The sequence below is a fragment of the Rosa chinensis genome, chromosome 6 (genome assembly GCF_002994745.2).
Source record: "Rosa chinensis cultivar Old Blush chromosome 6, RchiOBHm-V2, whole genome shotgun sequence".
Taxonomy (NCBI): Eukaryota; Viridiplantae; Streptophyta; class Magnoliopsida; order Rosales; family Rosaceae; genus Rosa; species Rosa chinensis.
Window position 1 is genome coordinate 16,209,988 of NC_037093.1, and position 141,476 is coordinate 16,351,463.

At 37.3% G+C, this 141,476-nt stretch overlaps 13 protein-coding genes, 4 long non-coding RNA genes and 2 pseudogenes across 48 annotated transcripts; 10 read left to right on the forward strand and 9 right to left on the reverse strand.

Moving 5' to 3' along the window:
- Positions 1-7,093: 7,093 nt before the first annotated feature.
- LOC112170915 (protein FAR1-RELATED SEQUENCE 5-like) lies at positions 7,094-8,353 on the reverse strand. The gene has a single exon (XM_024308183.1). The coding sequence runs from the start codon at positions 8,351-8,353 to the stop codon at positions 7,094-7,096; it is 1,260 nt and encodes a 419-aa protein (XP_024163951.1).
- Positions 8,354-12,722: 4,369 nt separating this feature from the next.
- Positions 12,723-18,104, forward strand: LOC112170916 (RNA-binding KH domain-containing protein PEPPER-like). 7 transcript variants are annotated; one of them, XR_005801534.1, is made up of 7 exons: positions 12,723-13,244; positions 14,492-14,531; positions 15,207-15,605; positions 16,667-16,861; positions 17,174-17,313; positions 17,475-17,553; positions 17,743-18,104. XR_005801534.1 is itself a non-coding variant. In XM_040508242.1 (5 exons), the coding sequence occupies exons 2-4, from the start codon at positions 15,532-15,534 to the stop codon at positions 17,303-17,305; spliced, it is 510 nt and encodes a 169-aa protein (XP_040364176.1). In that variant the 5' UTR covers positions 12,723-13,244; positions 15,207-15,531; the 3' UTR covers positions 17,306-17,553; positions 17,743-18,104. The 7 variants fall into 7 exon arrangements, 3 of the variants coding, with proteins under 3 accessions (XP_040364176.1, XP_040364175.1, XP_040364174.1); XR_005801533.1 differs by lacking the exon at positions 12,723-13,244 and adding exons at positions 13,451-13,594; positions 14,623-14,736 and having other exon boundaries at positions 17,174-17,553; XR_005801532.1 differs by having other exon boundaries at positions 16,639-16,861; positions 17,174-17,553.
- Positions 18,105-19,715: 1,611 nt separating this feature from the next.
- LOC112171919 lies at positions 19,716-28,572 on the reverse strand (annotated as a pseudogene).
- A 5,901-nt stretch (positions 28,573-34,473) lies between these two features.
- Positions 34,474-38,532, forward strand: LOC121049888. The gene is made up of 7 exons (XM_040508238.1): positions 34,474-34,802; positions 36,829-37,237; positions 37,324-37,497; positions 37,604-37,711; positions 37,821-37,890; positions 37,967-38,068; positions 38,176-38,532. Exons 2-7 carry the CDS (start codon positions 37,197-37,199, stop codon positions 38,266-38,268), a joined length of 588 nt encoding a protein of 195 aa, XP_040364172.1. The 5' UTR covers positions 34,474-34,802; positions 36,829-37,196; the 3' UTR covers positions 38,269-38,532.
- Positions 38,533-39,575: 1,043 nt separating this feature from the next.
- Positions 39,576-42,337, reverse strand: LOC112171895 (disease resistance protein RUN1). Of its 2 annotated transcripts, none has more exons than XM_040508237.1 (2): positions 41,431-42,337; positions 39,576-40,365 (listed from the first exon to the last, which is right to left on the reverse strand). In XM_040508237.1, exons 1-2 carry the CDS (start codon positions 42,027-42,029, stop codon positions 40,314-40,316), a joined length of 651 nt encoding a protein of 216 aa, XP_040364171.1. In that variant the 5' UTR covers positions 42,030-42,337; the 3' UTR covers positions 39,576-40,313. The 2 variants fall into 2 exon arrangements, with proteins under 2 accessions (XP_040364171.1, XP_024164794.1); XM_024309026.2 differs by having other exon boundaries at positions 41,435-42,333.
- A 3,177-nt stretch (positions 42,338-45,514) lies between these two features.
- Positions 45,515-54,541, reverse strand: LOC112170917 (disease resistance protein RPV1). Of its 10 annotated transcripts, none has more exons than XM_024308185.2 (13): positions 53,730-54,541; positions 52,517-53,624; positions 52,034-52,297; positions 50,433-51,942; positions 50,195-50,329; positions 49,444-49,519; positions 48,952-49,043; positions 48,731-48,849; positions 47,716-47,860; positions 47,012-47,107; positions 46,002-46,168; positions 45,640-45,813; positions 45,515-45,559 (listed from the first exon to the last, which is right to left on the reverse strand). In XM_024308185.2, exons 1-4 carry the CDS (start codon positions 54,236-54,238, stop codon positions 50,449-50,451), a joined length of 3,375 nt encoding a protein of 1,124 aa, XP_024163953.2. In that variant the 5' UTR covers positions 54,239-54,541; the 3' UTR covers positions 45,515-45,559; positions 45,640-45,813; positions 46,002-46,168; positions 47,012-47,107; positions 47,716-47,860; positions 48,731-48,849; positions 48,952-49,043; positions 49,444-49,519; positions 50,195-50,329; positions 50,433-50,448. The 10 variants fall into 10 exon arrangements, with proteins under 10 accessions (XP_024163953.2, XP_040364161.1, XP_040364166.1 ...); XM_040508227.1 differs by having other exon boundaries at positions 47,012-47,211; XM_040508232.1 differs by lacking the exon at positions 46,002-46,168 and having other exon boundaries at positions 45,640-45,754.
- Positions 54,542-55,101: 560 nt separating this feature from the next.
- Positions 55,102-62,433, reverse strand: LOC112171892 (annotated as a pseudogene).
- A 3,185-nt stretch (positions 62,434-65,618) lies between these two features.
- Positions 65,619-66,143, forward strand: LOC112170919. The gene has a single exon (XM_024308187.1). It carries the CDS (start codon positions 65,619-65,621, stop codon positions 66,141-66,143), a length of 525 nt encoding a protein of 174 aa, XP_024163955.1.
- Positions 66,144-68,998: 2,855 nt separating this feature from the next.
- LOC121049892 lies at positions 68,999-69,602 on the forward strand. Its single transcript, XR_005801582.1, has 3 exons — positions 68,999-69,155; positions 69,338-69,407; positions 69,512-69,602. It is a non-coding gene; the product is annotated as an uncharacterized LOC121049892 (long non-coding RNA).
- Positions 69,603-71,510: 1,908 nt separating this feature from the next.
- Positions 71,511-72,493, forward strand: LOC121049895. The gene is made up of 4 exons (XR_005801585.1): positions 71,511-71,561; positions 71,904-71,922; positions 72,156-72,253; positions 72,473-72,493. It is a non-coding gene; the product is annotated as an uncharacterized LOC121049895 (long non-coding RNA).
- An 8,538-nt stretch (positions 72,494-81,031) lies between these two features.
- Positions 81,032-82,932, forward strand: LOC112171907 (probable sucrose-phosphate synthase). Its single transcript, XM_024309041.2, has 3 exons — positions 81,032-81,437; positions 81,569-81,745; positions 82,615-82,932. Exons 1-3 carry the CDS (start codon positions 81,432-81,434, stop codon positions 82,675-82,677), a joined length of 246 nt encoding a protein of 81 aa, XP_024164809.1. The 5' UTR covers positions 81,032-81,431; the 3' UTR covers positions 82,678-82,932.
- A 208-nt stretch (positions 82,933-83,140) lies between these two features.
- Positions 83,141-97,430, reverse strand: LOC112171889 (TMV resistance protein N). 7 transcript variants are annotated; one of them, XR_005801526.1, is made up of 8 exons: positions 96,677-97,430; positions 95,437-96,541; positions 95,003-95,278; positions 93,393-94,922; positions 93,153-93,293; positions 92,471-92,581; positions 91,163-91,222; positions 83,141-83,437 (listed from the first exon to the last, which is right to left on the reverse strand). XR_005801526.1 is itself a non-coding variant. In XM_040508222.1 (5 exons), exons 1-5 carry the CDS (start codon positions 97,180-97,182, stop codon positions 93,246-93,248), a joined length of 3,465 nt encoding a protein of 1,154 aa, XP_040364156.1. In that variant the 5' UTR covers positions 97,183-97,430; the 3' UTR covers positions 93,078-93,245. The 7 variants fall into 7 exon arrangements, 1 of the variants encoding a protein (XP_040364156.1); XR_005801525.1 differs by lacking the exon at positions 83,141-83,437 and adding an exon at positions 90,961-90,979; XR_005801528.1 differs by lacking the exon at positions 83,141-83,437 and having other exon boundaries at positions 90,736-91,222; positions 96,627-96,747.
- On the forward strand, positions 87,316-93,068 carry LOC121049894. The gene is made up of 4 exons (XR_005801584.1): positions 87,316-87,703; positions 88,400-88,451; positions 89,920-90,021; positions 92,495-93,068. It is a non-coding gene; the product is annotated as an uncharacterized LOC121049894 (long non-coding RNA).
- A 4,660-nt stretch (positions 97,431-102,090) lies between the features above and the next one.
- LOC121049960 lies at positions 102,091-105,579 on the reverse strand. The gene is made up of 3 exons (XM_040508454.1): positions 103,889-105,579; positions 102,441-103,585; positions 102,091-102,225 (listed from the first exon to the last, which is right to left on the reverse strand). The coding sequence occupies exons 1-3, from the start codon at positions 105,577-105,579 to the stop codon at positions 102,170-102,172; spliced, it is 2,892 nt and encodes a 963-aa protein (XP_040364388.1). The 3' UTR covers positions 102,091-102,169.
- Positions 105,580-106,233: 654 nt separating this feature from the next.
- LOC112171917 lies at positions 106,234-110,896 on the reverse strand. Of its 3 annotated transcripts, none has more exons than XR_002925164.2 (7): positions 110,876-110,896; positions 110,752-110,793; positions 110,052-110,128; positions 109,740-109,779; positions 109,565-109,652; positions 109,302-109,394; positions 106,234-107,571 (listed from the first exon to the last, which is right to left on the reverse strand). It is a non-coding gene; the product is annotated as an uncharacterized LOC112171917 (long non-coding RNA). The 3 variants fall into 3 exon arrangements; XR_005801579.1 differs by having other exon boundaries at positions 109,302-109,447; XR_005801580.1 differs by lacking the exons at positions 110,752-110,793; positions 110,876-110,896 and adding an exon at positions 110,212-110,283 and having other exon boundaries at positions 109,302-109,447.
- Positions 110,897-113,180: 2,284 nt separating this feature from the next.
- Positions 113,181-116,314, forward strand: LOC112170921. 3 transcript variants are annotated; one of them, XR_005801535.1, is made up of 4 exons: positions 113,181-113,558; positions 114,295-114,365; positions 115,268-115,973; positions 116,081-116,314. XR_005801535.1 is itself a non-coding variant. In XM_024308189.2 (3 exons), the coding sequence occupies exons 2-3, from the start codon at positions 115,541-115,543 to the stop codon at positions 116,113-116,115; spliced, it is 468 nt and encodes a 155-aa protein (XP_024163957.2). In that variant the 5' UTR covers positions 113,181-113,558; positions 115,268-115,540; the 3' UTR covers positions 116,116-116,314. The 3 variants fall into 3 exon arrangements, 1 of the variants encoding a protein (XP_024163957.2); XM_024308189.2 differs by lacking the exon at positions 114,295-114,365; XR_005801536.1 differs by lacking the exons at positions 113,181-113,558; positions 114,295-114,365 and having other exon boundaries at positions 114,654-115,355; positions 115,782-115,973.
- Positions 116,315-122,978: 6,664 nt separating this feature from the next.
- LOC112171900 lies at positions 122,979-126,644 on the reverse strand. Of its 6 annotated transcripts, XM_040508239.1 has the most exons (5): positions 126,373-126,644; positions 125,864-126,037; positions 124,715-124,771; positions 123,849-123,987; positions 122,979-123,714 (listed from the first exon to the last, which is right to left on the reverse strand). In XM_040508239.1, the coding sequence occupies exons 2-5, from the start codon at positions 126,028-126,030 to the stop codon at positions 123,601-123,603; spliced, it is 477 nt and encodes a 158-aa protein (XP_040364173.1). In that variant the 5' UTR covers positions 126,031-126,037; positions 126,373-126,644; the 3' UTR covers positions 122,979-123,600. The 6 variants fall into 6 exon arrangements, 3 of the variants coding, with proteins under 3 accessions (XP_040364173.1, XP_024164798.1, XP_024164799.1); XR_002925136.2 differs by having other exon boundaries at positions 123,849-123,925; positions 125,864-126,644; XR_002925135.2 differs by having other exon boundaries at positions 123,844-123,925; positions 125,864-126,644.
- Positions 126,645-126,899: 255 nt separating this feature from the next.
- On the forward strand, positions 126,900-128,476 carry LOC112170923. Its single transcript, XM_024308190.1, has 2 exons — positions 126,900-127,664; positions 127,916-128,476. Exons 1-2 carry the CDS (start codon positions 126,900-126,902, stop codon positions 128,474-128,476), a joined length of 1,326 nt encoding a protein of 441 aa, XP_024163958.1.
- A 4,830-nt stretch (positions 128,477-133,306) lies between these two features.
- On the forward strand, positions 133,307-133,822 carry LOC112170924. Its single transcript, XM_024308191.1, has one exon. It carries the CDS (start codon positions 133,307-133,309, stop codon positions 133,820-133,822), a length of 516 nt encoding a protein of 171 aa, XP_024163959.1.
- Positions 133,823-141,476: the final 7,654 nt, after the last annotated feature.

Sequence of the window (141,476 nt, forward strand, 5' to 3'; positions counted from 1 at the left end):
CAAACCCGGCCCAAACGTATCCCTTCATAAACTAAAGAAAAAGTGACCGTTGCAACAAGGATTTAGGGCTATCTTCAGGGTTTTGGAATTAGAAGCACACAAGATGATTCATCTTTTTGGAAATTCAAAACCCTGATGCTGTCAAGTTAAGATGCCAAGAAGGATGTTTTGCTTCCTTCTGTTTTTGAATTCATGCTTCCGCAAAAGAGTTTTTACAGCAAAATTGGGAAAATTGCAAAGGTTAAGACTTAAGAAAATCTTTTTTCGATTCAAATTGTTTTTGATAAATGTTGAGCACAAGAACTCTAGTAGCATTCCCGGTGTGCGCATAGGCTAGCGTAGATGGTGACCGGATGAAATTTAATTTCTTTGAATGTTTTTGTGGAATCAAAATGGAGTATATGCATATCTGTATTGCTTTTGCTTGTGATTTGATATGCTTATTATTATGAGATGAATTGTTTGAAAATTGTATCTATGTTTTGTGGTATGACAATGCATGCAGAAATCATCCAAAATTTTAGGCATTGTTAAAATTTACAGGTACAAAAAGAGCTTAGTTTCTTATAAGGATCATTAATCTGGATAGAAAATCAAGCTTGCAAGCTCAACTTGGTTTATGTTTTCTGTAATTTAAGTGAATATATTGCACAAAGCACTTTTCATTGACTCTTGCAGAAAGCTGTTGGTTAACAAACCTGAAAAATTGTATCTTGCATTTTAAAATTATACCAATAATTTTGCTTCCAAAGAAATAGTACGTACTATGTAATTTTAGAATGCAAATAGCAGTAAACATATCTGTTGATTTCAAATCTGGATACTTAGAACTCAAATTGCTGTCTAAAGATGTAATTTGTGTTCTTTGGATAACTTGGATTGAACAGACATGGCTTATTGATTTGGAACCTTTAGAATATTATGTTTTCTGCTCAAAAGTGTTGCATGATATTATTTTTGGTTAAAGGGTTGTTAAATGATATATGACACTGCATGCGATTTGGTTTTTGTTTTTTGTTTTTAATTTGCTTCATTTGAGTTTTGTTATTGCTGAAGTTACAGCAAGCATAAAACTAAAAAATTTTAAGAACTTTACAGTTTGAAAAACTTACAAAACTTTCTTTTATTTTTGCTCTTTAGGAATCCCTACTGTGACCTTGAACACCATTCAGCTCCTAACTGGATATAATTATAAGAAGTGGAGAAACCAAGTAGATTTTTACCTAGCCATGAACCAGAACATGGACCTTTGCTTGAATAAGGAAGAATCTGAAATGCTTCATAGTGAGAGCACAAATGAAGATAAGAAATACTATAAGGAGTGGTATACGGCTAATAAGATGGCAAAGAATGTGATTAGAACTACCATGTCAGATACCTGAGGTAGCCATGGATTTCTTGTATGCCATTCATTATATGTACAGAGAGATTGATAAGGTTGAGGCAGCTAGACTATCAAAAGAATTTAATGAACTCAAGTATATTGGCATAGGGAAAGTGAGAAAGCATATCATGAAAACCATTGTGATTAATGCTCAGCTAAGGGACCTCCAGATGGGGGTCAATGATGATCTTGTAGTGGATGCTGCAGTGCATTCTTTGCCTAAAAGCTTTAGCCAACTCAGGACTAGCTACAATGCTAGAAAGAAAAATGGAGCCTTAAGGAGCTGCTTGCAATCTGTGTGGATGAGGAAGACAATATTAGAAAAGAGAGAGAGCCAAGCAGCTCAGTGAACCTCATTGAGAAACCTAAGAAGAAGAACCAGAACCAGTCTAAGCTCAAGCCTACCAAAACTATCACCAAATGATCTACCTCTACAGAAGCTAAGGCTAATAAGCCATTCAGGTTTAAGTGGTAATTTTGTAAGAAAGTGGGACATATGAAGAAAGACTGCGCTGGTTTTAAAAACTGGTTGATCAAAAAGGGTAACATTTCTAACTCAGTGTTTTCCTTAGAAATTAATTTAGTTAATGTTGAAGCAAAAACTTGGTGGATTGATTCAGGAAGTCCCTTACTGCCTTGCACATTACCATTTCCTTGCAGGGATTCATAAAGAAGAGAGTTCCAAAAAGTGATGAAGTGAACCTATGTGTAGGCAATGGCATGAGAGTGGCAGTTAAAGCTATTGGAACCTTAAAATTAGATCTTGGTTTAGGAAAGTTGTTACCTTTGGATAATGTTTTTTATGTACCTTCTATGAGAAGGAATTTAGTTTATGTTTCTCTTTTAGTTAAATCTGGTTGTAGACTTCTTATTGACAATAATGGAATTATTATTTCTGAAGATTCAATGCAAATTTGGTCTGGTGTTATTTTTAATGATTACCTACAATTAAATTGTTCACAAAGTCAACAAGAAATTTCACTTGTTGAAAATAATAACACATTGAGTAATACCTTAACTGGTGTTAAAAGAACTAAATGTAATGACAAGTCTGCATATTTATGACATAGAAGACTCGGCCACATATCAAAAGAGAGATTGTAAGTTTTAGTTAAAAGCAATAACTTGAATGAACTTGACTTTTCTGATTTGCAAGATTATGTTGAATGCTTTAAGGGAAGGAAAAAAAGACTGCACATAGAAGCCAAAGCACTTTTAGAACTCATACATACTGACATTTGTGGTCCATTTAGAACTCAAACTATCAGTGACAATGTATATTTCATCACTTTTATTGATGACTTTTCTAGATATTGTTATGTTTACCTACTTTCAGAAAAGTCTCAAGCACTTAAAGCCTTTCAAATCTTTAAGGATGAGGTAGAAAAGCAGCTAGAAAAGAAAATCAAAACTATCAGATTAGATAAAGGTGGTAAATTTTATGAAAAATACACAGAAAGTGGACAACATAAAGGTCCTTTTGCTTTGTTCCTACAGGAACAAGGCATTAAGACTCAATATACCACACCATTCAATCCTTAGCAGAATGTTGTGGTTGAGAGAAAGAATAGGACTCTTTTGAATATGGTCAAAAGTATGATGTGTACAATAGGTTTTCCTAGATTTTTGTGGGGTGAGGAATTAAGAATTGCAAACAATGTTTGCAACAGAACTCTAGCAAAACTATAGAAAGGACTGCTTTTGAGCTGTGGTGGGGCAGAAAGCCTAGCCTCCATCGATCATTGTCATGTGTGGGGATGCCCTGCAGAAGCTAGAGTTTACAATCCAAACATTAACAAGCTTGATCCTAAAACTGTAAGTTGCCATTTTATAGGTTATCTTGAAAAATCTAAAGGCTATAGGCTTTATGCAACTCAACACTCACCAAGAATTTTTGAAACACATCAAGTAAAATTTTTGGATGAAAAAATTCATAATACAAGTTTTGAATATTTATCTTCAAAATTTGAAGAAATTGTGGATAATGAGCATACTGAAAATATATTGCCTATAGTTCAGGATACATCAGCAACTACTAGTGTTCCAGAAAATCAAAATGCACAAGATCAACTTGTTGATCAGGAAATACATTTTGCAGATGATCAAACTATCCCTGAACCCTTGCCTGATCCACCACAGCTTGTGGAACCTCAAGTTTAGCTTGCAGAACCACAACAAAATCAAAATCCTCAGTTAAGAAGGTGTCATGGATTAAGGAAACCTACTTGGGGAGGGGGGGGGGATTCTAACTACATTGTTTATTTGCAAGAACATGAAGTTAAATTGATAATTGATCTTGCAGATGACAATGATCCAGTTACTTTCAATCAAGATATTGAAAGCAATCAACCTAGTGAGTGGAAACAAGCTATGGAAGCTGAAATTGATTCCATGAACCAAAATGCAGTTTGGGATTTAGTGAATCCTGACCCTGCCAAACCTCATCATCTCCTTAATCATCCTCACTGCTGCCGTTTGGGTTCGACGATGACGCGGTCAACGGAGCTCATCACCGATGAAGACCCCAATGAAGGTCCTCAAGTCGCCATATAAGGTAAAGGTTTAAGTTTTATGAGTTTGAAGATTTGGTATTACTGAAGATTGGTTAGAACTGATTTGGGATTACTAATTTTGGGAAATTTAATTTGGGATTACTGATTTTGGATTATTGATTTGGGATTACTGATTTTGTATATAGATTTGATTGAAGTGTTTGGCAGAGGAGAAATTAAAGTAAAATGCAGAAATTAGAAAAGTAAAATGCTTATAATGTAATTTGAGGTTGAGGCTCGGAGCAAAAGTTCAAATGAACTTCGACATGGAATTTACATGTGCAAATTTATTTGAACTTTTGCTTCCAAGCCTCAACCTCACTTTCAGCAGTCTAGAAGAAGAGTTCAAGCTTGTTTAAACATGTTTGCAATGTTTTGATTGTAAACAGTGACATGTTCAGTTTTGAGAGAGCTTATAGTTATGTAAAAGTCATTTATTTGTTAGAAGCACATGAAATTTCAATGGAGCTTTTAGGATACTAATCTAGTGTGTGTGATTTTTCAGGTTTTGTATTGGCAAGGTGATTTCAGGTTGGCTATTGGCTTGGTTTTGTATTTGCAAGGTGATTTCAGGTTGGCCATTGTTATGAATTTTGTGATGTGTTTGATTCTTCAAGCTTGGGATGCACCGGCAGTGAGTGACGATTGTATTTGAGGGAGGTGGATTGGTTGGTTGCTGCATAATGTATTGGCTGTGGGATAGGAAAACTGTGGTCATTGGTGGAATGTTTGTAGTAGTAAACACTAAATGTAATGTGAATGTAATGTGCATTTTCTGGAATCACAGTGTATAGAACATGTGAATGTAATGTGTATTTTTTGGAATCACAGAGCTTTGCTCTTGCTAAGCTATTTCTCATTTGTTGTACTCTACAGAATTATAGAAGGGATGAAATGGCTTTAGTCTTTGTATACTGTATCTGATTGACAAATGTTGCATATTAAGTCATTTTGCTCCAAATTTGAACTTCTGATGCCATGGTTTTGAGTCTAACATTGTATATTAAGTCATTTTGCTCCACATTTTGAGTCAATATGCAATGTTAAAGTTTTGCTCTAGATTGGAACATTTTGAGTCTAACACAATATATTAAGTCATTTTGCTCCAGATTGGAACATTTTGAGTCTAACATTGCATATTAAGTCATTCCATACCTCATTTTCTGGAATCATTACAAATCAGCAACAATTGAGTATCCACAATTGAAACCATTACATAATGAATTCACTATGATCCTCACTCTACCATATAATCTTGAAATGATCCAAAATGTCTTCCAAAACCTGCAGAATCAAAGAGACCACCAAAACACCTCCTTGCCATAATCTGATCAGTGCATCCAAAACCTGCAGAATCGAAGAGACGACAAAATCGTCTTCCCATAAACTGATCAGTGCATCCAAAACCTGCAGAATCAAACCTGCACAATAGCTTATAAATGCATCCAAAACCTCCAGAATCAAACAGACTCAATAAACTCAAAACCAAACTTGTAAATGAAGATCACAATAGCTGTTTCTCAACAAACTGAAAACCAATCACAATAGGTATTTCTCAACAAATCAAACACAAGCACAGTAGCTATTTCTCAACAAACTCAAAACCAATCAACAAATGCTATTTTTGAACAAATCAAACACAAGCATTGTAGCTATTTCCCAAGAAACTCAAAACCAAAACCAATAGCTATTTCTGAACAAATCAAACACAAGCATAGTAGCTATTTCTCAACAAATTCAAAACCAATCAACAAAGGCTATTTCTGAACAAATCAAACACAAGCACAGTTGCAATATCCCTAGAAACTGAAAATCAATCACAATACCTATTTCTCAACAAATCAAACACAAGCACAGTAGCTATTTCTTAACAAATTCAAAACCAATCTACTGCAGCTATTTCTGAACAAATCAAACACAAGCACTGTAGCTATTTCTCAAGAAACTCAAAACCAAAACCAATAGCTATTTCTGAACAAATCAAACACAAGCACAGTAGCTATTTCTCAACAAATTCAAAACCAATCAACAAATGCTATTTCTGAACAAATCAAACACAAGCACAGTAGCAATATCCCTCAAACTGACCAAATTAGATGCAAAATCCAAAAAAATACCAAATATAGAAAACTCAAAACTTACCTTAAAGAGCATGTTTTCTGTTAGTGAACTAATCTGTTTGAGACATTATTCTGCCAAATGAGATGATGAACAACTATCCTCATCCATACTAGTGGAACTTGAATCTCCATTTTCATCAATAGCAGGTCTACATAAATAAACAAAATAAAGTCATCAATGTCAATCGATAAAAATGTTGCCATGAACAATAATATCAAACACAGGTATCTTACCTTCCATGAAGTGTTGGACAATTTCTTTTGTCATGTGACTGACCAAATAGTCCACATCCATGGCATTGCCTACCTTGACTGACATTTACCTTAACTTTCCTCTTCTCTTTTCCTTTCTTCAACCTTCTCCCACACCCTTTTGCTCTCACTTGATGTGGTTCATTAAAAACATGCCAAATAGTAGCATTGTTGGTCTCGGTCTCCAAATCTACTACAGTTTCTCCACCTGCAATACTAATTAATGGTTTAATATTCTCCAAAAAAGCATCCAATGCTTCCATAAACAGCTTGGTAGCCTCATCACTCACCATAACCTTATCAATTAATTGCATATGTAGCATGCTGGAATAGTTTAGTCCTCCTTGCAAGTAAAGCTTTGTTATCTTTTCTCTCCATTCCATTACAATCTAACACAATTCTATGTCTTGCAGCTTTAGTCCATCTCTTCAAGATGTACTGAATAGACAATTTATCAACATCTTGGATCTTAATCAAATATGCCAAAACATGCCGACATGGGAAACCTTGACTGTTAAACATTCTACAGATGCATGATGCAAAATCAGATTTCTTTTCATAAGTAAGTTCACGAGACTTACAAGTATCAATGTTTTTTCGTATACCCTTAAACTGTTCTTGAGTGACATTTTCAAACACAAGTTCAAGTTTATATTTGAAGCCCTCTCTCAACTGTTCTTGAACTTCATAAAATAGTTTACGTGTATAAACCTTGGCCATATGATCTTCTATGTCAAGGGACATGATAGTTTTTGCCTTCTTATCAATATTAATATGATCCTCCTCTAACTCATAATGTCGTTGGTGAAGAAGTCCCCTCTTAAATTCCACCAATGAATTCCACTTAGAAACATAATTCTTGAAGAAAGAATGTTGACTCTCTGCTCTTTGACTACTTGACATTCCAGCTGAGAAAACATGATGACATATGCTGGTATCCATGATGAACGAAATTCGTATATCGACTCCAGCCACTTGTTATCACTCAACCCACTCTTCTCAATAATTTCAATCCATCCTGAGTCAAACTCCTCTCTACTACTTGAATTCCATATGCAGCTATGAAAGTCTTGGTAGGAATCTCGATATTTAATCGCATCTAGCTTCTCAGAAAATTTATTAAGAATGTGCCAACTGCAATATCTATGAAATGTTTGTGAGAGTGCTTCTGAAATGGCATTAGTCATAGCAGGATCTTGGTCGGTAATGATCATCTTGGGGGCATTTTTTGGTGCATCTCCTGGCATAGCATTCAGAAATTCCTTGAATAACCAAACAAAAGTATCGGCTGTCTCATCATTCAAGAATGCACAAGCAAAGATGATTGCCTGCCCATGATTGTTAACACCAGTGAATGGTGCAAAAATCATTCCATACCGATTTGTGTTGTATGTAGTATCAAAGATAACTACATCTCCATAAAAGCTATAAGCTCGTCTTGAAATTGAGTCAGCCCAAAAGCACCGTGTTACTCTGTTTTCCTCGTCTCCATCCATTATATAGACAAAAGAAGAATCTTTTTCTTTCTCATTCTCAAAATGCATGTACAGTAGATCTCCATCACACCTCTTTTTCTCTTCACGACAAGTTCTACCATAATTATATAGATCACGCTGTATAAAACCAATATTTTGAATGCCACCTGCCTGAACACCAAAGAATTCAAACTGTTGATGTTTCTCCACATTCACCAAGCTTAGTTGCTGTGATAGAACTGTGTTAACTTCTGAAACACGACGGTGAGATCTCAACAAATGTACTCTAGGTGGGCTTGTTAATGGATGGTTGTGAGCCTCAACAAATACAGAGATTGCATATCTTCCAGACTCCTTCTTTCTCACAACTGCAATTCTTGCTTTACAACCCACTTTTGGTAATCCTCTCTTATGCTTTTCTCCTTCAACTTTGGAATCTCCTTGCTTATAACAGACATACTCCTTCCTTGTAAGTTGTTTCTTATCTTTGCTGCTCGCACTAGAATGACTTCTAATACTAAACCCTACTTCTTTTGCATATCTATTGTAGAAAGCAGCAACATATATCATCTATTGTTTCAAACTCTTGGTATAATTTAGGCATCAACTCTGCCTTTACTTGAGGAATATAAACTTGATCATCCTCTTACTCCATTTATTTGAAACTGAAAAGCACACATAAGATCAACAATCGAAACAAAAACCAAACCCAAAAACAGAAAGAAGAAAAGTCCCAAAATATGGGAAAAAAAACCCTAGATTTTGTAATTGGAAATCAAACAAATCAGAAAAGAGAGAGAATCCATATTGTAGATGTGTTTCTCTGCTTCCAAGTCTGCAACTTTTGGCGCGAAAACTCCAAGGGATGTCGGGACCATAAGAGAGATGCAATTTTCATGAAAGAAAGGAAAAAATAAAGCTTCGGTTGCAACAATCGTGCAACCTGAGTTCTCTTTCTAGTATTTGGAGACGAGATGAGAAGTGATTGTGGAGAATTGATTGAACCAGAACCAGAGACTTCGATGCAACCAAAGTGGAGAGTCTACAGTTGATCGTTGTGGAACATATTAGTTCGACCTGCGTTTTGGTTTTCAAGGAGATTGTTCTGAGCCGTTGCATTTCATTTAAAGAAATGGACGGCTGTGCTTGACCCATATGCAAATTAACTATAGCAAGGACGTCCTCTTTAGAACCTTGCTATATATATATATATATATATATATATATATATATATATATATATATATATATATATATATATATATAGGGCCCTTCTAGTGAGGGATCCTTTTTTTTGGTCTTTTATAGGGATAGGGCATTAGACCAACTTTTCGATCATATTTTCACATCTTAACCGTTCAGTTTTTAGGTCCTAATGTATAGATCATTTCTGCAAATTTTTCAGCCAATTTGATGATCGTTAAGGCATCCAAACTGCAATTTACTATTATAAACACAAACGGTTCCGGTTTGATAGATTCGGTCCGTTCATGTAAATTACAGTTTTGGATACCTTAACGATCACCAATTTGGCTGAAAATTTGCAGAAGTGATCTATACATTAAGACCTAAAAACTGAATGGTTAAGATGTGAAAATATGATCGAAAAGTTGGTCTAATGCCTATCCCTATAAAAGACCAAAAAAAGGGATCCCTTAGTGGTGGAAGCCTTCTCTCTCTCCCTCTCTCTCTCTCTCTATATATATATATATATATATACCTCCCTCTCTCTCTCTCTCTCTCTCTCTCTCTCTCTATATATATATATATATATATATATATATATATATATATATATATATGCAGTCCCCTTCCAATGAGGGATCCCTATTTTTTGCCAACTTAAGGGATAGGCTAGCAGCCCTTGGATCTGTTCTAATGAGGTTCGACGGCTGAGATTAAATCAAGATTCTGATCCCGTTCTGACCCCAATTCGCGATCTCAATTCTCAAACCCTTTCTAACCCCAATTCGCGAGCTCCCCAATTCTTTCTACCTCTCTGGCGAGTATATATATATATATATATATATATATATATATATATATATATATATATATATGCAGCTGGATCAATGGCTTCCACCATGGACATCAATGATATGCTTGATCTTCTAAGGTTATTTTATTTAACATGTAATTAGTGTGAGCTTGATTTGTATATGTTGTTTTACACGAGTCACCAAGAACAGAAGGCAGCAGGAAGCTTTAGTGATCAGACACTGGGACTAGAAAATAATTTGGAGATTATTCTCTGAAGCGAATGCAATTGGTTTTCCACTTTCAAGGTCTTCATCATCACCTTTCATGACTGCTGATTGACCAATCACCAAACCTTTCTGAGAACAATCTTCACGGACCGCTACCTACGTAGAGAGGTTTGCATCTTGTTGTCGTGGCATCTTGTTGTCATGGCAGCATCTGAGGCAACACCACAACGCTGCTATAAAGACTCGAAACTGTAATTTCAGCAGCAGCACAGACAGTGGGACAGCCAATCTTGCATGTATCCTCTCGAAACTCTAGGAATGCATTCTATGTCAGATGACTAGATGAGTAAACATTACGGATTACGGTAGTGCATGCATGAGATTAGCAACAGGGAATTTAGACAATTATTGACATACTAGCTGTTTCCTATACTACTATATATATAGCTCATTCAAAGTTCATATTTTGCCCTCAGATTTTGACACAATGATCTACAGTCATTGATGAAATGATGTTCAGCAAGCTGTCCTGTCCTCCAAAACCACCACAGCAGCAAGAAACGCCTCAAAATTGTTCCCATAAACCCAAATCTGCCAACCAGAGAAATTAAGATATAAACAGCTTCAGAAAACTAGAGAGGAACTAGTCAACAAATAAAACCTTAGTGCAAAGATCAACTAACAAATTCATCTACTGAGGAGTGTAGAGAGAAGTCCTAGTGTGGGGTTATACCGTTATATAGAAAAGAAAAGTGCCATATAAGGAAAGAACTAAGATAATTATTAAAGAAGGGTCAAAATATTCAAGGCAAGTTAGTCTTGGAACATAGCTCATGTTTAGTACAACGAAATTGAATTATGAAGATTCTAGTACCATAATATAAGACAAGTTGCTAGACAACAGTGTGTTTAATTAACCATCTAACTAATTATGATAATGACAAAAACTTCCCTTACAAGGCTATAACCTTGTATGTAATTCAAACACTGTTCATTGGTTGGTTAATCAACTCTCTTCGTAGCCTTTAGAGGCTGGCTACCTAACATTTCATAGTTATTCTGTACTAATTTCCTATTGAACCTTAAGTTGTCAGCGAGGGCTTGGTAGGCAACCACCGAGCATTTCTTACTCGATAATTGTACAGGGCTCAGTCCAGACTTCTAAAGAGGGTAAAGCGCTAGTCTTAGAAAAAGAAAAGGTCAAGAACATTTAAAAGTTCACTAAATGACAGTGGAAAATGTTATAAGTATTATACGTGGAGAATTATCTAATAGGAAAGTGGGAGCAAACTGAGGGTGTCATAAAGTGAAACATATGTAATGGCAAGGCTTTTACAGGCCTGTAAAACATCAAAATAGAAACATAAGACCAGAAACTTAGAAAGCCACATTCATCCTAGTAAGACCCAATCCCCAATATCAGATACAATGGTTCAACCGCTTTCACACTCAACAACATAGCTTCTTCATTCAAGTGTCTTGCATGATGTGCATAAATCTGAAAATCAGAGATACAGTATTACCTCCATTAATGCAATAATCCACTGGGGGCAATTTGATTTATATATACCACAACGATGTGCCTGCAAACGTTAAAACATGTCAAAATCCAATCGTCTACCTTTTGTTTACACATGTCAATATATATCTCTAGGGACACATAAAAATCTTTTTGAAATTAATCATTGAGATACTGAGTATGAGCACCGAATATGGGTTCCATTTCTATCTTTTTGAAACCAAACACATATTGAGTACGGGTTTCACTTTTCCTATCCCATTTACTTGCACACTGATTAGTATGCCTCTAGATGATGATGCTGCTTGAGTGAGGTTTGTGTAATAATCCTTCTAGTCATCTGTAACTTATACACATTTTGTACTGTAGTATTTGACAAATGGATGGATGGTGCAAAGCATGGTGTAATAAACTGTTTTCAACCGTTAAAGAACATATGCACATCTGGTAATAATGGATCAGGGAATAGCATGTTGTAAAGAATGGATAGATAGCCCATAAAATGTGCTTTATTTTGGCAGAAAATTAGTTCATGTCTATGGTTGGTGGTGGAGTGAAAAATTATTACCTTATGTAAATCAACAAGCACCTCAATGTTCTTCATAATTTACATAACCTCTAGAAGAGCTCAATCACACGAAAATATTGTCCTTCAATTCTCGACAAATTTAGAGCATTATTTCATTAACTCATTAAGTAGCTAGAGATCTGAGTTTCATTATACTTCAGAACTCTCTAATCACCATCATCACTCAGTTTCCTCTCTTTGAGAATCTTGATTGAAATTAAGTAGTCTTAGATTTTATCATAGTTCAGGACCAGTAACACATTATTCCAATACAAGTACAAAAGGTCCAATAAGGACCTATTATGACCAATAGCATCTGCATATTTGAAATGGCCATATACAGAGTACAAGTGAATACTAGATGCATTTGTTCTATTGTAACCCATACATAGGCACATAGCATAAAAGCAATTCCCTCTACTCATTGTTTCCAATACCTGCTTTTCTCAGGGGAAAATTTTTGGTTTCTGAGCTAAAGTCGGAAGAGGCACTACTAGAAATCTGTTCATAGACATCGCATGTTTTAAATCGGTCAGACTTGCCCACGATGTAAAAAAGTAATCTAACATCGTTTTACTAAAATACCGATTTAAATGTATACCATTAACATCGGTTCTTAAAATGACCGGTGTTAAAAGTTTTGTTTGAAAATTTGCGGGAACCTATTTTTGCAAAAAGCGCTAAGTCTTTAAGTGAAATGAGGAAGCGGGTACTAAAACTCAAAACTTTCACACTTAGAAAAAAAATTGCGCCCGACCCCAAAACTGAAACAGAAAACCCTAGCGAGACTCCTTCATTCTAAACTCACCGCAAACTGGATCTCCTCCCAAACTCAACCTCCATTCTGGACCCTAATCTTACTCGAACTCGATCGCCGCCATTCTAGAGCTCCTCGGCTGCTTCGGCATCGACTCCGTCCAGTCCGTCATCTTACGCGCCTCCCACTACGACGGTGACGACGTCCTCATCAACTCCAGCTGCTGCCCTCCCCCTGCCAAACCCAAATTCGATTTCTTCTGCTTGAGGGATTCGAGTTGATTTTGATTCCTCCAAAACCCTTTTCAACTCTTCACAGTTCGCCCTCCAAAGCGTTTTGTCCGAGCTCGTTGAAGGACAAGGTGTATAGGGTCTTCTGCAAGGAAAAGCGAAAGCTCGCCTGTAGAAAGGGTAAGCTTCGTGATACTTCGCTTTTCTTTTAAGCTCTATCGTGAACTAGATTTTTTGATTTCCGATTTTAGATTTGTTTGGAATCGTTCGGTTGTAGAGAAACTGTATTGGAACTATGTCTTTGTCTCTGAACACCACCATCATCCTCATCCCTGTCTCTGAACACTTGCCTTCATACAAACCCCCCCCCCCCCCCCCCCCCCCCCCCCCTCCATTTCTTGGCCACCGTGCTCCAATTCCAATCCCCCCAGTTTTTGTTTTGTTGTTGTTATTATTATTATTATTATTACAATATTAAGCTCCACATCAGGACAGCCATGACAGGCAAGGAAATCCTCCACAAGATGAAGGTATGGTTACAAAGTTGGACTTTTTTCATCCGTGACGTATTTCCCTTCATGGGTTTGAACAATCTTCATATGAGTGGTTCTCTATTTGATTACAGCAACACCCATGTTGGCTAAAGTCTTCTACTTGTAGATCCTTGTATGTGGTGATTGAGAATAGCCCATTTGTCTGAATTGGGTGCTGCAACTTCTTTGCTGTGTGTGTTTCTGTCCTTTTCGTAGTTCTAATTTTAGATCTGGAAGTCCACTCTGGATTGTTGATAGTTTGGGTTTATGGATGTTGCAGGAGGTTGTGTTGATGTGTCAAAAGTCAAAACCCCACTTTTGCTTTTGCTTTTGCTACTTTCAGTTGATGAGGTTGCAGGAATAATACCCTTTCTATGTACTAGACAAGTCAATTTCGTAAGTAATGTTTAGTGGAAGATCTAGTTGTTGCCTGGAAGTTTAGTGTTTTGATCAAATATATGAAGAATAATAAAAAGAGTACCAGAGCCAAGACTAGCATATTTAAAAAGAATATGATGCGTTTAGAGTTTCTAGCTTTGATTAATTGCTGAGATAGGGTGGCAGGGTTTGATTTCTGAACTTCCGATTATAATTGAGTTCAAGTATTTGGTTGCTTTGTCAGGAATGTGATATTTCCCATTGAATTGGTTAAAACTACTAATATTCTAGTTCTGCTTTTGGATAGCTATTATAAATGTTTGTCATATGCTTTTGTGCAAGTGGGTTATTTGATGCCTTGCAATTTGAAAACTAGATTCCCCTAATATGAAGTTTTTGCTTTCTCTTGCTCATTTTGTACCATTGATGTTGTTTTTTGAGCACTATCGCCGGTTGTTTGTTCATTTTTTGATTTGTTTCAGATTGAGAAACTCATTTTGAGTTTGCTTATTGCAGGAAAAAGTTTTAGGTCCATCGGACCCTGACTCTGGCAAAGGTAAGAGCAAGATGTCACATAATATATGCATGGTTACCACTTGGTAAAGGGAAAATCCCATCATGCTATGGAAGACTATGTTGTTGCACAGTTTAAGCAAATTGAAGACCATGAGCTAGGACTATTTGCAATCTTTGATGGGCATTTGAGTCATGAAATTCCTGAATACTTGCATTCTAATCTCTTCAATAATATCTTGAAAGAGGTAATATATGCAGCAGGCAACAATACCTTTCTTAACTTTCAGGTTCCCTCATGCTGTGGTTCAAGATAAGCTCTTGTAATAATTGAGTAGACATTAGGCTTTTAGTATCAAACTTTCCAGGTAATACAGGTTCATTGGTTTGAAAACACATGAAAAAGTTCTCTGTTGTTTGGACTGAGCTTGCTTGGCTTTTCATATGAGAAGAAATTTGTTGATATCCACTTATTTTTATCAGGGACAAGTGACCCTCTACTTGGATGTGATCCCTTATTAGACAGACTAGTTTGGGTTTAGTGAGGAAGTATGAATTCTTTTGGCCTTAGAGACCTAATTTGCTTCAGAATGGCTTCCATGCCTGAGATTGATTACCAATAATTGACATATTCTCTAGTCCTGAGGGTTATCATAGCAATGCTTTGTTCCAACTATTGTAGTAATGGGATTGTGACATTATGTTCTGATGGATTCAGGGGATGTACCACGTGTTGATGGGCAGTTGGCTGTAGCACGGGCATTCGGTGACAAGAGCTTGAAGAAACATTTAAGTTCTCAACCTTTTGTGATGTCGGAGACGATAGATGATGAGACACAGTTTGCTGTCTTAGCAAGTGATGGACTGTGGAAGGTTGGTTAATTTGAACTGAAGTCAATCATTACAAACACACACACTGCAAAGGAACACAACTGGAATCACAATTGGAATTGGCTGTGAGTCGTGAGTCGCAATTGGAATCTTTGTTTCTCAGCCGTGAGTCGCAATTGGAATCACAACTCCATCCTCTGGACTTTCCATTTATGGACAAGAGGCTTCTCTTTCTTCAATGCATTCTTCAGGACTTGGCCGTCCTGGTGCTCCTATTGTTACTCAGGTTCGTCTTTCTTACTGTTTCATCCTTTTAGCTTATACTTCTTACGTTGCAGTAACAAAGCTCATTTACGTTGCAGTAAAAAAAAAAAAAAGCTTCTACATACTGTATCTACCCACTAAGTGTAAGAGGATTTCCCTATCTGTAATCCACCCTGGAACTCCTAAAGGAACCTTAGTTAGAATAAACGAAAGAAACAATAAATTTAGAAGATAAGTAACCACCCATTTTTTATCAGACCTGCGCTTCAACCTAAATCCTCAAATTAGCATCCTTGCCCCCGTAATCTCCACAGCTACCAATTTTAGCCAAAAGTCCATTCACTTTGCACCATTGACCCTTGTAGTATGTGCAAAATGATATTTTCTAATTTTTAGGCATGTTTGTGTACGTTGTTGGTCAGCCTGCTGCAGAACAAGCAACGCACCAAAGAGATGCAGCAAATAGAAAGACAAAATGCTTGTGGAATGTGCATGCATCAAGTAGTAGTAGACATTGATAATGTAAATAAAAAACCAACTGAGGAAGGTTGTGATAGAATTGCAATACTCTTCATTTCTCTATGTCTTTTGTGCATAAGTTGATAACAAACAAATATTAAGGAGATTGCACAAACCAGCAATGGCTAATGGTATGGGGAACCTGATAGTTGTATGTTTTACAAAAGGACTCGGTGTATTTGAGAACAAATGTCTTGATGTAGGGGATATTGTGAAACATTGTTGTCAATTGGAAACCTATAGTGCCAGAATGTGTCAGGCTGTGTTGCATATGCCAGTTTCTCTATATATACTCTGAATTTCTGTTGTTGTTCATGAAACAACTATTAGTGTGAATAGGGCTACACAAGCAATAAGAACCCTGTAATCTTGAGATTGATTCTGCTTCAGTCTTGTATTTTGTTGTTCTATGTATGAAATCTTGATAACAATATATTCTCTGCTGCATTCTATAGGGAGATTACCCAAACAATGCAAATCCTCTTTGTCTTATGTCGAGGACATCATTGGGGTATTTTTCTGTTCTATGTTAACAGTATTTTCTCTGCTGCATTCTATAATCAGCTTATGCAAACAGAGCAAATTCTTCTGTCTTATGCTGAGGACATTATTGGGGTTGAAGGAAGGAGTATTGAATTTATTCGTCGTAGTAGTGGAGCCTTGTTAACTGTACAAGAGAGCAGGGGACTACCTGATGAAACTACAGTGGAAATAAAAGGCACCTCATCACAGGTTCAGGCGGCTCAACAACTGATTCAGGTATGCTTGCCAATGGAAGCCAATGGAACAGAAAAAGCCCATCTATACTGAATAAACAAAAGATAAATAAAGGAAAAGGAGGTTTCATTTGTTGTTCCTTTTTTTTTTTTTGGATGAAATATTATTAATTTCATATAATTGCTTGTTTTCGCACTTATATCACTACTATCAGTTGGGTTTATATTTTTCTATCAAATATCAGTATCTGAGTTAAGTCTTTGACAAGTTTGAAACAACAAATTTTTTGAGTAATATCTTTAGTAAGAAAAGATTCGAGTTTAAACACACTATTCTTTTCTTCTATATTTTCAGGAAGTTCTAGCAACCAGCAACAAGGATCAAATTTCAAGCAGCTATGGCAGGATGGATACCGGATTGAGCTCATCCTACTCTCAGTTAGATTCTATATCTTACCCTTCCTCTTCAGTATCCTCGCTACCTTAATTGGAGGGGTGAGGCATCATGCATCTTAATTGGAGTGGAAATTTTCAGTATTTTCTGTGCAGATTTAGAATGTTTGAGTATTATCGAGACTATCTTTGCAAAATATTGATTTGAATGTTGATGTGCATTTGCGTTTGCATTTGGTTCTCTTGGGTTTTGTGCTGATTAGCTTGGTAGAAATGCCAGAGCGTAGCAAGAAAAAGTTGATGGCTTTGACCACTAATGTGATGAGAGATGATAGTGATAAGGTAAAGTGGTCATGCTTTTTCTCACTTGGTATTCCGATTTGAATTATGTGTATTGAGATTCACTGCCTTTTTAGTACCTTTTAAGCTCAGTCATGTCGGTATTTCTTTTTGTTTAGTTTAGTAATACCAAAAATTACTGTCATTAGGTTTATGTTGCACTGTGAAACTGACTTTTTCATTCTCTTGCAGGGCCTTGGATTACAAGTTGTCAAATATTTGGCTGCCAAATATGAAGAGCTAGGGTGTGAAGTGAAATGGATGGGCAAGCCTGATAAGGTGATCTAGTCACATTGGTCTGGTTACCGCTGTTAACTTCACTTCATGTGAACCTTTAGCTTAATACATATTTCTCTTGCACTTGACTACCAAGATGAATTTTGAGCGAGGCTAGTTTTTGCTTTGAGGCAAAGTTTGGTGTTGAAATTTTGTAGATTGTTGCTCATATGTTTCTAGGCTAGCCTTTGTAGGTTTTGGGGTTTTCTTTTGTGACATATGTTCAATCATGAATTTGGAAAGAAAATTAATGGAAATCCCCAATTTTTGGATGATTATGAAATGCATTTATTTTCCTAGCAGCAACTAGATGCAAACTTAGCTCATCACGCTTGTCAAAATGAAGTGAAGTATATAAAAGCATAACAGAACAGTAATGCCAAGGAAAACGAAGTCACTTGAGAGATTAGAAATCAGTATCAAAATGAAAATCAATGTTTTATGATTATTAATGTATTGAGTTGTGTCCGCAGAACCGATGTACTCAAAACCAGTGCACATTGATTTCACAAAACAAAAGCGATGTCTACAATGAAACAACACATCGGTTCTAGAAAAAGCAAGCGATGTACATAAAACCATTGAACATCGTTTTGCTTAAATGAAAACGATGTGCTGTGTTAAATGAAACATCAGTCCTTAAAAAAAAACCGATAACGCCTAAAGATACAGACATCGTTCTTAAGAAAATAATGTGTCAAGCTACATGTAAAAATGTCCACGAACAAACAATACTCATGGCAACTGATGTCTACAAGTGTACTGGACATCGCTTCTGGAATAGAAATCGATGCAAATGTTCACGTAGATATTGTTCGACATATACTTTATTAAGCATAAAATGTGAAAATATGAAGAATTAGACATACCTAACATACAAAAATATGATGATTATAACGATTATACATCGATTTTTTTTTTAGAATCGATGTTGGTTGTTGTCTGGGACATCGGTTAAAAACGCGCTTATACTGATGTCCATATCTTTTACATCAGCCACAAAGACATCGGTCAAAATTTAGTTTTACATCGGTTCTGGACTGATGTAAATGAACAGAATTCTAGTAGTGAGGCTGGTTGCTTTGAAAATACACTTGACCAGAAGGACACATAATATGCAAAGCAACAAATCCATTTTGTGTAGATTGTGATTGATATTTTGAGATGCAGGCAAGCAAATTAGTAAACAAAAACAACAATTGGGACACCACATTCTCAGTTTTCTATATTTCTTGTAGTTTGTGTTCTTAAAAGAAGAAAGCAGCACATTGTGTGAATTTAAAACCAGCTATTTCAAATAATGGAATGATGAAGGATAGAATTATTGACCTTTTTAAAGTCAAGCTTGTGCAGGCAAGGTGGTGCTTCGTCTTCTGGAAGACCTTTCTTCTGATATCCCAACTTCTTGTTATTTAAACCTTTCAGTAGCTTAAAACAAGACTGCCAATGCACATGCAAATGCAAAATTTCAACTGATGAGCTGGATAAGTTGTATGCATATTGGAACTGTGTATGGTTCCACCAGAGGAAACTCTATTTAAATCGTATATATTGAACACTGCATGTGAATAAACTTGATTTCCATATCTTGAAACATGACTTCAACTAAATATCATTCTAACCAGACACCGTAAATATATGTTTGGCATTGTGATCAATTGAAACAATCATGATCTAGACTCTTTACTTCTTGAATGAGGAAATAAATTCAGAAAACAATGCTACAAACTCAGAAAATAGAAGACCTTGACAGTGGCTATCGGAAGAGAAAACATCTACAAGTTCATCGATGAGTTTAGTGAAGTAGATTTAGTGCACTAGATCAAGCTTCAACATTAAAAATTTAATATTTCACTAATGCAATTTTGCATTTATTAGTTACATGGAACCGGGCTTGGTAAATTAGTTAAACTCTATCCACACTACTGGAGAATGCCAATAAAGAGGTTATATTAAAACCAATTTTGAAATTCCCAAGATATCAAAGAAAGGGAGAATTTGAAAATGTAAACCTGTATTCATCACATTGGCCCATAGACATTTGCTATTCTGCATATTAGTAATAATTACAGCTTTTTGTACTCCAGTTGTGCATCAGTATATAATTCTTTGCAGTCAGTCCTTTGTTTGGGATGATAATTCTCCCAGAAGTTCTGCAATAGCATTATTGTTCAGACGTTAGTCCTCCATTTTGCTACAAATGTCAGTTATTATCTCTGAAATCAGGAAATTTTCACGGAAGGAAACGATACCTTATAAACTTCACCACCAAGAAATTTGCTGGTGAGGTTCTCTGAACAGATTAGCTTCATACAAACGTCTTCATTGGGTGGCATTACAAGGTGGACCCCAACACTTTTTAAGGACGCCTCAGAGTGACTATGTTGATAAATAATGACTCGACACATAAAAGGTGGCAATGGACGCATATAACCAAATCGCCACATTTCAAGGAATGGAACATAGTGCAGCCACACATGATCAACATGTTGTGGGAAGAGATTTGAAACAAGTACTTCATTGATGTGAATACAGACCTCAAAAGAGAAAACAGCAGAAGTATCTTGCAGCTTTTGATCAATAGCGACATAGAGAGCCAATCCTGTGTTGTCCCATTTGAAATGTGCAAGTGTTTCAATACAAAATTCAAACCGTCGATGCCCCTTGAAATCCATTTGACAGCTGAACCACTTTGGAACTCCGCTTCTTGGAACTGGAAATGTAATTGTGAATTTGAATTGCTGAGAAGATAGGAGTCGAGAGAAGAGATCAGCGTGCACCTCATCATCTTCCTTGTTTGCCATCTGAACCAAATTTTGACAGAGTCTCCAGCAATTAGTCAAGTCCATCTCCTCAATCATTTGTGATTCTCTACGCTCCAAAATGTTTGACAACTTTGACATTCTTTCCAATGATACACAATCCCTCACATACAACCGGCCAATCCTTGGTGGGAGCTCTGGAATTTCTTCGAGCCTCGTGCAGCCTCTCAAATTGAGTTCCCACAAGTTGACAAATTTATTGATCATGCATTCAGGAAGAATAACAATAGGGCTTCTTGATAAATCAAGTTCATTTAAAGTGGATGCACAATCAAGGGACACGAGGAAATCAATATTAGACAAATTGCATTGAGTCACATGGAATTGATTTAGCCAAGGAAGCGCCAAATTGTATTTAGTGTCTGGCTCTGGCTCCAATGAACTGCCTGCATTTCGTCTCTTTCTTTTTGATAAAGAGTTACGGTTGTGATGTGAAACCTTTGAGTAAATTGGAAGCACTTCAAAGTCCACCTCATTTGGGAATCCTACGAGTTTTGGGCACTCGTACAAACAAACGCTCTTCAGATTTTGCAATTCATAAATGCTGCAAGGTAGATATGTGAGGTTTCGACAATCACGCAACAGCAACTCTTCAAGGTTAATTAGATATCCAATGGATGAAGGCAATTCTTTGATGCCAGTGCCGAATGGAATCAAGGATGTCATGTATTTCATCTGTCCCACAATTTCAGGGAAATTCTCCAGCCTTGCGCAGAGGTCGAGATCAATGGCTTCCAGGGATCTCCAGTTGACTTTTCCAGGAAGCATCACTAGTTTAGAGCATCCTTCAAGATTCAGGTTAACAAGTTTTTCCAGGTATCCAACCGAAGGGTGAATCTCTACTAATCTTGTGCACCAACTTAGATCCAGGAACTGTAAGTTTGGGCTTCCAGACAGGTCTGGGCTTTGTGCTAAGAATTCACATCCCTTCATATTTAAGGATTTCAAATTTTGCATACTCTGTCATAACAAAGCAGAAAAAGAATCAAATGGATATTGGTAAGGTCTGAAGAATTTAATAATTGAAAATTTATAAATACCTTGAATCTTTCTCCAAGGCGTGAGATGCGGCTGCAAGGCATGCTAAAATGAACCATTTTCTTTGTATTAAAATTGGAGGGCAAATATTCTAGTGGATATTTAGGCCAATCAAATAACCGCAATTGACACGGGAGATCAACAACCTCTCCACAAAACAGTCCATTGACATTTATAAAGATTGTAAGATTTTTCATCTTTTTGAAGCATTTAGGACTCAAGTGTATCACATCTTCTATGGGCAATTTTTCATCTTACCATTATGCCCTCAATTTTAGTTGTTCCCTAGTATGAAAAGGGCAATTGTATTAGCGAAGCAAGTACTTTAATAATAAATAACAACTGTTTTTATTTTTATTCCTTCTTTAACAACAGACATAGAGAATCACCCTGACCTGACTCCCATGTATATATATAAATCTGAGCATGTAGGAACTACTTACAGTGTTTTCTGTTAGAACGTCCTGCACATCCTTGTGATGCCACAATCTGCTTCGCTTACCAGGCTCTGTAGACTCTTTCAAAACTTTTCCCATCTCTTCTAGCAAATCATGCATGCAAATCTGACCATATCCACCAATATATATGAGAGCCTTTTCTTCGAGAACTTTAATACTATGCTCGGGGTTGATGCGGTCACAACCTTCAAGTATTTGTATCACGTCATTTATCTTTTGACTTTTGAAGAAACATGCAATGTCAAGGAAAACTTTTTGCACTGTATCTTGTAGTCCATCATAACTGATCTTGAGAATATCTTGAATGCGCCTAGGAGGATTTTTTTTTAAACCATCTAACATAGCTTGCCATTTATGTATAGAGGTATCACATAGATATGAACCTAAAACTTCCAGTGCAAGTGGAATCCCTTGAGCATATTTAACAACAGTAGTAACTGACAGTTTCTCATTATCATCCAAATTCTTATTATCCTTGAAGGCATTTGAACTGAAGAGCTCAAGAGCTTCATAATGACCTAGTTCATGAACCTTGTATATTGGTTTCACTTGATGAGCAATCAACAAATGCTTATCTCTTGTTGTTATGATAACTCTGCTGCCGTGACCAAACCAATCAGTTCTCCCAGCTAATTTCTCTCACTGGTCCAAATTATCCACATCGTCAACAATTAAGAGAGTCCTTTTATTTCTCAACCTTTCACGCAACAAAGTGATTCCTTCATGAATGTTGTATATTTTCAATTCTTTCTGCCCCACAATCTTAGACAAAAGAATATTTTGTAGGTTAACTAAACCTCCCTGTTGCTCTGAACCTTGTCTACCATTTGCCAAAAAGCAGCTACCATCAAACTTATGGGCAATTGTATTGTGAACAGCTTTAGCAATTGTTGCCTTCCCTATTCCGCCAATTCCCCATATTCCTACCATGCGTACATCACTTCCGCCAACATCTAACATTTCAAGTATATGTTCTACCCGAGAGTCTAGCCCAACTTGGCACTTTGGCATATCCAAATAGATAGGTTCTTTTACTTGTGCGGTAATCTCTTCAACAATTTTATCAATAAATTCATATTCATACCTGCCGTGTTAAAATCAAATGAAACATTTGATAAAATAAACCTTGCTACTTCGGAAAAGAACAGTATTGTATAATAATCACACACTAGATTAAGAGCATGCATGATATACCCGCCCGAGAAATGCCACCCAGATAAATTTGCTGCTTCTGAAAGAGCTGCTCTCCATCTTAACACCTTGTCCATGTCATCCTTGAATCTGCGCTCATGCTCTGCAACTGCCTCACCAAATTTGCCTCCTTGGTGTCTTACGTCCGATGGATCCACTTTGTCAAAGATTGGCCGAACCATTTGGTTATTTGATCTTCTACATCCAAGGATATGAACTAGTTCATCCAAGCACCACTTTGAGGATGCATAGTTTTCGGAGAAGACGATAAGGGACAGCTTTGATCCTTCAATGGCTCGGACAAGTGCTTGTGATATTTCCTCTCCTCTTGTAAGCTCATCGTCTATGAAGGTGTTGATCCTGTTGAGAACCAAATACCTGTGCAAATGACCTGTGAAAGCGTAGCGAGTATCCTCGCCCCTGAAACTCAGAAACACATCGTGTGTGTATGAACGGGTGGAAAAATGAACAGAAGAGAATGAGGAAGAAGCTCTCGATTGGATGGCCATTAGATCTGAGGAGTTGTTTAATTGCTGGTGAAATGAAGAAGGGGCTCTCAATAGGCACGCACTGATCACAGTTTTCAACTTCTTTTTGTTTTTTTTTTTTAATTTTTGCCTCTAGACAAAGTGGACTGACGAGTCACGTGACCACAGAAAAGAGCATTTCACATTGACCAACGAATGGGTGGAAGTGACTGACCAACAAGCAAGGTAAAGAATAAAGAAAGGAGGTTGTTTAGATTTTAGGAATATTAACCTTATCTTGTAGAGAAAGATATTAACCTTATCTTGTAAAAAAAGAATAATAGATAAACAAATAGAAGGATGTTTATACATAAATAAGTAGCCGTTACAAGGTTGTTCAAACTTGCCTCCTGGACCTTGCCGAGCTGCTCAGTTTGCTTTCATCAAGTTTATCAGATAGTTCTTCTTTGCTATTGTATTCAGTCCTGAGCTTGAATGCTTTAATTTCATCCAGCTCTACATAAACGCTATACATGTTCTTCTGCATTCAACAGTATTGTTTATTCCAAAAAAAACAAACTTAAATCTGCAGGCATAACAAAACTTTTATGTACACATATAATGACCACTTCTATGGAATTGCAAGGACAATTTAGTAACACAACAAAACAATACACCTATCACTTCTGCATGTACCAAAATCTGACATATGCCTTTTTAAACAGAAAAACATCATCAGATGCATAAAATTAACCAAAAGCTCAAGCATACACAGCTGAATCTATTTAAGCATACCAGCCACGGGGCCAAGAAGAAGCAGATTCTAATATGTCATACCGACTCTTACAGTTCAATGTCTCAAAATTAAACTAAATCAGTGAGCTTGATATATAAACTACTACCAGTGCTATTTGACAACCTGGAATCAAGGTTCATAACACTACATTTGAACATTATTTGACCATACATATGCAAAATAACATAAATCCACTCCATTCTTCAGCATTTAGTGGTCTTCAGACCTAGCAACTCTCATAATAAGGTACTCAATTTCCAAGTTTCAACAAAAAATAAAGCATCAAGGACTCAGGAAAATCAGAGGAACTCATGCATTTTGTTGCATTTTATAATTTATTCAACCAAATTGAAGCTATGACGGATGATGGAAAAACTTCTTCCTCTTCCTCTTCCTCTTCTTCTAACTATGATGTCTCTCTCTCTCTCTCCATCTTCTTTCGAAACATGACAAGCTCCCAAATCTGAAAGAACTCAGCTTCTGAAGGTCTTAGCCAATTACGCAGACAGGAGATAAGAGAGCTGTTGTGGCAGAAAGAGGATTCAACCGCCCTTACGCCAAGGTAGCTGTCACAAACCTGATGCAGTAAAAGAACACTTTCCCAGCCTTTTTCTTATTCTACATTTTTGTAAGAAGAGACACTTCTAGGTGATACATCTAATCTTGTAAATGTCTAATACAACTGCAAACACAAATAAACAGGTGTAAACAGCCAGAAACTATCTCCCTACTTCATCAAATAACCCATATAGAACATTGTCACATTGGTACATTATCATTCTGTTTCTTTCCCTCTTGATAATTTAGCAAGTAATTAAATATTCTTTCCATAGATGATAATATCATGGTGTCATGTAGAGTCAAAAACATATTGATTCATAATTATTTGGAAACCAAAAGCAATAAATTGCCCTCGAACATGAAAATACATAATGATTAAGCATAGGAACCACATGTTTACAGCATCGGAGTTTTACTGCCGGACATTGTGAGTAGCAAAAACAACAGTGTCTTTGCTTCATCTACATATCTCAGCCTTATTTAGCACGTAAGTTATGAAAGGTATATCAGATCAGGATTCAATTTCAATTAGAACAGAGAGACCCACAGCTTTGCATCAAAACTTTAAATGATTACAGGCCTGGGATTTGGTGGGAAAAAGATGAGAGCCATGAGCTAGAAGACACATCGTTGGACTCAATATGGTTAGAAGAGAGGAGATACTACGAGGTCAAAGGGCACATCAGAGCTTCAATTAGAGAAAAGAATTGGTTTACTTTATCCATTGCATGCATAATTCTAATGCAAAGCTGCAGAACACATAAAGCTCTTGCAGATTAATCATTCTTCTGCCCAAATGATACAGTGAAATATGCTGATCGATTAACAAAAGATGCACAACTCTATTTCTATACAATTTCATTTTTGATGTCTCGTTGTTGGAAGTGATAAACTTTTTGGGACTAAATATTGCCTCTTACATGCATTGCAAGTTCTCAATATATTTTCAAATGTTCTATGTTCAGTGATGACGCCAATTTGTCTTATTTCTGCACCTTAATTGTGAACTTAAAAGAAAACTGGTCCAAAAGGAATAGCAAATATGCAGCTATAAGCAATCTGAAGCAAATATGCGACTGCTGGAGATTGAGCAGAAATTATGTGCAAATGGAAGAAGAAGATCACGAAAAAGAATAATGAGGAGGTATTGGGGTGTCATTGTTTTACTGTTGATGTGTTTGTGGATTGGTTTATTGAGAGAGAGTACGGTACTAAGGTGGAGAAGTTGAACATAAGGTGAAGAAGGGGGGAGGGTATATATTAGTGCATAGTTAGGTGAAAGGGAGTCATTTTAAGGTGGAAAGACCATGTCATTGAGAACACAATAGTAGAACTCTTTCTTGGCAAGTAAGAGGAATAGAGAGGTAGGGAGTTCTGCTTGGCAGGGAAGGAAAATAGAAGGATATGGAAATGACGTCAGTGGGGTATGAGTGGGAGAATGATGGTTATGATTGAAGTGTATTGCTTATTGCTTGGTGCAAACTTTACAGAAGAAGGCTTGTAATTCAAGTCCTCATAATATAGGCAGTTACTGTACGAGCAATTTCTTCCATACTTTGATTTTATGAGACCCTCTGATATAACATCTCAACAGAAAAGAAATTATGCCTAGCTACCATAAGATTTCAAAGCCAACTGTAAATTTCAGATAATCTCCATGTAAGTCAATCAAAATCATATGGATGTGCTTAATATCGTAATTAGAAGTACCTCCATTCCAGAATGAAATGGGGCTGTGATCATTAACTCTACAATTATCCAATTACACATGACAACATACAACTCAACGTAGAAAAAATTATGAAATAGAATCGGAAAACACAAATTGGAAATCAAATAATCACCTTGTAGAGAATGGATGCTTATCAGCTTGATAAATTTGAAGCTAGTTGTGGCTGTGGAGGCGGAGGTTGCAAATCCCTAGATGGGTTTTTCTGCTGAGATAGCATAACAGGAAGATTGTAATGGAAGATTGCCTCTGACATATTCTCTGAAGATGAAAGATGATATAATTTTTATATTGCTTTTCTTTACTCATGATTTAATTTTTATATTGCTCAAATTACTTTGGTAAAACAAGATCTTATATGAGATAAACAGTGTTAAGAAATTACCAACTAAAAGAATTCCTCCCACGAAAAGCAAGATACCCCCAGATCTTCTGTCTTTGGGTGCTAGAAACATTTGTGAAGCTGACAATTGCTGAACAACATAGATGTATACCTTAGATACAATCCTAACAACTTGGACCTCGAATTTCAAGTATCTAAGGAAATAGTATATGACCTACCTTTTATATGCGCAGAACAGTTTGGAAAGCATGATCAAATCTGCAGAAAGAATTACAACCCAAGGATCTTAGAAAACATGAAAGGAGAGGGGAATAAATTTTATATAAATGGAGTACCACAATAGGAAGAAACCAATATAACAATCAAAGGGTCAAAATATACAAGGCAAGTTGGTCTTTGTATTTAATTATATCATGTTTACTACAACAAAATTGGATTGTGAAGGTTCTAGTACCGAAATATAATACATCACTGGCTTCAAAAATATATCTAGTTATGATAATGACATAATAGTTTGGAAAATAACTCACAGCAGGGATTTTGTTATCTTGAACAAAAGCTATTGAAACTTCAGCGTGGTTGATGATGAACTCAACTGCATTAGCACCTGCAACATAAGCAAGAAAAATGGGTCAAATAAATTTCAAGATAAACTGAAAATGCACAGTCCAATATTCTCCCTGAACTCACCACAGGTTAACTCCTATAGAATCGAAACACTGTTTGGCAAGTTTGGTCGCTACTGAACTTTCATTGTGGCTGGCTTTCAAACACATGGTACTGTTCAGTAGTTTCCAAACTTATCGAGAGTTCGATAGGCAACTACCAAGCATTGAGTAGCCAGCCACTGAGTTCGATTTACAAAAGATGGTGAATTGGTATATTTTGGAAAGGTAAAAGTCAAGACCATTTAGAATTGCCTTCATTTACTCAGAAGCAAGCACCATCACTGAAGTTCACCAACTGTAACTGGAAAGGAAAACATGCATGATGCACCGAGAATTGTTGAAAAAGAAAAGGACCAAAGCACCAATACACAATTCCTTATCCTCCCTGTGTTCTTTCAAAACACCAAAGCCAAAAAAAATCCAGTCCCAACCTCCAAATTTCCTTTCCAAGGCACCGATTCAAACAAACCAACAAGTTCAAGAATTTAGAAGAAGAAGAGATAAAAAAAAACAAGAGTGAAGAAGTGCTGTGATTACCAGACCGCGATGAAATGCGAAGTGCTTTCCCTTCAGTGGCACGTGCAAAGAACAAACAAGAAGCAAGCTTTTGAGTGTGATGGCCTTTTTTTTGCTATTGAAGAACAATAACGCCGCACACCAGTTGTTCGATAAAATGCGGACACCCAGAGTGAACAAGGACGCTCCTAAGTGGCAAATACTCCTGAGAGGACCTTTTCAGTTTTGGGCCTCCAACAATCTTTTCTCGGGTGTCCTTGCCAAATTTGGGCTTTTGCTGCGGCTGTCCATTTTAAAATCTGGTGCGCTCATAAGGAAATAGACTTTGATGCGTGTCTCCGGGATTTAGATAAGAAAATTGAGACTTGGAGTTCACTCAGTACATTGAGGGTTTCCACATCAAATTTGGGATTGAGAAAACTTTAGGGATCAAGGATCATGATTCACAAGGAAACAGAAAAGAAGCCCATTTTAAAATTTGGGCCTATTTGAAGAATTCAGCCAAGTATGACGTTAAGGGTGTCTAAATCAAAATACCCGAACTTTGGGTGGATCTTAGATTTATATATACCATAATGATGTCTCTGCAAACATTAAAACATATCAAAATCTAATCATTTGCCTTTATGTTTACACGTGTGAAAATGTGTGTAGAGGCCCCTCCCACTAAGGAATCTCTTTTTTTTGGCCATTTTTAGGGATTTATTGTCGGCTTGTTTTTCGATCGCATTTCAGCATCTCGATCGTTTAGTTTTTTTTTTGTCCTAATGTATAGATCATTTCTACTCTTTCACAGCTAGTATTTGTAAACTGTGATACTGTTATTACAGTAAGTCAACACACAAAAATCATAGATACAAACTGCGGGGTTCACCTTAGAGATAACTCTACTGAGAATTGGCCAGTCACCCCTAAAGTGGACTACCCAAAACATTAACCCACAATAGATCAGAGCCAAACAAAGAAGTGTGGAAGCTATTAGTCAACTATGCCTCGAACCATGTACGCCCGACCTCAACTAATAACGCCTGCAAACTGGGCATTAGAAACCGAAAGGCCTAAGGGAAAATAGACGAAAAACGTTAGCGTGAGTGGACAAAAATAAACAATTTAAAAGAAAAAGGATTCAATACTTTCCCACATTTATTTCATTAAAAACCGATCCATGCAACAATTAGAAAACACATTTAGCTTTAAATCCAAGAATTTCAAAACGATAAACCGACTACCCTCGCTAGTCACAACATTAGAAAAATATATCGTAAAACCGAAATCTTGTTTCTCAAGAAGATAAGACCAGCCCCGCTGGCTACAGTGAAAATCGGACTAGCCCCGCTAGTCAAGCAATGATAAGATATGGGGAAGAAGTATCACCATATGAAAGAAGGGAGCCTCATAAGCTCGGGTTGGAGTGTCCCACACTCTGGAGCATCCCATGCTCTGCTCTACTCACCCATGAACACATAGTAAGCAGGGAGGAGTACTAATAGGCAAGCTAGCAATAAAATATATCGACCCAGGTTGGTGGGTAAAAACCATTCAAAATCCAGTAAATCTATAAGGCTTCCACATAAGTCCCGCGAATATAAAAAAAACACTGGTACGATTCCCAACCGTACCCGGAAATTCTCGTAACGAGTCACATAAATCAACAGAGTGTCCCACACGATAAAAGGATAATTAGATTAATCGTTTCCTCAACAAAAATTCCATTTAAAATCCGAAAACAATTCATTCCCGAAATCACTTTATAATATTTCATAAATCTCAAAACACAAATCAATCTGAAATCACTTTATAATCAAAAAACCAAAATCACTATCGATAGAAAATCATCATATGCTCAAAATATAAAAGATGATAATTAAATAAAGCATTACTTTAGAGAAATAAATGCATGCATCAATATTCAAAATCAAACGTCCACTCACAGTACTAGTTGGCGACCACGCAAACGAGTTCCTTCGTCAAGCGGTAACTCGATATATCATCCTATACACAAGTACACTTCCATAAACGACAATTCGAATAAATAATTACGAACCTAATCGAAACCCGAAAATCCTTATCTCCATTACTTCTCGGATTCAACCCAATCACATAATCTCAACTCCTTCAATCCTCTTCGATAACCAACCAAACTTCACCAACACTGTCCACTCGTCGATTACAGATTCTAAAACAAATATGGAGGAAATCTGACAATCGGATTCACAATTATCGATAATCGAAATTCTAATCTTTGGAAATTTGTAATCGATTCAAAACTTTACCAAAATTCATATATAAGCTCTATGATAATTATAGAATTTAACTGGCCAGAAATTGAAATTAAAAAGCTGTCCTAGCCGCCGCCACCGCCATCAACTCCAATAGCCACCAAAATTTGGCAGTAGCACCTCCTCAACACACCCATTAATTTTCTCAACTGTGACAAAGTCATAAAATGAGTAGAAATACCTCAACAATTAAGGGGAAGGTTGAACCCAAATTGTGAATAGTAACCTCAAACTTCAAACCGTCAATTCTTCCTCCACGCTTCAAATCGCTGTAAAAGGTTCGGGGAGCATCATCTACGTCTCAAGGCGCTTCCAATGGACTAAGGTTTATCACCGAAGGTAGCCGAAATCGGGAGATATCAACGTTGACTTAAAACTGCTACAGTGACCGTCCTCTTCTTCTCGTTGCTGCACTGTCCACAGTCCAGAATCATTCACCAAACCACCATATAAATGAAGAGAAGGAAGAGAGCTTTCCAACTACACCTTATGCGTCAAATCCATCGACGGATGGAGGAGATATGACTGGAAGAAGGTGAAGGGGTCGGAGAGGAAGAGAGAATCGGGGAGAGAGAAGAGAGAGAGAGCTCGATAAGTTTCTGAAAATGGAAACTTACTACAGTAACTCGGCTATTTATAGAAACTTATCATGAATAGTAACTTTAGTATTTTGGCCATAACTTTCGTATACGAACTCCGATTTTTACGTACTACATATGCACGCGCTCAGTTTAACATCCTCTACAACTTTCATGAAGGAAATTTTCTCAAATTTTGACCCGAACAAAAAGTCAACTTTTAGGGCCACTAAAAGTACTGAAACGACAGTCAAAGTGAAAGTAAAGGTCGTTTACGGTCCAAATGACTAGCAAACAGGTAAATTGAGATACGGGACGTTACACAAACACACAAAGTATATGAATATATATAATTGCAGCAACATGTGTAGGTGAAATGTTTTTAGAGAGTCAACAAACCTGAAGAGGCCATTGATATCAAACACTGATCTTTTTCACTGCTCACTATCTACACTCTCTGTGGGACAATTATGTGAATGTCTGATGATAGTGACAGTGCAAGGACCAGGTTTATACATGATTCAGCCTACGGTTTAGCCTTCTCCCATAAAGGAAGCTATTTAGTACAGAATCACATATTCTTAGGTGTACCATTAACACTTGGCTTGATAACCAAGTTTAACCAAATTCTGTGCCTTAGTCATTTTGACACTTAATGAATAAGCAATCTGGAATTAAGTCACAAATATTATGCAAGTAAATGGTTAGTTGTTGAATGCCTTATTGAACTAAATGATAATGTCCATTACTCCGTGTTAGTCTTATAGTATTCAGTATTCGGTATTCACGTACATCAATGGAGAAAGTATATGTACTTATTCGTTAGTTTCGAAGCAAGCAAGATGAAGGACTCTGGTCATGTGTGGGCTGTGGTTGCTCTATATTCCATTTGTTAAGTTTGCGTTTCGTGAGCCACGTACCTTACAGCTTCAAATTAATTTGAAACATACTAGTCAAGATTAGGTGCGTTGTAGAACTTATGGGATTCACCTGATAATGCTACAGGATGAAAATGAAGATGTGGTAGATGATAGTGACTCAGAAGATGGGTACTCCGCTGGTGAGGATCATGAAGACATAATCGAGCATTAACATATCTAAAGAATTTCTGATATATTCTTAGATATATCTTTTTTTTGGAGGAATCGATATATGATATATAGAGGGAAAATATCTTATCTTCTACTATTTCTGCAATGTTTCTCCAATATCGTCAAATATTCCCGACATATTATATAGTTGGGAAATATTCTGATAAAATGAAGAAATGTCTGTAAAATTTAAAAAGAGAAAAATAAAATAAAAAAAAGTTACTCAATTATTTATAGAAAAACATACATTACGGAATATGAAGCTTACATAGGGGTGTAAAATTTAATAACGGTTTCTGGTTAGGAAAGTGCCTAACATTAGACAATGCAACCTGTTTAGGAAAAATGCCTCAAGGTAAAATCTCTCAAGGATGATTTGGGTGTGGCGAAATCACCTTAAGGTGAATCTGGGTGAGGTGAAACCTCTCCAGGAGATTTGTATCAGGTAAAATCCTCTAAAGGAAAATCTATGTGAGGAGTAATCTCCTCAAGAGGAATCTGGATGAAGAGAAATCCCCTCAAGGGAAATCCGAATAAGGAGAAATGCCCTCGTAGCAAATCTAAGTGAGGAGTAATTCTCTTGAGGGAAATTTGGGTAAAGAGAAATCCCCTCAATTATATGAAGGTTTCAGACGATCAAAGTACCCCATCTGATGTTACTTTAGTTGCCTTAAGTTTTGACTCTATCAGTTTAGGCACAGAGCGCATTGTGACCTCAAATAAATCTCATGAATGCAACAATCAATTTGACTATAATGCTTATGGATATAATGAATGTGGAAAAGTACATGACCAGTTATCCAGTTGGATTCATCCTTATTATCCTTTTATAGGGAAAACAGTTGGTAGCTGTAAAGAAATCTATGACTATCATGCTCATCCCTACAATTTGTATTATATGGGTCATATATCTTAGTCTGATTATTATACTTTCGTAAATCAGCGAGCGTCTTTTCAGCCACCTAGAGTGTTTTTTTTTTTTTTTAAATAACCTAGAGTGTCTTTTTTAATGTAGATGAATTTTACATTCATATCTATTCATATATAAATTCAATAAATTGAACCTTTAAAAAATAAAAATAAAAATTTCCCATAATATTTTCGATATATTCCTGATATCTCTAATATTTTTCTTTTTCAAAATTCCGATAGACATGTATAAACCAGTATTTTAATCCTTGGACATGATAGATAAAACTGAGGATGTTGAAGACTTGGAAAATATCAGACCCAAAAAAAGAAGACGATGATTAGGAAGATGAGCACTTCAGCTATTGAGCTCCAGCACTTCTGTCCTTAAGCTCTCTGTTTTTCTTTCCTGCTTTCTCTGTGTTGTCACTGTTGTGTTCTATTTCTAAATTAAAATAAATTTGACTTTTGGGTTATATTCAGCACGTTCGGGAACATTCACTAGGCCAATAACCTTAACACACGACACTTTTTACACAACGAAAAGAAAAAATTTGTTGTGTGATGTGGGAAAGTGAATCATACAACTCTTTTAAGAAAGCTTCATTGTCTAAAGCTGTTAAAATTAAAAAGATTTTAGCTGGAAGGTGATTGCACAACAATTGCAAAAAAGATCTGTTGTGTGAATGAAAAAAAAAAGAGCGCATATTTCCCTCGTACTTTTACTCAAATGTGGCTCCAAATTTTTACTAAATTGCACAACAGAATTGTTAATTTTGTTGTATGAGAGTAACTTGCAGAATGTCATACAATAATTTTTTACTTTGTGTTGTACGATCAAGGAAGATATTTTGGGAATCCCTACTAAATGCTACTCATTCCCCCAAAAACATACATATTGGAAATCATATTGTAAGTTCCTACAACATAACTCTCTTATTTCTATTGTGTGAATGAAAATGCCTATTCTAGCGCCAAAGTCATTGAATATAGCGGGAACTTTCCCTCCTTTGAACCTCAGCTAAATTTTAACTTGTACATAATCAAACAACAAAACGTAATGTATATGTTGTCTGATTCATGAATAAAAAAGAAACAAGTTAAAAGAACGGTCTTTGACTTAGGTCTTTGACTTCGTGTTCACTTACACTTAGACAAAGTGGGTAGCCGTTTCCTCAACACTTAGACAAAAGAACAACCTCTTCTCTCCTAAAAAAACTCAGAGCTACCATGGCGAAACTTCTCATCTCAACACGACCTGCATCACCCCTCATCAAAATACTATCATCCACCGTCTCGCCATCTCTCATGAATTAGGGTTAGGAGTTCTACTGTCGCCATCTCTCATCAATAGGGTTCTACTCGTCGCTTAGAGAAGGGTTAGGGGTTCTACTCAGTTTGAGTAGGGTTTCATTTGTGGGAAGAAGAAGGAGGAAAAGAGGGTTTCAATCTGCTAAGATTAGGGTTCCATTTGTGGATTCGGGGCTTTTTGGGCTACTTGATTTGGGGGTTTCTCGGCTACTTGAACTGGTGAGTTAAATTTTGTTTGGGATGTCTCGATTTGGTTTTGTGATTATTCATTGCCTTTCATGTGTCGATTTGATGAACTTTTCATTGGCATATGTGGGTTTTCTAGTTCGGAATTGGAAGAAGCTATTGTGGGTATATTGATTCCAAGTTGTTAGCATGGGTTAAAGGCATTCTTCTTCAGCAAAACATTCAAGCCATTGTTGCTATCGTTTTGTTCATGGTACAAATGTTAGTTCTCTTCTGTTTTCCTTTTCTGTAGAAACAGGTTATGGTTGATTTAGAATGTGATGGTTGGTTAGATTAGGAAATTTGTTTGCTGTGAAAAGTGAAATGTTACCTTCTTTCCCTTTCAATTTCTCCTCGATGGTTAAATATTAATGTCCTCTGTTATGGGTTTTCTTAGTTGACCACAGTTTCTCTGGGTTTCTATTTCTAAATGTTTATATAAACCAACTAAGTAAACCCAATTGCTTTTATATTTGTTCTCAAGCATTTGTTCTTCAAGCATTTTCATATCAAAGAGCCTTATTCTGGATGTATTAAAGCTTTAAATAATTAGAAGATAAGTATATTGATTTATGTTATTCCAATATGATTCTGTCTTAAATGCTGCAAGTGAGACCTTATAGTTTATCTAATTTAGTTCTTATGTATGGATATTGATTTATTTTGTTTTTGTATTCTTTCCAATTAGTTGTTAGGGAAAACTAAACCTCCTTTAAGCCTCCTATATCTGTTGTTTCCTTTATATCAGTTTTGATATTGTGAATATGTTGAGATTTACTATTTTGGCATTCATCGTACTTGTTGGATTCATTATAGTTATTGTTGTTGAATTGGTTTATTGGTGAATTCTGAGAAGCTTGTATAGTTTCATTGCCTCTGTTTGATTGTGGCTCGTGGGAATTTTTTTTAATGTGTTTTGAATTAGAACATGGATGTTTTCAGTGTTCTGGGTTTGTAAGCATATCACCTTTTGCATCAGCAAAACTCTGCTCTGATTTGGGCTGGTTAGAATATCAGTAAGAAGAAGACTATAGTGTTAGAAAATCTTAGATCATGATTTCAAAGCTTTCATAATTAATATGCCATACATCTAATTAATAAAGTTATATGAAACATAATAGAGATCATAGATCTTATGTAGAGGTACACGTCTGCCCCCTAGTTGGAATCTGCTAAGTATGGAATTGAAAATTTATCCCATATTAGCGTTGGAATTTCATCAAGGAAGTGTCTTCTGTTAATGTAATATCATGATCATAAAATTTATCATATTTTCTGGTTTCCCTAACCTTTTGTGCAAGTTGGCAGTATGCCAAATCTTGTGTAGTGTTATTTATACATACATACATATATATATATATATATATATATATATATATATATATATATATAAACATAAACTGTTCGGACAACATTATTACCCCCCACATACCTATTCTTAGTGATGGTAAATATTAGTATAAGAAATTTAGTGAAGTTGTTGACCTACTAGGCAATCTGACCAAACGATGCCATTAGTTTAAAGGTCAGCCCCCTATGATCACCTAATATGATCATTAAATAATCACCACCTTGAAGCTAATAAAGTTATCCGCTCCCTGCCACCAGAAACTATGGGATTTTCTTTTGAGTCTAAAGTCTTGTTTTATGTAGAAGCTAGAAAATTGAGTTCTGCAATGACTTCTAAATGGACTTTGACTGCAATGAGAAGAAACATAATTGGCTTCTTAATTTACATGAAATTGATGTGGTTCAAGCTTAGGATAAATGCAGTTGGGTCTTGGTTATCCATTTGGTATTAATTTCATAGTTTATATGAGTTGTGTGTTAGCCTGGTATGCACTTAGTGTGCGGGTCATTTTAGTAATCATTTGAGGGAAGTGATTATGGTTGATATATGATTGCTTGATCTCCTTATCAACAAGCTGTAACTATCTCAATTTATAAATATTATCAATCGACTCCTCTTCAAAAATTTCATAACTTGTATATAACTATCATACGCTTTTACGCTTTTCAGATTCATAGCTCATCAACACTTCCAGGAACTGCATTAAAGCCATTTTGGGGGTTAAGGACTGGTGAGTATTGCCATTGTGGAATTATATTGTTATGTGCTAGCATATTGAATTGTATCAGAGCCAGTCAATGAAGGATAATGCTGAGAAGAAAAAGAAAAAGAAAGAGACAGTCAATGAAGACTCAGAGGTACAATTTAGCTTGGCATCAATGGCACCTACATTACCAGAATCATTGAAGATGCTATGTCAGTGGGGTGAAGACAAATTCAGAGACGGGCGTACCATCAGCTTCCACATTGAACCTGATGTCTTTGGATATTCTCGCAAGACCTTTCTAATGGGGTCAGATGTTCGATGACTTGCAAGCATGAGGGAAGTTAGTGGAACTTGCATTGCTGTGTATCAAAGGTAAAAAAAATTCAAATTTTCCATTACATATCATTGCTGCAAGTATGGTTGCTGAAAGTATTTTATTTGGTGTAAATGCTTGATAGGTATCTCTATGAGCAGTTGATTGCTTATAAAATGGTAGACATGGTTGCATTCATTGACCCTTCTCTAATTGGTGCAAGTGGGTCTGGGAATGGAACTGTTAGGGCCCAACACATTAGAGATAGGCTTGTAACTGCAAAACCAGGACAAATGTTCATGTTGCCATATAACTCGGGGGAAGTCCATTAAAGGTCTATTTTTCGTATATTGTTTGCAATCAATTTGTGCCATGTTGAACATATATTCTATTACAAGATATATGACTATTTTGTATGCATGTAGTGATCATTGGATGTTGACAATTGTTGATCCGGACCAAGGCACTGCCTATTTTTTGGATCCTCTGAAAAGACGCTTACCCACCGGAGATTGGATGTCTATAGTGGAAACGTAAGTCACTGCTATAGATAATGCATTGCTGAGATCATTATATCTATTTAAAAATATATGTTTCCCCCTTCTGTTTCTCTCACATCTTCATTTTCTTGTTCTGATGTAATGCACTAGGTATGTATAATTCTGAAAGGAAGAGGAAAGGCCGGAATTCAGTTATGTGGAAAAATTTGGCTGTAAGTTTCACCTATGTATATAGCTGTCTTGCAAAAACAGTATTTGGTTTGTTGTTTAATGATCATTTGTTTTTAGGGCATTCCTCCCCAACCTAGCAACAAGGAGTGTGGGTACTTTATCATGCGATACATGAGGGATATTATTGAGGATAAAGACCTGTCATTATTTCCTGTAAAGGTAAACCCACCTATAAATGTAGTCACTTTGCTTGGTTTCTATTGAGATTGTGGACATAACAGTTATGCATGTCTTTGCCTCACTTTGATATAATACATTGGTTTCAGTGGGAGAGGAGAGGTAGCAGCCACTATACCCAAGCAGACATTGATCAAATGCGAAATGAGTGGGCAAAGTTTGTGGTCAAGGCGTATGTGTAGGAGATGAAGGAAAGCATTTCCCATGACGTAGGTTGTTGCTGAAGGAAAGCATCATTTTGGCGTGCTTCTCTGCTGGTACAATATCCATGCACCATGTCGCATGTTTTAGAACAAATATTATGTATTTGTACCAGCTTTTGATGTCCCAAGTAGATGGACATGCATTTGAGTGCTTTTCTTCTTTTTATTTTGGATGGGATGATTGGGAAATGCTCAATTTTAACATTTGAGGTTTATAATATGGGTTGGATTATTCATTTGATAGTTTGCAATATGATTTCTTTACAACTGATCACTGTTTAATAATTAGGTCCAAATGGAGCACCATTAGTAATGCACAAAATGCAGGCAATAAAAATTGTCATACAACAGATTTAATGTTAATGTTACGTTGTCTCAATACACCAAAATCCGGGTACTCACACAATGCATTCTTATATATCACACAATGGTTTTACCAAAATGTGTCTCTTCAATTACACTCACACAACTATAACAAATGCGTTCTTATATATCACACAATGGTTTTACCAAAATGTGTCTTTTCAATTACACCCACACAACTGTAACAAATGCGTTCTTATATATCACACAATGGTTTTACCAAACATGCGTCTTCTCAATTACACTCACACAACTGTAACAAATGCGTTCTTATATATATATCACACAATGGTTTCACCAAAAATGCGTCCTCTCAATTACACTCACACAACTATAAAAACAGAACTACGTTGTCCAAAACTAAGCTACACAACAACCATAGTCTCTAACTGAAGTCTGACGACAAATCAGAAGACAGTGAAATTTAAAAAACGTTGTCTGATAATGTTTTCCAACAACATATTGAAACAAGTTTCGTTGTCTGATGCATGCACCAACCATGCGCAGCATAGCTGCACGACAGCTCTGCCTACCATCTGCCGAGAGAAGGCACAACGCTGATAACAAGAGTATGTCGACTGTTTTCATATCATACAACGGTACATCACCGTTGTGCTATTTTTCATCACACAACGCACCGATACACAACGGTGGCTGTCAATATCCCACAACGAAAAATATCCGTCGTCTGTTTCATTTTTTGGCCTAGTGATTTTTCATGGTGATATTGTACAATTTATTATTTCAAAGGAGTAAAGTCAATAGAGTTGATTGGTGAGCATAGTGGTTCTGGTAGGTGAGGTACCTACAACTTATGAAGTCACGTTGTAACCAAAAAAAAAAAAAAAACTTATGAAGTCACGCCGGTGGAGATCATTTTGACTATACCAGACTATCTGAATTGCAAAATACAGGCAGAAACCTAGAGCAATAGAAACTTCAATTTCTTTTATGAGTAGCAAGAACACAAAACTTTCTCAACCATTGTTCTTATGGCCGTGGGGAGATGGTGTATTGCAAAGGGTAAATTAATGCATCTCTGTTGAAGAGAACTATAAACATGCAGTTTTAAACAAAAACAAAAACAAATGCAGCTGATCAAATTAGAAAGACAAAATCTATAGCGAGTAAGTCGAAGACATAGCAAGAGCCAAGAAGATTGAGCAACAAGCATCCCTGAATCAGTAAAGTGAGTAATAATTCATCCATCAGAACAAGCATCCAGAAGCCAAGACGGTCAGGATTGCCATGCGAGTCACCAAGAATGGAAGGCAGCAGGAAACTTTCGTCATCACAACTAGGACTAGAAAATAACTTTGAGATTATTCTCTGAAGGGAATGCAACTGGTTTTCCACTTTCAAGGTCTTCATCATCATCTTTCATGACTGCTGATTGACCAATCACCAAACCTTTCTGACAAGACGCTATATTCGATCACGAACCGCTACCTCTGTAGAGAGGTTTGCGTCCTGTTGTCATGGCATTATTAGGTGCACCATGCAGCTTGTGAGGCACCACCACAACGCTGCCATATATAAAGACTCGAAACTGGCTCATCTTCTAAGAAGGCAGCAGTAGATGCAATACATAAACTAGATTTCAACAAATGGAGTTACTCTATCCACACATGACATCAGCTACTGAGATTTACTCTGTAATTTCAGCAGCCGTACAAACAGTGGGACAGCCAATCTTGCATGTATCCTCTCGAACTGTAGGAATGCATTCCATGTCAGATGACTAGATGAGTAAACGGTAGTGCATGCATGAAATTAGCGACAGGGAATTTAGACAATTATCAACATACTAGCTAGCTGTTTCCTACTAGGCTACTATATATATATACCTCACCCAAAGTTCATATTTTGGCCTCAGAGTTTGACAGAATGATCCACAGTCATCGATCAAATTATGAAACGTTAAAACATATCAAAATCCAATCGTTTGCCTTTTGTTTGCACATGTCAGTATATATATCTAGGGACACATAAAATCCTTTTGAAATCATTGAGATACTGAGTATGGGTTCCATTTCTATCTTTTTGAAACCACACAGATACTGAGTATGGGTTTCATTTTTCCTATCCCATTTTACTTGCACACTGATTAGTATGCCTCAAGATGACGATGCTACTTGAATGAGGTTTGTGTAATAATCCTTCTGGACATCTGTAAGTTCCAAGTATCCCTACCATACGGACATCACATTTACCAACTTCTAAAACTTTCAGCATATCTTGTATGCGAGACTCTATTCCAACAGGATGCTTTGCCACAGGTAGGTAGGTACGTTTTAAGTTAGTATGTCTTAATGATTGTGCCAAAATATCTTCAATGATGCTATCAATGGATTTAAATTGACTCCTGCCAGATGAACCACATACGAGATATCTAATATAAAATGGTGACGTTCCTTCTCTTTATCAATTTTGTATGTTTTAGGATAAATTTCTTATGATGATAACTTTCTTGCTCAATGAAGGGAAATCTTCCTTACCAGTGTTTCTCAACATCAATTCAACATACAGTATAATGATAGGAATGCACAACTTAATTAGCTACGCTTTTTCTTTTTCTTTTTTTCCGGCAGGAATTAAAACTTCCTAGAGAATCATTGAAGAACTACATTAAGAAATTTCGTCCTAACATATTTTTGGTGCCATGACCATTTGGATTAATTTCCAATACTAAATATTTATATTTTTAGGCCACAAAATGAGTATATGGAATTTAATCTAGTAATTTGGGAAGAAAAAAATTAGGTGTTTGGAAAATACCCACTTGTGAAAGTCCACCCAGATAGATGTGCAACTTCCGACAGCGCTCTTGTCCATCTCGACACCTTCTCCCTGTTATTCTTGAAGTTGCCATGTTTTGCTAGTGCTTCACCAAAACTTCCGATCTGGTGTTCTACCTCGAAGGGGTCTTCTACCTTGTAAAATATTGGCCAAACCAGTTGTTGCTTAGATTTCTTGCACTCAAGGATATGAACAAGTTCATCTAAACAACTCTCCGAGTAAGCATACTTTTTAGAGAGCAGGACAATAAAACTACTTGATTCTTCAATTGCTTTTGCGTGTCCCTCTGGATCCTGAATGCGATGATTGAAGGTGCTCATCCCCTTCCCAACCAGATTTCTGTGTAATTTGCGGGCGAATTTGCTGCCTCTATCCTCACTTCTAATACTCAAGAACACATCGTATGTCAATGAATGGGAGGAAGAAGGAGAAGAGGAAGAAGAGGCCCCTTGAGTAGAAACAGAATCCATGTTGAGTAACCTTCTTCTTTTTAGGGGCGGAGAATTGCTGATTAAGCTTCTTGTTTTTGATGGGGGACCCATATCTTTTCTCTTCTTCTTTTGGTTCCCAGGATCCATATATGGCGGACTATAAAACAGGGGGATGAAATGAAGATTTGTGAGTTGACGGAAAGGTGATTGATCCAAGTATAAGACTCTTGTTACGTGTTCAAGTAAGACAGTCCAGGCTCAGATTCTGACTTTCCCAAAACTAATCTCTCTCTCACCTTTTTCTCTTCTCTATCTCTCAAGAGAGATCCCTTTTTTCGATGATGCAGAGGAGCTCAGAAACAGCCCAGATAGAGAGAAGGTTGGTTGGCTCCCCAGAAAATGCCAAATAGCGGGTGGAATAGTGTGCATTGAAAGTGAGGAACCTGCTTTTTTCCTTACTTTCCAACGGCTGTGAATGTGTCGCGATTTAAAATAATAAAAACATCACTTACTTTCGGGACAGGAGTGAAAACCTTTGATCCTCTTTAACTAAAAAAATAAATAAAAATTCTTTACAAATTTAGATTTTAGAAAATTAATGTACTTATTAGTCATTTTACACTTGGGTTATATAGTCTTTCAATAATTCAAATGTTTGTAGAGTGAACTAAGAAAATGGTAGGGTGGCAATAGTCGCACCCTAAATGTATTTTATGTTTTATTCCCTAAAAAAAAAATTCCAATAAAAAATATAATTTTGTTAAAAGAAAAACATGTTATGTGCCTTCGTTAAAATAATTGACGAAGAGAGAATTAAGAAATTAGCGGTTACAGCTCAATCATCCATTATTGTCATTATTGTAATTGTTATTATCATTATAATTCTCACCCTATATAAAGAGACTCTTTAATGGAATAAATAGACCAATTCCTATTTTACATTTACACATTATCAGCACGCTCAGAGCCAATAGCCTAAAAACTCTAATTTCGTAGCCTTCAAATTTCAGAAACCACAGTCGCACATATCGAAACCCTTAATTCCAGGAGCCCAGAACTGGTGGCGTCACCCCAGAACCTACCAGAAACCCACGGAACCGGCCGCTGGAAGTTACTGAACCGGCCGGGTTAGCCTCTCTAAGGTTAGCCTAGCTCCAGTGTTGAGCGTAGCCTGCCGCAAGCCTCTGCGCATCCTGCCGGCAGATCCCCTGGGCAGGCCTCGCAGCCCTCTCGTGCATCCCCTACACATCCTGTCGACAACTTCAGCAAACCCCTGCGCAACCCTAGGCCAATCTGTTAAGCAGATTAGCCTCGCCAGCAGCCCACCGCACATAAGCATGCCAGGAGCCCTGCACAACGCAAGCGCAGTAGCCCTTGCCTTCTACTAGCCTCGCCTGCAGCCATCCCCAGCCAACTCCAGCTAGCCTCCAACCAAACTTTTACCATCAGCGATCATACCCTCTTCTAGCAATGTTTTCCAACCACCTCTGGTGACGAAATTCCTACTAACATCGCTACGCACGTCTGCATCAACACGCGCGTGTGCTAGAATTGTTTTGTTTTCTCAAAACCAAGTATGTTCTCTTTTATTTATTTATTTTCATACTCCGGTAAATTTAATTATTTATAATTAGAACTTTTTTAGCACGTTTGGTTAGATAATATTGATCCTTTTAGCATGCCTTGTTATTTTATATAAGTTTTATTATTCGTAGATTTTGAGCATGCTATATTATTGTTGTTATTATGTGTAGCTTATATTTTGTTATATATTTGTGAAATTTGAGCATGTCCTGTAATTTATATTACTATCTTCTATAATTGTTTTTAATGTGGAATTCTTTAGCATGTTTTAGCAAGTTTTACTATTGCTTACTGCACTATATAATTGTGATTTTTATATGCTATGTTTTTGTCATTATTAAACATGCTATGGTTATTTCTTATTTAGTATGCTATATATAAATTGAGTTGCCCTAATAATGAAAATTCATGCGCATTATAAATACAAACTTACCGTGATAAAGCATTTTTACATAGCATCGAAAAAATAACGTGACCATTACGAATCTTAGTCTTGAAATGTAATTCATATTCTTGGAAAATAATTCACGTGTATATCTTTATGACTGCGTAATTTATATATCTTCTCTCTTGTTTGTGTAAATGGCTAATCCAACTTGACCTGAATTTGACATTTTGAACTCAAAAGGACTTGAGTACCATCATTGGGTTTCTGAGGTGGAAACCGCCTTTGTGGCGAAAAACTACACTATCACCATCTTAACTCCCACCGACCCCAAAGACAATGGACCGTCTAACAACGTGAAAGCAAGTACCTTAATGTTTCTAAGGCGACATATTGATCATAACCTACGCTGGGAGTACTTTCAGTTGAAGACACCCAAAGAACTGTGGAATGCCCTTAAAGGAAGTTATGAGAATATTCATGACACTTTGCTCTCAGAACTGACCGTTCCCCAGAAAATGCCAAATAGCGGGTGGAATAGTGTGCATTGAATTGAAAGTGAGGAACCACCTGTTTTTTCCTTATTTTCCTACGTGTGTGCATGTGTCGCAATTTAAAATAATAAAACAAGGACTCAAGGTCAAATGTATTTTATGTTTTCCAATAAAAAAATGTAATTTCTATTTATTAAAAGTAAAATTTTTATAAAAAATCTAAAAGTAAAATTTTTATAAAAAATCTGGACTATTGACCAAAAAAAAATTGGTAACTAAAATTTTATAAAGTCTCGTGGTAGTATGGTACTTATATTATTGCTTTTTATTATTATTATTATTGAAATAGGTCAGCCCACTCATTAAGTTCAGCAATGAGCAAACAGTATAAAAACGAAACCTCCCATTGAAATCGGTCACCTCCCACATTGCCCTTTGCAACAGAAGACTCCACCATCTGCATAGCCTCGCTCTCCACCATCTGCACAGTCTCAGTCTTACCAGCAGTTTTAGCAGCAGATGATTCAAAGATTCGATCATTCTGCAATATCTTCAGAAATGGGATATATAAACTATGGATTTGGTTTCAAAATTCATGGACTTAAGTAACTCTGGAGTATTGCAGATAGGCTTACACACTTTCCAATTATGATGAAGTCGATTGAAATGCTTGACAAAGGAACTAATAAGTACCAGGATTCTTTCCAAAAGATCGGATATAGCAATAAGTTTCTTAGTACACATGGAAATCAATAGCTTGAAAAATCTGATAAAAGGTTCTGTCAGTTTGCAACAAAAACACATAGCTATGAAAGAGCCTCTTGTTCAACAGAACAAAGGGCTAGCATAACTACTAATGCAACAATTGCAGACTACATGAACCACCAATAATAACATGCCTATAAATGGATTAAAGCTCCACAATGTATCAAATATGCTTCAAATGCTGTGGTCCTCAACAAACACAGATTTCTTAACCAAAACTGTAAACTGGATGTGTTTCTTACCGTCTGTAAAGATGCCTCATGTTGTTTTAATAAATCCAACAACCAAGAACTGATAATTAGCTATTTCACATCCAAATAAAATACATAAATATTCAACATGTCATTCAAATGAAGAATCCAATGAAAGTTGGAGTCATGAGATCCCTCTCTATGTCAAAGGGGTTAGCTTCCAAATGTAACTGCTTTTAACAACTCAAACCCTCGAAGCTGCAATGTAAATGTGTTTTAAGTTAGATGGCTAATTAATCAACATAGTATAAAATTAGCAACAGCGATGGACCACATACATGGTGTGTCTAAACCGAGCAATTGAGCTCATCCAAAATGTATTTCCTTGCCTTCAGGTTTTGACACAATGATTATAGTCATCAGTCAAATGATGCTCTGTCCTCCAAGGCCTTTCTGTCAGGAACAACCAGAGCAACAAGAAATGACTCGAAGGTGTTCCCATAAACCCATATCTTCCAACCAGATGAAAGTTACGATGTTAAGATATCCGTCGATAACTTCAGATAACAAGAAAGATGGGTACATGAAACTAGTATAAAATTCAGATGTGGCACAAAGACGAACACAAACTCATTTATTGAAGAAATAAAGGTAAGTATTCTTGTCATCATACAAGTAGAATATAGAAGTTGCGACATACTGATGTGATAAGGGGGCATTGCAAGTATTTGCTTTCAATGCTTTCCACAGCAACATATTCACCTTCAGACGGTTTAAATATGTTCTTTTTCCTGTCTATAACTTTCATTGCTCCATTAGGCTGCCATTCTCCAATATCACCTCTGGATAGACAGCCCATACAATGTGCTGTAGTTTGACAGAAAAATTAGTTCATGTCTACAGATTGGGGATGGACTAAAAATTATTGCCACATGTAGATCAACAAGCACCTCAGTGTCCTTCATAAGTTACTTAACCTCTACATCGATCAGCTCAATCACACCAAAATATTGTTCTTCAATTCTCAACAAATTCAGTTTGTCCTAGCCCAAACTCTGATATAACTTTGGTTCCCATTGACTCATAGAGAAGGGTCTTCCCTAAACTCAATAAATAGCTACAGATCTAAGATGTCATAATGCTTCAGAACTCTCTAATCACCATCATCACTCAGTTTCCTCTCCTTGTGAATCTTAATTGAAATTAAGTAGTCTGAGATTTTATCATAGTTCAGGACTAGTAATACATTATTATAGTACCAGTAAAAAGGTCCAATAAGGACCTAGCTATGAGACCAATACCATCTACATCTCTGCTATGGCCAATAATATATGCATATGTTCTATTTTAACCCATAGCAATAAAGCAATACCCTCTACTCATAGTTTCCAACACCTGGTTATCTGAAGGGAAAGTTTTTGGTTTTCTGAGGTAAAGTCGGACGAGGCTGGTTGCCTCAGAAACACACTTGACCACAAGGACAGATCAATATATCCAAAGCAACCAATCCATTTTGTGTAGATTGTGATGGATAATCTGAGATGCAGGCAAGTAAATTGGTAAACAAATTTGACAATTGGGGTACAAACAGTCTCAATTTTATATGTTTCTGGTAGTATCAGTTCTTCTTAAAAAAAGAAAGCAATACATTGTTTGAATGTAAAACCAGTTATTTTGGAATATGGAATGATGAAGGACAGAATTACTGACCTTTTTAAAGTCAAGCTTGTGCTTCGTCCTTTGGAAGACACTACTTCAGATATCCCAACTTCTTGTTATTTCAACCTTTCAGTAGTCATAAGACTCCTGCCAATGAAAATGCAAATGCAAAGTTTTAACTGATGAGCTGGCTAAGTTATATGCATATTGGAACAGGGTATGGTTCCACCGGAGGAAACTCTACTCAATACCTGCTGGAACAAATTTAGGCATGAATTTTACAATAACAATAAACAAGGGAAAATATTTCACAGGTTAATTATAATGTAGTGGTAACTCAACAAGAAACTGATCAAATGAAAGAAGAAAATAATTGCAATTACATAAAACTAATTGGAAACTTTCACTTTTCTTAAATCATGCCTTCAATCAAGTAAATATCATTCTAAATCAGACACCGAAAATATATGTTTGGTGAAATATATAACAATGCTATAAACTCAGAAAATAGAAATACCTTGAAAGAATTTAGTGAAATATGACTAGTATACTAGATCAAACTTCGAAAACAAATTAGTATCACTTTCCATAATGCAATTTTTCATTTATTAGTTACATGGAACCAGGCTTGGAAAATTAGTTCAACTACTATATCCACACAAATGGACAATGCCAAAGAGAGTTGATATTATTTATTACAAACTAACTTTGAAACTCCAAAGATATAAAAAAAGAGGGAGAATCTGAACTGTAACCTTATTCGTCACATTGATCCATAGATAATGCTTTACCAACATTTCTGCAATAGTACTAATTAAAGCTTTTCATTCTACAATTGTGCATCAGTATATATTACTTTGCAGTCAGTCCACTGTTTGGGATGATAAGTTTCCATTAGTCCTGCAATAGCATAATTGTTCAGATGTCAGTCCTCTGTTTTGCTACAAATGTCTGTTATTATCTCTGAAACTACTGAAGCAAAAACGACGAAATTTTTACAAAAGGAAACCAACAAACACAAATTCATATTGAGGCAAATACAGCTGTATAACCAAGTATTGGTAATACTTCAACGAAGTTACTTTGGGAAAAAATATAAACTATAAAATAAATCTGCTTTCACAGGATGACTTTACTCAAAATTGTATTAGTACCCTACTACCCTTAATTTAATTAGTGGTAGAAAATCTGTAATTTGATGGCCAATCACAAATATTTCAGCATAATTTGACAATAAATTATAACTGCTCGCTAAATTGGGTGGCATCCACATGATTTAAATTTTTGTCTCGGCAAAACTAGCATTTTAAATGGGCAGAGCATATATGTATGAAACAGAGTAAGGATCGATAATTTCATTTGAGAATGGTGAAATAATTTCATATTGACAATGCTACAAAATTCAAAACGAAAATAGTCTTGTATTGGCCTTTTCAGGTAACAAAACTACTAAATCTCCATGACCGAAATGTTCTCTGCTAATTTATTTGCCTCTGACAGAAAATGAGGTACATTTGTGCTTTAAAATTGTCCAATAGACCAAACATAGGTACAGGACCTGGTCAAATCCATCACCAGATTGCACCCCAAACAACTCATGCCAAGTTACAAGAGATATTCTGCCTCTATTTTTTTTTTTTTTTTTCAAGAGGCAGAAGAAGCACTAATTCGGAAACATGAAGATGGAATATGTTAAAAGCTAGAATATTGAATTATCTAATTGCGTTAAGTTTTTTCTGTTAGGAAAAGTATATGGTCTGTTGACAATACCTCGACTTTAATGCTGCAGTAGTAACAATTATGCCTTTTGGTTCTCCAGTTGTTCCACGTGTATACATTGTTGTGCAACAGCAGTCCTATGTTTTGGAGGTACTTCACAATTTGAATCTCTGAAGATGAAAGATGATAGAATTTTTATATTGCTCTAGTTAATGGGCAATCCTTTACTGAAAACAAGAACTTATATGAGATAAACAATGTTAAGAGATTACCAACTGAAAGAATTCCTCCCACAGAAAGCAAGATACCCCCCGTACGTTCTTCTGCTTTTGAGTGCTAGAAACATTTGTGAAGCTGACAATTACTGAACAACATGGATGTATACCTTAGCTACAATCCCAACAACTTGGACCTCGTATTTAGAGTATCTAAGGAAATAGTATATGACCTACTTTTTACATGCGCAGAACGGTTTGGAAAGCATGATAAAATATTGCAGAAAGAATTACCACCTAAGGATCTAAGAAAACATGAAAAGGAGAGGGGAATACTTTTATATAAACGGAGTGCCATAATAGGAAGAGACCAAGATAACAATCAAAGGGTCAAAATATACAAGGCATGTTGGTCTTTGTATTTATATCATGTTTACTACAACAAAATTGATGGATTATGAAGGTTCCAGTACCGAAATATAAGACATCAGTGGCTTCCAACATATATCTAGCTATGATAATGACATTATTGTTTGGAAAATAACTCACTGCATGGATTTTGTTCTCTTGAACAAAAGCTATTGAAACTTCAGCATGGTTCAGAGGAACTCAACTGCATTAGCACCTGCAACATAAGCAAGAAAAGTTGGTCAAATAAATTTCAACGGAAACTGAAAATGCAGAGTCTAATATTCTCCCTGGACCCACCACAAGTTAACTCCTATAGAATTGAAACACTGTTTGGCAAGTTTGGTGGTTCGCTACTGAACTTTCACTGTGGTGGCTTTCAAACACTTGGTACTGTTCAGTAGTTTCCAAACTTAAGTTGTTGCCGAGAGTTCGATAGGCAACTATCAAGCATTGAGTAGCCAGCCACTAAGCTCAATTTACAAAAGAAGGTGAATTGGTATATTTTGGAAAGGTAAAAGTCAAGACCATTTAGAATTCCCTTCATTTACTCGGAAGAAAGCACCACCACTGAAGTTCACTAAACTGAATTGGTATGTTTGGCATGGTGATCGATTGAAACAATCATGAACTAAACTCTTTACTTCTTGAATGAGGAAATAAATTCAGAAAATGATGCTATAAACTCGGAAAATAGAAAGACCTTGAGATTTGGCTATTGGAAGAGAAAATGTCTACAAGTTCATTGATGAGTTTAGTTACATGGAACCAGGTAGGGAAACTTGTTCAACTCTATCCACACATATAGAGAATGCCGACAAAGAGTGGATATTACAAACCAATCTTGAAACTCCAAAGATATCAAAGAAAGGGTGAATTTGAGAATGTAAACCTGTATTCGTCACACTGGTCCATAGACAATGCCATGCTGCATCAGTAATTACAGCTTTTCGTTCTCCAGTTATGCATCAGTAAATAATTCTTTACAGTCAGTCCTCTGTTTGGGACGATAATTGTCCCAGAAGTCCTGCAATAGCATTGTTGTTCAAATTTAAGTCGGTCCTCCGTTTTGCTGCAAATGTCACATATTATCTCTCAAATGAGGAAATTTTTACAAAAGAAAACGATACCTTTTTAAGTTCATCACTAGAGAGGTTCACTAGAGAGGTTCTCTGCACGGATTAGCTTCATACAAACGTCTTCATTGGGTGGCATTACAAGGTGGACACCACAGCTTTTTATGGGGGGACGAGGGTGCTCTTGTTGATAAATAATGACTTGACACGTAAAGGGGGGCAATGGAAGCGTATAACCAAATCGCCACATTTCAAGGAAGGGAACATAGTGCAGCCACACATGATCCGACTCTTCTGAATGAACAACTTTAGAGTGGGGAATTGAAACACATACTTCATTGATGTGAATATAGAACATGAAACCAGTCCAAGGATCTTGCAGCTTTTGATCAACAGCCACACAGACAGCCAATCCTGCGTTGTCCCATTTAAAATTTGCAAGTGTTTCGATATAAAATTCAAACCGTAGATGCCCCATGAAATCCATTTGACCGCTGAACCACTTTGGAACCTCGCTTCTTGGAACTGTAAATGTAATTGTGAATTCGGATTGCTGAGAAGATAGGAGTCGAGAGATGAGATCAGCGTGCACTTCATCCTCATCATCCTTGTTTGCCATCTCAACCAAATTTTGACAGAGTCTCCGGCAATTAGTCAAGTCCATCTTCTCAATCATTTTTTGTGACTCTTTACGCTCCAAAATGTTTGACAACTTGGAAATTCTCTCCAATGATACGCAACCCGTCACATTCAACGTTTTAATACTTGGTGGAAGCTCTGGAATTTCTACGAGCCTCGTGCACCCGATCAAATTGAGTTCCCACAAGTTGACAAATTTGTTGATGATGCATTCGGGAAGAATAACAATTGTGCTTCCTGATAAATCAAGGTTTTCTAAAGTGGATGCACAATCAAGGGACGCGAGGAAATCAATATTAGACAAATTGCATCGATCCGCGCCGAAGTAAGATAGCGAAGGAAGCACCGAATTGAATTCAGTGTCTGGCTCTGGCTCCACCGAATTGTGGTTGTCATGTGAAACCTTTGAGTAAGTTGGAAGCACTTCAGACTCCACCTTATTTGGGAATCTTACCAGTTTTGGGCAATCGGAGAATGAAACCCACCATAACTTCTGCAATTCATAAATGCTGCAAGGCAGATCTGTGAGGTTTCCACAATTATCTAACACCAACGATCTAAGGTTAATTAGATATCCAATGGATGAAGGCAATGCTTTGATGGCATTGTTGGATAGCCCCAAGCGTGTCATGTATTTCATCTCTCCCTCAATTTCAGGGAAACTCTCCAGCCTTGTGCAGTAGTCGAGATTAATGGATCGGAGGGATCTCCAGTTGACTTCTCCTGGTAGCCTCACAAGGTTAGAGCATCTTTCAAGATTCAGGCCAACAAGCTTTTTGAGGGATCCAACCGAAGGGTGAACCTTCTTTAAACTTTTACAATAGCTTAGATCCAGGAACTCTAGGTTTGGGCTTCCAGACAGGTCTGGGCTTTGTGCTAGAAATTTACATCCACTCAAATTTAAGGATTTCAGATTTTTCATACTCTGTCATATCAAAGAAGAAGAAAAAATCAAATGAAAAATTAGTAAAGTATAAAGATTTCAATAAATTAAAGTCTTGAAAATATATAAATACCTCGATACGTGAGATGCAGCTACGAGGCATATTAAGTTGAATTAGATTCTTCATGTTAAAATTGCAGGGAAAGAATTTTAGCGGACAATCACGCCATTCAAGTAACCGCAACTGATTCGGATAATAATCAACCTTTCCACAAAACCGTCCATTGATGTTTATGAAAATTTTAAGATTTCTCATCTTTTTGAAGCATTTAGGATTCAAGCATATCTCATCTGCTGTAGGCATTTTTATCACTATACCTTCAGTTTTACTTGTTCCCTAGTATGAAAAAGGCAATCGTATTAGCAAAATGAGTACTTATATAATAAAATGCAAGTATTTTGAGTTTTATTCTTTCTTTAAGAATTCAACAGAAAATCATATAATACATATTACCCGGATATTGGTTGTCGAATTGGAATGAACTACACACATAGAGAATCACACTGACCCGACTCCATGTATATATGTAAATCTGAGCATATAGGAACTACATACCATGTTTTCTGTTAGAACCTCCTGCACATCCTTGTGATGCCACAATCTGCTTCGCTCACCGGGCTCTGTAGACTCTTGCTGAACTATATCTTTTCCCATCTCTTCTAGCAAATCATGCATGCAAATCTTATCATAACAATCAACATATATGAGAGCCTTTTCTTCAAGAACTTCAATACTATTTGTGGGGTTGTTGCGCTCACAACCATCTAGTATCTGTATCACATCATTTGTCTTCCAACCTTTGAAGAAACAAGCAATGTCGAGGAAAACTTCTTTCACTATTTTTTCCAGTCCATCATAACTGACTTTGAGAATATCTTGAATGCCTTCAGGAAGATTTCTTCTAAAACCATCTAGCATAGCTTGCCATTTATGTACCGGTCTACCACATAGATGTGAACCCAAAACTACCAAGGCCAATGGAAGGCCTTGAGCATATCTAACAATAGTGCTAACTAAGTGCTGCTCATTGTCATCTAAAATTCTCTTATTCTTGAAGGCAATTGAACTAAAGAGCTCACAACCCTCGTGATGATCTAGTTCCCTGGCTTTGTATATAGGATTGACATTGTGAACAAACAAACGCTTATCTCTTGTTGTTATTATAACTCTACTGCCACGACCAAACCAATCAGGTGCTCCGGCTAATGCGTCTAACTGGTCCAATTTATTCACATCATCAAGAATTAACAGAATCCTTCTATTTCTCAACCTTTCACGCAACAAATTAATTCCTTCATCAACATTGATTACTTTCAGTTCTTTGCCCCCTAGAATCTTTGAAAGAATAATGTTTTGTAGGTTCACTAGACCTTCATGTGTCACGGAACGTTCTCTAACATTTGCCAAAAAGCAACTATCTTCAAACTCATGGACAATTGTATTGTAAACAGCTTTAGCAATTGTTGTCTTCCCTATTCCACCACTTCCCCATATCCCTACCATGCGTATATCACTTCCCCCAACATCTAAGAGTTCAAGCATGTCTTGTACACGAGATTCTATCCCGACTGGAAACTTTGCCACATTCAAAGGGGTATGTTTTATTACTTGTGCAGAAATCTCTTTAATGATTCTATCAATAAATTTAGATTCATATTCATACCTGTCATGTTAAAATCAAATGAAACATTTAATAGAAACTAAAACCTTGCTACTTCGAAAAAGAACAGACAAATTTGCTATAAGTAAGATTAAGTGCATGATGTACCCGCTCCAGAAATGCCACCCAGATAAATTTGCGGCTTCTGAAAGAGCTTTTCTCCATCTCAACACCTTGTTCTTGTCGTCTTCGAATCTGAGTTCATGCTCTGCAAGTGCCTCACCAAATTTACCTCTTTGGTGTCTTACATCGGAGGGATCCACTTTGTAAAAGATTGGCCTAACCATTTGGTTCTTTGATCTTCTACATTCAAGGATATGAACTAGTTCTTCCAAACACCACTTTGAGGATGCATAGTTTTCAGAGAACACAATGAGGGAGAGCTTTGACACTTCAATGGCTCGGAGAAGTGCTTCTGATATTTCCTCTCCTCTTGGAAGATCATTATCATCTATGAAAGTGTTGATCCCGTTAAGGACCAAATAACTGTGCAAATGACCGGTGAAAGTGTGGCGAGTATCCTCGCCTCTGAAACTCAGAAACACATCGTATGTGTATGAACGGGTGGAAAAAGGAACAGAAGAGAATGAGGAAAAAGCACTCAATTGGATGGCCATTGAATCTAGCTTTTTGTTTGATTTCACGCTCAGCTCGCTGATGGAATGAAGAAGGAGCGGAAGAGGAAGAGGAACAGAAAAGAAGCACAGCTCAAAAATAGGTACACTGCTTGATCACAGTTTCCTGGTGGCTTCGATCAAAGTCAATGTGAAGTCAAGGGCGTGTAAGATGAAACGAAACTACCAAGAAATGGAGAAGAAGAAAAGGTGAAGTGGCAAAAGCAGGAACACAGGTATGTGTATGAACGGGTGGACAGAGCAGGAACAGAGTTTGGTTGCTGGTGAAATGAAGAAGGGGCAGAAGAGGACAAGGGTCTCAGTAGGTGCACAGAGTTTTTCGTGTAAGATGAAGCGAAACCACGTGCCCAAGAAAAGAAGAAAAGGTAAAGGTCGGGGACCGATCAGTCCAGTCACCACCGAAAGAGCATCACTGGTAAAACCGACTGGCTCTTGATTTAGTGGTAAAACCGTAAAAGAATGAAGAAAGTTGTTTAGAAGCACACCCTGTACAGTTGTCACTTTTGTATATCAACTGGTGAAAGCAACTGCAATTGACTTCAAGCATAGTTTCTTGGACTGAATGAGAAAACCACACTAATTTCATCATCAGACCATCATTTTAATTTGGAGACATTCAAAATCTAATTTTAATTCAGTGAGTATTTAAAAATACTTGCTCAGTTATCGATTCTCAAATTAAAAAATTAACTTTATTGTTAATTACTTATGCCATACTTTCAGACAATTTAGTTCACTGCTGCCTGTTGGGTAAATCCCAGCTAGATAATCTTTACTTCACTTCGGTAAAGATCTTAATTAAGATCTTTACTTATTTATACACAAACTTAGAACAAAGGTCAATATGGGTAAATCCCTGCGAGATATTCTTTACAGTCATAAGTAGTTTTTCATCAACAAAAGAGCAGGCAATTGAAATTTTGGGAAAGTGATGTAGCTAGATTTATCCAATAGTTGCTTCCAGCTCTGTTCTTATACCTTTCCACCCTTTGCTTCACTATAAAGTTTTTCAACTCGGTCCTGCAGATGATGTAATTCAACATACATATTTAGGATTAACTTATCAAAGTTCCAACGTCTTCTTATCCAATTAGAAAATCATACCTTGTAATATTTGAGTAATTGGGGTCTTTTCAGTTTGAAAGTTGGAGTCATGAGATCCCTCTCTATGTCAAAGGGGTTTGGTTCCAAATGAACTGCTTTTAACAACTCAAACCCTCGAAGCTGCAATAAAAATGTCTTGCAAGTCAGATGAATAAACTTAAGCAACATAACATGAAAATGGGATGGAGCACATACTTGCTGTTTCGGACCCATACTATTGAGCTCATCCAAAATGTATTTTCTTGCCTTCATATTTTGACACAATGATTTGTAGTCATCAGTCAAATGATGCTCAGCTGCCCAGTCCTCCAAGGCCTTTCTCTCAGGAACAACCACAGCAACAAGAAATGACTCGAAGCTGTTCCCATAAACCCAAATCTGCCGACCAGATGAAAGTTAAGATGTTAAGATATCCGTCTGTAACTTCAGAAAACATGAAAGAAGGGTGGATGACACTAGCACAAAATTCATATGTAGCACAAAGACGAACATAAACTCATTTATTGATGAAATAAAGGTAAGTCCTGTCATTCATCATACAAGTAGACTACAGAAGTTAGCGACATACCAATGTGATAAGGGGGCATTGCAAGTATTTGCTTTCAATGCTTTCCACAGCAACATATTCAACTTGAGACAGTTTAAATATGTTCTTTTTCCTGTCTATAACTTTCATTGCTCCATTTGGCTGCCGTTCTCCAATATCACCTGTGATCCATCCACTCAAAATTAATCATCAACAAAAAATTTGAAGGCGCCATCGAAAGAAACCAAAAGATTGAGCATCAACCAAGAAATTAATTCATTTCTAGTTTTGTAGACATTTACCTGTATGGAACCGCCCATCAATAAGGACTTCATCAGTGAGATCTTGCCACTTGTGGTAACCAGAAAACAAGGTTTTTCCTCTGAGGCAAATCTCTCCACGTGGCACACTAGAAAGTGCATCATATCCCAGTTCTGGGACCGACTCAAGCTGTGCTTCAATAGTTGTCAAGGGACACCCACAGTTCCAATCATAGAATAAACATTGCCAATGGACGTAAAACAGCCACCACAGCTATCAGTAAGGCCTACAAGATTTAACAAACTGATGAACTCTAGTTCTCTTCATTTCGTATATATCTGCTTCTAATGTGTTGTGGTAGCTGATTTAGAAAATTAAAGTTATCTGAATGAGTACAAAAGCATCCATACTCGACATCTCAAATGTCAAACACATATACCACGAATTAAGGTGAGAAAGCACAGTGAGTTGAATACTTATCCCCGTATAATTTCCTGAATCTTCACCATGATTTAACTGATTATATGTTATATTCATTATGATATGCAGTCAACCATACCATATCCTTGTGATAAAGTGCTGCAGCTGGTGACCCTAGAAAATTCCTCAACAGCCCGGGCAAAGGCGCAGCACCAGACAACATTATACGAACTCGTCCTCCTAATGCTTGTTTTATCTACTGGAAGTAACACAGTTTGTTAGAATGTAGCGCATAAAATAGAAGTAATGCATTGTTTGAATGTAAAACCAGAAATTTCAATAAAGGAGAGGTGAAGGATAGAATGACTGACCTTGTTAAACACAAGCTTGTCCAAGAGAAGTGCCACTTTTTCTTGTGGTAGACCCTTCTCCAGATTTGCCAACTTGCTGCCATACAAATATTAATTAGTTTATGGCAGGAATACAAATGCAAACAAAAAAGGAGGTTTCAGTGAGACGTACTAGTTATATGCATACTGGAAAAGGGTCTTCCTCAGCACACCACCAGATGAAACTCTACTAGCAATATCTTTGGAAACAATATTTAAGCCAAATATTAACTACAAAGAAATTCAAGGACATACATGTGAACAGTTCAAATTGATGAATCTGTTTTACCAGTGCATATACGATCATAAACTCGAGGAACACCACAAAACATAGTAGGCTTTAGCTCCTGAAGGTCATCCAGTAAAAACCTGACATCCTGCAAGTCCAATGGCAATCACATTGGACAGATGTTGAAGTTGGTAAGTAAGGAAGAGAATACCAATCAAGTTTAATAAGGAAACTAAAGGAAAAGAACATAGCAACAATGACATATACTTATGCCTCACCAGAAGCCTATTGAAGATCCCTTGTAGATGCATAGCTCTCGATTATTTTGTCATATATATGGGTCAACGGGGGAAACAAAAAATATGAATCTTCCTCTGTACACACTGTAATAGAATTTATTTTATTTCAGTAGTCAATATTATTGCCTTCAGGGAAATGTCAAATTGTTAATTGAGTTCAGTAACTAAACTTCATAAAAAAATATAACCATCTATTGGTCATAATTCAACAGAGTTACTTTGGAAAAAATATGAACTATAAAATAAATCTGCAATAAGCACCTTTCAGAGGATGACTATACTCAAAATTGTATAAGTACCCTCAGTTTAATTAGTTGGTAGAAAATCTGTAATTTGATGGCCAACCATAAAGATTTCAGCATAATTTGATCTAATATGGATAAAATGAAAGTATAAATTTCCCCTAGTTGAGGGTTACGATACAACCCCAACTTTTATTAATCATGTCTTGGCAATAGCAACACATCTTGAAGATGTTACAATAAACTTTAACTGCTCGCTAAATTGGATTGCATCCACATGCTTTAAATTTTGGTCATGGCATAAATAGCATTTTAAACAGGCACCTCATATATGTATGGAAACAGAATAAGGACTGCAATTTTCATTTAAGAATGAGGAAATAATTTTCATATTGATAATGCAACAAAATCCAAAACAAAAATGGCCTTGTATTGGGCTTTTCAGTGACCAAAGCATGTTCTCTGCAAGTTTATTTGCCTCTGACATATAAATGAGGTACATTTATGCTTCCAAAATGTGCAATGGACCAAACATAGGTACAGGACCTGGTGAAAATTAATCACCAGATTGCAACCCAAACAACTCATGACAAGTTACAGAAGCTATCTGCCTTTTCTTTTCTTTTTTTCTTTTTTAAGAGAGGCAGAATAAGCATTAATTCAGAAACATCAAGATAGAATATGTTAAAAACTAAAAAATTGAAGAAATCAACTGTGTGAAGTTATTTACCACTCTATCTGTTAGGAAAAGTATATGATCTGTTGACAATACTTATGACATTAATGCTGCATTAGTAACGATTACGCCTTTTGGTTCTCCAGTTGTTCCACTTGTATACATTATTGTGCAAACAGCAGTCCTCTGTTTGGAGGGAGTTCACAATCTGAATTTCCCTGAGAAAATGAAAGATAATAGACGATTTTATATTGTTGAAAGTTAATGGTCAATCCTTTACTGAATACAAGAACTTATATGAGAAAACAGTGTCGAGAAGTTACCAACTGAAAGAATTCCTCCCACGAAAAGCAAGATACCCCCAGTTCTTCTGCTTCCTACTTTTGAGTGCTAGAAACATTTGTGAAGCTGACAATTGCTGAACAACGCAGATGTATACCTTAGATACAATCCTAACAACTTGGACCTCAAATTTGAAGTATTTAAGGAAATAGTATATAACCTACTTTTCAAATGTGTAGAACAATTTTGGAAGGCATGATATAATCTGCAGAAAGAATCACCACGTAAGGATCTTACAAAGCAAGAAAAGGAGAGGGAAATAAATTTTATATAAACGGAGTGCATATTAGGAAAGGAACTAAGATTAACCATCAAGCATACAAGGCAAGTTAGATTTGTAATTATATCATGTTTACTACAAAATTGGATTATGAATGGTCTCGAAACATAAAACATCAGTGGCTTCAAAGTTCAAACACATATCCAGTTATAATAATGAGATAATAGTTTGGAAAATAACTCACAGCAGGGATTTTGTTCTCTATTGAACAAAAGCTATTGAAACTTCAGCATGGTTGATGATGAACTCAACTGCATTAGCACCTGCAACATAAATCATGAAATGTCAATCAAATAAATTTGAAGGGAAACTGAAAATGCAGCTTTCCATTTTCTCCCTAGACCCCCCACAACTTAATTTCCCAAAACTTCCCCTTATACCTGTAGAATTCAAAAACTGTTTGGCATGTTTGCTGATTGGCTACTGAACTTTTGTTGTGGCTAGCTATCAAACGCTTGGTACTGTTCAGTAGTTTCCAACAGAACCCTTTAAGTTGTTGCGAAGAGGCCGATAGGCAACTACCAAGCATTCAGTAGCCAGCCACTAAACACAGCTCAATCCAGATTTATAAACAACGGTGAAGTGGTAGAATTTGATAAAGGGAAAAGTTTAAGACAATTTAGAATTTCCCTTCAATTAATCAAACTCGACCACCATCATTGAATTTCACTATCTGCCACTGGAAAATGATACATGCGCAAAGAATTCTTGAAAAAGAAAAGGAAGCCTACCAAGGGTGTCATTAAGTGGAACAAATTGATGATAATATCATGGTGTCATGTAGAGTCAAAAACATATTGATTCAAAATTATTTGGAAACCAAAAGCAATCAATTGCCCTGTAACATGAAAATACATAATAATTAAGTCTAGGAACCACATGTTCACAGCTTCGAAGTTTTACTGCTGGAGATTGTGAGTAGCAAAAAGAACAATGTCTTTGCTTCATCTATATCTCTCAGCCTTATCGAGCACGTAAGTTATGAAGGTATATCAGATTGGGATTCAATTTCAATTAGAACATAGAGACTCAAAGCTTTGCATTACAGGCCTGGGATTTGGTGGGAAAAAGATGAGAGCTAGCCATGAGCTAAAAGACACATCGTTGGACTCAATATGGTTAGAAGAGAGGAGATATTACAAAGTCAAAGGGCACATCAGAGCTTAAATTACAGAAAAGAGTTGGGTTACTTTTTCCATTGCATGCATAATTCTAATGCAAAGCTGCAGAACATAAAACTCTTGCAGATTAATCATTCTTCTGCTCAAATGATACAGTGAAATATGCTTATTAACAAAAGACACAACTCTATTTCTATGGAATTTCATTTTTGATGTGTCGTTGTCAAAAGTAAAACTTTTTGGGACTAAATATTGCCTCTTGTGCATTGTAAGTTCTCAATATATTTTTCAAATGTTCTATGTTCAGTGATGACGCCAATTTGTTTTATTTCTGCACCTTAATTGTGAACTTAAAAAGAAAAATGGTCCAAAAGGAATAGCAGATATGCAGCTATAAGCATTCTGAATCAAATATGCAACTGCTGGAGATTGAGCAGAAATTATGTGCAAATGGAAGAAGAAGATCATGAAAAAGAATACTGAGAAGAGGTATTGGGGAGTCATTGTTTTACTGTTGATGTATTTGTGGATTGATTTAGTAAGAGAGAGTAAGGTACTAAGGTGGAGAAGTTGAGCATAAGGTGAAGAATAGGGAGGGTATATATTAGTGCACAGTTAGGTGAAAGGGGGTCATTTTAAGGTGGAAAGACCATGTCATCGAGAACACCATAGTGTAACTCTTTCTTGGCAACTAAGAGGAATAGAGAGGTAGGGAGTTCTGCTTGGCAGGGCAGGAAAAATAGAAGGATAGGTGAATGAAGTTAGTGGGGTATGAGTGGGAGAATAATGATTATGATTCAAGTGTATTGCTTATTATTTGTTGCAAACTTTACAGAACAAGGCTTGTAATTCAAGTCCTCATAATATAGGCAGTTACAGTACGACCAATTTCTGCCATACATTATTCTTTTATGAGATCCTCTGATATAACATCTCAACAGAAAAGAAATTATGCCACTACCATAAGATTTCAAAGTTAACTGTAAATTTCAGATAATCTATATGTAAATCAATCAAAATCATATGCATGTGCTTAATATCGTATTCAGAAGTACCTCCATATTAGAATGAAATGGGGTTGTGATCATTAACTCTACAAGTATCCAATTACACATGACAACATACAACTAAACAAAAATTATGAAATAGAATCAGAAAACAAAAATTGGAAATCAAATAATCACCTTATAGAGAATGGATGATTATCAGGTTGAGCATGACTAAAGAATGGAATCACATGAATGTGGAGACCATGGCACACAGTGTTGGGCTCTTCATAGTTAACCTTAGAAAAATTGCATCTGGAATCTGTTCAGCCAGCTGACAAATCTGAACAAATTCATAAAACTATTGGTAAACAGATATTCCAAAATGCTCCAAGCTAAAATTAGATGTGCTATAATTTCAAAAGGGGATTCAGTAGAAGCAAAACTGGACCATTTAATAGCAGTTGTATAAAAAATAGTGTCATAATAACCAAGGAACATAATAATTAAAGTGATAAAGTGATATACCTTGGGTACATATTATTCACCACAACCTCTAAAATTCTCCATACTCTTCCACGTCATATTTTTCATGCATGACACCTATTTTCTTGTAGGCTTTATAATTGGTTCTGATCCACCTTACAGCAAAGTCTTCTCCCACTAACTTTGCTTCTTTTGATCCAGACCTTGCCAGGCCTTCAGCTATCATGTGTTGGATCGGATCCCAATCATTTGGAAAGTCCCTATTATTACAATTTCCATTAGGCCACATAAAAGTTCAAAGTAGGTAGCTGATATTCTGAAAACTTGAAAAGCCAATACGAACAGGTCTTAAAAAATTCCTGAACTACTAAAAGCAGTTAATATCGTATGGCAAATGACTCGATACCCAAAAATGAAATATGAAAAATACCTTGGGATGGAGAGCTCTACAAAATTTGATGGCTTGCCCTGCGACATTTTTTTTTTCAAAGGCCTTGGAGTCCCACTTTATTGAAAACTCCAATGCTATGTCAACCGAACCTTCTTCTCCAATATTGTGGGAGGCTTTGAAGCTATGTTCTCAGCAAACTATCATTTAGGAATTCAGTTAGTCAGTTTCAAAGCAGTTAGGGATTCATAAAATTCCATCAAGTGCAGGTCAATAAATAATTACCTTTTGATCCACAGAATAATCCAGAGTTCACTTACCTCTCTTGAAATAGTGGCGTAATGTCACAAAACTCTGATAAATCAGAAAATCTAGCTGCAGTAACCATTAGTGATGCAACAGCTTCCTTAGATTTCTCAGGGCATTCCCTGCAATGACAGTAAGGGAGCAAAGTAAACATTATAATGAGTTAACCTGTCCTTCTTTTTAACTCATTAATGAAAGAAAGGTTTCAAACAAAAAAAAAATTCATTTCGTTTAGCAGGAACTCAAACCATCTACCTGACGTACATTATTAGGTGATTACGTCGGGTCAACAAAAAAACTGAAGTAATGACAGAATCATCTAAAGTTTCAAATATTTCATGGCATGAATATCTGTACACCAGAACCTAATCAAACTTCCTCCAATGAGTCTTTGCATCTAATACAAATTTACATCGCATATAATAAAATTAATCAACCATGTGAAAGCTGACACTAAGATTAGCAATCCATGAAACCAAACTAATTAAGCCAAAGTAAGGGAATAGTGACACGAAGAGTCGGAAGAGAGTTGGATTGTGGGGATATTCCAATAAACCAGAAATGTTGGATTAAATCTAATGTTTGCATAATTGCATTGATGAGAGATTCTTGTCCTCCTCTACAGGCCTAGAAGACAATTCCGACGACTTTGGAGGCCGATTCTAGATTCCAAATGGTTTCTGCTATCAAAACAACAAAGCTCAGAATCCCAAGCTTAATTTCAGAAGAGGAAACAGATACATAATTTTTTTCAAAACTAACCATCTTCTTCCTCCTCGCTTCTAAAACAGCTTTTCCTTAGAAACCGAGGAAGTATAACCCAGAAACTGTTTTGATTAAGCAATCTAAAACAATTCACTAATCGATTAGAAATGGAAAGATTCGGCCTCTAATCTCAAAACTTCATAGAAAGCAACATTAGCTTAAACCCAGACTGTTGCGAATGGCAAGACTGTAGTTTAAGAAAAGAGAGAGGGCAGAAGTGTAATTTCAACATCGGCCAAAGCGCACTTCCGTGGACAGAATCAGAGATGGTGTATTGCAAAGAGTGTATTGAAAGTGAACTGCACATTCAAGTTTCAAACAAAAACAAAAATAAAGATATATAGACAGTTCCCGTTATCAACTTCTCTCAAAGTTTACGAGTGTCGGTGAGCTGAGTAAGTTATAATGTCAATATTGTAAAGGTCATATATGGTTTGATTCTTACTGATATATATAAGGATGGGGTGGGCTAAGAGTTTAAAACAAAAAATAAAAGCAAAGTCAAATGCAGCTCATCAAATTAGAAAGACAATCTACAACGTGTAAGTCGTAGGACATAGCAAAAAGATTGAGCAACAAGCATCCCGAATTAGCAAAACGAGTAACAATTCATCCGCCAAAACAAGCATTCATCAAGACAGTTAGGAATGCCATGCGAGTTGTTAGGCTAAAGATGGACTCATCACAGGTTATCCTAGAGTAACTAGGAAATCATCTAGACGTAAAATCGAGTACAACATGGACTTAGAAAAGAATCTATCTAGATATCTGATGTGATAGTGTATTTAGCATTGGATTAGGAATCCATTATTTGGACTACAAGAAAGTCCTAAAACTGTGATGCATTAGGATTCTAAAAAAGAGACTTGATTCTTAAGGACAATCTTTATGGGAGGATTCTTAGGACTTGTGCTTGTATAAATAAAAGGCTAGGGTCCCTGTTATCACCACCGTTTTACAAGCACTGTGTTCTGCCCATTCAGAAACTTCAGTTGGTGACTGGCATAAGATTTCAGCCTCATCTCCATCCTTGTTCTTGCAACTACATCAATGGCTTCCACCATGGACTTTAATGGTATGTTTGATCTTCTAAGGCTATTGTGTTTAACATGTAATTAATGTGACCTTGATTTGTATATGTTGTTTTACAATTGGTATCAGAGCATAGGCTCACAAAATTGTTCTTTAGTTTAATTTGATGTAAAAATCGTTTTAGGTTTTCAAACAAAAAAGAAAAAAAATTTGCTTTGTGAAGAAACAAGCCACGTTTTGCCTCTTTAGAAAAACCTTTTGCCCTCTAATTTGCAGCATGTGCTGATCCAAAATCAAACCCTGCCCAAACGTATCCCTTCATAAACTAAAGAAAAAGTGACCGTTGCAACAAGGATTTAGGGCTATCTTCAGGGTTTTGGAATTAGAAGCACACAAGATGATTCATCTTTTTGGAAATTCAAAACCCCGATGCTGTCGAATTAAGATGCCAAGAATGATGTTTTGCTTCCTTCTGTTTTTGAATTCATGCTTCCGCAAAAGAGTTTTTGCAGCAAAATTGGGAAAATTGCAAAGGTTAAGACTTAAGAAAATCTTTTTTTGATTCAAATTGTTTTTGATAAATGTTGAGCACAAGAACTCTAGTAGCATTCCCGGTGTGCGCATAGGCTAGCGTAGATGGTGACTGGATGAAATTTAATTTCTTTGAATGTTTTTGTGGAATTAAAATTGAGTATATGCATATCTGTATTGCTTTTGCTTGTGATTTGATATGCTTATTATTATGAGATGAATTGTTTGAAAATTGTATCTATGTTTTGTGGTATGACAATGCATGCAGAAATCTCCCAAAATTTTAGGCATTGTTAAAATTTACAGGTACAAAAAGAGCTTAGTTTCTTATAAGGATTATTGATCTGGATAGAAAATCAAGCTTGCAAGCTCAACTTGGTTTATGTTTTCTGTAATTTAAGTGAATATATTGCACAAAGCACTTTTCATTGACTCTTGTAGAAAGCTGTTGGTTAACAAACCTGAAAAATTGTATCTTGCATTTTAAAATTATACCGCTTCCAAAGAAGTAGTACTATGTAATTTTAGAATGCAAATAGCAGTAAACATATCTGTTGATTTCAAATCTGGATACTTAGAACTCAAATTTCTGTCTAAAGATGTAATTTGTGTTCTTTGGATAACTTGGATTGAACAGACATGGCTTATTGATTTGGAACCTTCAGAATATTATGTTTTCTGCTCAAAAGTGTTGCATGATATTATTTTTGGTTAAAGGGTTGTTAAATGATATATGACATTGCATGCGATTTGGTTTTTGTTTTTTGTTTTTAGTTTGCTTCATTTGAGTTTTGTTATTGCTTAAGTTACAGCAAGCATAAAACTAAAAAATTTTAAGAACTTTACAGTTTGAAAAACTTACAAAACTTTCTTTTATTTTTGCTCTTTAGGAATCCCTATTGTGACCTTGAACACCATTCAGCTCCTAATTGGATATAATTATAAGAAGTGGAGAAACCAAGTAGATTTTTACCTAGCCATGAACCAGAACATGGACCTTTGCTTGAATAAGGAAGAATCTGAAATGCTTCATAGTGAGAGCACAAATGAAGATAAGAAATACTATAAGGAGTGGCATACGGCTAATAAAATGGCAAAGAATGTGATTAGAACTACCATGTCAGATACAGATAGAGGTAGTACTGAAGAACCTGAGGTAGCCATGGATTTCTTGTATGTCATTCATTATATGTACAGAGAGATTGATAAGGTTGAGGCAGCTAGACTATCAAAAGAATTTAATGAACTCAAGTATATTGGCACAGGGAAAGTGAGAGAGCATATCGTGAAGACCATTGAGATTAATGCTCAGCTAAGGGACCTCCAGATAGGGGTCAATGATGATCTTGTAGTGGATGCCGCAGTGCATTCTTTGCCTAAAAGCTTTAGCCAACTCAGCACTAGCTACAATGCTAGAAAGAAAAATGGAGCCTTAAGGAGCTGCTTGCAATCTGTGTGGATGAGGAAGACAAGATTAGAAAAGAGAGAAAGCCAAGCAGCTTAGTGAACCTCATTGAGAAACCTAAGAAGAAGAACCAGAACCAGTCTAAGCTCAAGCCTACCAAAACTATCACCAAATGATCTACCTCTGCAGAAGCTAAGGCTAGCTAATAAGCCATTCAGGTTTAAGTGGTAATTCTGTAAGAAAGTGGGACATATGAAGAAAGACTGCGCTGGTTTTAAAAACTGGTTGATCAAAAAGGGTAATATTTCTAACTCAGTGTTTTCCTTAGAAATTAATTTAGTTAATGTTGAAGCAAAAACTTGGTGGATTGATTCAGGAAGTCCCTTACTGCCTTGCACATTACCATTTCCTTGCAGGGATTCATGGATTCATGAAGAGAGTCCCAAAAAGTGATGAAGTGAACCTATGTGTAGGCAATGGCATGAGAGTGGCAGTCAAAGCTATTGGAACCTTAAAATTAGATCTTGGTTTAGGAAAGTTATTACCTTTGGATAATGTTTTTTATGTACCTTCCATGAGAAGGAATTTAGTTTATGTTTCTCTTTTAGTTAAATCTAGTTGTAGACTTCTTATTGACAATAATGGAATTATTATTTCTGAAGATTCAATGCAAATTTGTTCTGGTGTTATTTTTAATGATTACCTACAATTAAATTGTTCACAAAGTCAACAAGAAATTTTACTTGTTGAAAATAATAACACATTGAGTAATACCTTAACTGGTGTTAAAAGAACTAAATGTAATGACAAGTCTGCATATTTATGACATAGAAGACTCGGCCACATATCAAAAGAGAGATTGTAAGTTTTAGTTAAAAGCAATAACTTGAATGAACTTGACTTTTCTGATTTGCAAGATTATGTTGAATGCTTTAAGGGAAGGAAAAAAAGACTGCACATAGAAGCCAAGCACTTTTAGAACTCATACATACTGACATTTGTGGTCCATTTAGAACTCAAACTATCTGTGGCAATGTATATTTCATCACTTTTATTGATGACTTTTCTAGATATTGTTATGTTTACCTACTTTCAGAAAAGTCTCAAGTACTTAAAGCCTTTCAAATCTTTAAGGATGAGGTAGAAAAGCAGCTAGAAAAGAAAATCAAAACTATCAGATTAGATAAAGGTAGTAAATTTTATGAAAAATACACAGAAAGTGGACAACATAAAAGTCCTTTTGCTTTGTTCCTACAGGAATAAGGCATTAAGACTCAATATACCACACCATTCAATCCTCAGCAGAATGTTGTGGTTGAGAGAAAGAATAGGACTCTTTTGAATATGGTCAAAAGTATGATGTGTACAATAGGTTTACCTAGATTTTTGTGGGGTGAGGAATTAAGAATTGCAAACAATGTTTGCAACAGAACTCTAGCAAAACTATAGAAAGGATTGCTTTTGAGCTGTGGTGTGGCAGAAAGCCTAGCCTCCATCATTGTCATGTGTGGGGATGCCCTGCAGAAGCTAGAGTTTACAATCCAAACATTAACAAGCTTGATCCTAAAACTGTAAGTTGCCATTTTATAGGTTATCCTGAAAAATCTAAAGGCTATAGGCTTTATGCAACTCAACACTCACCAAGAATTTTTGAAACACATCAAGTAAAATTTTTGGATGAGAAAATTCATAATACAGGTTTTGAATATTTATCTTCAAAATTTGAAGAAATTGTGGATAATGAGCATACTGAAAATATATTGCCTATAGTTCAGGATACATCAACAGCTACTAGTGTTCCAGAAACTCAAAATGCCACTACTACAAAAAGTTAATCACACAACACTAATCACACAACGGAACATAAATCATCCGTTGTGTGTTTAAGTAAGCTTTATTGCACAACGGTACTTGTTATATTCTGTTGTGTGAATGCCAACAAAGTGATAACTTTTTTATCAGAACTACATTGCACAACGGACTTAAGTAATGTCTGTCGTCTGAGTCTTAAAAAAATTAGCGGCAGATTTCCCTCCACTTTGGAGCCTTGGTTGCCTCTTGAAATCTGAAATTTGTGCTACTTGATACAACGGTGCTTTATATTTCCGTTGTGTGATTGAAAACTGGATGCCAAATTTTGAGGAAGCTTGATTGAATGTCTTCCACAAGGTAAACCTAGTGCAAGCTGTAGAAATTAGACAACAGAAGTTATACTTTTCTGTTGTGTGAAAGTGGGAACATATAGGCGGCAACATTTTGAGCCAAATTGCTGTATGCGGCAGATTTCCCTCCATGTTTTGATATTTTGATACTCTTACAACAGTTTGTTACGTTTCTGTTGTGTGAGCAACTTTAGAATTTGTTGGAAGTTTAATTGTGCCTCCCACCCAGCCCAAGCCACATCGTGTCGAAAGAAAAATGAAACAAATTCTCTCGAGCTCTCTCAGTTGTGAAACCCCCGTCTCTCCACCACCCCTCCCCACGACTCTCCCAATCGCCCAACCCCCCCCCCCACCAAACCCCTCTCTCTCAGTCTCTCGATCTCTCTTGTCTCAATTTCATGCTCTCTTCTTCTTCAATCTCATCACCCCCTTTCAAACCCCAACCCTAAAATCTTCCTCCCCCAGCAATGGCCTCCTCCCCAGACCACAACCACACCCTGAACGGCGATTCCAACACCCACGCCTCCAAAAAGCCCAAACTCTCCTTCATCACCCCCTCCGAAATCGCCGCCGAATTCTCCCACCACGACCCCACCGTCGCCCGAATCAACAACGGCAGCTTCGGGTCCTACCCCGACTCCGTCCTCCAGGCCCAGCACCGCTGGCAGCTCAAGTACCTCTCCCAGCCCGATCACTTCCGCACCCTCATCAAGGACCTCATCAACGCCGACCACGTCAACGAGATCTCCATCGTCGCCATCGTCCTCCAGCAGGCCGCCTGGGGCTTCTCCAAGACTACAACGCTTTTGCTCCGGAAATTGCATCGCTAAATTCCCGTCCTTGGAGACTTCAAGCATGAGCAACCGCCTCAAATTGAAGATTTTCCCAGCTCCTGACCAAACACTACAGCTAACAAACGAAGAGGAAGACACAGATGTCGATGCTTAGGGTAAGTCTTAATTCACCATTTATGTTTAAAGATTTTTCCCAATATGTACTCTCCGGTGCCCAAAATCATGTAATTTCCAAGCTATGTGTATGTCTATCTATGTATACAATGAGAGTCCTCCCTCATATTGGAAATTTTGTATAAGAAATGCTGATTTGCGACAATCTGTGTAATATCTCCAGAGAAGTGGCTGACTGCTGATGATAAACGGAATTTGGCAAGTACTGATTGATATCTTAACCAGATTCCATCGTAAGTAAACCTTCTTTCTTTGTTACTCATTACAATTTCCTGCTTGCTTCTACCTTCAAATTTGTTATTACTTGTTCTGACAAATTCCTTACTCCACTTTCCAGATTCTACTGCTCCACCTGGCCTCAATGGTCTGACATAAGTGGAAGATTGTTCACCAAACATTTATGTTGATGAATATCTTTGGTGTTGGAGATCCAGTAGAGGATGATATCTTTGTGAGCATTCAGTGAGTAATCTGTCCCTTTCACATGAATATTCTTCTTTACACTAGCTAAACATTTAGAAATATGGGGCATGTTCTAGAGAAACATGACTGATTGGAAAGCAAAAGAAAGCAGGGAACTCAAACAATGTCTAAGAACAGTATTTGAAAGTTAACGGGCCTCTCAGTAGGTCAGAAAGATAATATCATTTGTCATCTGCCAATATTTTAGTTTGATGGTGGATTTGTTTGCCATTAGTGGATTGAAATTAGTAAATGCAACTAGCTATTTCAGGAATATCTATCAGTAACAAATGAGCTGATATAAACAGTTTAGGATGCCAAGAACATTAAGCAGTAATGGTAGGCCAAAAATTGTGTCATTTTGATTCTGGCATCTTTCACAGGTGGAGGTAACTCTCTAATTTCTTCTTTGCAGGAATAAAGTGGTCATAGTAGAAGGAAATTATCTGTTCTTGGATAATGGGGTGTGGAAGGAAATATCGTCTATGTTTGATGAGAAGTGGTAAGACTTTTGTTCTCCTTGGCTATTTTTATGCAAAATTGTATGTCAAAGTAATGGAATTTTTGGATCTGCAATATATCCATTTAATAACTGGTGCCTGTGGAGCAGATATCAATATTGAGAACATGTCATGCTTAGAACTTGACTGAGATTATGTACTTTCTGATATGGGTCGGTTTATTGGGATAAATTTGATTTGTCCGATATGGCTGAGTTGAGGTGAGTTCTTAGCTCTCCCTTAGCATAGTGTACAGAGAATGATCAAAGTTCAAAATTCAGATATTGGTAACTGAATCGCAATATATAAACTTCATCTGGCTTTTTTAGAGATATAGGACTATAACTTCTGTTTGAGAATAGGAACATGGAATAGAATTATAAAAATCTTGCCTGTCGGAGTTGTGATTGTTTCTGTTTTGAAATATCAACTATGTCTTTGTGTGGTGTGTACTCCTTTTGAGATTGATGTTTACTAGGCAAAGTGGAAGAGGTTTAGGCCGCCAGGTTGTTACCGTTCTAGAAGCAGTTTTCTTTCAATCCTATTAATATCAAAGAGACATAACAGCTAAAGTAATTTTTTGGTGATGGTTTTATGAGAACTTTAATTTAGAATATGAAGGGGTAATGCTTAAAAGAGTTGATAAATTTATATCTGTTCAACAATAAGATAACTGTTTACACTTTCGAGCACAAATCTCCTCAATCAATCTTATTCAAGAAGGCATCACAAATTGGGCATTACACAGGTGAACAAACTATTCCCTCTTCGTTTTTAATTGAAAGCCTATTTATGTTAGACAAAGCCAAATTCATTGCTTTCTTGAATTCCTAATGTTGAAAATGAAGTCTGGTTTTCTGTAATGCCCTTGGCTCAACACATTGTCATGCTGATAGACACTTCATAATATTTGTAGACATAGCTGTGGTGATATAAATGGGAATGCTTTGGTTATGTAGCTGCATTTTTTGCCATTGGCTATCTAACAGGAGTATAATTCTATTTAGAGCAGAAAACTAAACTGCAGTTGGAGCCTTATAGTTTCGATCTGATTACATTCCTGCATTTTTTCAATCCTGATTTTTACTTTTTGTGTTCTTGGGTTGCCTTTTTCAATCCCATTGTCTGGCCTTAATAATAAGTAAACCTTTTCAACTCAGAGAAATTTCTTTAGGTAATGGATTGTGGCATCTTGTGAGGTGGTATATAGGCATTTTGTGTTCCTATTTGATTTCAAGGACAGAAGTTCGACTTGCTCCACATGACTTGTTCTTATCCAGATTGAAATACTTGAGTTTTGGAACTCCATCGGGTGGACTATAATAATGTTTTGTTATTTCGATTAGACACGAAAGTTATTTGTCTTTCTGATTTATTTCCCTTCATCTCGCCAGGTAGAACTTGCTGCACTCCTCCATGATATAGGTCAGTGTTAACAGCAAAACCTTCAACTCCGCACCTGTTCATAAATCATAAATATTGCCGCCTCTCTTCATAACCTTGTCAGAAACTGCTGCACTTAAAACATTAACCCAAATGTAAACTTTTCGCTACATTCAGCAAACATATGTGCTCGTGAGTTATTTGTAGCACTTTTCTTATAAATTCTCAGGGCACAACTGATGTATATACAAATCATTTATGCAAACTTCTGTCCAAGATGGTTTCTTTTATGCTTCTTCCTCTATCTTTTCAGCATTGTTTTTATCTCATAATCTCATCCTATATTACGTACTGAACATTTTAGTCATTGGTTTTTGATTGCAGGTGATTATAAGTACTTGAGGTTTGCATTCTCCTCTTCTTTGCTTAAATACTTGTATTTTGCTTTAGTATCTCTTGGCCACAGGCATTGATTTTCAATTTTTTTACCTGAGTGAGTTTCTGCATTGATCTTACCTTGCATGTTCTACCTTGATTGAATCTTTTCTTCCGTGGCATTTAAACTTATCTGCTTCTTCCATTTATTCTTCCTTTCCTTCCCTTGTGCTGATTTGGACCAACTACTTTGGCATGTAGAGATCCTTCAGAGGACAAACTTGTTGAGCACTTTCTTATTGACTCGGGCATAGAGGAGAGCAAGAAAACAAAGATTATAAAGATCATCAATGGAATGGGTGAGTTGGTTGCTGTTATCTCAAGGTGTTGTGCCATTTTAGCATATGTAGTAGTCTCAAGCACCTTCTGATGCACCATGTAACTTTTTATCATTTCAAAAGTACTTGACACAATTGTGTAGTCTTGAACCACTTGATGTAATTGTTTTTTTTTCTCTTTGTGAAAGATTCAGTTAGTTGATGTGAAACGCAACCATTACATATGTAATTCTGCTACAGGGTTTAAAGATGAGCTGGCTGTGCCTAATGCAGACATTGTCAAATTTTTTCAAATCACTAAACAAGTTTGCATCTTGCAGGCCAATTGTGAGTGAGACATTCGAGGTTTTGTAGAAGCGAATGGCAGCTGAAGGTTAAGAGCCATCGAGAATAGGAATGTTTTTTTATTCATGTGTAGCTAGCTAAGAATGCTCTTGTTTGGTGCATTATCTTGTTACTTGAATGTATTGATGCTTGAATAATGGTACTTGAATGATATATATGGATTAGAGTATTGTTTATATGGTAATATATTGAGCATTATTCTGGACAAACATTTATATTGATATTCTTGTTGTTGTTCAAGGTTTAGTCATACAACACAATACAAAACAATGTGTTGTATGAATGTAAAAGAGTTCAAAATTGAGGCTTCTCCTACAACAGTCACTAGTTGGTACCCAATTGATTACAGTATTCACACAACGGATAACCAAATATAGTTGTTGTGTGAACTAACAACCAACAACAAAAGAAAACAAAATTCTGTTGTGTGAGATTCATAACACACAACAGAAATAAAATGATCACTGTTGTCTAAGTAATCAACAGACAAGGGAGATAATTTTACTTCAGTTGTGTGTTACTTACCTCAGACAACAAATATTAAGTTATATCCGTTGTCTGTTAGTAGTCTCAGACAACAAATAATGAGTTATATCCGTTGTGTGTTATGAATCTCAGACAACAAAGAATAAGTCATACCTGTTGTGTGTTATGAATCTCAGACAACGGCAAAATTTCATCTTCTGTGGTCTGAATGTGCCGAGGCATCGCCTCGCATGCCATGCCAGGCACATGCTGCGCAGAACTCACACAACGGAAATAGGTATTTCTGTTGAGCAAACTATTATCACACAACGGTGAAATCACCGTTGTCTGATTTTTCAATCACACAACACTCACTTAGACCACGGTGAGCTTGGTCATCACACAACACAAATTCACCGTCGTCTGATGACCTTTTTGTAGTAGTGTGCACAAGATCAACTTGTTGATCAGGAAATACATTTTGCAGATGATCAAACTATCCCTGAACCCTTACCTGATCCACCACAGCTTGTGGAACCTCAAGTTTAGCTTGCAGAACCACAACAAAATCAAAATCCTCAAGTAAGAAGGTCTCATGGAGTAAGGAAACCAACTTGGGGGGGGGGGGAGATTCTTACTACATTGTTTATTTGCAAGAACATGAAGTTAAATTGATAATTGATCTTGCAGATGACAATGATCCAGTGACTTTCAATCAAGCTATTGAAAGCAATCAACCTAGTGAGTGGAAACAAGCTATGGAAGCTGAAATTGATTCCATGAACCAAAATGCAGTTTGGGATTTAGTGAATCCTGACCCTGCCAAACCTCATCATCTCCTTAATCATCCTCACTGCTGCCATTTGGGTTTGACGATGACGCGGTCAACGGAGCTCATCACCGATGAAGACCCCGATGAAGGTCCTCAAGTCGCCATATAAGGTAAAGGTTTGAGTTTTATGAGTTTGAAGATTTGGGATTACTGAAGATTGGGTAGAACTGATTTGGGATTACTGATTTTGGGAAATTTAATTTGGGATTAATGATTTTGGAATTATTGATTTTGGATTACTGATTTTGTATATAGATTTGATTGAAGTGTTTGGCAGAGGAGAAATTAAAGTAAAATGCATATCTTAGAAAAGTAAAATGCTTATAATGTAATTTGAGGTTGAGGCTTGGAGCAAAAGTTCAAATGAACTTCGACATGGAATTTACATGTGCAAATTTATTTGAACTTTTGCTTCCAATCCTCAACCTCACTTTCAGTAGTCTAGAAGAAGAGTTCAAGCTTGTTTAAACATGTTTGCAATGTTTTGATTGTAAACAGTGACATGTTCAGTTTTGAGAGAGCTTATAGTTATGTAAAAGTCATTTATTTGTTAGAAGCACATGAAATTTCAATAGAGCTTTTAGGATACTAATCTAGTGTGTGTGATTTTTCAGGTTTTGTATTTGCAAGGTGATTTCAATTTGGCTATTGGCTTGTTGCTGTTATTGGTGAATATTGTTATGAATTTTGTGATGTGTTTGATTCTTCAAGCTTGGGATGCACCGGCAGTGAATGACGATTGTATTTGAGGGAGGTGGATTGGTTGGTTGCTACATAATGTATTGGCTGTGGGATAGGAAAACTGTGGTCATTGGTGGAATGTTTGTAGTAGTAAACACTAAATGTAATGTGCATTTTCTGGAATCACAGTGTATAGAACATGTGAATGTAATGTGCATTTTCTGGAATCACAGAGCTTTGCTCTTGCTAAGCTATTTCTCATTTGTTGTACTCTACAGAATTATAGAAGGAATGAAATGGCTTTAGTCTTTGAATATTGTATCTGATTGACAAATGTTGCATACTAAGTCATTTTGCTCCAAATTTGAACTTCTAATGCCATGGTTTTGAGTCTAACATTGTATATTAAGTCATTTTGCTCCACATTTTGAGTCAATATGCAATGTTAAAGTTGTGCTCCAGATTGGAACATTTTGAGTCTAACATTGCATATTAAGTCATTCCACACCTCATTTTCTGGAATCATTACAAATCAGCAACAATTGAGTATCCACAATTGAAACCATTACATAATGAATTCACTATGATCCTCACTCTACCATATAATCTTGAAATGATCCAAAATGTCTTCCAAAACCTGCAGAATCAAAGAGACCACAAATTCGTCTTCCCATAAACTGATCAGTGCATCCAAAATCTGCAGAATCAAACCCGCACAATAGCTTATAAATGCATCCAAAATCTGCAAAATCAAGCAGACTCAATAAACTCAAAACCAAACTTGTAAATGAAGATCACAATAGCTGTTTCTCAACAAACTGAAAACCAATCACAATAGGTATTTCTCAACAAATCAAACACAAGCACAGTAGCTATTTCTCAACAAACTCAAAACCAATCAACAAATGCTATTTCTGAACAAATCAAACACAGGCATTGTAGCTATTTCCCAAGAAACTCAAAACCAAAACCAATAGCTATTTTTGAACAAATCAAACACAAGCATAGTAGCTATTTCTCAACAAATTCAAAACCAATCAACAAAGGCTATTTCTAAACAAATCAAACCAAGCACAGTAGCTATTTCTTAACAAATTCAAAACCAATCTACTGCAGCTATTTCTGAACAAATCAAACACAAGCACTGTAGCTATTTCTCAAGAAACTCAAAACCAAAACCAATAGCTATTTCTGAACAAATCAAACACAAGCATAGTAGCTATTTCTCAACAAATTCAAAACCAATCAACAAATGCTATTTCTGAACAAATCAAACACAAGCACAGTAGCAATGTCCCTCAAACTGACCAAATCAGATGCAAAATCCAAAAAAATACCAAATATAGAAAACTCAAAACTTACCTTAAAGAGCATGTTTTCTGTTAGTGAACTGATCTGTTTGAGACATTATTCTACCAAATGAGATGATGAACAACTATCCTCATCCATACTAGTGGAACTTGAATCTCCATTTTCATCAATAGCAGGTCTACATAAATAAACAAAAATAAAGTCATCAATATCAATCGATAAAAATGTTGCCATGAACAATAATATCAAACATAGGTATCTTACCTTCCATGAGGTGTTGGACAATTTCTTTTGTCATGTGACTGACCAAATACTCCACATCCATGGCATTGCCTACCTTGACTGACATTTACCTTAACTTTCCTCTTCTCTTTTCCTTTCTTCAACCTTCTTCCACACCCTTTTGCTCTCACTTGATGTGGTTCATTAAAAACATGCCAAATAGTAGCATTGTTGGTCTCGGTCTCCAAATCTACTGCAGTTTGTCCACCTTCATTACTAATTAATGGTTTAATATTCTCCAAAAAAGCATCCAATGCTTCCATAAACAGTTTGGTAGCCTCATCACTCACCATAACCTTATCAATTAATTGCATATGTAGCATGCTGGAATAGTTTAGTCCTCCTTGCAAGTAAAGCTTTGTTATCTTTTCTCTCCATTCCATTACAATCTAACACAACTCTATGTCTTGCAGCTTTAGTCCATCTCTTCAAGATGTACTGAATAGGCAATTTATCAACATCTTGGATCTTAATCAAATATGCCAAAACATGCCGACATGGGAAACCTTGACTGTCAAACATTCTACAGATGCATGATGCAAAATCAGATTTCTTTTCATAAGTAAGTTCACGAGACTTACAAGTATCAATGTTTTTTCGTATAACCTTAAACTGTTCTTGAGTGACATTTTCAAACACAAGTTCAAGTTTATATTTGAAGCCCTCTCTCAACTGTTCTTGAACTTCATAAAATAGTTTAGAGTTAATTACTGTTTACTCCCTATACTTATAGGGTTTAATCGTTTCAGTCCCTGACCTTCGAATTTCACCTAAAAAGTCCATGAACTCCCAATTTCCTCCCAATTGGTCCCTGCTGTCAAGCTCCGTCCAAATTGACTGTTAAATTGCTAACGTGGCATCCATTTTAAGCTGAAATATCCATTTTACCCTCAATTACTTTTTTTCTTTTAATTTTTTTTTTATCTTTCCCTCTTTTTCTTTTTTTCGTTTTCCTTTTGACCTCCTCTTCTTCCGTGGATCTGCAAGATCCAATCCCCCTGAAAACCCACTTCATCTCCTCCACCAATTCTTCAGAGTTCACTCACCTAACCACCTCCTTGACTTGGTCCGCCATCATAGCCCTCGACGCCGAGTGGAATCCCCTCCGCTCCCACCACCCCACTTACCCAACCGTCCCTCTCCTCCAACTTGCCTGCCAACTCGGCCGCGAACTCGCCGGCGACTCAGTCGTCTTCTTCCTGCTCGACTGGACCCTCCTCCAGATCAACTCGCACCTCCAATTCCTTTGACGGGTCCTTCTCCGACGATCGCGACCCGATCTTCGAAGCCCTAAAAGCCCAAACTTTGAGAAGATCTTCGGCAACTCGGCCAGGTTCTCCATCAATTTTGAGGCTTTGAACTTGGATTCCATGTACGGTGGTGGTGGGCCCACTAATTCCTCCTCCAAGGTCCCTGATTTTGACTCGGCGTTGCGGGGCTGAAGAGCTCCGCTGGAAACGATATTTTCTCCTCGACAGTGACGTCGCCGCCGTCTCAAGCAAGTGATAGTAGTGGGTTTGATGACCTTCTCAGTGGGTTTGGCAAGGCTGAGCCGGCATCGTCGAAAAGCTCTAGCAAGGGTGTGCCGGCAGCTTTCGATGATTTGTTAACTGGGTTTGGAGCTAGTAGTAGCTTTCAATATGAAAGGTATTGTTGCTTTCTCTCATTGCTATATTTGTTGCATGAATTGGATTCCGGCCTTTACATGATGAATTTTCGGTTTGGGGCAGTACTAGTGTGGAGTTTGAATTGATGGTTAGTTATGTGAATGTTGCACTGTATATTGTGCGTCAAATTTCATGGGCTACGTGTTGATGAATATTATAGGAACATGAGTTTGAACATCTTTTTTTTTTTTGCTGATACTGTTTTGATGTGATAATCTTGTTATTCATGGCTAGAGATTCTTAATTCTTCCTCAATTTAATGCTGAAGCAGATTATGTATCTGGATTGAAACGACTGGGATGATGTCGCCACCACTCTCACCGCCCATGCCAATTCCCCCTCGTCTCGCCATCCAAGACCGCTGGGGAGAAGAAGATAGAGAGAGAGCTAGGTTTGTTTTTCAAGAAGATGATGGAGATGAACAGAGGAGAGAAAACCTGGAAGAAGAAGAGGTAAAAGGAAAAAACAGAAGAAAAAAATTAATTTAAAAAAAAAAAGTAAGTGAGGGTATAATAGACTTTTTTTTGGGGGGGGGGGGGAAACCACCGCCACGTCAGCAAGATAACAGAGTCTTTGACGGTAGGGACCAATTGGGAGGAAATTGGGAGTTCAGGGACTTTTTAGGTGAAATTCGAAGGTCAGGGACTACTGAAACGATGAAACCCTATAAGTATAGGGAGTAAGCAGTATTTAATCCAATAGTTTACGTGTATAAACCTTGGCCATATGATCTTCTATGTCAAGGGACATGATAGTTTTTGCCTTCTTATCAATATTAATATGATCCTCCTCTAACTCATAATGTCGTTGGTGAAGAAGTCCCCTCTTAAACTGAACCATAAATTCCACCAATGAATTCCACTTAGAAACATAATTCTTGAAGAAAGAATGTTGACTCTCTGCTCTTTGACTACTTGACATTCCAGCTGAGAAAACATGATTGACATATGCTAGTATCCATGATGAACGAATTTTGTATATCGACTCCAGCCACTTGTTATCACTCAACCCACTCTTCTCAATAATTTCAATCCATCTTGAGTCAAACTCCTCTCTACTACTTGAATTCCATATGCAACTATGAAAGTCTTGGTAGGAATCTCGATATTTAATTGCATCTAGCTTCTCAGAAAATTTATTAAGAATGTGCCAACTGCAATATCTATGAAATATTTATGGGAGTGCTTCTGAAATGGCTTTAGTCATAGTAGGATCTTGGTCGGTAATGATCATCTTGGGGGCATCTTCTGGTGCATCTCCTGGCATAGCATTTAGAAATTCCTTGAATAACTAAACAAAAGTATCGGCTGTCTCATCATTCAAGAATGCACAAGCAAAGATGATTGCCTGCCCATGATTGTTAACACCAGTGAATGGTGCAAAAATCATTCCATACCGATTTGTGTTGTATGTAGTATCAAAGATAACTACACCTCCATAAAATCTATAAGCTCGTCTTGAAATTGAGTCAGCTCAAAAGCACCGTGTTACTCTGTTTTCCTCGTCTCCATCCATTGTATAGACAAAAGAAGAATCTTTTTCTTTCTCATTCTCAAAATGCATGTACAGTAGATCTCCATCACGCCTCTTCTTCTCTTCACGAAAAATTCTTCCATAATTATATAGATCACGCTGTATAAAACCAATATTTTGAATGCCACCTGCCTGAACACCAAAGAATTCAAACTGTTTATGTTTCTCCACATTCACCAAGCTTAGTTGCTGTGATAGAACTGTGTTAACTTTTGAAACATGACAGTGAGATCTCAACAAATGTACTCTAGGTGGGCTTGTTAATGGATGGTTGTGAGCCTCAACAAATACAGAGATTGCATATCTTCCAGACTCCTTCTTTCTCACAACTGCAATTCTTGCTTTACAACCCACTTTTGGTAATCCTCTCTTACGCTTTTTGTCCTTCAACTTTGGAATCTCCTTGCTTATAACAGACATACTCCTTCCTCATAAGTTGTTTCTTATCTTTGCTGGTCGCAGTAGAATGACTTCTAATACTAAACCCTGCTTCTTTTGCATATCTATTGTAGAAAGCAGCAACATATATCATCTATTGTTTCAAACTCTTGGTATAATTTAGGCATCAACTCTGCCTTTACTTGAGGAATATAAACTTGATCATCCTCTGACTCCATTTATTTGAAACTAAAAAGCACACATAAGATCAACAATCGAAACAAAAACCAAACCCAGAAACAGAAAGAAGAAAAGTCCCAAAATATGGGAAAAAAAAACCCTAGATTTTGTAATTGGAAATCAAACAAATCAGAAAAGAGAGAGAATCCATACTGTAGATGTGTTTCTCTGCTTCCAAGTCTGCAACTTTTGGCGCGAAAACTCCAAGGGATGTCGGGACCATAAGAGAGATGCAATTTTCATGAAAGAAAGGAAAAAATAAAGCTTCGGTTGCAACAATCGTGCAACCTGAGTTCTCTTTCTAGTATTTGGAGACGAGATGAGAAGTGATTGTGGAGAATTGATTGAACCAGAACCAGAGACTTCGATGCAACCAAAGTGGAGAGTCTACAGTTGATTGTTGTGGAACATATTAGTTCGACCCACGTTTTGGTTTTCAAGGAGATTGATCTGAGCCGTTGCATTTCATTTAAAGAAATGGACGACTGTGCTTGACCCATCCGCAAATTAACTATAGCAAGGACGTCCTCTTTGGAACCTTGCTATATATATATATATATATATATATATATATATATAGGGCCCTTCTAGTGAGAGATCCTTTTTTTGGTCTTTTATAGGGATAGGGCATTAGACCAACTTTTTGATCATATTTTCACATCTTAACCGTTTAGTTTTTAGGTCCTAATGTATAGATCATTTCTGCAAATTTTTCAACCAATTTGATGATCGTTAAGGCATCCAAACTGCAATTTACCATTATAAACACAAACGGTTCCGGTTTGACAGATTCGGTCCGTTCATGTAAATTACAGTTTTGGATGCCTTAACGATCACCAATTTGGCTGAAAATTTGCATAAGTGATCTCTACATTAAGACCTAAAAACTGAACGGTTAAGATGTGAAAATATGATCGAAAAGTTGGTCTAATGCCTATCCCTATAAAAGACCAAAAAAAGGGATCCCTTAGTGGAAGCCTTCTCTCTCTCTCTCTCTCTCTCTCTCTATATATATATATATATATATATATATATATATATATATATATATGCAGTCCCCTTCCAATGAGCGATCCCTATTTTTTGCCAACTTGAGGGATAGGCTCGCAGCCCTTGGATCTGTTCTAATGAGGTTCGACGGCTGAGATTAAATCAAGATTCTGATCCCGTTCTGACCCCAATTCGCGATCTCAATTCTCAAACCCTTTCTAACCCCAATTCGCGAGCTCCCCAATTCTTTCTACCTCTCTGGCGAGTATGGAACGCTCAGAGAATTCACTCAATTCGCATCTAACACACGTCTATTTCTTCAAATTCTCTAGAAATTAGGTGGGTTTTCTCTTTGCAGTGAGTTATGATTTTTTTGGGGAAATAATCCACTCTTGCCTCAGATTTCAATTCAATTGCAGAAATAGTCCTCTCTGCACTTCTTTACCAATCCCCGAAAGCCTATGATTCTTGCCCAATGCAGGTAATCTTGTATGTTACAATTCTTGTGGTAACTTCTTCATGTATAATATATCTGTGATTTATCTGACTAGTTTAATTGGCTTGTTGCTGATTCCATTACTTGACCTTTTCCTTTTTCTCTCTACCGTGCAGACATTAATTATGGGTAATCGAGATGAAATTGATGACTTCTCCAGCACAAGTGCTTCTGTTCTTCTTTCAGTTCTCAAGCTTACTGACGAACATGATTTGTACAGGCAAGTTGCATGCCCCAAACACCACAAGCAATCTGATGTTCCTGACATATATTGTCTTGCAGCAAAGACAAAGGTATTCATTATAGTTTATATGAGTGAAAGATAGTTAATCATGTGAGCTATATATAAGCAAAAGTGAAACCCTGTTAGAAATCTTTCACTAGGATTATTTTGTGTAGCTTCAATTTATGTAATTACTTTTTCTGGTTGTGTATTCTTTCGCATGCAAGTGTTTTTCGACTTTGCTTGTTTCTTTCTATTGCAAAGCATTTTCTTTCCCCCTAAGCTGCCATTTCCACTGATGTCACTTTTGTTTTCTAGTGTTCCAACATTGTTTACATTCAGTCCTATTTTGTCCTATTGCATTAAACCCTGGTAAAAGTAATCCTCCTTTGGTTCTTACCTGAGCTAATGATGGGGAATTTCTAATACCATATTTTTGATAACTGCTCCTGGTATTTAATTATATGAAACTATGGCTTTGGTTCGTTTAACATCGAAGACTACATGATCATGGTACCTGTCTTGGAAATGGGTTTTGTGAATAATGTTCCTTCTGATATCTCTGCCATAAGAAAGTTAACTTCTCACTTTAATGCAACTTTTGGAAAGAATGATCTATGTATTTGTAGAAAGTTAAAATGTGTGTGGGAGAAACAAATGCTATATTTCTAGGCAAAGTTAGAAAGAAAGAAAATCTGTTGTTGCAATTGGAGATTTACATCATGTTGAAGGTATTCGTATATAAGAACTTGAAGGTATTTGTTTTATCATGTTGCTGTAGTTTGTTTCAATTTTCTTTTTTGAGGTTACCTAGTGGTATATAATCAATAGTCTTGTATAGTGTAAATTAAAATTCTGATTATACACCATTAATTGCATGGGAATTCATTGTTGATGCACTACCACTGATTTTGCTTTTTCAATTTTTATATATTCAAGTTATGGGGCAGGCGCTTTTTCAAAGATGACCAACTTTTGAGACACCAGCTCCTGATAAGATGACCAACCTTGATAATAAATACAATTTATGTTATGTTGAGCAATGAGGAGAGATATGTTGGATGCCTGCACAAGAGGATGGTGAAGCCAGGCCGAAGGAACATGACCCTAGCTCGGTAATCAAGCTGCGACAGCCCTTACCATTGATGCGATCATTTTTCCTATTTGTTGTATAAATACAAGTCATGTTTCTTTATTGTGCAATGATAGTCTTTTGTCGGCCTCGGAATGGCCATTGATGCACATTATCAAATGTTACTGTCTATTTGAGATTGTAAAGTAAATGTTCTGTATGTATTCTATAGAACAAGTCTAAAAGAAAGAGCTCCAATTAAAAAGAGGCACAAACATAGACAGAAGCAAATTACTCTGTCAATCAGACACAACTCCAGAATAATAACAATCAATTCTCAGGCCATGTTGTATCAAATTAACAACGCATAATTCATACTTGATCAAACTTCATATCAAACTGCATTTAAATTGGTAGATAGTACACTTTACCAGAAGCACTAGAACAAGCAATATGTCTGAGCCACACTAGGCAACACCAGACTTGGATTCAAGACTAACAAAGTTAACCAAAGCAGATTAGAAAACAAAGTATCGTTGGCAACATCTAGAGGCAGCCAAATTTCGCTAGTGCTTTGCCGACAACCAATCCATTGAAGAGGTGCTTTGCAGACAAGTTTTCAATAGCACGTCTCAGCAAAAGGATGATCCACATTGATAAACTTCAAGCCTTCATACTATGCCATCACCACTAAAATTTTCATTTGTATCAACATCAGCAGATCTAAAAGGGCAAAATAACATATATGTAGTGACACACATTAGTTTCATTTTCCATGGGGACTACTAACATCCCATTAGCTACCATATCTTCAGCTCCTCTGAGAACTATGTAATCTGTAATAGATGTTGATAATATCAATAACAAAATCCCGCAAATCTCATCCTTAAAATAACAAGGCTGACAATAGTGCCGTGAGAGCAATGACCATAGTTCTCACTTTTTTTTAAATGAATGAATGCAAAGCCATTAAACTAACACATTCAGCAAAACTGAAAAGCAGTCACTTACTTTATATGATGATAGGATCTAGGCTTAGTTAGCTCATCTCCTTTTTGTTCCTTGCTTATATCTTTAATCAATAAATAAAAAATTTATGCAATGAAATGTCTTGTTTCAAATTCTTCATTTCTACAAAGATTCTGAGTGCAAGTAATCAAGACTTTAGAAGGCATTTTCCCCACATTACGCTAATAGCATAGAATTTGACCCAAGACCTTTGAAAGAAATTACAACTTTCAGGTCCTCCATATTAATCAAATCAAATTCCCACATAAACTCCACAAGTATAATTCTTTCCAAAAAGACAATCAAACATAAAGAGTGAACAACCCAAAGAAATAGATGAGATAAATTAGAACAACACAATAACAAATACGGATAAACCCATAGAATTGGGCGTCAAACAAGTTTCAGAATAGAGGTCTCTTGTACAGAAAATTGAAAAGAAATACCATAAGAGAAGAAGAGCGATACCTGATTTGAGGTCTCTGAGCGTTCCATACTCGCCAGAGAGGCAGAAAGAATTGGTTTTAGAAAGGGTTTGAGAACTGAGATCGCGAATTGGGGTCTTGATTTAATCTCAGCCGTCGAACCTCATTAGAACAGATCCAAGGGCTGCGAGCCTATCCCTCAAGTTGGCAAAAAATAGGGATCCCTCATTGGAAGGGGGCTGTATATACATGTATTTAAGATAATTCTTATTGGGTGGGTATGAGGATGAGATCAAAATATCATCCCCGCCCCGTACTCGATTTCAGAATTCGAATACTGGGGATCCTCATCCCCGTTACTCGATTTCCCCTGAATTTCTCCCCGTTAGGATCGAATACCCTATGGGTACCCTATCCGATGGGGATTTTTGCCATCCCTATCTTTTAGGATCATTATGGCACTTGTGGCTCAGTTTGACATAGAGCTACACCAGATAGATGTCAAGACAACATTCTTGAATGGAGAACTTGATGAGGTAATTTACAGGAAGCAGCCAGAAGGCTTCATTGAACCTGGAACAGAAGACTTAGTTTGAAAGTTAAGGAAGTCCATTTATGGCTTAAAGCAGGCCTTTAAGCAATGGTACAAAAAGTTTGACTCTGTTATTTCTTCTTTTGGAATCACTGAAAATTTAGTGGATGAATGTGTGTATCTCAAAACATATGGAAACCAATTTATATTTCTGGTACTTTATGTTGATGACATTTTGTTGGCCAGTAGCAACTTAAAGCTACTGTTAATGCTTGAGACTTAGCGGTAGCCAAATCTTTAATTAATGCTGGTCTGATGGGCGGACCGATACTTGTGCTATCCTAATAGCTTCCGCTACCTGTTAAGTAAAATACAGAGGGCGTCAGAGGGAGACTGCATTGGGCGGTCTTCTTTTCTCCGATGCCTAAATTAGTCAATGTATTTATGATGCCAAAGTAACAGTAGGTAAGTATTAAATTGTAATTAATGAGGAGAGAAGAGAGAACCTTTTATAGGTGAAGAAGGAGCTGATCTTCTTCATGGTTTCGAAGTGGGACTAATATGCTTCAGTCCCCAGCTTCTGGAGCTTCTGATGCTATCTTGGAGCGGTGTGTGGCGGCGCGTCAGCTGTGACCTAGGGGCAAGCCGGGGCTCCGACAGTAGCCTGCTTGGCTGTGCTCCCGTAGTTTACTCCTTTGGCGGGAGTTTGCACTGCTGACGGTTGCATGAGCGTGGCTCATTATAGCTAATCATGCTTGCAAATGCTATGTAAGTACAGCTACTTAAAGAAACCAAAGCTTTTCTGTCAAAGAATTTTGACATAAAGGATTTAGGTGAGGCATCATATGTACTGAGAATAGAAATTAAGAGAGATAGAGCATAAGGTTTGCTAGGTTTATCTCACTAAAATTACATTGCCAAAATTCTGAAGAGATTTGGCATGGAGACTTGTGCATTAGGGGAGGTTTAATGTCTAAGGGAGATAAACTCACTAAGAAACAGAGTCCAAAGAATGAAGTTGAGAAAGTGGATATGGAGACTAAGCCTTATGCAAGGCTTGTTGGAAGCCTCATGTATGGCACAGGCCTGCACTAGACTTGATCTGTCTTTTACAGTTGGCATCCTTCCCGGTTTCAGCTCAATCCAGGTCATGAACACTAGATAGCTGGAAAGAAAGTATTCATGTACTTACAGAAGACCAAAAACCACATGCTTGTGTATAAACAAGTGAAAAATTTGATACTTGTTGGATACACATTCAGATTTTGCAGGAAACTATACTGATTCAAAGAAATCAACTTGTGGATATGTTTTCATGCTTGCAGGTGGACCTGTTGCATGGAAAACCATGAAATAGACTTTAGTTACAACAACCACAATGCAGGCAGGATTTATTGCAATATATGAGGGTGTGTGTGAAGGACTTTGGATTAGAAATTTTCTGATGCAGACTAAAATTTTGAGTCATATTGTTTCTAATGCACTTGTGATATATTTTGACAATGAGGCAACTGTGTTTTTCAATAAAAACAGCAAAAGATCAAATAACTCAAGGCACATTAATTGGTCTTAAGTATTGCAGTGAGAGAGAAAGGGTTAAACATGGTGAAATCTCAGTGTTAAGCATTGATACAAATTCTCAACTTGTAGATCCCTTCACCAGCGTGGTCAATTGCTGCCTTCAAGAAGCACACAGAGAATATTGGTGTCTTATCTAGTTTAGAATCTTGAGTTTAGTGGGAGCCAGTTCAATAGGAGCAAATTTTAAAAAGTTTTGTGTTTTGTATTTTCTGTGTTCTTGTAATTTTGTAGTTGTGGTTTCAGTTTATTATTATCACAACCTTATGTTCTATTGAATTTTGGTTATCAATAAAATTCTCGAGGTATTTCATTCAGTTTCATATTATTGCAGTCTCATTAAATTTCTATATAAATTTTGTTTTGTATTCTTGAGTTACCTTGATATCAGATGGTCTTGAATTTTAAGTCAACATGTTGATTCAGTTACAAGCATTAAGATCATCAGTGCTTTAGTTTTGCTTGAGTTTCATGTTGAAACATCAGTTGGACCATTTAGGTATATGATCTTCCGGTAATACACATTGTTCATATACTGCATCATTTTCATTTGCAGAAGCGTATGTCGAATGCAGGAACTTGTGTTAGTGGTCTGGAAGTGCTGCATTATGTGGTGTAAGCTTTTCCTTGCTCTGCATAAGTGACTGTGTTTTGACCATGCTGAATGGATTTTGAAACTTTTCCTTATTTTGGTGCACACTTGTGATGCCCCAGAAATTCGTGACTATTTTCCGAGGATTTTCTGGAATTTAATTTAGTAATTATCGGATAGTTTCGTGGCTAGTGGATGGAGCTGAAGTGTTCGGGCGAATAATTAATTGAAATGCACATTTTAAGGGGGGTTACGCGGTCGATACGAGTTCGTGCATATGCGGCACTTAGAGCCCATCGATACGAGTTCGTGCATATGCGGAACGCAAGAATCGGAGTTCGTACGAATTAGTTATCGCATTTAGAAGAATTTCCAAATTTAGTATATATATTTTTGGAAACTTTCCCTATCTAGGGTTTCTATTTTTGGAAGCCGCACGGGTTTTCTCTCTCTCCCTCCCGAAATCGAGCCGAAAACAGAGCAAACTTTGCCGGCCATTTTCTCACAGCTCCGGCCATCTGTTGAAGCGAAACAATGCCCAGATCGACTCGCCTCCTTCCTGTGAGTCGACTGGTGGTCACCGTTTACCATTTCATGGCGGATACGCGGCGGTGGAGCTCGAAACCGGTCCGAGCCCGAAAACGAACCAACTGCGATTTCTCCAAGCTCCGGCCACCAAAACTCGAGGTTCTTCGCTTATTGAACTCGCCTCAACTTTCTGAACAAGCACCAAGAAGTACCGGACCTGAAGCGATCGATTTCACGCTTGTCGGAGCTCTCGCCGGTTTCTGGAAAATTTCCGGCCAAACCGGACTGTTGAGGTATTTTTCGACCACTTCCGTTCATTTTCTGACTTCGAGCTAGTTATGAAAGTTTCTTAGATCGATGAAACGAAGAGAAGTAGCCTGGCCCCGAAGCTATTGGCGGTGGTCGGCGGTGGCTCTGCCTCTAACTCCGGCGTCCTTTTCCGGCCACTTCCGGGTGTCCCAAGGGCAGTTTCTGCCCATTTTTATGTTCTACATGTTTATACGATCATTACGATATATAACATGTGAATTTTGGAGATCGTATGATTAAGTTATGAATTTTACAATTTCGATCGATTTCGATCGTTCGATTTGTGATCTGTGAAGATCAGACCGTCTGATGGATTTATAGTTTTGCTATGATGATCGTATGATTGTCCCGATGACTTTGTGTGGTCACGGGCGAAGATCCGACCGTTGGATCTTCGTATAATTGTGAAATAGTATTTTGGAAGGCGATTCGTGAGAATCCGACCGTCGGATTTTCATATAAATTTGTGGAGATGTTAGTAAAGGCGATTCAGGAAGATCCAACCGTTGGATCTTCGTGATAATTTAGGAGGATGATCCTAAGGACAATCTGTGAGGATCCGACCGTTAGACCATCGATTAAATTCGATCCGACTATTAGATCATCGTTTATTTTTGTTATGAGTTGTTGGCTAAATTCAAGTCACATTTGATTAGGTGTTTGACTGTTTGATTTGGCAGACGATTTGTGATTCATATGTCGAGCTGTTAAGAAGACGCTGCGGGATTAGAGGTGAGTAAATCTCACATGGTTCATTTACGAACGGAATTTCTTTAATCACATTTAGTTGTTATGTTTGAAAAATGATTTTTAAGAAAATGAGATTTAAAGTATATAAGAAAATGAATTTCTCGGTTTTTACTACGTGTGAACTATAGTTGGTATTAGTAGTCATTCCTGTGTGGGTGACTATGTATATATATATATATATATATATATATATATTGGATGATATGACATTGGGTGAAGTATTGACTTGATTGATTCATGATTTGATTTGGGAATTTATTACGCATGTGGAATTCGATTTTGATAATGGCATGGAGATGAGAACAAATTATTTGGAATTGGTTTTGATATCGTTGAGGTTGTGGGAGATGAGGAAACAATATTATGTGATGATCTGTGTGAGTGCCTGTGTGGTGGCATGTGTGATGATCTGTGTGAGTGCCTGTGTGATGGCATGTTTGAGGATCTGTGTGATGATATGAGTACATTGTGCGGCTTGGGGGATAACCTTGTGTTATCGCGCTCTTGGGTACATGTTACTGAGGCAAGTATTATCGTAAGGCTGAACCTCGGCCAAGGTGACACATTACGATTCAGTTAGAGCTCTAGTCTGTCTGCCATTGTACTGCTTGGGGGATAACCTCGTGTTATCGTGCTCTTGAGTACATTGTACTGCTTGGGGGGTAACTTTATGTTATCGTACTCTTGAGTACATGTTTGTAAAAGTATGTTTCGTGTGAGTTGTTGGTTAGTTAATTTATTTCCTTTTCATTTCTATTGTTTGATTTCTTTATCTATTCTCTTTATGATTCCTTTTGTTTGATTTAATGTAATCTCCTGAACTAAGTTTCTATGCAGGGATTACTATGATTTCTTTTGTTTGATTTAATGTAATCTCCTGAACTAAGTTTCTATGCAGGGATTACTGATTTTGTTTAATTCTTATTGTGTGTACGATTGTGGGTTGTGATCTGTAGCGATCGTAAAATGAGTTGAGATGTCATAATTTTGGCAAACGCTTTATGTTGAAGGGAGTGAGCGTGATTTCGTGGTTGTGCCGTTGAGGCAAAGGAATGGTGATCAAATAGATTGTGGGGACGTAAAATGTTTAAAATGTTGGCCGGGAGTTTATTTGTATAGTTGGAGATTGTGGGAAGTGAGATAAAATGAATTGAGAGACAGAGCATGTGGGTTTTAGTTGGGATGAAATTATTGAGCATGATAAAGATTTATTTGAACTTGATGTTTTTGTTGTGATGATTCTTATTGATTTTGTTAGACTGAGATAGTGAAAGCATGTTTTTGTGGAATTAAATGTTAATGCTTTAATTGTCTCACGAATTGAGGAATTATAAGCATCAGTGACGTGAGTCACTTTAATTGAGTTTACTCATACGGGCTAAAAAGCTTATCGGGTTTGTTTTGTTCATTCTCGGTGCACTATTTCCATGGTGTAGGGGTTTTTGTGCAGGTTAGATTATTGATTAATCGTCGTCGAAGCTGAGGTGGACTTTCCGTCACGTGGGTGTAGAAGTGCGCTTATACTTGCAGTCTTCCGCTGAGTAGTGAGTTGGTGAGTGTGGTTACATGTTGAACTTACGTTCAGTTTAATTTGTAAGCTCAGCTGTTTAGTTACTTATTTTAAATGAAAAATTTTTCTATGTGTTTCCTTGTGTGTTTTCGCGTTTCGGATTTGAATTACTGTATTCAAAATTCGAGGCGTGACAACACTATTATTAAGTTATGATTGTCCTTGATAACCGATGATAGTCCAAGTGGGAGACTGTTAGGCTAAAGATGAACTCATCACAGGGTATCCTAGAGTAACTAGGAAATCATCTAGATGTCAAATTGAGTACAACATGGATTTGGAAAAGAATCTACCTAGATATTCGATGTGATGGTGTATTTAGCATTGGATTAGGAATCCATTATTTAGACTACAAGAATGTCCTAAAACTGTGATGCATTAGAATTCTAAAATATAAGACGATTCTCAAGGAAAACCTTTATGGGAGGATTCTTAGGACTTGTGCTTGTACAAATAAGCGGCTAGGGTCCCTGTTATCACCATAGTTTTAAAAGCATTGTGTTCCGCCCCATTCAGAAGCTTCAGTTGGTGACTAGCAGAAGATTTCAGCCTCATCTCCATCCTTGTTCTTGCAGCTGCATCAATGGCTTCCGCCATGGACATCAATGATATGCTTGATCTTCTAAGGATATTTTATTTAACATGTAATTAGTGTAATTCTGTACTAATTTCCTACTGAACCTTAAGTTGTCAGCAAGGGCTTGGTAGGTAACCACCGAGCATTTCCTACTCAGTAATTGTACAGGGCTCAGTCCAGACTTCTAAAGAGGGTAAAGCGCTAGTCTTAGAAAAAGAAGAGGTCAAGAACATTTAAAAGTTCACTAAATGACAGTGGAAAATGTTATAAGTATTATACGTGGAGAATTATCTAATAGGAAAGTGGGAGCAAACTGAGGGTGTCATAAAGTGAAACATATGTAATGGCAAGGCTTTTACAGGCCTGTAAAACATCAAAATAGAAACATAAGACCAGAAACTTAGAAAGCCACATTCATCCTAGTAAGACTTAATCCCCAATATCAGATACAATGGTTCAAACGCTTTCACACTCAACAACATAGCTTCTTCATTCAAGTGTCTTGCATGATGTGCATAAATCTGAAAATCAGAGATACAGTATTACCTCCATTAATGCAATAAGCCACTGGGGGCAATTTGATATATATATACAACAACAATGTGCCTGCAAACGTTAAAACATGTCAAAATCCAATCGTCTACCTTTTGTTTACACATGTCAATATATATCTCTAGGGACACATAAAAATCCTTTTGAAATTAATCATTGAGATACTGAGTATGAGCACCGAGTATGGGTTCCATTTCTATCTTTTTGAAACCAAACACATATTGAGTACGGGTTTCACTTTTCCTATCCCATTTTACTTGCACACTAATTAGTATGCCTCTAGATGATGATGCTACTTGAGTGAGGTTTGTGTAATAAACCTTCTAGTCATCTGTAACTTATACACATTTTGTACTGTAGTATTTGACAAATGGATGGACGGTGCAAAGCATGGTGTAATAAACTGTTTTCAACCGTTAAAGAACATATGCACATCTGGTAATAATGGATCAGGGAATAGCATGTTGTAAAGAATGGATAGATAGCCCATAAAATGTGCTTTATTTTGGCAGAAAATTAGTTCATGTCCATGGTTGGTGGTGGAGTGAAAAATTACTACCTTATGTAAATCAACAAGCACCTCAATGTTCTTCATAATTTACATAACCTCTAGAAGAGCTCAATCACACGAAAATATTGTCCTTCAATTCTCAACAAATTTAGAGCATTATTTCATTAACTCATTAAGTAGCTAGAGATCTGAGTTTCATTATACTTCAGAACTCTCTAATCACCATCATCACTCAGTTTCCTCTCTTTGAGAATCTTGATTGAAATTAAGTAGTCTTAGATTTTATCATAGTTCAGGACCAATAACACATTATTCCAATACAAGTACAAAGGTCCAATAAGGACCTATTATGACCAATAGCATCTGCATATTTGAAATGGCCATATACAGAGTACAAGTGAATATTAGATGCATTTGTTCTATTGTAACCCATACATAGGCACATAGCATAAAAGCAATTCCCTCTACTCATTGTTTCCAATACCTGCTTTTCTCAAGGGAAAATTTTTGGTTTCTGAGCTAAAGTCGGAAGAGGCTGGTTGCTTTGAAAATACACTTGACCAGCAGGACACATAATATGCAAAGCAACAAATCCATTTTGTGTAGATTGTGATTGATATTTTGAGATGCAGGCAAGCAAATTAGTAAACAAAAACAACAATTGGGACACCACATTCTCAGTTTTCTATATTTCTTGTAGTGTGTGTTCTTAAAAGAAGAAAGCAGCACATTGTGTGAATTTAAAACCAGCTATTTCAAATAATGGAATGATGAAGGATAGAATTATTGACCTTTTTAAAGTCAAGCTTGTGCAGGCAAGGTGGTGCTTCGTCTTCTGGAAGACCTTTCTTCTGATATCCCAACTTCTTGTTATTTAAACCTTTCAGTAGCTTAAAACAAGACTGCCAATGCACATGCAAATGCAAAATTTCAACTGATGAGCTGGATAAGTTGTATGCATATTGGAACTGTGTATGGTTCCACCAGAGGAAACTCTATTTAAATCGTATATATTGAACACTGCATGTGAATAAACTTGATTTCCATATCTTGAAACATGACTTCAACTAAATATCATTCTAACCAGACACCGTAAATATATGTTTGGCATTGTGATCGATTGAAACAATCATGATCTAGACTCTTTACTTCTTGAATGAGGAAATAAATTCAGAAAACAATGCTACAAACTCAGAAAATTGAAGACCTTGACAGTGGCTATCGGAAGAGAAAACATCTACAAGTTCATCGATGAGTTTAGTGAAGTAGATTTAGTGCACTAGATCAAGCTTCTACATTAAAAATTTAATATTTCACTGATGCAATTTTGCATTTATTAGTTACATGGAACCGGGCTTGGTAAATTAGTTAAACTCTATCCACACTACTGGAGAACGCCAACAAAGAGGTTATATTAAAACCAATTTTGAAATTCCCAAGATATCAAAGAAAGGGAGAATTTGAAATGTAAACCTGTATTCGTCACATTGGCCCATAGACATTTGCTATTCTGCATATTAGTAATAATTACAGCTTTTTGTACTCCAGTTGTGCATCAGTATATAATTATTTGCAGTCAATCCTCTGTTTGGGATGATAATTCTCCCAGAAGTTCTGCAATAGCATTATTGTTCAGACGTTAGTCCTCCATTTTGCTACAAATGTCAGTTATTATCTCTGAAATCAGGAAATTTTCACGGAAGGAAACGATACCTTATAAACTTCACCACCAAGAAATTTGCTGGTGAGGTTCTCTGAACAGATTAGCTTCATACAAATGTCTTCATTGGGTGGCATTACAAGGTGGACCCCAACACTTTTTAAGGACGCCTCAGAGTGACTATGTTGATAAATAATGACTCGACACATAAAAGGTGGCAATGGACGCATATAACCAAATCGCCACATTTCAAGGAATGGAACATAGTGCAGCCACACATGATCAACATGTTGTGGGAAGAAATTTGAAACAAGTACTTCATTGATGTGAATACAGACCTCAAAAGAGAAAACAGCAGAAGTATCTTGCAGCTTTTGATCAATAGCAACACAGAGAGCCAATCCTGTGTTGTCCCATTTGAAATGTGCAAGTGTTTCAATACAAAATTCAAACCGTCGATGCCCCTTGAAATCCATTTGACAGCTGAACCACTTTGGAATCCCGCTTCTTGGAACTGGAAATGTAATTGTGAATTTGAATTGCTGAGAAGATAGGAGTCGAGAGAAGAGATCAGCGTGCACCTCATCATCTTCCTTGTTTGCCATCTGAACCAAATTTTGACAGAGTCTCCAGCAATTAGTCAAGTCCATCTCCTCAATCATTTGTGATTCTCTACGCTCCAAAATGTTTGACAACTTTGAAATTCTTTCCAATGATACACAATCCCTCACATACAACCGGCCAATCCTTGGTGGGAGCTCTGGAATTTCTTCGAGCCTCGTGCAGCCTCTCAAATTGAGTTCCCACAAGTTGACAAATTTGTTGATCATGCATTCAGGAAGAATAACAATAGGGCTTCTTGATAAATCAAGTTCATTTAAAGTGGATGCACAATCAAGGGACGCGAGGAAATCAATATTAGACAAATTGCATTGAGTCACATGGAATTGATTTAGCCAAGGAAGTGCCAAATTGTATTTAGTGTCTGGCTCTGGCTCCAATGAACTGCCTGCATTTCGTCTCTTTCTTTTTGATAAAGAGTTACGGTATTGATGTGAAACCTTTGAGTAAGTTGGAAGCACTTCAAAGTCCACCTTATTTGGGAATCCTACGAGTTTTGGGCACTCGTACAAACAAACGCTCTTCAGATTTTGCAATTCATAAATGCTGCAAGGTAGATATGTGAGGTTTCGACAATCACGCAACAGCAACTCTTCAAGGTTAATTAGATATCCAATGGATGAAGGCAATTCTTTGATGCCAGTGCCGAATAGAATCAAGGATGTCATGTATTTCATCTCTCCCACAATTTCAGGGAAATTCTCCAGCCTTGCGCAGAGGTCGAGATCAATGGCTTCCAGGGATCTCCAGTTGACTTTTCCAGGAAGCATCACTAGTTTAGAGCATCCTTCAAGATTCAGGTTAACAAGTTTTTCCAGGTATCCAACTGAAGGGTGAATCTCCACTAATCTTGTGCACCAACTTAGATCTAGGAACTGTAAGTTTGGGCTTCCAGACAGGTCTGGGCTTTGTGCTAAGAATTCACATCCCTTCATATTTAAGGATTTCAAATTTTGCATACTCTGTCATAACAAAGCAGAAAAAGAATCAAATGGATATTGGTAAGGTCTGAAGAATTTAATAATTGAAAATTTATAAATACCTTGAATCTTTCTCCAAAGTGTGAGATGCGGCTGCAAGGCATGCTAAAATGAACCATTTTCTTTGTATTAAAATTGGAGGGCAAATATTCTAGTGGATATTTAGGCCAATCAAATAACCGCAATTGACACGGGAGATCAACAACCTCTCCACAAAACCGTCCATTGACATTTATAAAGATTGTAAGATTTTTCATCTTTTTGAAGCATTTAGGACTCAAGTGTATCACATCTTCTATGGGCATCTTTACCATTATGCCCTCAATTTTACTTGTTCCCTAGTATGAAAAGGGCAATTGTATTAGCGAAACAAGTACTTTAATCATAAATAACAACTGTTTTGATTTTTATTCCTTCTTTAACAACAGACATAGAGAATCACCCTGACCTGACTCCCATGTATATATATAAATCTGAGCATGTAGGAACTACTTACAGTGTTTTCTATTAGAACGTCCTGCACATCCTTGTGATGCCACAATCTGCTTCGCTCACCAGGCTCTATAGACTCTTTCAAAACTTTATCTTTTCCCATCTCTTCTAGCAAATCATGCATGCAAATCTGACCATATCCACCAATATATATGAGAGCCTTTTCTTCGAGAACTTTAATACTATGCTCGGGGTTGATGCGGTCACAACCTTCAAGTATTTGTATCACGTCATTTATCTTTTGACTTTTGAAGAAACATGCAATGTCAAGGAAAACTGTTTGCACTGTATCTTGCAGTCCATCATAACTGATCATGAGAATATCTTGAATGCGCCTAGGAGGACTTTTTTTAAAACCATCTAACATAGCTTGCCATTTATGTATAGAGGTATCACATAGATATGAACCTAAAACTTCCAGGGCAAGTGGAATCCCTTGAGCATATTTAACAACAGTAGTAACTGACAGTTTCTCATTATCATCCAAATTCTTATTATCCTTGAAGGCATTTGAACTGAAAAGCTCAAGAGCTTCATAATGACCTAGTTCATGAACCTTGTATATTGGTTTCACTTGATGAGCAATCAACAAATGCTCATCTCTTGTTGTTATGATAACTCTGCTGCCGTGACCAAACCAATCAATTCTCCCAGCTAATTTCTCTAACTGGTCCAAATTATCCACATCGTCAACAATTAAGAGAATCCTTTTATTTCTCAACCTTTCACGCAACAAAGTGATTCCTTCATGAATGTTGTATATTTTCAATTCTTTCTGCCCCACAATCTTAGACAAAAGAATATTTTGTAGGTTAACTAAACCTCCCTGTTGCTCTGAACCTTGTCTAACATTTGCCAAAAAGCAGCTACCATCAAACTTATGGGCAATTGTATTGTGAACAGCTTTAGCAATTGTTGTCTTCCCTATTCCGCCAATTCCCCATATTCCTACCATGCGTACATCACTTCCGCCAACATCTAACATTTCAAGTATATGTTCTACCCGAGAGTCTAGCCCAACTTGGCACTTTGGCATATCCAAATAGATAGGTTCTTTTACTTGTGCGGTAATCTCTTCAACAATTTTATCAATAAATTCATATTCATACCTGCCGTGTTAAAATCAAATGAAACATTTGATAAAATAAACCTTGCTACTTCGGAAAAGAACAGTATTGTATAATAATCACACACCTATAAAACAACATAAAACTTTTACTAGATTAAGAGCATGCATGATATACCCGCCCGAGAAATGCCACCCAGACAAATTTGCTGCTTCTGAAAGAGCTGCTCTCCATCTTAACACCTTGTCCATGTCATCCTTGAATCTGCGCTCATGCTCTGCAACTGCCTCACCAAATTTGCCTCCTTGGTGTCTTACGTCCGATGGATCCACTTTGTAAAAGATTGGCCGAACCATTTGGTTATTTGATCTTCTACATCCAAGGATATGAACTAGTTCATCCAAGCACCACTTTGAGGATGCATAGTTTTCGGAGAAGACGATAAGGGACAGCTTTGATCCTTCAATGGCTCGGAGAAGTGCTTGTGATATTTCCTCTCCTCTTGTAAGCTCATCGTCTATGAAGGTGTTGATCCTGTTGAGAACCAAATACCTGTGCAAATGACCTGTGAAAGCGTAGCGAGTATCCTCGCCCCTGAAACTCAGAAACACATCGTGTGTGTATGAACGGGTGGAAAAATGAACAGAAGAGAATGAGGAAGAAGCTCTCGATTGGATGGCCATTAGATCTGAGGAGTTGTATAATTGCTGGTGAAATGAAGAAGGGGCTCTCAATAGGCACGCACTGATCACAGTTTTCAACTTCTTTTTGTTTTTTTTTTTAATTTTTGCCTCTAGACAAAGTGGACTGATGAGTCACGTGACCACAGAAAAGAGCATTTCACATTGACCAACGAATGGGTGGAAGTGACTGACCAACCAGCTCTTGCTTTAGTGGTAAAGAATAAAGAAAGGAGGTTGTTTAGATTTTAGGAATATTAACCTTATCTTGTAGAGAAAGATATTAACCTTATCTTGTAAAAAAAGAATAATAGATAAACAAATAGAAGGATGTTTATACATAAATAAGTAGCCGTTACAAGTGAAAATACTAGATGGAACCAGTGTTGATAAAATACTTTTTCTCAAGAGTTTAATCAAAGAAAGTATGATACATAACACGAAGATTTGCTAACGCAGTGTAAACCTCTCCACTGAGGAAACTTCACTGCGTGGCTTTTAACGTAGCCAACACGAAAAATCAATCCAATATTAAACACTAGAGTTTACAGAATACAAGTAGTGTTGTTCACAACAAACACCTTTTCTTAGCAACAAATGCTAACTTGTTTTACAACCATTCTAACTCTAGATTCAACATTCCAGGCAATCAATCTTCAGCCTTCCTTTCACTCAATTGAATCACTGATCTTGAGAGTGAATGTAAAAGATTATGCAAAGTAATACATGAAACAATTAAAGAGGGTTTTTTGAAAACGATTTGAACAAAACAAGAAGTTCAAAGAGAAACCAGTTTCAGCCGTCAAAAACCCTACTCAAAACTTTAGTTTTGAAACCTTTTTATAAGGGAGAAAAACTCCCCCTCAATCAAATCTTTTCTTGATAATTGATTAAGATAAATATAGAAAGATTTAAAACAGTTTTTGAATGTGCAATCGATACTTTCCTAACAAGGTCTCAAATTGATATGCATGTTAAAAACCATTTTAATGCATAAGGGATTATTGACTTAATACAACCGATATGCATATCAATTTAGATTTATACCAACCAATATGGAATGAATACACATTAAACTCAAGATCAGTGACTCGATTTGACTTGATCTTGTCTTCAAGAACCGATCTTGTGATCTTTCTCTTTGCTTCCTTGAAGCTCCGGTTTCCTCGTCGTAGTGGGAAATCATATGTTGAATGGTAATAGGCCAATGTACTTACAATCTCCCCCTTTGGGCATTCCCATTCAACGCATGATTTTTCATCTTTTGTCCTGCAAGTTAGGTTTCACAGATAAACACTAATCACTAAACAAAGGGTGCTACTTGGAGTAAGGAATCAGTTTCCATCCTTTTCCGGATCCAAGTAGCCAAAATACGATTACTTAAGAATAATAATAGCAAGCATCCTAAGAGTATCTGTGCTTATGCACTTACACACCAAAAAAAACTTTTGTCCATCAAAAATTAAAAATGCAGAAACAGAAATAAAGTAAGAAAAATCAAGTTACTTCTCCCCTTTGAATGGGAGGGCACGTCAAATTCCTCACAAAGCTTGGTGACGGTGTCCAGAAATTCCTCTTCATCCATGGAATCCGAGCTTTCCTCTGGTGCGACAGGCTCCTGCATGGCATGGGATGGACCGGGAGCGTCAAACCCGGGAGGGTGGCGCTGCATGTTCCGGATCTCCTGTGTGAGAGTGGTCAGGGCATGACGAGTTCGAACCAGAAGAGAATGCATGTCGTCCATGTCCGTCGTGAGGCAAGCAATTCGCCAGTCAGCCACTAGAATCTGATCACGGAGACTTTCCAGAGAGACAGGAGGAGGAGGACTCCGACTGCGTGTACGATGCATGCCGGGATGGAGAATCCCGGCTCTGGCAGCTGCCTGACGACCTTCTTCTGGAGGAGGCAGGCGGCGATGTCCTCCAAGGCGAGTTGTTTGCTGTGAGCGAACCATGGTGAGAGAGCAGTGGGTGAAAGAACCTGCACACAGAGACAACCAAGAGTAAAATCCGAGGGAGACAAGAGAGGCTATATGTAGTGAACAGTTAGGTTTTAGGAAGACCAAGGAACACACCGATTGGGAGAACGGCTCAAATGGGGAGAGAAGTTATGACAATTTATTTTCCCTAGATATATGCATGCAGATAACTTCTCCCCCTCAACTTAGGCATAATCATTATGGAAATTAATTGTAGGCAGATTACCATCAAGGAAGGAAACGAAGAGCCAAAATATATTCAGGGAATCTGCAAGTATATCAGAGGATCGTTTCCTTTGCAAGTATCAAGGCAATGAATGCATAGGTCATATCGAGGAGAGAAAATATAGCGAAGTTTAATCACAGAGAGCACAGATCACTTAGTGGAAGGCACATAGTTCAGAGTACGAAGCATGATGTATTCTCTCAACAATAAGAATTGGTACTCATAGTTAGACCTTAAGGAGTAAACTGGTGATAGAAGTGAATATAACCATGATGTGGGGCTTAGAAAAGATTTTAGTGTCATAGAGAAGGAGTGAAGTAAGAGAACTAAAGTAAAGCTCATGAAATCTCCTAAGAAGGAGCAGGAATCATTGTTCCCAAGCACATGTTTTAGTGGAGTCAAAGATCTCCTTTATTTAGTGACAAATATTACTCATGTAACAAGACTCTTCTCAGCAACTCCCAGAACAGATGTTCTTAGGGTACTAAGCATAACAAGGATGCTCCATGGAGAAAGTCTCGAGTAGTTGTCTGCATGATTTTATGTTATGTGCAAAGATCACTCACCAGCTCGTTTCTTGCAAACCTTAGAAAGTTCACCACAACTAAGGCCTGATTACTTTGAGAGATGGGATACAATTTTCCGTTCTCGTTTCTTACAAATCCTAGAAAGTTCACCACAACTAGGACCTGATTACTTTGAGAAGAGGGAATTAGTTATGTGAGCAAAAGAAGCAGTTCGTCTACTTCACTGAATCTCATTTGACAGAAAACAAAAGGAAACATGCCACCACATAGGCTATAGGTGAAGATGCATAGTAGGGTTACTTGATTCAGTGACTAAACATGAGTACACAATTTCATTTGTCCAGAATAAGGCATGATAACATAAGATACATGACTGAAAATATGTACATTTCACTAGTGACTGTGATCAAGGGATACTAGGATCACAATTTTCTCAATCAATAGTGGACAGTCATCATTTTGCCTTAATGCTTAGAACATATCCCTAGGGCATTCCTCAACATTTCAAACCTAGCAGTGTCAAGAGGCTTAGTGAACAGATCAGCAAGTTGATTTTCAGTGGGCACAAAGCTTAACTCAAGTATGTTTTGTTCAACCAAATCCCTAATAAAGTGATATCGGAGATCAATGTGCTTTGTTCGAGAGTGTTGAACAGGATTCTTAGTGATGTTAATAGCACTAGTGTTGTCACAGAAAATAGACAACTTACCTTGAGATATGCCATAATCATGAAGCATTTGCTTCATCCAAAGTATTTGTGTGCAGCAACTTCCAGCGGCAACATATTCAGCTTCTGCAGTAGACAAGGATATGCAGTTTTGTTTCTTACTATGCCAGGCAACCAGATTGTTGCCAATGAAAAAACATCCCCCTGAAGTGCTTTTCCGATCCTTTAAATTTCCTCCCCAGTCAGCATCAGAGTATCCTGCAATTTCTACATTAGTGTCGAAGGTATAGAAAAGGCCACAATTAACTGTACCTGCCACATAGCGGATTATTCTTTTGACAGCGTCCAGGTGAGATTCTTTGGGGTTTGCTTGAAATCGAGCACACACACCCACACTGTAAGAGATGTCAGGTCTGCTGGCAGTGAGATAGAGCAAACTCCCGATCATACTTCGATAGAGAGTCGGATCAACTGATTTTCCTTCATGATCTTCGCTTAACTTAGTAGTTGTACTCATGGGATTGGTCACTGTCTTCTTGGAAGCAAGACCGAATTTCTTGATCAGGTTCTCAGCGTATTTTGATTGAGAGAGAAACAAACCTGTGTCTATCTGCTTTACTTGCAGTCCAAGAAAATACGTTAGTTCACCACACATGCTCATTTCAAATTCACTTTCCATGACAGATTGAAATTCTTTGACAAAGTATTTAGAAGTGGAACCAAATACAATATCATCAACATACACTTGGGCAATGATAATGTCATTTTTGGTTCGTTTCACAAACAATGTTTTATCTATGGATCCTCTAGCATACCCTTTTCCCACAAGATGAGTGGATAGTCTCTCATACCAGGCTCGAGGAGCCTGCTTTAGCCCATACAGGGCTTTCTTGAGCCGGTAGACATGATCTAGGTTGTGTGGATCTTGGAAACCTGGAGGCTGCTCTACATAAACTTCCTCCTGAAGAAATCCATTCAGAAAGGCAGTTTTGACATCCATTTGAAACAATTTGAACCGGAGATGACAAGCAATGGATAGAAGTAATCTAACAGATTCCAACCTAGCTACAGGAGCAAAAGTCTCGTCAAAGTCAAGTCCTTCGACCTGTGAATATCCCTGAGCAACTAGTCTGGCTTTATTCCTAATCACGTTTCCTTTTTCATCGCTTTTATTTCTGAAAATCCACTTAGTTCCTATAACATTGCACTTACTAGGCCTTGGTACTAAGTACCATACATCATTCCTAGTAAACTGATTCAGTTCATCTTGCATGGCGCTAATCCAGTTATCATCCAACAAGGCTGCCTTAATATTTTTTGGTTCAATAATGGACACAAAACCAAAATGAGATATAATGTTCATGCTTACCAAATTTTCGGTAATGAAACACAGTAATACATTTTCTTCACTTACCTCAGAGGGACTTACCTGAACTGCAGCCTTTCTCCTTGTCATCGGACCATCTGTTAGATTGCCGATGATATCTTGAGTGGAGTGATCTTTTTGAACTTGCTTGAACCCTCTTCTTTGGGTGGGAGCTGGTTCAAAAATGTTGTCATGGATTTCCTCTTCCTCTTCCTCAGATGATGTTTCAGTATTCTGTGAAGGTGTGACCGAGAAGGGTGAGGTATCTGCAAATGTTACTTCCTGTTTCACACATTGATCATCAATAGAAACATTAATGGATTCCATAACAACACGAGTTCTTTTATTGTAAACCCTATATGCTCTGCTGTTCAGAGAATACCCCAAGAACACACCATCATCACTTCTAGCATCAAACTTACCAAGGTGTTCTCTATCTCGTAGAATGTAACAAGGACTGCCAAAAACATGAAAGTGTTTAACATTTGGCTTCTTACCTTTCCACAGCTCGTAAGCAGTTTGATCATTTCCTGGTCTAAGGAATACTCTATTTATTGTGTAGCAAGCAGTGCTGATCGCCTCAGCCCAAAAGTTTTTGCTTAAACCTGCAGCGTGTAGTAATACTCGAGCCATGTCTAGCAGTACCCTATTTTTCCTTTCCACTATCCCATTTTGTTGAGGGGTTATTGGAGCTGAGAACTCATGTGACACACCAAGCTCATGACAGTAGTTAGAAAAAGAGGCATTTTTAAATTCAGTTCCATTATCTGATCTTATTCTCACTAAACAGTTATTAGATGATTGTTTCTCAATGATTAATTTTTGACTCAAGTTCTTAAAGGACTCAAACGTTTCAGTTTTGTCTTTCAAGAAGTTTACCCAGGTGTATCTTGAGAAATCATCTACAACTACTAGTATGTAGCTCTTACCTCCAAGACTTTCAGATTGAGCTGGTCCCATGAGATCCATGTGTAATAGTTCCAATACTTGTGAGGTTGTCGCAGAATTTACCATTCTGTGAGGTGCCTTAGTTTGCTTTCCAACCTTGCAGTCTCCACACATCTTGTCAGTTTTACCTTTTAAATTTGGCAAGCCTCGGACACATTGTTTGGAAGATAATTTCAGCAAGTCCTGATAGTTGATATGTCCCATCTTTCTGTGCCAAAGTTCAAAGGTTTCCTCTGTGGATTTAACAGACAAACAAGACTGCAAACTAGAAGATTCATTTGCTTGAATATGATAACAGTTATCAACAGATCTCATACCTCCCATGATACCTTCACCTTTCTGATTTAGGACCAAACATCTCTGTTTGTTAAACCACACATCTTCATAGTCATCAGCCAAATGGCTGACGCTAATCAGATTTGCAGTTAATCCTTCAACAAATAACACATTTTTAAGGTTAGGTATACCTGGAGTGTTTACTGTACCTCGAGCTAGAATGTTAGCTTTCCTCCCATCTCCAAACGTGACTGATCCAGAGGTATTTTCATCCTCAAATGAAGTAAACCAGGTTTTGTCTCCAGTCATGTGTCTAGAACAACCACTGTCAACATACCAAAAATCTCGTCGTTTGTCAGCAAATGCAGTTAAAGCTACCAAACAAGTTGCCTCAATGTGAGAGCGTTGATGAATTTTGCTAGCACAAACAAAAAGACATGTATCATCAGTTTCACCAACAGGGGACCAATGATTTTTGCTTTTAATTTTTCTGGTCCAGACATCTTTTCTTCTTTCAGTTTGAGGATTCTTTTGAGAAACAATTTCAGTTAATTTGTTAATGAGTTCCTTTTGTTCTTTAAGCTCAACCTGTAAGGTTTCAACAGTACATTTTTCTTGAGAAAATTGTAAGTTTAAAAACCGTTCATTACATCTAGGTCTGATATGGCCAATCTTACCACAGTGATGACAAGTAGGAACAAAGGTTCTAGGGTTTGCGTACCTGTGTTGACCAGTGGGGGATTCTTGGTCAAGTTTTACCTGATGATGTTGGTTTGAATTACCTTCCCTTACACTTTTGACATGATCATCAAGGGAGACATCTATCTGCTCTACAGATGGTTTTGAGGCACGTACGAATTTGGTGCTTTTGGAATCTTCTCCAGTGTATCCTAGCCCACATGTATCATGAGGAGCTTTTCCTGATCCAAGTAACTTGGACATGGAAGTGGAGCTGATATCAAACTTCATGAATCTTTCTTGAGTTAATTTTAACTCATGTTGTAGAGACTCATTTTTCGCTAACAGTTCCAAGTTCAGGGCTCTTTGTCCTTTAACATCCAGTTCTAGAAGTTTGATCTTGTTGAGATACTCATTCTTTTCAGTCTTCCACGTCAGTATCTTTTGGTCACCTTGTAGATCTGCCGATTCACTCACGAGTTTGCTTTTCTCCAGTTTCCATGCAGATTGTGAGGATTCGAATAGTTTCTCCACCTTTTCTTTTTCAGTCCTCAGGAAATCTACTTCTTTTTCCAAGCTCAAGTTTCTAATCAGAGTGGCCTTTGAAGCTTTGTAGAGTTGTTTGCAGCGAACATTTGTTTCATCATCATCAGAGAAATACTCATCACTTTCAGAATCAGGCAACAATGATGAGACAAGAGCCACATTTTCAATTTCTTGAGATTCATCATCACTCCAAGTTGAAAGGAGTGACTTGTTGTTGCTGTTTCCAAGCTTCCTATTTCCACAGTCAGTAGAAATGTGACCGAAACCACCACATTCATAGCATTTTGGTTTCCCTGAGTGATTTCCTTTGAAGTTTCCTCTTCCATTCTTACTATTGTAGTCACTGTTGTTACCACTGCCAATATAGTTATTCCTTCTGGGAGCATTCGTGTTTTTAGAGGAGTTCTTGCTTTTGAGAAATTTTTTGAATTCCTTCGTCAGTAGAGCAAGATCTAGTGATCCTTCTTCCTCTTCAATTTCTTTCACTGCTTTGAAGGCTACGCCCTTGTTTTTCTTCTCAGGTTTTAACCTCATCTCATAGGTTTTCAAATTTCCGATGAGCTCATCAAGTGGATAATCATCTATATCAAAAGAGTCCTCTATGCTCGTAACCTTTGAGTGAAATTTTTCCGGCAGAGCCCTGAGTATCTTTTTGACTATTTTATCTTCATCAAAAGGTGCTCCTAGACTGCGACACTGACCGGAGATTTTAAGAATTCTACCATGGAAGTCATCCACGGTTTCATCATCTGCCATAGTCATGGTTTCGAATTCAAAAATCAGTGCTTGCAGTTTCTGTGCACGTACCTTTTTATTTCCTTCGTATGTAATCTGTAGGAGATCCCATGCCTGCTTGGCAGTCTCACAATGACTTATCCTCAGTTTTTCCCGCTCCGATAGGGCTGTGAAGATGCTGTTCTTCGCTTTGAAATCTGCTTGCAAGTTACGAACTTCTTCCTCAGTCCAGTCCTTCCTTGGTTTGGGAGTGGTAGTGGAAGCGCCTTCTTCTTTTGCTTTTGTCATAGGTACACTCCAGCCATTTTCTACGATGTTCCACACGTGTTCATCTTGAGCATAGAGGTATGATTTCATGTAAATCTTCCATTGAGTGTATTTTTCACATCCACCTTCGAACCAGGGAGGACTATTTATAGATCCCCCAGTAGCCCTATCACGTGAATGTTCCATCTTTCCTGGGATCTCTAGAAGGTTCTAGAACCCGCTCTGATGCCAATTGAAAATACTAGATGGAACCAGTGTTGATAAAATACTTTTTCTCAAGAGTTTAATCAAAGAAAGTATGATACATAACACGAAGATTTGCTAACGCAGTGTAAACCTCTCCACTGAGGAAACTTCACTGCGTGGCTTTTAACGTAGCCAACACGAAAAATCAATCCAATATTAAACACTAGAGTTTACAGAATACAAGTAGTGTTGTTCACAACAAACACCTTTTCTTAGCAACAAATGCTAACTTGTTTTACAACCATTCTAACTCTAGATTCAACATTCCAGGCAATCAATCTTCAGCCTTCCTTTCACTCAATTGAATCACTGATCTTGAGAGTGAATGTAAAAGATTATGCAAAGTAATACATGAAACAATTAAAGAGGGTTTTTTGAAAACGATTTGAACAAAACAAGAAGTTCAAAGAGAAACCAGTTTCAGCCGTCAAAAACCCTACTCAAAACTTTAGTTTTGAAACCTTTTTTATAAGGGAGAAAAACTCCCCCTCAATCAAATCTTTTCTTGATAATTGATTAAGATAAATATAGAAAGATTTAAAACAGTTTTTGAATGTGCAATCGATACTTTCCTAACAAGGTCTCAAATTGATATGCATGTTAAAAACCATTTTAATGCATAAGGGATTATTGACTTAATACAACCGATATGCATATCAATTTAGATTTATACCAACCAATATGGAATGAATACACATTAAACTCAAGATCAGTGACTCGATTTGACTTGATCTTGTCTTCAAGAACCGATCTTGTGATCTTTCTCTTTGCTTCCTTGAAGCTCCGGTTTCCTCGTCGTAGTGGGAAATCATATGTTGAATGGTAATAGGCCAATGTACTTACAACAAGGTTGTTCAAACTTGCCTCCTGGACCTTGCCGAGCTGCTCAGTTTGCTTTCATCAAGTTTATCAGATAGTTCTTCTTTGCTATTGTATTCAGTCCTGAGCTTGAATGCTTTAATTTCATCCAGCTCTACATAAACGCTATACATGCTCTTCTGCATTCAACAGTATTGTTTATTCCAAAAAGACAAACTTAAATCTGCAGGCATAACAAAACTTTAATGTACACATATAATGACCACTTCTATGGAATTGCAAGGACAATTTAGTAACACAACAAAACAATACACCTATCACTTCTGCATGTACCAAAATCTTACATATGCCTTTTTAAACAGAAAAACATCATCAGATGCATAAAATTAACCAACAGCTCAAGCATACACAGCTGAATCTATTTAAGCATACCAGCCACGGGGCCAAGAAGAAGCAGATTCTAATATGTCATACCGACTCTTACAGTTCAATGTCTCAAAATTAAACTAAATCAGTGAGCTTGATATATATAGTTAGTTATATACTACTACCAGTGCTATTTGACAACCTGGAATCAAGGTTCATAACACTACATTTGAACATTATTTGACCATACATATGCAAAATAACATAAATCCACTCCATTCTTCAGCATTTAGTGGTCTTCAGACCTAGCAACTCTCATAATAAGGTACTCAATTTCCAAGTTTCAACAAAAAATAAAGCATCAAGGACTCGGGAAAATCAGAGGAACTCATGCATTTTGTTGCATTTTATAATTTATTCAACCAAATTGAAGCTATGACGGATGATGGAAAAACTTCTTCCTCTTCCTCTTCCTCTTCTTCTAACTATGATGTCCATCTTCTTTCGAAACATGACAAGCTCCCAAATCTGAAAGAACTCAGCTTCTGAAGGTCTTAGCCAATTACGCAGACAGGAGATAAGAGAGCTGTTGTGGCAGAAAGAGGATTCAACCGCCCTTACGCCAAGGTAGCTGTCACAAACCTGATGCAGTAAAAGAACACTTTCCCAGCCTTTTTCTTGTTCTACATTTTTGTAAGAAGAGACACTTCTAGGTGATACATCTAATCTTGTAAATGTCTAATACAACTGCAAACACAAATAAACAGGTGTAAACAGCCAGAAACTATCTCCCTACTTCATCAAATAACCCATATAGAACATTGTCACATTGGTACATTATCATTCTGTTTCTTTCCCTCTTGATAATTTAGCAAGTAATTAAATATTCTTTCCATAGATGATAATATCATGGTGTCATGTACAGTCAAAAACATATTGATTCATAATTATTTGGAAACCAAAAGCAATAAATTGCCCTCGAACATGAAAATACTTAATGATTAAGCATAGGAACCACATGTTTACAGCATCGGAGTTTTACTGCCGGAAATTGTGAGTAGCAAAAAGAACAGTGTCTTTGCTTCATCTACATATCTCAGCCTTATTTAGCACGTAAGTTATGAAAGGTATATCAGATCAGGATTCAATTTCAATTAGAACAGAGAGACCCACAGCTTTGCATCAAAACTTTAAATGATTACAGGCCTGGGATTTGGTGGGAAAAAGATGAGAGCCATGAGCTAGAAGACACATCGTTGGACTCAATATGGTTAGAAAAGAGGAGATACTACGAGGTCAAAGGGCACATCAGAGCTTCAATTAGCGAAAAGAATTGGTTTACTTTATCCATTGCATGCATAATTCTAATGCAAAGCTGCAGAACACATAAAGCTCTTGCAGATTAATCATTCTTCTGCTCAAATGATACAGTGAAATATGATGATTGATTAACAAAAGATGCACAACTCTATTTCTATACAATTTCATTTTTGATGTGTCGTTGTTGGAAGTGATAAACTTTTTGGGACTAAATATTGCCTCTTACATGCATTGCAAGTTCTCAATATATTTTCAAATGTTATATGTTCAGTGATGACGCCAATTTGTCTTATTTCTGCACCTTAATTGTGAACTTAAAAGAAAAATGGTCCAAAAGGAATAGCAAATATGCAGCTATAAGCAATCTGAAGCAAATATGCGACTGCTAGAGATTGAGCAGAAATTATGTGCAAATGGAAGAAGAAGATCACGAAAAAGAATAATGAGGAGGTATTGGGGTGTCATTGTTTTACTGTTGATGTGTTTGTGGATTGGTTTATTGAGAGAGAGTACGGCACTAAGGTGGAGAAGTTGAACATAAGGTGAAGAAGGGGGGAGGGTATATATTAGTGCATACTGCATAGTTAGGTGAAAGGGAGTCATTTTAAGGTGGAAAGACCATGTCATTGAGAACACAATAGTATAACTCTTTCTTGGCAAGTAAGAGGAATAGAGAGGTAGGGAGTTCTGCTTGGCACGGAAGGAAAATAGAAGGATATGGAAATGAAGTCAGTGGGGTATGAGTGGGAGAATGATGGTTATGATTGAAGTGTATTGCTTATTGCTTGGTGCAAACTTTACAGAAGAAGGCTTGTAATTCAAGTCCTCATAATATAGGCAGTTACTGTACGAGCTATTTCTGCCATACTTTGATTTTATGAGACCCTCTGATATAACATCTCAACAGAAAAGAAATTATGCCTAGCTACCATAAGATTTCAAAGCCAACTGTAAATTTCAGATAATCTCCATGTAAATCAATCAAAATCATATGGATGTGCTTAATATCGTAATTAGAAGTACCTCCATTCCAGAATGAAATGGGGCTGTGATCAATAACTCTACAATTATTCAATTACACATGACAACATACAACTCAACGTAGAAAAAATTATGAAATAGAATCGGAAAACACAATTTGGAAATCAAATAATCACCTTGTAGAGAATGGATGCTTATCAGCTTGATAAATTTGAAGCTAGTTGTGGCTGTGGAGGCGGAGGTTGCAAATCCCTAGATGGGTTTTTCTGCTGAGATAGCATAACAGGAAGATTGTAATGGAAGATTGCCTCTGACATATTCTCTGAAGATGATATAATTTTTATATTGCTTTTCTTTACTCATGATTTAATTTTTATATTGCTCAAATTACTTTGGTAAAACAAGATCTTATATGAGATAAACAGTGTTAAGAAATTACCAACTAAAAGAATTCCTCCCACAAAAAGCAAGATACCCCCAGATCTTCTGTCTTTGGGTGCTAGAAACATTTGTGAAGCTGACAATTGCTGAACAACACTCTGTATACCTTAGATACAATCCTAACAACTTGGACCTCGAATTTCAAGTATCTAAGGAAATAATATATGACCTACCTTTTATATGCGCAGAACAGTTTGGAAAGCATGATCAAATCTGCAGAAAGAATTACTACCCAAGGATCTTAGAAAACATGAAAGGAGAGGGGAATAAATTTTATATAAATGGAGTACCACAATAGGAAGAAACCAATATAACAATCAAAGGGTCAAAATATACAAGGCAAGTTGGTCTTTGTATTTAATTATATCATGTTTACTACAACAAAATTGGATTGTGAAGGTTCTAGTACCGAAATATAATACATCACTGGCTTCAAAAATATATCTAGTTACGATAATGACATAATAGTTTGGAAAATAACTCACAGCAGGGATTTTGTTATCTTGAACAAAAGCTATTGAAACTTCAGCGTGGTTGATGATGAACTCAACTGCATTAGCACCTGCAACATAAGCAAGAAAAATCGGTCAAATAAATTTCAAGATAAACTGAAAATGCACAGTCCAATATTCTCTCTGAACCCACCACAGGTTAACTCCTATAGAATTGAAACACTGTTTGGCAAGTTTGGTCGCGACTGAACTTTCTTTGTGGCTAGCTTTCAAACACATGGTACTGTTCAGTAGTTTCCAAACTTAAAGTTGTAGCCGAGAATTCGATAGGCAACTACCAAGCATTGAGTAGCCAGCCATTGAGTTCGATTTACAAAAGATGGTGAATTGATATATTTTGGAAAGGTAAAAGTGAAGACCATTTAGAATTGCCTTCATTTACTCAGAAGCAAAGCACCATCACTGAAACTGTAACTGGAAAGGAAAACATGCATGATGCACTGAGAATTATTGAAAAAGAAAAGGACCAAAGCACCAATACACAATTCCTTATCCTCCCTGTGTTCTTTCAAAACACCAAAGCCAAAAAAATCCAGTCCCAACCTCCAAATTTCCTTTCCAAAGCACCATTTCAAACAAACCAACAAGTGCAAGAATTTAAAAGAAGAAGAGAGATAAAAAAAAAAAAAAAAAAAAAAAAAAAAAAACAAGAGTTAAGAAGTGCTTTGATTACCAGACCGCGATGAAATGCGAAGTGCTTTCCCTTCAATGGCACCTGCAAAGAAAAAACAAGAACCAATTAAGCTTTTGAGTGTGATCGCCTTTTTCTGCTATTGAAGAACAATAACGCCGCACACCACTTGTTCGATAAAATGCGGACACCCAGAGTGAACAAGGACGCTCCTAAGCGGCAAATACTCCTGAGAGGATCTTTTCAGTTTGTAGGAGGCCTCCTACAATCTTTTCTCGGGTGTCCTTGCCAAATTTGGGCTTTTGCGGCGGCTGTCCATTTTAAAATCTGGCGCCCAGAAATAATCCTCGTCTCCGGGATTTAGACGAGAAAATTGAGACTTGGAGTTCACTCGTTACATTGAGAGTTTCCACATCAAATTTTGGGTTGAGAATGTAAGAATTAAAAGATTATTATGGTATTCCTAAGTAATAGTGGAATAGCCATTAACTTGTTAGGTATTCCTAATAGTGGTTTAACCAAATTAGTGGATTAGCCATTAATGTGTTGGTCTCCAACACTACTCACACTAACAATTAATTATGGATCATATGAAGTAATTGGGCTTATGGTGTATTCCATATATGTTTTAATAGACTAAATGTTGAATCCTAATTGGTCAATTTTATTTTCATGATGGATGGAAATAACTTAAGTTATTAATAGAAATTGGTCATCTCTCACCCTATAAATACCAAGTGCACAATTCCATCAATGTGTGCACATAGAAGTACCAAAAACACGTATGAGAGCTTAAGGTGCAAGGGCTAAGAGAGAAACTATTTCTTTTGGATTGACGATCTCGCCAAGTTCCTACATATTGGTATACTACATATTGCTCTAATGGAACAAGGTATGTAGTTTATGTTTCCGCCTTACGATTAATGTTGTGAGATCATGTAAGTTCTAGATCTTGGCTTTATGTATTCAATATCTTACATGTGGTATCAGAGCATGGTAATAAGAGCTTTCATGATTCTCCGTTAATGGAATACATATTGTTTTGTTGTTCATATATTTCCTGCCGCATTTATATGCGTATGAATTTTATTTACAACAAATATATTCATATGTTAATTATTAATCTGTTTATTCATTTAAAGCTTATTAGACTTGCATCTTATGTATTTTGCTATAAGACCATAATGGAATAAAAGAATGGATATGGTACTATAAGCACAAATGAAAAATAATGGCATTACGCTAGCAGTTTTGTTTTGCTAGTTTTATGAGTGTCAATTTTGATTGTTTATTTCATCTAACTTTTGAATTCATAATATGGCGGTTTGTTAATCACCAAAGTGGTCAAACCAAGTAAGGTCCCATGAATTTCAAATTAGATGATTATCAATTGCTTATGATATTGATGCATATGAAATGAAAATTGCCTTGTAAATTTTTAAAAAGGTTTTCATAAGCATATTGATTTTCATTATTCATAAGAATTTAAGAATCACCCAAAGGTAGATTAACCATTCATATGACTAATGAATAGAATGGAGTTTTCTGATATATATCCCGTTAGATTAGTTTTGGAGATCCAAAGATTACAAGCTTGTCTAATTGGGAATATACTCATTGCTCAAATAATGATAAATGCATCATTTTAATTAAATATCTACATAATAACTACCCAAAGGAGTATTGTGTTGATATGTTTTGTGTTTATACGTGTTTAGTGATCACTCAAAGAATTAATGTTGTGAGCCCTTGTATTATTGTGTTGCAGCTCATGTTTCGCTTCATTCACATGCTTCGTCTATTCCAGTGCTTAATGGACTAAATTTCTCGGATTGGTGTGAACAAATTCAGTTTCACTTAGGTGTTCTGGATCTGGATTTGGCACTCCAAATCGAGAAACCTACTGCTCTAACTATTGAAAGCACAGATGAAGAAAAGGCTTTCCATAAGGCCTGGGAAAAGTCAAATAGACTGAGCATTATGCTGATGCGAATGACTATAACGAACAACATAAAGACTACACTTCCTAAGGCTGAAATTGCTAAGGAATTCTTGAAGAACATTGAGGCTCGTTTCAAGAGTGCTGACAAGTCTCTTGCAGGGACATTAATGGCTGAACTTATGTAATACCCCGAAAATTCAAATTATTTTCCGAGGAAATTTTGGAAATGATTTCGTGGTTATGGAAGGAAGTACGAAGCTTTGAGGAGTTGTGAAATTAGTTCGAAACGATTTTATTTCGAAAGCGTACGTTATTTAGGGGCACGCGAAAATCGACTTTTTTTACGTACAGAATTTGGGAAAACTTCCTTCATGAAAGTTGTAGAGCTCGTCGATACGATCGCATGCATATGTGGAACGCAAAAATCGGAGCTCGTATGAATTAGTTATGATTTTTTGAAAAAGTCCCAACTTTGTATAAATAGGTGATTTTTTTGGAAAATTTCAGAAAAATCTGAAATTGGAAAAAAAACTGGGCAGAGCCGAGTTTGGCCGGAAATCGGCCTTGATTTTTCTTTTCCTCATATCTTCCTCCTCCGGCCACCAATCTTCACCAAACTTCTTCCATTAGCTTCGTATGGTCCTTACGCACCTGTCTGTGGCAGCCTTACACGGTGGCGCGGCCTGTATGGGCGGCGGCAAGCTTAAACCGATTTTAGCTCGATTTTGAGTCAACGCCGATATCTCGAGTTATAGACGATCAATCTTCGAGATTCTTGGACAGATGAACTCGAATTGAAGTTCTGAAACAGTTTCATGAAGAAATCGAAGCGATTGGTGGACGTTTTCACGTTGATAGGAGCTGTTGCCGGTTTCTGGAAAAAATCCGGCGAACCCGTGGCTTCTAGGTAACTTTTCGACCATTTCCGTTCATTTTCTGACTTTGTGCTAGTTAGGAAAGTGGTTGGGCTTGATGAGACGAAGAGGAGCAGCCTGGCCCCAACACCATTGGCGGTGGTCGGCGGAGGCTCTGCCTCAAACTCCGGCGCCCTTTTCCGGCCACCTCCGGGGGTCAAAAATGTGTTTTCTTTACATTTTTAGATTCTACGTTTCAATACGATCATTTCGATATATTATAAGCATTTTTTGGATATCGTATGATTTAGTTATGAATTTTTACGGTTTCGATCGATTTCGATAATCCAATTAATGTTTTTTGAAGATCGGACCGTCAGATGGACTTGTAGTTTTGATATGTTGATCGTATGACTGTCCCGGTGACTTTGTGAGGTCACGGGCGAAGATCCGACCGTTGGATCTTCGTATAATTGTGAAATAGTGATTCGGAAGGAGATTCGTGAGAAACCGACCGTCGGATTTTCATGAAATTTTGTGGAGATGTTTATAAGGACGATTCAGGAAGATCCGACCGTTGGATCTTCGTGATAATTTTGGAGGATTATCCTAAGGGCGATCCGTGAGGATCTGACCGTTGGATCGTCTTTATTTTCGAATCCGACCGTTGGATCGTCTTTATTTTAGGATCCGACCGTTGGATCATCATATAATTTCGATCTGACCGTTGGATCGTCGTTTAATTTTGTTTATGAGTTGTTGGCTAAGTTATGATCATATTGGATTTAGGTGATTGACGGTCTTCCTTGGTGAGCGGTTTTGGTGTGTTTTGTGAAATTGAAGACGCAGCGGGATTAGAGGTGAGTAAACCTCACGTGGTTCATATTACGAACCGAGTACTTTTAATTACTTTATTTTGTCGTAATTGTGTGAAAAATATTTATGGAATAAATATTTGTTTTTAATCATATGGACTTGATCAACTACGGTCCATAGGTAAGTAAAATGATTTTAATTATACAAAATGAATTTCCCGATTTTTATGCTTGAATTATAGTTGGTATTAGTGATTATCCCTGAGCGGATGATTACGTATATATATATATTTACGTGGATATATATATGGAATGGTGTGACATTGAGGTGTGTGTGTGGAATTACGATGACTTGGTTATGATAATGTTAACCGATAAATGTGTGTGATAATCATGTTGATCTTCTGAGTTGATTAGAGGGTAGAATTGTAGTGCTCTGAGGACAGGGAGAGTCCGAAGAACGCCGGTTAAATAATAACCGAGATGTAGTGCTCTGAGGACGGGAGAGTCCGAAGAACGCCGGTTAAATAATAACCGAGATGTAGTGCTCTGAGGGCTGGGAGAGTCCGAAGAACGCCGGTTAAATAATAACCGAGATGTAGTGCTCTGAGGACTGGGAGAGTCCGAAGAACGCCGGTTAAATAATAACCGAGGTGACAGATAACGATGTTGTTAGAAATCTAACGTGTTATTGGTGTTGGGTCCAAACAGTTGGGATGGACCAAAGTAGTGATATTGTGGTTAGAAGAGTGTGGAAAAGTATTCGTTGTGGATTTCCCGTGTTTTGTTTGATGTTTCATCACAAATGTTTTGATTGTTGATTTTTACTTGAGTTAAAATAAATATGTTATAAAATCAACATTCCCTTCTTGTTTACTCATACGGGCTGTCATGGCTTACCGGGTTTGGTGTTGTTGCAATCCCGGTACACTATTCAAATTGTGTAGCGGGTAGTCCTGCAGGTCAGGAGGATCATGGCTGAGATCGTGCGGATTAGAGTAATTGTTTTAGTTTTTCAGCCTTGTAAATTGTGAGGTGAGTGATGCTCAATTGGAGCTTTACAAATTTACTTTGTATAAGTGAGTTGTATTAATTAATTTGAGATTTGAAATTTGAGTGGCGTGTATTGTAGTTGTTATTCATGTTTCGGATTTTGAATTAGTTATTCAAAATTCGGGGCGTGACAACTTACCACCAAGAAATTTGATGGTAGGAGAAGCATGCATGAGCATGTTCTTGAAATGACTAATTTGGCAGCAAAATTGAAGGCCTTGGGAATGAATGTGGATGAGTTCTTTCTTGTTCAATTTATTTTGAACTCCTTGCATCCTCAGTATGAAGCATTTCAGATTAACTATAACACTATTAAGGATAAGTGGAATGTTAATGAATTGTCCTGTATGCTTGTTCAAGAGGAAGGAAGGCTTAAGCAACAAGAACAAAATTCCATTCATCTTGTAGGTCATGGAGCTGAAAGAAAATTTGGAAGAAAACCTGGAAAGGGTGCTAAGAAAGGACCACCAAAGAACAATGGACCTGCTGATGCTGCTCAAGCTCCTAATAAGGGACTGAAGGACAAATGTCATTTCTGTAGAAAGGAAGGACATTATCAATATGATTGCCCAAAACGTAAGGCATGGTTCGAAAAGAAAGGTAGGCCTTTGGCTTATGTATTATTCAAATCAAATTTAGCTGAAGTTCCTTATAATACTTGGTGGGCTGACTCAGGTGCTACTGTTCATGTTTCTAATTCGATGCAGGGATTCCTTACAACCTAAAGCCTAAATCCAAATGAAAATTTTATCTATATGGGAAATCAGGTGAAAGCACCAGTTGAAGCCATTGGAACTTTTCGTTTGATTTTAGATACCGGCCATTATTTGGATTTGTTTCAAACTCTTTATGTTCCGACTTGTTCTAGGAATTTAATTTCTGTTTCCAAACTTGATCTTGATGGTTTTACTTTCAATATTGGTAATAAAAGTTTGAGTTTGTTTAAGAATAAATCTTTTGTTGGTTCTGGTATTTTGATTGATGGGTTGTATAAAATTAAGCTTGATGGTCCTTTTGCTGAAACACTTTTAACCCTGCATCCTAAGGTTGGAACTAAACGTAGCTTGATTGATGAATCTTCCTCTTTCTTGTGGCACAAAAGGTTGGGTCATATATCCAGAGAAAGAATGGAGATATTGGTAAAGAATGAGGTTCTTCCGAACCTAGATTTTACTGATTTCGGTGTTTGTGTGGATTGCATAAAGGGAAAGCAAACCAAACACACAAAGAAAGGTGCCACAAGAAGTTCTAAGCTTCTTGAAATTATTCACACAGACATTTGTGGACCTTTTGATGTTCCATCTTTTAGTGGAGAAAAATATTTCATCACCTTTATAGATGATTTTTCACGTTATGGTTATATCTATCTATTGAATGAAAAGTCTCAATCTGTTAATGCCCTTGAGGTATTCATCACTGAAGTTGAAAGACAACTAGATAGAAAAGTGAAAATTGTAAGATCAGATAAAGGTGGTGAATTCTATGGAAGGTATGATGAGTCAGGACAACTTCCTGGTCCTTTTGCTAAGTTCCTTGAAAAGCATGGCATTTGTGCTCAATACACTATGCTAGGAACGCCACAGCAGAATGGTGTTGCTGAAAGGCGTAATCGTACTCTTATGGATATGGTTAGAAGTATGTTGAGTAATTCAACATTACCTATATCATTGTGGATGCATGCTTTAAGAACCGCTGTATACTTACTGAATAGAGTTCCTAGTAAGGCAGTTCCAAAGACTCCTTTTGAACTGTGGACGGGAAGGAAACCTAGTTTAAGGCACCTACATGTTTGGGGATGCCCTGCAGAGGTTAAGCTATATAATCCACAAGAAAAGAAATTAGACTTTAAAACAAAAAGTGGTTACTTCATTGGTTACCCAGAAAAGTCTAAAGGATATAGGTTTTATTGTCCTGACCATAGCACACGAATTGTTGAAGCCGGAAATGCTAGATTCATTGAAAATGGTGAAACTAGTGGGAGTGAAAAGAGAGAAGTGATTATTCAAGAAGTTAGGATGCAGTTTTCTGCACCTATATCTTCTCAAAGAAGTGTTGTTCCTCTAGTTGTTGTACAGCCTAACGACAATGAACAACAACTGAATAATCAGGAAATGAATGACCAAAACCCACATAATGAAATCATTGACAATGAACTTGTAGCACAAGAATCACAAGAAATAGGAGTAAGACGGTCTCAAAGAAATAGAAGACCTGCTATTTCGAATGATTATATGGTATACTTGCAAGAATCTGAATTTGACATTGGGTCAAGTAAGGATCCGGTTTCTTATTCACAAGCCATTCAGTGTGAGAATTTTGAAAAATGGATTGATGCTATGAATGATGAACTGAAATCAATGGACCAAAACAAAGTTTGGGAACTCGTTGAGTTGCCTGAAGGATGTAAAAGAGTTGGGTGTAAATGGGTTTTCAAAACTAAACGCGACTCTAATGGCAACATAGAACGATATAAAGCCAAACTTGTAGCCAAAGGTTTCACTCAGAAAGAAGGCATTGATTACAAAGAAACCTTCTCTCCTGTTTCTAAGAAGGACTCTCTCAGAATTATTATGGCACTTGTAGCTCATTTTGATTTAGAGTTACATCAAATGGATGTGAAAACGGCTTTTCTAAATAGGAACTTAGAGGAGGAAGTCTTTATGAATCAACCTAAAGGCTTCTCATCAAAAGGAAAGGAACACATGGTCTGTAAATTATTAAAAATCGATATATGGACTTAAACAAGCTTCGCGACAATGGTACCTCAAGTTTAATGATACTGTTGTCTCCTTCGGTTTTAAGGAAAATATTGTTGATCGATGTATATACCTGAAGGTCAGTGAGAGTAAGTTTATATTTATGATTTTATATGTTGATGATATTTTGCTTGCTAGTAGTGATCTTGGTTTGTTACATGAAACCAAGAATTTTCTCTCTAAGAAATTTGAAATGAAAGATATGGGTGAGGCATCCTACGTGATTGAAATTGAAATATTTCGAGATAGATCACGTGGACTGTTGGGGTTGTCTCAGAAAGCATATATTGAGAGAGTTCTAGAGAGATTTGGAATGGAAAAATGTTCACCAAGCATTGCTCCAATTCAGAAAGGGGACAAGTTTAGCCTTAAGCAATGCCCACAAAATGAATTGGAGCGGAAGGGCATGGAAAGAATTCCTTAAGCATCCGCTGTAGGAAGTTTGGTTTATGCACAAACTTGTACAAGACCAGACATCAGTTTTGCGGTTGGAATGTTAGGAAGATACCAAAGCAATCCAGGAATGGATCATTGGAAAGCTACAAAGAAGGTGATGAGGTATCTACAAGGAACAAAGGAGTATATGCTCACATATAGGAGATCTGATAACCTTGAGGTAGTTGGCTATTCAGACTCTGATCTTGGTGGTTGTCTTGATACTGGAAAATCAACTTCTGGTTGCTTGTTCCTACTAGCTGGAGGGGCAGTTTCATGGAGAAGTGCAAAGCAAACTTGTATCACTACATCTACCATGCAAGCTGAGTTTGTGGCAGTCTTTGAGGCCACTACTCATGCATTGTGGTTGCGAAATTTTATCTTAGGGCTTAGTGTTGTCGACAGTATTGCTAGGCCGCTGAGAATTCATTGTGACAACACCGCAGCTGTATTCCTCTCCAAAAATGATAGGTATTCTCAAGGTGCTAAACGAATTAATCTAGAATACCTTGCCATGAAGGAGGATGTTCAGAAACAAAGAGTGTCTATTATTAACATAGGAACAAAACTCATGATTGCAGACCCACTTACAAAAGGGTTAGGACCAAAGGCATTCATTGATCATGCTGAAAGAAAGGGTCTTTGTCATAACCCATGACTGTTTAAAAAATTTTGGTCTGTAGAATGATTGTTCTATTTCGCTACACTCTGAGCTCAATAATGAATATGTTTCTGATGAATAATTTTCCTGTTTTCCATTAAATGTGCACATATAAGTTAGGATGAATGACAACAGGAACGTCTCTATATGATAGAGACATAATGGTTGGACCATTAAGAGACCCCCAACTTGTTGGTTACTTTACTAATGATATGGTACATGGAAGGGATTATTTCAATTTGATATATGACCGCCATGACTTACTTTAGTAGGGTGCTTGCAATGGTGTGTATGATGATCATATGAAAATAAGGATTCAAACAATTATATTGCGCACCTAATGTTTGTCTATTAACCCTCCAATTTTCTATCATATGATCCAAGTGGGAGAATGTAAGAATTAAAAGATTATTATGGTATTCCTAATTAATAGTGGAATAGCCATTAACTTGTTAGGTATTCCTAATAGTGGTTTAACCATTAATTTGGTGGATTAGCCATTAATGTGTTGGTCTCCAACACTACTCACACTAACAATTAATTATGGATCATATGAAGTAATTGGGCTTATGGTGTATTCCATATATGTTTTAATAGACTAAATGTTGAATCCTAATTGGTCAATTTTATTTTCATGATGGATGGAAATAACTTAAGTTATTAATAGAAATTGGTCCTCTCTCACCCTATAAATACCAAGTGCACAATTCCATCAATGTGTGCACATAGAAGTACCAAAAACACGTATGAGAGCTTAAGGTGCAAGGGCTAAGAGAGAAACTATTTCTTTTGGATTGACGATCTCGCCAAGTTCCTACATATTGGTATACTACATATTGCTCTAATGGAACAAGGTATGTAGTTTATGTTTCCGCCTTACAATTAATGTTGTGAGATCATGTAAGTTCTAGATCTTGGCTTTATGTATTCAATATCTTACAGAGAAAACTTTAGGAATCAAGGATCATGACTCACAAAGAAACAGAAAAGAAGCCAATTTCAAAATTTTGGCCTATTTGGAGAGTTCAGCCGATCATGACGTTAAGGGTGTCCAAATCAAAATACCCGAACTTTGGTTTGTACAGTATTACCTTAGAGATACAGTATTACCTCCATTGCAATAAGCCACTGGTGAACATTTGATTTATATGTACCATAACGATGTCTCTGCAAACATTAAAACATATCAAAATCTAATCATTTGCCTTATGTTTACACATGTGAATATGTGTGTGTAGAGGCCCCTTCCACTAAGGAATATCTTTTTTTTTGGCCATTTTGAGGGATTCCTTGTCGGACTGCTTTTCAATCGCATTTCAGCATCTCGACCATTTAATTTTTTTGTCCTAATGTATAGATCACTTCTACTCTTTCACAGCTAGTATTTGTAAACTGTGATACTGTTATTACAGTAAGTCAACACACAAAAATCATAGATACAAACACACAAAGTATATGAATATATATAATTGCAGCAACATGCGTAGGTGAAATGTTCTTAGAGAGTCAACAAACCTGAAGAGGTCATTGATCTCAAACACTGATCTTTTGCACTGCTCACTATCTAAACTCTCTATCGGATGATTATGTGAATGTCTGATGATAGTGAGAGTGCAGGGACCAGGTTTATATGATTCAGCCTACGGTTTAGCCTTCTCCCATAAAGGAAGCCATTCAGTACAAAATCACATATTCTTAGGTGTATACCATTAACACTTGGCTTAATAACCAAGTTTAACCAAATTATGTGCCTTAGTCATTTTGACACTTAATGAATAAGCAATCTGGAATTAAGTCACAAATATTATGCAAGTAAATGGTAAGTTGTTGAATGGTCTTGCAGTATTCAGTATTCACGTACATCAATGGAGAAAGCATACGTACTTATTCGTTAGTTTCGAAGCAAGCAAGATGAAGGACTCTGGTCATGTGTGGGCCTGTGGCTGCTCTATATTCCATTTGTTAAGTTTGCGTTTCGTGAGCCACGTACCTTACAGCTTCAAATTAATTTGAAACATACTAGTCAAGATTAGGTGCGTTGTAGAACATATGGGGTTCACCTGATAATGCTACAGGATGAATATGAAGATGTGGTAGATGATAGTGACTCGAAAGATGGGTACTCCGCTGGTGAGGATCATGAAGACATAATCAAACATTAAAATATCTAAAGAATTTCTGATATATTCTCAAATATATCCTTTTGTGGAGGAATCGATATATGATAAAGGGAAAATATCTTATTTTCCATAATTTCTGCGAAGTTTCTCCAATATCGTCAAATATTCCCGACATATTAGATAGTTGGGAAATATTCCGACAAAATGAAGAAATGTCTGTAAAATTTAAAAAGAGAAAAATAAAATAAAATAAGTTACTCAATTATTTATAGAAAAACATACATTATAGAATATGAAGCTTATGTAGGGGTGTAAAATTTAATAACGGTTTCTGGTCAGGGAAGTGCCTAACATTAGACAATGCAACCTGTTTAGGAAAAATGTCTCAAGGATGATTTGGGTGAGGCAAAATCACCTTAAGGTGAATCTGGGTGAGGTGAAACCTCTCAAGGAGATTTGGATCAGGTAAAATCCCCTGATGGAAAATCTATGTGAGGAGTAATCCTCTCAAGAGGAATCTGGATGAAGAGAAATCCCCTCAAGGGAAATCCAGATAAGGAGAAATGCCCTCAAAGTGAATCTAAGTGAGGAGTAATTCTCTTGAGCGAAATTTGGGTAAGGAGAAATTCCCTCAATTATATGAAGGTCTCAGACGATCAAAGTACCCCATCTGATATTACTTTAGTTGCCTTAAGTTTTGACTCTATCAGTTTAGGCACAGAGTGCATTGTGACCTCAAATAAATCTCATGAAGGCAAAAAACAATTTGACTATAATGCTTCTGGATATAATGAATGTAGAAGTACATGACCAATCATCCAGTTGGATTCATCCTTATTATCTTTTTATGGGGAAAACAGTTGGTAGCTCCAAAGAAATCTATGACTATCATGTTCATCCCTATAATTTATATTATATGGGTCATATGTCTTAGTCTGATTATTGTACTTTCATAAATCAGCGAGCATCTTTTCAGCCACCTAGAGTCTCTTTCTGAATGTAGATGAATTTTACATTCATATCTATTTATATATAAATCCAATAAATTGAATCTTTAAAAAATAAAAAATTTCTTTCTCATAATATTTTTGATATATTCCTGATATTTCTAATATTTTTCTTTTTCAAAATTCCGATAGATACATAAACCAGTATTTTAATCCTTCGACATGATGGATTTGGAAGATGAGCACTTCAGCTATTGAGCTCCAGCACTTCCGTCCTTAAGCTCTCTGTTTTTCTTTCCTGTTTTCTCTGTGTTGTGTTCTATTTCTAGATTAAAATAAATTTGACTATTGGGTTATATTCAGCACCTTCGGGAACATTTTTCTTGGTGATATTGTACAATTTATTATTTCAAAAGGAGCAAAGTCATTAGAGTTGATTGGTGAGCATAGTGGTTCTGGTAGGTGACGTACCTAAAACTTATGAAGTCACGCCGGTGGAGATCATTTTGACTAGAGCATGACGGCTATACCAGATCTATCTTAGACTTTATAAAGTGGTCAGAAATTATTTGTCTTACTATCTGAACCGCAAAATACAGGCAGAAACCTTGAGCAATAAAAACTTCAATTTCTATTGTGAGTAGCAAGAACACAAGACTTTCTCAACCATTCTTCAAGGGCCCTTGTTTTTATGGCCGTGGGGAGATGGTGTATTGCAAAGAGTATATTAATGCATCTCTGTTGAAGAGAACTATAAACATGCAGTTTTAAACAAAAACAAAAACAAAAACAAATGCAGCTGATCAAATTAGAAAGACAAAATCTATAGCGAGTAAGTCGAAGACATAGCAAAAAAATTGAGCAACAAGCATCCCTGAATCACCAAAGTGAGTAACAATTCATCCATCAGAACAAGCATCAAGAAGCCAAGACAGTCAGGAATACCATGCGAGTCACCAAGAATGGAAGGCAGCAGGAAAGTTTAGTCATCAGACACTGAGACCAGAAAACAACTTTGAGATTATTCTCTGAAGGGAATGCAACTGGTTTTCCACTTTCAAGGTCTTCATCATCATCTTTCATGACTGCTGATTGACCAGTCACCAAACCTTTCTGAGAAGACGCTATCTTCGATCACGAACCGCTACCTCTGTAGAGAGGTTTGCGTCCTGTTGTCGTGGCATTATTAGGTGCACCATGCAGCATGTGAGGCAACACCACAACGCTGCCATAAAGACTTGAAACTGACTCATCTTCTAAGAAGGCAGCAGTAGACGCGACACATAAACTAATTTCCAACAAATGGAGTTACTGTATCCACACATGACATTTGGTATTAGCTGATGAGGGCTGAGATTTACTCTGTAATTTCAGCAGCCGCACAGACAGTGGGACAGCCAATCTTGCATGTATCCTCTCGAACTGTAGGAATGCATTCCATGTCAGATGACTAGATGAGTAAACATTACGGTAGTGCATGCATGAAATTAGCGACAGGGAATTTAGACAATTATCAACATACTAGCTAGCTGTTTCCTACTATATATATACCTCACCCAAAGTTCATATTTTTCCCTCAGAGTTTGACACAATGATCCGCAGTCATCAATGAAATGATGTTCAGCTAGCTGTCCTGTCCTCCAAAACCACCATAGCAGTAAGAAACGACTCCATATTGTTCCCATAAACTCAAATCTGCCAACCAGAGAAATTAAGAAATAAACAGCTTCAGAAAACAAAAGAGGAACTAATGTGGACAAATCAAACGTTTGTGCAAAGATCAACTATACAAATTCATCTACTGAGGAATGTAGAGAGAAGTCCTAATGGGGTTTATACTGTTATATACAAAAGAAAAGTGTCATATTAGGAAAGAACTAAGATAATTATTAAAGAAAGGTCAAAATATTCAAGGCAAGTTAGTCTTGGAATATATATCATGTTTAGTACAACGAAATTGAATTAGGAAGATTCTAGTACACAATATAAGAGAAGTAGCTACACAAACAGTGTGTTTAAGCATCTAACTAATTATGATAATGACAAAAACTTCCCCTATAAAGTTAGAACCTTATATATATAATTCAAACACTGTTTAGCATATTCAGTGGTTGATTAATGAACCCTCTTCATAGCCTTTAGAGGCTGGCTACCAATTACACTTCATAGTATTCTGTACTAATTTCCTACTGGACCTTAAGTTGTTGTGGAGGGCTCGGCAGGCAACCACCGAGCATTCCTTAACCAGTAACTGTACAGGGCTCAGTCCAGACTTCTAAAGAGGGTAACTAAAGTGCAAGTCTTAGAAAAAGGAAAGGTCAAGAACAATGGTTCAAATGCTTTCACACTCAACAACAGAGCTTCTTCATTCAAGTGTCTTGCATGATATGCATAAATCTGAAAATCAAAGATACATTATTACCTCCATTGCAATAAGCCACCGGGGGCAATATGATTTATATATAGCACAACGATGTCCCTGCAAACGTTAAAACATATCAAAATCCAATCGTTTGCCTTTTGTTTACACATGTCAGTATATATATCTAGGGACACATAAAAATCCTTTTGAAATCATTGAGATACCGAGTATGGGTTCCATTTCTATCTTTTTGAAACCACACAGATACTGAGTATGGGTTTCATTTTTCCTATCCCATTTTACTTGCACACTGATTAGTATGCCTCAAGATGACGATGCTACTTGAATGAGGTTTGTGTAATAATCCTTCTGGACATCTGTAACTTATCCACATTTTGTGCTGTAGTATTTGACATATGGATGGTGCAAAGCATGGTGTAATAAACTGCTTTCAACCCTTAAAGAACATATGCACATCTGGTAATTAATATGGATGAGGGAATAGCATGCTGTAAAGAATGGATATATAGCCCATAAAATGTGGTTTATTTTCGCAGAAAATTTGTTCATGTCTACGGTTGGTGATGGAGTGAAAAATTATTGCCTCATGTAAATCAACAAGCACCTCAATCTTCTTCATAATTTACATAACCTTTAGAAGAGCTCAATAACACGAATATATAGTCCTTCAATTCTCGACAAATTTAGATCATTATTTCATTAACTCATTAAGTAATTAGAGATCTGAGTTTCAATATACTTCAGAACTCTCTAATCACCATCATCACTCAGTTTCCTGTCTTAGAGAATCTTGATTGAAATTAAGTAGTCTTAGATTTTATCATAGTTCAGGACTAGTAACACATTATTACAATACAAGTACAAAGGTCCAGTAGAGGACCAATTATGACCAATAGCATCTGCATCTTTGATATGGCCATATACAGAGTACAAGCAAATATTAGATGCATTTGTTCTATTGTAGGACAAATAATATTCAAAGCAACAAATCCATTTTGTGTAGATAGTGATTAATATTTTGAAATGTAGGCAAGCAAATTAGTAAACAAAAACGACAATTGGGACACCACTTTCTCAGTTTTCTATATTTCTTGTAGTATGTGTTCTTAAAAAAAAGAAAGCAGCACATTGTTGAATGTAAAACCAGCTACTTCAAATAATGGAATGATGAAGGATAGAATTACTGACCTTTTTAAAGTCAAGCTTGTGCAGGTAAGGTGGTGGTGCTTCGTCTTCATGGACTTGAGTAAATCTCCACTTTTAAATTTCAATACTCTATTTTGACATACGAATAGTTGGTTCCTGGTGGTGATTTTCAATGCACCATCGTTAATTGTTGGGATCAGTATCTTCATCGGATTCCTACAAAGACCAATAGAAAAGAAGAATGAATTTACGCTAATCTGTATGCAATAGACCAAGAAAACTAGACTCATCCATTGAGGAAAATAGATGCCGGAATCCTAATGTATGGTAATACTGCCGTGGATGAAGCCTGGGATAAGAACAATCATAATAGCGGTATCGGGGTTATTATCAGGAATCACAGGGGCCACTCTTTGGCCGGAGCTAGAATCATGAAATTCGCAATTCTGCAATGAAATCTGAAGCTGAAGCAGTGGTGAAAGGTCTTCAGCTAGCTGCGTATTTGAAGCTCCAGAATATCATCTTAGAAGGAGACTGCCAGGCGGTCTTACTTGCTCTTGACAACCCAAATTGGAGAATCTCCCCACTGATCGTGAAGCAAACCGTGTTGCAGATGCCGCGGTGAAGCTTGCTAAGTTGAGGTTGTGCTCTCAGGATTGGGCCGACAGGCCTCCAACCTCTTTGATTTCTATTTTAAGGAATGATGGTCTTCCAGGGCCTACTTGTAGTTAGGACTTAGGAGTGAGGCTATTGCCTCATTTGCTTTTGTGCTGTTCTCGGTCTCTTATCCAGCTTCTGTTCTGTTGTATCTGCTCTTCGTTGCTTGCCGCTGTGGCTTGATGAAATTTCATTATTGATTAAAAATAAAATAAAAAAAGTTTTAATACTGCTGTGATTTGTGGTAAATATAGCAGCATACCGAAGTGATAAGAGGGCATTGGCTAGGATGCCTGTTCAATACTATTTGGTTTGGTAGGGAGTACTTTTCGGACCTAGGGTTTGCGCCTCCGGTTCCTAGGGTTTTCTGCAGTGCCGTTTGCCGGCTTCAGCGGGTGATTGTCACCTTGTTCCCGTCATCATGAACTGCCTGATTTGGAACTATCAAGTGATAGTAAATAACAGAACTCGTTATGCCCTCAAGTCGTTGATACAAAAGCACAAGGCTTCTTTGGTTTTTCTCAGCGAGACTCACTGCACAAAACTGCAGCACCAGTCGCTCTTAAAATCGACTGGCCTTTCTCAGATTGCTCACTTCGATCGTGTTGACAGAGCAGGCGGGTTGGCTTTGTTGTGGGATGCCTCTATCTCCGTCAATGTCAGAATGGTTGATCGCTACTTCATTGATGCGATTGTGAAGGGTCCAGACCAAGTGGAATGGCGTTTCACCAGTTTCTACGGACACCCGGAGACCAAGCGGCATCATAACTCGTGGGATTTGCTTAGGTCCTTAGCCGGGGATCCGCTAGAGAGGTGGGTTGTTGCAGGGGATTTTAATGAGATTTTGGAGTTGGGGGAGAAATCAGGTGGAAGGCTTTGGAATCTGGGGCAGATGCAGGCCTTCCGTCAAGCATTGACAAACTATCATTTGGAAGACATGGGGGCTGCTGGAGGGTCGTATACTTGGTGTGATTCTAGGACGAAAGAAAGGCTGGACAGATGCACTGCTTCCTCGACGTGGTGGGCTGCTTTCAGTTTTTCGAGAGTCGTACATTTGCATCCTAGCCGGTCTAACCATGTTCCTCTATTACTAGAAGTACGCTGTGTTCCACCGGGGCATGAGCGACGGAGAAGACAGTTCCGGTTTGAGGAGATGTGGTGCACCCATGACGGTTTTTCTCATAAGGTAGAGGAAGCCTGGAATGTACCTTCTACCGGGATCCTATGCTGCATATATATCGAAAAATTAAGGGGGTTGGCCAACAGCTACTTGCCTGGGATCGGACAGTGTTTCAAAGCCGTAGGATTGAAGTGGACGTGATTCGGTCACAGCTCAAAGACTTGTTGCAGAAAACTTTTGACCCGGCTGACCACGAGGCCAAGTTGCAGCTGTCTAAAAAGCTACATGAGTTAATGTCTATTGATGAAACTTACTAGCACCAACGATCAAGAGCTATTTGGCTTAAGGAAGGAAATAGAAATACAAGATACTTTCATAAACGAGCTTCTAATCGTCGTCAGAAGAATAGCATTAAAGGGCTCTTTGACCAGGAGGGTACATGGCAGGAGTTTTCTCCAGGGATAGAGAAAGTTGTTTTGGAATATTTTCAGTCAGTTTTTAGCTCCCAACCCTCTAATTTGGTAGCTCAGGATACTGTACTCCAGGCCATCTCACCTAGAAATACAGTGTCTATGAATGCTTCTCTGTTGGCCCCTGATACCACAGAGGATGTCCGTGAAGCGCTTTTCCAAATGCATCCTTCTAAGGCACCGGGGCCTGATGGCATGTCTCCGTTTTTCTTTCAGAAATATTGGGATTTGGTAGGGCAGGAGATTAGCAATGCGGTCATCTCGATGTTGAGAAGGATGGAGATGCTCCCAGATTTGAACTTTACTCATGTCGTGTTAATCCCAAAAGTCAAGGAGGTGACAACTATGTCACATTTGAGACTCATAGCTCTATGTGTTGTACAAGATTGCTTCCAAAGTTGTGGCTAACATATTAAAAAACTTTTTACTGGCCATTATTTCCCCCCAACAGAGTGCGTTTATGCCTGACAGGTTGATTTCTGACAATACTCTGGTGGCCTCGGAAATGGCCCACTATATGCATAAGCTTAGGCGTGGACAAGAAGGTTTTTTAGCCCTCAAATTAGATATTAGCAAGGCCTATGATAGGCTAGAATGGAGCTTCTTGCGTCAGATCATGTTAAAGATGGGCTTTGTTACTCAATGGGTTGACCAAATCATGTTTTTCCTTTCTACGGTACGCTATTCTTTTCTTATACTACAACAAAAGTCCTCATTTCCGACGAAAATTTCCGACAGCACAGAATTGCCCTCGCAAAAGAACTCTTTTTCCGACCACAAAAAATAGTCGTCGGAAATGTTCTATCAAAATATATTTTATTTCCGACGGATAATATGCTGTAGGAAAAGAGTTCCAATTTCGTCGGAAAAACAAAAAAAATGGCGGGACCTTTTGGCGCTAGTATTATTTTCGACGACATTTTGTATCGTCGGTAATGGTAGACCTATTTCCGAGAGGCAGTTGGCTTTGTCGGAAATGATTTCTTAATTTCGAGGGCAACAAAATACCCTCGCTAATGAACAAATTATTTCCGACGGCTAGTGACTCTTGGAAATATTTCTCTAAATTGTATTATTTAATTTTTATAAACATATTATGTCAGAGAGGAGAATTGAGCATAAGATCTCTAACTTTTCAAAATTAATTTTACCATTTTTTCACAGGTTACTTGATGATTATATTATTAGTTTATTAGAATTGATGCATTATATGTTAAAGACAAAACGATTTTATTATATATTGGTTACAAGGTAAGATCGGATAAATCTCATAATATATATACATATACATATACATATCATATACATGTACATATTATATATATATATAATATATTTCTCAGGTGCAGACGTCCGTACCTAAATTTCGGTACAGATTTCCTGTTTTCGACCACTTTCCGGTCACATTTTTACATCTTAACCGTTCATTTTTTAGGTCATAATGTATAGATCACCTCTGCAAAATTTCAGCCAATTTGGTGATAGTTAAGGTATCCAAAATTGCAATTTACACGAACGGACCAAATCTGTCGAATCGGAACCGTTCGTATTTATAATGGTAAATTGCAGTTTTGGATGCCTTAACGATCACCAAATTGGCTGAAATTTTGCAGAGGTGATCTATACATTATGACCTAAAAACTGAACGGTTAAGATGGGAAAATGTGGCCGGAAAGTGGGGGAAAACGGGAAATCCGTACCGTCAGCACCCAAGAAGCCCTGTATATATATATATATATATATATATATATATATATTATGAGTCTCATAGTTATATATTCACGATACATATTTGTGTATTGGATTTATATAAGACTTGATCGATCGATCATGCTAATTGGGAGGTTCCGCCCTAACCCAATATTATTAGTTGCGGAAGTAGATAAGAGATCATCTATGGTAAATCACGATAATGCTAATTGGTAGATTCCGCGCTAACCGGGGTGCTAACTATAAATTCCGCCCTATATAGATAAGAGATCATGCTAACTAGGAGATTCCACCATGAACCCTAACAGTAAATCATGATTATGACTATTTTAACAATCGTCAATTGTGCTGAAAACTTTTTGTATAAGTAATATACTCATGAAGACCTAAAATTGAATAGTGGAGATGTCCATACATATAATCGAAAAGTGGGTTCATAAGAGATCTCTTAAAATGGCCAAAGAAAAGATCTGTTAGTGAAGGATCACATACATACTACTATCGAAAAGTACTGTTACATAGTACTATTCATTATCGATTACATACATACTACATATATAGTACGACTATCCTTCCACACATATATGCATTCGTATATAGTAGACATTAAGGATGTTACTTTTTGTTCGGCTTCGATTTTGAGAAAATTTCTTTGAGAGAAGTCGTAGAGCACATTATACCGAATTTGTGAATACGTGACATGCTTAAATCGAATTTGATATGAATAAGTTACGGTGTATGGAAGTTTATTTCTCGTTGAAAATTTCGGGAATTTGTTATGGGAAAAATCAACTTTTCCTAATATCACGTATTTAGACAAATTAACCCTAGCAGCCCCTCATTTTTTCTACCTTCTTTCTCTGGGCCGCACGACCCTTTCTTCTCCCTCTCTCTCTCTTTTCCCCGACCTCTCTCATTCTCTCTTCCCTCTGCAACCACCGGGAAATGCCATTCCCGGACGCCACTGTTCCTCCTTCCCTTTCGAATTCCGGCTGCCATCTCACTACACCGGCAACATCTCTACACCGGCCATATCCGAGCTGCACGAACACCATAGATGGAATCTGTGTTTTGGAGGACTGGAATCTGCAGGTTTGAAATGTGGAGAAGACGGAGATTGCTGGGTCGATTTCTATTAGAATCAAATTGGGTAAGGGTTGTGGCAAATTCTGTTTTTTCGTGGTGTTGAATTTTGTTGGTTTCAGGAGAGTGGAGCTGGAATCGGGTACGGGTAATCGGGTTGGACCATGCTGCTGAGTGGGAATGAGAGGCTGCCTGGTGCTGTTGTGCCTGCTAGGGAGAGGCTACTTGAGAGGTTGAGAGGGATGTCTCATTCGGAAACCAGGTTAGTCTCTTTGTATGCTCTCTAAATTTTTTTAATTTAGAGCTAATTTCAATGGCAGATTGGCAATTACAATGAACATGTATAGCAGTTAGCTTAATTGCAATTCTTACTATTATTCTAATCTTGCGTAGTTATATGAATATGAACCAAGTAAGATGAGTGGATTTGCTGGATATCTGCGGCAACTGTCCTGCAGTACATCCTTCTTTGGTATTTCTTTTTCCTGACTTATTGACCTCCAAATGACCTGAATTTTTGATATGTTTTACTTCTGTTAGTTAGTAAAGTATCTGAAAAGTTTCATCGCAGTTCGACATAAAGTGAAAGTTCTGTGAATTTTCCAAGTTTGGTCTGTAATTGAGAAAGTTTCAGAATTTATAAAAGTTCTCTGATTTTCTGTTGAGATTTGAACTTCTATTTGAATCATTAAGTTCTGGTTTTTCTGTATATTAAACTAGACAACCCAATGCTTGTTTCAAAACTGATTCCTTGTCATTTGGATTTGCAATGAATTTTTGGTGAATTTTGTAAGTTGACCGTGCTGCTGAGATTTTTTTTTATAAAACCTGCCAGTTCAATAAAATTGTGCATTCTGCACTTTGGAATAGGAATGAGAAAGGATGTGTGGAGGTATTCATAGACTGTTAACATAGTAATTTGACTTGGATAACATAGTAACATAGTATAACTAGAACTAAAGTGTGCCACATTTTTGAATGAGTGACCTAGTCACGGATTGTGAGAGTAGTAGGGATCCTTGTGACTAAATCGATTGCTCGGGGAATCAATGCAGGAGATGTTGAAGCTTAGGGATGCAGGGATCTACACCTGGCAACTTCACCAAGAAGGTAAAGCCAACTTCACCTCTGAATTTTTGAAGCTGTAAATGTTCTAGTTGGATTTCCTTAATTTGATTGTTGTTTGGCAGAACTTGACTGGAATTAGATGTTTATCTGAGGCCAAAGTCAACAAGATTTGTAAAGCTGCTGAGAAGATAGTGGTTAGTGCTCAATTTCTTCTTAATATCTAGATGCAATTGAAATCCATGTTCTGTTCTTGCTTGAAAATCTGCAGAAGTATCTTCTAGGAAGATGTTATTTTGTTGTATTACTTTGAAACTCCATTCAAATTTAATCTAATGAAATGCAGTTAAGGAAATACCTTATTGTTTAATCTAATGAAGTATCTTTTTTTGTTTTACCTCCTGGTACATTGTTGATATGGGAGTGTCTTCTTTAATTTAAATTAGGTATGTTCATACTTTACAATAGGACAATATTGCAACAGATTCAAGTGCACACCATGATGAAGATGGTATTGATGAAGATGGTGATGAAGATGGTATTGATGAAGATGGTGCTGAAGATGTTGCTGATGAAGATGATGCAAACTCTAATGAGGACTTCTATTAGATATATTGTTAGCTTCCTTGCTTAAGAATGATTGTGTTATAAAGACCAAATTTTGAATATTTATCTTTTTCTGAACATGTATGAATGATTAGCTATGTTTCTTCTAATGCCATTGTTTTTTATGAACATTTAATTGTCTGCTTGTATATTTAATAAAAAAATTATCTTGATTCATCTACCTCTTACAATTAGGTTAATTGACAATTAAATTGAATGGGAGGAAAAACGAATAAATCTCGTGGAAAAACATTTCCGACCACTTTTTCCGACCACAATATCATTTTCAGAAATACTAGATTATAATTTTTTTAGACAGGAAATATCAATTTTCGAGGAAAATATGACCCTTGTAACTTATTCATTCTCGATGCCAAATAGTCGTCGGAATTAAATATTCTTATTGAAAATAGTTTTTTCCGACCACTACTATTTGTCGGAAATAAGTCCTTGGAAAAAAATCGATTGGCTAGCAACCAATTTTTTCCTACAAGCAATGAATTATTTCCAACAAACATCTTTTGTCGGAAATAATATTTGTCGTCGTTGAGGAGTGAGAATTCCGACCACCGACAAGTTATTTACGACCACGTCTAGTCATCGAAAATATATCTTTTTCCGAGGGTTGGTCGGAAAAAGACTATTTCCGATGATAGTTTTTCCGAGGACCACCGACGGCACCTAGCCGTCGGAAATAGCTTTTTCCAACGGGGAAAGTGGCTTTTCCGACCAAATCGCACCCTTGGAAATGACTATTTTTGTTGTAGTATATTAATGGTGCACCTAAGGGGTTTATTGCTCCTCAACGGGGATTACGGCAAGGGGACCCTATTTCACCCTAGTTATTCCTTTTGTGTGCTGAGGGCTTATCTGCTCTTATCTCTCATGCGGACATGGCAGGGTCTTCGTATTTGTGATGGAGCACCTATGATTAGTCATCTACTCTTTGCTGATGACAGTATGTTGGATTCCTTTACCAGCCCTGAGGATTGTCACAGGATTCGTCACTTGCTTAATACCTATGAGAGAGCATCCGGTCAGCAAGTGAATCTACAGAAAAGTAATGTGGTGTTTAGTGGTAGTGTTCTTCCCCATCTGCGTGACAACTTGGCACAAATTTTGGGGGTACAGGTAGTGTCGAAACATGAAAAGTATCTGGGTATTCCAACTCTTGTGGGACGGTCCAAGACTGAGACTTTTGCTTTTATTAAAGATAAGTTATCTAAGAAGCTGACAGGCAAGAGAACTAAATTATTGAGTAGTGCAGGAAAGGAAATTCTAATGTGGTGACTCAGGCAATGCCTCTCTACACAATATTTGGTCCGACCCATGGCTAATGGAAGAATACCTAAGTTCCTATCAGTCAGCAAACGCTACGGTGGTGGCTGATTTGCTTCTTTCCCCGGGTGTGTGGAATTTACCGCTTTTATCTACATTATTTCCACCACATATCGTGCAAAAGATTCAGGCATTACCTTTGAGTACCCACAACCATGGGGATCAGTGGATTTGGGGAGGTGATAAGAAGGGCAAGTTTACTGTGACGTCTGCGTATCATATTGCTAGGAGTAGAATTCTGGAGGATGATTCTTCTACTCCTAATCCTAGTGCTATTCTCTGGAAGCAACTTTGGCAAGCTCCGGTACTAGGGAATGTGAAGGTGTGTGCCTGGAAAGCAGCTTCCAATATTCTTCCTACACGAAGTCGGCTTAGCGAAAGAGGTATTGATATTGATACCCAATGCCCATTTTGTGATGAAGAAGTGGAATCTCCTATCCATGCTCTTTGGGATTGTCCTCATGCAATAAGTATTCTTCAAGTGGCTGATATCTCAACTCTTACTAATGCATCTTGTGTAGCGGATTGGTTGATTGCTATCTATACACTTGCTCCTACGGCCTTTTCTCCTTGGTTAATGTTGATTTGGGCTACTTGAAGAAACAGGAATTCATGGATATGGGATGAAGAATGTAAATCAGCTCATGAAATTGTGCCTTTGACTCTGGGTTGGTGGAATGACTATAAGGATGCTCATGCTCCACTTGTTCGGGATAATGGTCCATGGGTTCTACATAAGTGGTGTAAACCTTCATTGGGATTTATTAAACTTAACGTGGATGTTGCTTTTAACTTGGACACAGGTTTGGCTGGGTTGGGGGGGATCTTTCGGGATCACGAAGGCTCTGTTGTGGGGGGCTTCCGTCACACCCTGGAGGTGGTTAGCTCACCTAGGCATGCGGAGCTGCTGGCTCTCATTCAAGGTGTGCAGTTAGCACTTGATTACCATCTAACCCCTTTGGTGGTAGAATCTGACTGCATGGATTTAGTACAGGCTATTCAGGGGTCTTCCCTGGACCACTCGTACTTGGGTTTCCTGTTAAAGGACTTGAGAGCCCTACTGCATGATGCTCTAGGTGCAAGAGTATGTTACGATAATCGGAAGGCTAATTTAGTGGCGCATACTCTAGCTCAAGAGGCCAAAGCTGGCCAGTTTAGTGTGAATTTCTTCACCGATATTCCTCCCAGTGTGGAGGTTTTTGTAATCTCTGATTATAATGATTCCCCTGTTGTGAGTCATAGATTTTTTAGGATTACTATTAGGAATAGAATTATACTAATTGTATAGAATCGGGATTGTAATTGTGATTTGATTACTTTCCTTATCTATCTAGAATTAGGGTTGTATAAATATGCCTCTGTATATTGAATGAATGGTGTGTGAGAATTAATCTTCAAAAGCTTCTTATTCTCTAAAGCTTCTTGTTCTCTAGACATTCTTAGTTTCAACTTGGTATCAGAGCCAAGAATCCGATCTTGGATTTTTGGTCTTTTTTTTTGTTCGTTGCTTCCACAGTGTAAAAGGAGAAGATTGTTGCAGTTCAAGTATCATGGGTGGAGAAGAAAGTTCTAAGCAGATTGTGACTTCTGACGTGCAGAATGTGGAGGTATCTGTGAATTAAGAATCCTTAGGAGGGGGATTTGGGGGTGCCAAGTTGAATGGCACGAATTATCGTACTTCGAGGAAAATGATGACTGCTCATCTTTGCGGTTTGGACAAGATGGGATATGTGAATGGATTGATTCAGATGCCGGATGAAAAAGATGTGGGATATGCAAAGTGGGAAACGCACAATGGTGCTGTGATGTCTGTGCTCTACAAGGCCATGATGGATGAGGTAGTACAGTTGATTATTGGATGTGAAACTGCAGCAGAAATTTGGAGTACTCTGAAGCAATTATATCTGAATGACTCAGATTTTGCTCAAATACATGAGCTCCATACCAAGGTGTTCATGATGACTCAGGATGGGAGGCCTGTGGCAGTATATTATGCTGCCCTCAAAGGCTTATGGCTGGAAATTGATCAAAGGCGTCCCAACAAGATGAAGAACGCTGATGACATCAAGTCACACAATGAAGAGAAGGATCTAATGAGGCTGCATATTTTTCTTCATGGTCTTGACGATAAGCATGCTAGTGCAAAGGGTGAGTTGCTCAGACATGGAACTCCACCTACCCTAGAGGATGCCTTTGCATATATACGCAAAGATGAGACTCAACTTGATAGCACCAAAGCAATCCATTCGGAGTTATCAAGTCTCACTGTCCAAACCAAGCCTTCACCATCAGAGTATGTACCACCGCCTCAACAACTTCGACTACAACCAAGTTCTCAAGGAGGAACATGGCGTTATTGTACTTTTTGCAAAAATTATGGACATTGGAGGACTAAGTGCCATCGATTGAATGGGTATCCGCATCAACAAAATACCTGGAATAAATCAGGACCTAACCAACAGGGTCGTACCACTGCTGCAAATTTAATTCAGAATCTGGACTACCAGGGTATGGAGGAAAAATATCAGAAACCTGGTAATGCTTCAGTCTCTTTCATTGGAAGAGTTAAGTTTGGTAAGGCTTTATTTGTCTCTGACTTTGTTGGGGAAGATACTTAGATTATTGATTCTGGTACATCTAATCATATGACTTACAATAAATCATTTTTTACCTCTCTCTCAATCCCACCAGTGTCCAAAGTTACTAATGCTAATGGTGAAGCCTTCCCTGTATTAGGAATAGGAACTGTTAGAGTCACACCAAACTTAGAGCTTAGGAATGTGTTATATGTTCCTGATTTGTCACATCACTTAATCTCTGTTCCCTAATTAAATACTGAATCTCATTGCTCTGTGACCTTTTTTCCCATGTATGTGGTATTTCAGGATCTTCAGACAAGGGAGATAATTGGCCAAGGGGATTTGAGGGGGAGATTGTTTCATCTGGATCAGATGTATGCGGGGATAACACCAGGGAAGAAGGCCCCAGTAGCTTTGATTTCGAGTTCTGAGCAGCGGTTGAATGAAATCTGGTTGTGGCATCGTCGTCTTGGTCATCCTTCCTCTAGTAATATGAGAAAGTCTATGCCCTCTTTGTTTTTGGGTATTTCAGAGTCATCTTTTAAGTGTGAAACTTGTGTTCTGGCCAAAAGTCATCGAGTTAGCTACCCTTTGAGTATTTCAAATAAAAGTCTTGTGCCTTTTGAATTGATTCATTCTGATTTATGGGGACCCTCACGGGATTCTACTCCTTCTGGTATGCGCTATTTTGTATCTTTTATTGACGATTATACTTGTGTTTCTTGGATTGCTTTACTAAAGTCCAAGGATGCTGTGTTCCCAACTTTTAAAAATTTTCAAAATATGATTCATACACAATACAATGGTACGATCAAGCTCTTTCGGTCTGACAATGGGGGGGGGGGGGAATATATGAGCAATGAGTTCCAGGAGTATCTTTGTACACAGGGTATAATACATCAAACCACATGTCCTCAAACCCCAGAACAGAATGGTGTTTCTGAACGTAAGAATCGTCACCTTCTTAAAGTTGCTCGTTCAATTCTCTTTAGTGCAAATATGCCCAAATATTTGTGGGGAGAAGCAGTTCTCACTGCCTCTCATCTAATCAATAGGATGTCGTCTAGTGTTCTCCAAAATCATATTCCAGTTGAGGTCCTCTCGTCCCATGTATCTCTTCCGTCTTTCCATAATCTTCCTGCCCGAGTCTTTGGGTGCATTGCCTTTGTTCATATTCCTAAGAACCAATGCTCGAAGTTAGAACCTCGTGCCTTGAAGTGTTTTTTTGTTGGGTTTGGGACACATCAGAAGGGATATAAGTGTTTTCATCATCCTACCAAAAAATTCTATGTCACGATGGATGTCACTTTTTTTTAGGACGCCTGTTATTTTTCTCCCACTCACCCTTCTCTTCAGGGGGAGCAATATGGTTATTTCGAAGAGATGGTTGGTGGTAGTGGCAGCAATATAAAGGACAGAGATGGAAAAGAAACAGACAGAAGGGACAAAGCAAGAGAAAGAGACGAGTAAGACAGAAAAAGGACAAGAAAGCGAAAAGGAAAAAGAAAACAACGAAACAGAAAAAAGGGACAAAGCAAGAGAAAGAGACGAAAAGGACAAAGAAAAAGGAAAAGAAAGCGAAAAAGAAAAAGGAAAAGAAAGCAGAGAAACAGAAAGAGAAGTAAAAGCAAAAGAAAGAGAAACAGAAAAAGACAGAAACGAAAGAGAAGAAAGAGAACCCAGAAGAGAGAGGAACGCAACTGATGGAGGAGTCGAAACAGAAGGGGTTCAACTGCGACTGCTAGTTTTGGGTCGAAGTCACGACCTGTGTGAACTGGACTCCGGCGATACTCTGGAGATGGGAAACGAAGGGCGGCCAGGAATGGAAGAACGACCGCCGTTTCACGACAGGTGTGAACTGGACGACGCCGGCGAACTGGAGATGGGGAACGGCGATGACGTCGTTTGCGGTGACCTGGAAAACGCCAACGTTTTGGATTATGGACAGATCAAGCACAGAAGGATGTGGTTTCAGATCAAGCACAGAACGATGTCGTTTCAAACAACAGTGAACCTAACTTGGAAGACAGAACTTCTCCCTCTTCTTCATCTCTCCCCTCGAGCCAAACTCTCCAAGGTCCTGAAGGTCATCATGAGGTAATACCCGAACCAAATTTGTCTATTTTACCTTCTCGTTCTACTCGTGGTAAACCACCAAAGAAATATGAACCTAGCCTTAAAGCTAAGTCTAGGTACCCAGTTGCTAATTACGTATCTACACATAGGTTGTCCAAGTCATATGAGTCGTTTGTGCATCAGATTTCCTCTGTATCTATTCCTAACAAAGTGCAGGATGCCCTAAGAGATCCAAAATGGTCAAAAGCGATAGAAGAAGAGATAGAAGCTCTACAGAAGAATAACACTTGGGAGTTGATAGAGTTACCAACAGGAAAAAGAACTGTAGGATGTAAATGGGTCTACACAATTAAACATGATGCAGATGGTTCAGTTAGTAGATACAAGGCGAGATTGGTAGCAAAAGGGTTTACACAGACGTATGGTGTAGACTATGATGAGACGTTTGCACCCGTAGCTAAGATCAATACTATCAGAGTGCTTCTCTCTTTGGCGGCTAATCTGGACTGGCCCCTCAAGCAACTTGATGTGACAAATGCTTTTCTACATGGAGATTTAGCTGAAGAAGTGTATATGAGCCTACCTCCTGGATATGAGACCACTGATAAAACGAATGTTGTATGTAGGTTGAAGAAGTCACTCTATGGTTTGAAACAATCCCCCCGTGCATGGTTTGGGCGCTTTACTCAGGCAATGAAGCGATTTGGTTACAAACAAAGCAACTCGGATCATACTCTCTTTCTTAAACATCAAAAGGGTAAAGTAACGGTGTTAATCATCTATGTTGATGATATGGTAATTACAGGTGATAATCGCGAGGAAATTAGGAGGTTGCAGCACCAGTTAGCTTCAGAGTTTGAGATGAAAGACCTTGGTGACTTGAGATACTTTCTTGGGATAGAGGTAGCCAGGGAGAGTAGCAGTATCTTCTTGTGCCAATGAAAATATGTTTTAGACTTGCTGTCAGAAATGGGCATGTTAGATTGCAGACCAGCTGATACACCAATTGAACAGAATCATCGGTTAGCGGAGTACCCTGATCAAGTCCCGACTGATAGGGCTCGGTATCAAAGGTTAGTTGGCAGATTAATCTATTTGGGTCACAGTAGACCTGATTTGGCGTATGCAGTAAGTGTGGTGAGCCAATTCATGCATAACCCAAGTGAAGACCATATGGAAGCAGTCGTGCGAATTCTGCGGTATCTAAAGCGTGCTCCTGGGAAGGGCCTTATGTTCTCAAAACATCACTGCCTAGAGGTGAGTGGTTATACTGATGCTGATTGGGCTGGTTGTATCACAGATAGGAGGTCGACCTCGGGTTACTTTACATTTGTTGGAGGGAACCTTGTCACTTGGAAGAGTAAGAAACAAAAGGTGGTGTCGAGGTCGAGTGCAGAAGCCGAGTATAGAGGTATGGCACATGGAGTATGTGAGTTGTTATGGTTACGTAATTTATTGCGTGATTTGGGGTTCAAGCGAAAAAGAGCTATGGAGTTGTTTTGTGATAACAAAGCAGCTATCGAAATTTCACATAACCCAGTGCAACATGATCGTACAAAGCATGTGGAAGTTGACCGGCATTTTATCGAGAAGTTGGACGCCAACCTAATTGCCTTCCCATTTGTACCAACTGAGGAGCAGTTAGCACATGTTCTGACTAAGGGTGTGTCGGTCAAAGCATTTCATGACTCACTTGACAAGTTAGGCATTCGAGATGTGTATGCTCCAACTTGAGGGGGAGTGTTGTGAGTCATAGATTTTTTAGGATTACTATTAGGAATAGAATTATACTAATTGTATAGAATCGGGATTGTGATTATGATTTGATTACTTTCCTTATCTGTCTAGAATTAGGGTTGTATAAATATGCCTCTGTATATTGAATGAATGGTGTGTGAGAATTAATCTTCAAAAGCTTCTTATTCTCTAAAGCTTCTTGTTCTCTAGAGATTCTTAGTTTCAACTTCCCCATCAATGAATTAGTCTTTCATTCCCCTAAAAAAAAGAGGGCATTGCGTGTATTCGCTCTCAATCTTTTTAACCGATACAAATATATTCACCCTAAGAATAGCAAGCATCTTCATAAAATGTCACATCCCTGGTGAGTGGTGACATACATTCATCTTGTGAGTTGGAGGATGAAAGCAATTGCAGTTCTTCTAATCACACCATATTCCACGAAGCTTAAGGACTCTGGCATCCAGTTTGGTACACTGATTATTAAGATTATGAACAAAAACGACACAACCAAAGACATTGGCAGTAAGATTGTGAAAGGAGGGGATAAAGACATATGGCAAAGAACTTCATATGGAATTTGTCATTTGAGAATAGAGGAGGGCAACTTGTATATGAGATAACAAACAGTAAGAATAGTTTCTCCCCAAAGATTTTTGGGCATGAGAATGATATGCTCTTTCTATGCACCTAAACAGATGCATAAAATGCCAAAACTTAACCCTACAAGATTGTTGAAAGCAGGAATCGTTTCTGCAAGAGATTGTTGTTCAATTGCTTATTATGCATGACTGAAGATAAAAATTAACTGTCCGGTCAAAAAGAACTAACTGACAAACGAGTCTAAACTAGCTTAAATGACTTGAAATGTTACAGACAGACTAACATGACTCCAAATTTGACAATTTTTGAATATGCTTATCAGGGAAAATAATTTATTAAAGATGAACAATAAATGACTCCGAATTTACAAAACAAAGAATTTAGGATTTTGGAAATCAAAGAGAAAAAAAAGTTTGGGGGATTATAATTCACGACCAAACAACATGCAAACATGTCACGTTTGGACATCTTGAATGAAGGTGCCAGGTTAGTTCACAGCTAGAATCTAACATATTATTCTCTCTCACTTTGTATGTTATGAAGAAGATGCTTCAACTTAACCAATTTTCTAACATGCAACCTAAGAAGAAGCTTTGTTACATTCAACAAGA

What these genes read in the sequence shown, in the direction of transcription:
- LOC121049888 (XM_040508238.1), top strand. Translation starts at nt 37,197, where the DNA reads ATGAGGGAAGTTAGTGGAACTTGCATTGCTGTGTATCAAAG. An exon ending in TGCATTGCTGTGTATCAAAG is followed by an intron (nt 37,238 to 37,323) that starts GTAAAAAAAATT and finishes AATGCTTGATAG; the next exon opens with GTATCTCTATGAGCAGTTGA. An exon ending in ATGTTGCCATATAACTCGGG is followed by an intron (nt 37,498 to 37,603) that starts GGAAGTCCATTA and finishes GTATGCATGTAG; the next exon opens with TGATCATTGGATGTTGACAA.
- LOC112171907 (XM_024309041.2), top strand. An exon ending in GTCTTGCAGCAAAGACAAAG is followed by an intron (nt 81,746 to 82,614) that starts GTATTCATTATA and finishes TATATATTCAAG; the next exon opens with TTATGGGGCAGGCGCTTTTT.
- LOC112171895 (XM_024309026.2), bottom strand. Translation starts at nt 42,029, where the DNA reads ATGGATCCTGGGAACCAAAAGAAGAAGAGAAAAGATATGGGTCCCCCA. An exon ending in ATCTGGGTGGACTTTCACAA is followed by an intron (nt 40,366 to 41,434) that starts GTGGGTATTTTC and finishes GCATTCCTACAG; the next exon opens with TTCGAGAGGATACATGCAAG.
- LOC112170916 (XM_040508242.1), top strand. Translation starts at nt 15,532, where the DNA reads ATGGACAAGAGGCTTCTCTTTCTTCAATGCATTCTTCAGGACTTGGCC. An exon ending in GTGCTCCTATTGTTACTCAG is followed by an intron (nt 15,606 to 16,557) that starts GTTCGTCTTTCT and finishes TGCATTCTATAG; the next exon opens with GGAGATTACCCAAACAATGC. An exon ending in CGGCTCAACAACTGATTCAG is followed by an intron (nt 16,862 to 17,173) that starts GTATGCTTGCCA and finishes CTATATTTTCAG; the next exon opens with GAAGTTCTAGCAACCAGCAA.
- LOC121049960 (XM_040508454.1), bottom strand. Translation starts at nt 105,579, where the DNA reads ATGGAACATTCACGTGATAGGGCTACTGGGGGATCTATAAATAGTCCT. An exon ending in TCCCCCACTGGTCAACACAG is followed by an intron (nt 103,586 to 103,888) that starts GTACGCAAACCC and finishes TGTTTGTGCTAG; the next exon opens with CAAAATTCATCAACGCTCTC. An exon ending in TGCTTACGAGCTGTGGAAAG is followed by an intron (nt 102,226 to 102,440) that starts GTAAGAAGCCAA and finishes TGTGTGAAACAG; the next exon opens with GAAGTAACATTTGCAGATAC.
- LOC112170915 (XM_024308183.1), bottom strand. Translation starts at nt 8,353, where the DNA reads ATGATATATGTTGCTGCTTTCTACAATAGATATGCAAAAGAAGTAGGG.
- LOC112170919 (XM_024308187.1), top strand. Translation starts at nt 65,619, where the DNA reads ATGAACCAGAACATGGACCTTTGCTTGAATAAGGAAGAATCTGAAATG.
- LOC112171900 (XM_024309030.2), bottom strand. Translation starts at nt 126,111, where the DNA reads ATGAGTCTAGTTTTCTTGGTCTATTGCATACAGATTAGCGTAAATTCA. An exon ending in ACAAGCTTGACTTTAAAAAG is followed by an intron (nt 124,772 to 125,863) that starts GTCAGTAATTCT and finishes TAACGTTTGCAG; the next exon opens with GGACATCGTTGTGCTATATA. An exon ending in GGTGGCTTATTGCAATGGAG is followed by an intron (nt 123,988 to 124,714) that starts GTAATAATGTAT and finishes TCTGGTTGGCAG; the next exon opens with ATTTGAGTTTATGGGAACAA.
- LOC112170924 (XM_024308191.1), top strand. Translation starts at nt 133,307, where the DNA reads ATGGTGCACCTAAGGGGTTTATTGCTCCTCAACGGGGATTACGGCAAG.
- LOC112170923 (XM_024308190.1), top strand. Translation starts at nt 126,900, where the DNA reads ATGAACTGCCTGATTTGGAACTATCAAGTGATAGTAAATAACAGAACT. An exon ending in ATGACGGTTTTTCTCATAAG is followed by an intron (nt 127,665 to 127,915) that starts GTAGAGGAAGCC and finishes GAAACTTACTAG; the next exon opens with CACCAACGATCAAGAGCTAT.
- LOC112170921 (XM_024308189.2), top strand. Translation starts at nt 115,541, where the DNA reads ATGCATGAGCATGTTCTTGAAATGACTAATTTGGCAGCAAAATTGAAG. An exon ending in GGCATGGTTCGAAAAGAAAG is followed by an intron (nt 115,974 to 116,080) that starts GTAGGCCTTTGG and finishes AATTCGATGCAG; the next exon opens with GGATTCCTTACAACCTAAAG.
- LOC112170917 (XM_040508232.1), bottom strand. Translation starts at nt 54,238, where the DNA reads ATGGCCATCCAATTGAGTGCTTTTTCCTCATTCTCTTCTGTTCCTTTT. An exon ending in GGGTGGCATTTCTGGAGCGG is followed by an intron (nt 53,625 to 53,729) that starts GTACATCATGCA and finishes TTAACATGACAG; the next exon opens with GTATGAATATGAATCTAAAT. An exon ending in AGGTTCTAACAGAAAACATG is followed by an intron (nt 52,298 to 52,516) that starts GTATGTAGTTCC and finishes TTTTCATACTAG; the next exon opens with GGAACAAGTAAAACTGAAGG.
- LOC112171889 (XM_040508222.1), bottom strand. Translation starts at nt 97,182, where the DNA reads ATGGCCATCCAATCGAGAGCTTCTTCCTCATTCTCTTCTGTTCATTTT. An exon ending in GGGTGGCATTTCTCGGGCGG is followed by an intron (nt 96,542 to 96,676) that starts GTATATCATGCA and finishes TTAACACGGCAG; the next exon opens with GTATGAATATGAATTTATTG. An exon ending in TTGGTGGTGAAGTTTATAAG is followed by an intron (nt 93,294 to 93,392) that starts GTATCGTTTCCT and finishes ATGCTATTGCAG; the next exon opens with AACTTCTGGGAGAATTATCA.